Below are 140,671 nucleotides of genomic sequence, written 5' to 3' on the forward strand. Positions count from 1 at the left end.
AAGGTCTGGAATCGGACCTTCCAATTGATTGAAAGATATGTTCACAATTCTCAGACCATGCAAATCATTGAAAGCTTTTGGGATGGAACCATTGAGCATATTGTGGGAAAGGTTCAATATTTCCAAGGACTGTAATTTTCCAAACTGTTGTGGGATGCCTCCAATAAGTGAATTCTGACTCAAATCTAGAGTTTGAAGAGCAGTAATGTTGCTTATTGAAGATGGAATGCTCTGTCCAAGTTTATTCATGCTTAAATTCAAGTGGAATAATTTCAAGCAGTTTCCAAGAAGATCAGGAATAGGTCCACTTAAATTGTTTGATGCCAATTTAAGTTGTTCTAGATTAGAAAGAAGTCCAATCTCAGATGGAATTTTTCCTGAAAACTGGTTGCCACTTAGAAAAAGACGGGACATCATTTTCAATGCTCCGAGTTCCCTTGGAATCTCACCGATTAGATGATTCGAAGAGAGATCGAGTTCCTGCAATTGAGTTGCTTCTGCCAATTCGAATGGTATCTTTCCAGAAATGTAATTGTTGGAGATACGCAGGCTAGTTAGATTAGGACATTGCCCCCATTTTGGAGAAAGTTCACCAAAAAAATTGTTGTCGCTCAATCCAATATGAACCAAATTTGGATATATACCAAAAGCATCTGATATATTTCCAGTGAAGTGGTTTCCTTCAAGCTTAGCTCTAAATAAGCTTTTGCATTCTCTCAAACTTGATGGGATCGGGCCCGTCAAACTGTTGTTGGCAACCCCAAGTCGAATGAGTACTCCACCGAGGCATAAATTCTCCGGTAATGGACCAGTGAGATGGTTGTTGGATAATTGGAAATAAGTAAAATTACTGTATGTTTGAGGGATGTGGCCTGACAAACTATTGTCACCAAGGAAAAGGTTTGATAAGTTGGTCAAGTTTCCAATGGAAATAGGAATGACACCAGTAAGATTATTTCCAGAGAACTCCAGTTGGGAAAGTGAGTTAAGCAATCCTATCTCATTGGGGATCCAGCCAGAGAGGTAATTATCATAAAAATAAAGAAATACCAAGTTACTCAAGTTTCCTATAGATGCTGGTATAGGACCAGTTAGCTGGTTGCTTGAAAAGTCCAACAAATTGAGTGACATCAACATTCCAACGTCTTTAGGAACAGAACCATTGAGTCGATTGTTTTGAAGTTCAAGCCTAGCTAAATTAGGCAAGCCTCCTATAGAAGGAGAAATTTTACCGGTGAGATTATTTTGGTTGAGTCGAAGATCAGAAAGTGAGCTCAACCTTCCTATTTCTCGTGGAATGGAACCGCTGATTGAATTATAACCCAGTGAGAAAAAAGGACTTTTCAATAAGCAAAGCTCAGATGGGATAGTCCCAGAAAAATAATTGCCGTCCAAGTCAAGGTAGTTGAGCTTGGAAAGGTTCCCGATTTGTGAGGGAATGGTCCCATACAATGCGTTGCCTACAAGACGAAGATAAATCAAGTTGGGGAAGGAAAGGAAGTTGAGATTGTCAAGTGTACCTCTCACTCTCCATTCATAATTTCTCAGGGTTATATTGGTGACGCTTCCGGAGTTGTCGCAACTGATTCCGACCCAGTTGCAATGGTTGTTTCCCACCCACAAAGAAGAGAGAAAAGTTTGGGTGTCGTTGTGGAGGGTAGCTTTCCATTTTAGAAGAGCTTCAACTTCAGCTTCAGTAGAGTTTGTGGAGGATGAAGAAGAGTAAACATGGGAAGATAAAAGCAGGAGAAAGATGAGTTTGAATGGTATTAAGAAGGATGCCATGGTTATGATAGTTGATATAAGGGGATGTTTTGCTGCTTATTGTAATCAAAGACATTGTATATTTATAGGACAATCATTATGAAGGCTGGACGTTATATGGGAAAAAAATGCAACTTGCCGACATAACATGAACGGGTTTTTCACGTTTTATATTTTTCCTATGAATAGTTATTAGGTGTTATAAAGAGTTTTTTTTTTTTTTTTAGGATGGTCGAGGGAGGTGAGTTTGAGCAGTGACACTTAAATTTTTTAAATTGTCATATATTTTAGATATTTTTTGAATTTTTTTATAGATAATTTGTATTTATCTTTTTAGAATTTTATAAAATATCCTTTCTCAAAATTTTAGAATTTATCTTCTAACATAAAATCTTGCTTTTGCGTCTGTCCATGTTCGAAAGGCTATGACATTTACACCAATAGTTAGTCCAAGTCTGGTAGGCCGGGACATTTACACCAATAGTTGACTCCAAGTCTTCGTAGTTAAGTGAGATAAAAGCATGACAAAGATGAGTTTGAATGATACTAAGAAGGAAGTCATGGTATGAGAAATTTAACATTTCTCCTATCATCACTTTTAATTTTAATGTTTATTTAGTATTAATCTTATTTAGCATTTTGTTAGTGAAGTAGTTAAGTTAATGTCTCAAGATTTCCATAATATTTTGGGGTTCATTTTCATAGCTGGCTCTCAACATTAATTAATTTATAGACTCCTTCCATGATAAATGAATGAATGGCCCCCAGGAATACGTCGGCACCATCAATGGCTCAATGCCCACCAATCCATCAATTTCTATCTTATTCATGGAGTTAAGAATTTTAAGTTCTTGTAATTACTCCAAGAGATACCTTGACTCAATAATACCCACCAATCAACCAATGTCTAACGTCTTCATGGCGTTATTAATATGCTCATAGGGATCCCAGTTATCGTTTCTTGTTAAAACCAAATAATAATAAATATGAATCACTATTTAGATACATTTGAATGACCCTTTCTCATAATGAGAATGCATATAGCATTATTTCGGTCTGGTCATGATTTTATGATGAATTGTATATTGATTGGAGTTTTATCAATGAACTAATCTAATTATGATATATCATATCTAATAATCAAGAATAGAATATTAAATTTACGGAAACATATTTGAATCTATCGTTGGAGATTGCCTAGAAGATATGTTTTCTCTTTTGCGTAAAAAACTCTTTGATCAGGATAAGACTAATATAAGTTAACTTATTTTTGGGGACAACTACCTTTTTATACAAACCGAATATTAAATCAGTTTATATGCATTTATAATTCTATTCCTCATCAAATCATAAATAAACTTATGAAATCTATATTTTTTTTTGGGGTATATTACCGGGAATGTGATTACCCCCTTCCCTTAGGTATTGTTGGATTACCAGCGTTTTGGACTAAAATGCCCTTAATTTTTTTTCCCAAAAATATCATTCTTCTGTCGTTGAATAATAAAAATTCTACGAAGGTTAAATTACAAAATTTTCCTTAAACTATTTTAGATTTACAAAAAAAATCTATAATTAAAATTTTATATGAAGTTCAGGGGTTAAAATAAAATTTTACCCTTTCATTAAACCTATTTATCTTTTCAATTTTGTAAAAAAAAATATAAATTTTATGAATTTAAATTTTTAAAGAAAATATATAAATTAATTATAGTATTATTATAGTAGAATTCAACTTGTTAAAAAAACAAATATATAATAAGGACAATTTGGTCAAATATACATTTCAATAATCTTTTATTACTTTAACCAAACACGGTAATCTTACATTCCTGTTAAACCAACCAAACACAAAATACAACATTCTCAGTAATCCTATTCTCTGATAATCTTTTATTCTCACTGATAATCTTACATTCCGTGAACCAAACGCACCCTAAGGATGTGTTACTGCTAACTGTAATCAAACACATTGGCTATTTATAGGACAATATTAGAGCTGCTTCAATCACTATGAAACTTCAATGTAAAGTGGGAAAAATGCTAAGTTATAGACATGACATGAACGGGTCTTTAACGGTTATATTTTAATAATATTGATGTTGATTTTCGTAGTTCCTCAAAATCTTTAAAATTTCATATCTTCTAAACATTTATTATACCTTACGCGACTATCGATATATTCACGTGATATGTAATTTATTATTTGACAGTTAGATTCATTTAACATGTCAATCTGTAAATAATTATCATCAATCTAGATTTGATATAAATATTAAGAGCTAATTTTTAAATCGCTATACAAGACTTAAGGCTAACCTTCTTTGAACGACTGTTTATCGTTGTCTTTAATCTATTTGATTTTTTTTTCATTGAATAATCAGACACAATTCTTTATCTAAATCAAAATGAATAAATTAATTTTTATGACCTCAGTTAGTTATGTTATTGTAATTGGCCCTAGGAATATGCCGACACCATTGTCAATGGCCGAGGGTGCCCACCAATCCATCAATTTCTAACGTGCTCATGGAGCTAAGAATTTCTAAATAATAATATTAATGAATTGTTGTACTAATAACCAAAATAAATTTTATTATGAAACCAAAATAAAAATATGAATACATCAATCTAAATAAGAGCACTACGAGTCTATGACATGACATGTACGAGTCTTTCACGTTTATACTGTTCCCATTAGACTATGAATAATAATTACGTTTTATATTTGTTATCTATTTCTTTATTTGTCATTATAAATTTGGGAATGAACGTCTGATATAATACTTAAACATTAACCTATAATGCTAACGTGTAATAATTTTGTCATTTTAATTATAGTTTTTTATTTATTAAAAAGTTATGAAATACAAACTTTAAGTAAAAGTAATAAACAATATTTCCTTAAAAAATTTAAATTAATTATTTATGATTAATTTATAGTTTTTGTTAAATTATAATATTTAACTTTTATTTTATTTTCTTATTATCATAAAAAATATTTAGACTTAAGGGTTATAAATCCCATTTTTTTTTAAAAATAATAAACCTTTATATGCAAAAAGCATATCCAATTATGCTTTCGAACTTAAAAATTATATTAATTAAGTCACTTAATTAAAAACATTTTTAAATGAGAAATTATGACGCATGTCAAATATATGCTTAGAGTGTGTATATCAAGGTTTTCAAAATATTAAAAATAAAATTCCTTGTTTGGATAAAAATAATAGGGAATTTTAAAAATGGATATTGGTAGCCAAAATCCTTTATTCAAATCCCACCCAATTTTATTTTATTTAATGTATATTATATCCATTATAAAATAAAAAGACAATTTTATTTAATTGTAATGTATAATTTTTATATTTTATATTATTAAATTATTTATATATTTTTATAAATCTAACGATATTAATATTGTATGTTCTTATATTATTTATTTTTAATATCACTAATATTTTTTCAAATTCGTTAACTTTTAATAACTTAAATTTTTATGGAACAGTTAATTATTTAAACAAAACAATCATAAATTACAAACATTTTTGAAATGATGCGTTTCAAACTTTAGATTCTATACACCACAAGTGCCTTAATGTGATTAGAAGAAAAATCAACAAAATCTAAAGCAATCAACTCATTAGAAAAATGCCAATAAACTCATTTCTAACGTCTTAATGGCTCCCATGGACGCGCAAGAAAATGCTGGGTAATTACAAAAATAATATAAGAATATGAATGTTTTTGTATAGCAAAAAAAAAACTATTGTAATATATAAAACCTATCAAGTGATCTCGGTGGTGATATGAAATGTTCTTCTTCTTAGAGATCTTGCATTCAAGCAGTCGTTTTTGTAGGTCTATATACATTGCCAATTGATTAAAAAATTATGAACAAATATTACCTTATAAACACCACGAACTATTAAAAAAAAACTACCATAATGCATATAACGTATACGATAATATTTCACGAACTATCATAATCAATATAACAAAAATTATTCCTTATAAAGAAAAATAAAAACAAACTACACCGATAATCATCGACCCATTACTTCTTTTCAATTAAAATAAAAATTTAAAAAATAAACTTTTAAGAGATTTGTCATTAAAAAATTACTCTCTCCGTCCCATTAAATTTGTCACTTATTCATTTTTTAAAAGTCAAAAATTTTAAACTTTGATCATGATTATTTTAAATATTTTAAACAATTAAATTTTATAAAATATATATTTCAAAATTACTTGATTGAAAGTTTTTAAAATATATTTTTTCATATTTTTATCAATAATAAAATTTAAATAATAATGAGTCAAAATTAAAAAATGACAAAAAAAATCAAATAATGGACAGTTTTAATGGGACATAATAAACATTTTTAAGAAGTTTGACATTATACTTATTGTACCTCCTCCACTCTTTTCTGCAATATCGTACATAAATTATCATTCATTTTTATTGAAGACTTCAGAAGAATTTTTTTGTTGATCAAATTTTTTTAGAGATCTATATTCTCCGATCGGTCATGATTTTTTTACTGTTATCAATGATAGGTTCATATGATCTCCAAAGTTAAATCTATTGTTAGACGGTCATATCTTTTCAACCTACTAATGTAACACCCTCACATGTATAGGTTCAAGATTCTACATTTGGCCACCGAAACAACCAATAGATAATTTTTTTCTCAAGAATACTTCATATATAAATATTTAAAATCCAACGAGTACCATAAAACATTTAAATAAGTACTATCTGAAAATTGGAGCTCCAATATAATGTTTCCAAAATACAACACAAAATAAGAAAGGTTTTACGAACTGAGTTTAGTGAAGTCCTATGGATACTGGTGCCAACTACAAGACTCAGAAGTCAGAACTGTACCCTAAAATAGTTGCTGAAAATCCTGAGATTGACGGTGCTCCACGAATCAATGGAATCAACTAACATGCGAACGAAAATATCCGAACGTTGAGCATCACAAGTTCAATAGTATATCGCTAACATAATGATCATAGCATGAATATCAATAATACAAGCATGCAAGAATATAAATAGTAGCAATATAAATCTGTTACCTATACTAAAACTCGAAATATCTTAAATCAGTATCTCAATATACCTACAAAACTCATCTTTGCAACATAGACCTAAAAAATTGTAGAGACTACAAAAGGATTACATCTCTTTAACAAAATTATTACTCATAACTCTAAAGGGTTAAGACATATTCTCTATTTATAGAGTCAAATATTTAGTCACCAAAAATATTCATTCAATAATAATTCTTACTAAATAAACTTAATCACCAAATAATCGTCAACCACTAGAATTAAAATAAACCTAACTTATACTAATTAGAATTTGAGTCAGTATCTAACAATCTCTTATTTGACACAAATTCAATTAGGAAATTGTTCTTCGAATCTTCAACAACTTCAATTCTTACGTAAGCCAAATACCATTGAAGCCGACAACTTCAATTCTTACATAATATTCGTTGAAGTACCACTGGATTAAATTAGAAATTAACTATTTCTATTAATGTGCCACGTTATTGAAGTAACAGGAGTTTACAACTCAGTGATCAAAATAAGACAGACCGATAACATAAGTAATCAAATTGTTACTTTTTTACAAATCGATGATCAAAATAAGATAAACCGGAAACAAAAGGACCACCTGTATAGTTTTCCCTATTATTTTTTTAGCAAAAAGCTATGTGTTCCGTGGGGAAATTAAGGTAGGAACAGAGTAGAAACTTGGGGATGTTGTAATCAAATTGTATCCAACATAAGTGGACGGACATCTGCTTGTGATGTAGATGTAATGCCGCAAGTGTAATATTCTGTTGAGAATGAAGTGGTCTCATTGGATTTTCTCACAACGAGATCAGATTGTGTTGGTTGATCGATGGGGATGCAGTCACCTTGCCATGTTCTAAGTCTTTCTAGTTCCATGGCCACTTCTTTCATTGTTGGTCTAAGTCTCCCATCCAAATTCAAGCATCTTTTAGAGAGTTGAGCAACTGCAACTACTTCATCCTTTAGACCATCTTTCACAATTTCACCATCAACAATATCCGGTAGACGATTTTCTTCCATGGCCGTCATGAAGTACGAAACTAAGCCTCTCATTTCTTCCGATCCTAATTTTGAGACAGCCTTCTGTCCCGTTAATAGCTCGACAATAACCACTCCGAAACTATACACATCACTTTTTTCAGTGAACTGACTAGACTGGAAGTATTCAGGATCCAAGTATCCAAATGTCCCTAGCACCTGAGTAGTCAAGTGAGTTTGATCAAAGCCTACCGATCTAGAAGTTCCGAAATCTGATACTTTTGCTCTAAACTTTTCGTCTAGAAGTATGTTACTCGACTTGATATCTCGGTGATAAATCGGGACCGATGCAGATGAGTGCAGGTAAGAAATCGCACTCGCAACTTCTGCTGCAATGCGCAATCGTATATCCCATGACCTTGGGTACTCTTCATTTTGGTCATGGATGAAATGAGAAAGGGTTCCATTGGGGATGAATTCATAAACAAGGAGGGGTACTTCAGTCTCCAAGCAACAGCCTAATAGTTTGACAACATTCCTGTGATCGATTTGAGAAAGTATAACGATCTCATTGATAAATTGCTCGAGAAACCCTTGGTTTACTGTCATGGACTTCTTTACTGCAACAATTCTCCCGTCCGGTAACATTCCTTTATAAACCATGCCTTGGCCACCACGACCCAAGATTCTGTTCTCATTGTATTGATCGGTAGCTGCTTCAAGCTCCTTGGAACTGAAGAGTTTAGCTTTATCAAGACCACCTTCATTTGAAGACAACTTTTTCTGAAACAATAACCCACCATTTCTTTCAAAGAGTTTCTGTTTGAGTTTAATGTTCTTTCTTCTCTCCAGTACCTTATAAAGCTTCCAAACCCCAGCAATTAGAACCAAAAGCCCTAAACTTGAGCCAAGAACTGCATTAAATCAAAATAAATGTCAGTTATATTATTAATTCCATTTATGCTACGATTTGAATATATGATATAAAAATGTATATATGATTAAAATAACTTTCAAAATTGTCAAGATAAATTATCTTTTATCAATTATCAATTGGTATAATAGGAAGAGTATTTTAATTTGTCAGAGGCTGTCACTATGTATATGTAGTTCTTGTATGGACAGGTGTTCTATCGGATCTTTGGTCCCGTAATAGGTTTCTTTGGACAATTTGGACAGCTTAAAGAGCGAGGAGTAGGAAACTGCCAGTACATGGGACATGAGAGGACATGAGAGGACTTTACTTCTCTTCAACCCAATCCCCTTCGACATTATTTACAACCCAGAGATCATTGATTTGTCTCTGCATGATTTCTATCTGATTTCTCCACTCCTGCTCCATTGGATCGACATGTCAAGGCATATATTCAATATTTCCTCCCAACGGTCAAACTATCCCTGCTGACATCTCTCCTCAGCATTGAAGGCCCCTACTTCCTCTTCTCCTCGGCGCCTACTCCCCCGACTTTCGGAGATCAACACCTTTTGGAGAATTTTTTTGAATCAACTCTTGTTGTTGTTGAGTTTGTTGCTGCAACTGCAGTTGGGCCGCCTGAGAGGCTTCGAACTGTGCTTAAAAATTTTGCAACTCATTCTGCAAGTTGTACATTTTCAGGATGATTTTTCCGTGAGAGTACGAGAACTGCTGGTACAATTGCTAGGGGCATTGTTGACTGATTTGATTGTAGGCACCCTGATATATCTGATAGTAAGTTGAATTGTAAAAGGTTTGTTGTCGCTGACAGGAAAATTTTGGTTTATCATAGGGATTTTGCGAAGAGGACGACAAGTTGGGTCGGTTGCTTTGTTTTTGTGGGTTCATTTTAACTTGTTCTTTTGGTGGAGTAGTTCTAAGCTCATCGCACTAGTTATTGATGGTAAAATATGGGTTGCGACCGTTATAGGGCAGTTCATCCTTTCTTGGATGAAGAATTGCAACCGATAATTTTAAAGAGTGTAGTGTGTTGAAGATGAAGAATATGAGCCGCGAAGAGAATGAATTTTATATCTTTTTTTTTCAATTTTGCATGGAGGTTTATATACTGACCCCTAATTTGTCAGATCTAAATTTATTATGACTATTCGTATGCTGATAGAATAAATAAATATGATCGTGTGATAGTAGATTTTGGTATCCGTAAGAGTTGTCAATGACTTTAGGCTATTCGGAAGATTGTTGATCTTTGATACCTCTAGTTAGTGGAGGAATTCCTCCAAAGACCTTGTTTTTTTGGGAAGTTTTGGTCAACAGAAAAAAATCGAAGAAAGTATAATAATATATATTTGAAACGTTAATCCGTGCAATTCAATTTATTTTATTTATAAGGTCAAGATTTAAACCTTTAACGTTATATCTTTATTCGAATGATGTATTATTCCCTTAAACTAAAAATATAAGTAGCAATTAATTAGACGTACCAACCTAGTAGAGCAAGAATGAGGGGACTGTCAGGGCTCGATTTGGTTTGAGTGCAACCTGTTCCATTTTTCCAGCCATCACCCTCGAAGCCTTCAGGGCATGAACAACTATAGCTTCCAGGTGTGTTATGACATGTTCCAACACTAGTGCAAGGCTTCAGTGTCTCACATTCATTAATATCTACAATTTTGCAAACATTTCAAACCAGAAAAAGGATATTGAGCACAAAGTTACAGATCTGCAATGGAGAAGTTGATATTTCTTTACCTTGGCAGCCGAGATAAGGGTTACCCTTAAAACCATCAACACACTTGCACAAATATCCATCATTATTATCTGGATCAATACAAGCACTATGTGCCTTGCAAGCATAATTTTGTGGATCCCTTTGAGCTTCTGTGCAGTTTTGGCGCCCGATTGTCCAATCAAGAATAAGTGGGAACTCTCTTTTGCTGAAATTAGTGTCATTAAGATCTGAAACAGAGAAGTTATAGGCTCCATCTTCCACTACGAATCCATAGCTGCAAGGATTGAAGCTCAGCACACTGGAATGGTTCTCACGGCTATCGAAATTGTATTCATAACCCCTCAGTCCTTTAGGTATAGCCGTCTGGCAGCAACCGATACCGGAGCAAGACCCGCCTATCACATCGTCGAAGCCCCCACAAAACGTTAAACATCCAGTTGAAAAGTTTTGTGGGTTAAAGTATGGTCCTTGGAAGAAACTGCTGATGTAGATGATAGTGTCGCAACCAATGGCCGTGAGCTTGTTTCTTGTATGAGATATGACGAGTTCATAGAGGTAGGCGGCGAACCCTGAAACGGATTGTGTGTAAGGTGAATGTCCTGATGAACTATAACAGGCGGAACCTATGTTCCCACTAGAGCTAATGCGCACATAACCATCGAGAGAGATGTGGAGAACTTGAACTTCAGCATCACCACCCCCGAGGACATCACCACCAGGAAGTATCATACTGGGTTGTGCTAACGTTAAGAATGGTTTTGGGGGATCCAAAGTGGTGTCACAACGAACGAAAAAATCGCTGCTGATGTTGCAACCGTTGGCTGTACCAAAAGGGTATGGGATGCTGATATTTCCGCAGTGGCTTTGGCACCCTGGTTTTGATTGAGCGGCGACTGAAGTTGACGCAAGTGTTAACATAACTGCAAACAACGCAACCTCCGTCAACATACGATCAAACCCCATCATTCCCTTTTGTTTTCTCTTCTCTCGGCTACGGAAATGGTGGATAACTCATTGGATCACATCTAAATATTGGCTAATAACGTGTAGGAGTAGCATGTTTGAAGATTCAAAGCCTTATTTAATAAGTCGTGTTGACTCATTGCTTCCCCCCTAAAGACTTCTACTCATTTACGTGATATTTGGCTTAAATGAATCTTCTCCCAAATTCAATCTACCCTTCCATGGATGAACAGTGTATAAACAGACAGCTACATTTCACCCTCAACAACACGTTTTACATTGCAAATTTAAGTCATCATCGCCCTTTTTCTCTTCCGTATTGTTATTTTTAGAGAATATGAGTTTAATTAATTGTACATGCATACAATTTATTAATAGATTAATTTTTTTAAAATAAATAATATATTTTAATCGCTTCAATTATTCAAAAAAATAATATTTTTTCTATAAAAAAGTATGTTCTTCTTGTAAATAATTAATCTTAGTTTTTTTAAAAAAAATATTTTTTTAGTTAATAATAATTGTTAGATTTATTGAACAAGGAGAAAATAACCGACAACCAGTTGATTTAGTGAGATAAGATACTAGATTCATTAAGAAATGTTAGGAGTTTGAACCTCGTTTGTGAATAGAGCAAATAAGATTGAGAATGTCGCCCCCATAATAGGTCTCTATAAAATTCAATATGAATTAGTCGATTAATAAATATGATACAACAATTAATTCAAAAAACAAAAGAGAAAATATATTAAAATTATAAGAAATAAGTTAAATATTTTTTTGTAAAATTATCAAAGTGCACAAACTAATCACCTAAAAATAAGAAATGATCGTATAAAAAAGTCTACAAAATAAATATCACCGATATTTATTTTAAAACATATAAAATAATAATTACTCGTTGAAATTAATCATACTTTAAAGATTGTAGTAACGAGAAATTGTATATTAGATAGGATGAGTCTATAATGCATGACACACACGATATGCACCACTAATGACTTACATCGATATATATCACTAATATTTTCATATGGTAAAATTTATAAATTATCATTAAAATTTTTTAAAAATAATTTTATTCTTCATTAAATTTTTAAAAGTTACAAAATTGACATTAATCTTTGGATTTTGTTAAAAGATGGATACCGAACATTAAATATTGTTAAAGGAAATGACGTATGATGCTAAATTAATAAAAAATCTTATTTGATCCCTCAATTATAATTAAAATATAATTTTGATATATATATATATATATATATATATTTTCAACATTTTTAAGTAGCAATTCTAAAAGAATAGATAATTCAAATTTTAAAATATATATATGATAACAATTTATTTTTTAATATTTTAAGAAAATATTTTTTAAAGAAATTTAGTTCATCAAATACATCTAAACTTAAATAAATAATCGAAATAGTCCTTAACTTTAAATAACATGTTAAATAATTTATATGATACAAGCTCAATATTTATAATATAGCAATAAAAAATAATATTTATGTATTTATTTATTTTGTTAAGGAATGAAAAAAACGAGTACTAAGCTACTCTAGTGCTTTCCTCATGGATTCTTAATATATCAAATAATATTTATTTTATTTATATCTATTTTGTTTTTAATTCAGCTGTCACACCCCAATTTAGGGGCTAAATTTTAGAAATTTTAAAGTATTGAATTTAAGTGGTATTTTGGAAGAAATTAAGGATTAAAGTGTAAAATCGAAAAGTTGGCAGACCATTTTAGTAAGTGTAGGAAATTCAGGGACCCAATCCTGAATTTACCTATTTTTCTTATGTATTGAATTATAAACTCTCTCTCCCCCGAAACAATATGGTTTTTCCAGATTGTTTTTCCCATTTCCTCTTCCCCCTGTCAACTTTTTTGGCTCTATTTCTCCACCGTTCGGCCACTGTTCATCGATCCGAAACCACCATCGTGTTCGTTATTGACCGGAGAACAAAACCCCTCAAACCTCTCGTCGTGAATTGACGTCGTTCGTCGTAAAATTCAACTGGAAGTTTCGTCGGTTTAACTCGATCGTCGTTGGTTTTTCGTCGATTTCGGTCGATCTGGCCACCCGTTTTCGACACCTCCCACACCATCGTGTTCCTTGCATCGTTCTGAGTCCGCCGGTGTCCTTCTTATCTCCGTCGTCGCCGGCGCGTGAGGGGGTGAGGAAGTTAAAGTTTTTGATGTTTCAGAATCGAGATTTCCGCTGTTCAAAATTGTGAACCGAGCCTGGTAAATATCTCAAAATCCCTTAAAATAATTTTAGAAATTTTTGTGGAATTTTTCGGACATCGTACGTGCCCTCACGCGCCGCTCTTGCGTGTTATGGACAGTTTTGACCCTGTTTGACCCGGTCCAACCCAACCCGACTGCCCGACCCGACCCGTTGATCGTTGACCTTGACTGTTGACCGTTGACTTTTCCCAGAAAGACAAAATTTTCAAAAATTCATATTTTATGTTTTTGACATCCTGAGTCCGATTCCGAAGTCCGATTCGCCAAATTCGAACCCGGTAAGCTGTTTTTCATTGATTTTTCACCTAAATCGATCTATTTTTCGCAATTAAGCTCTGTTTTTAATGAAATTTCTGTTAATATGTATCCGAGGAATTATTGGAAGTTGATTTCAAGATCATGGGTGTTCGAATGGAGTTTAAATGGTTGATCAGTATGACACAAAAATTGAGGTAATACATTATTACCTCTTTATGCTTTATAGAACATGTTGATAATGAATAAATGCATTAATGTATATGATTGGTCTATTATGCCTGTTTGATTATGGATGGATTCGAACCGAATACGGTTTAAGTGATAAATTATGAGAATACTTCGATTAGGTAAAATTATGAAAATATCCTTATGTTATAAAAAAACAAGAATTGACCCTGGAAGTTGGATAAGAAGTTTGTAAAGACATATTGATCTGATGAAACTACTGATGTGTATAGAAAATACTAGCTTTGCTTAGGAAATATGGATAACCGATTTCTAAACCCAAGATGGCTTGTACAAGATACTAGAAGTTTGATAAGGAATAATTTAAAGTTTAGAGATTATCCGGAAAATCGATTAACCCTAGAATCTTTAAATTATAATTATATTTGTTAAGAGTTTTAATACCGAAATTATATGGTTAAGAAATTATGAAATTACCCTTGAGAGGGAAAATTAGCCCAAATTGACTCTGAATGGAAAGGTACTCAAGAAGTCATGCTTAAATCGATAAATTACTAGTTTCATCGTTAAGTTCACACGTTTATACAGAAAATTCCTGATAATCCGTAAATCTCTGAGTTATGAGTAAATACCGGAAGAATAATTTATGGAGGGTGCTCTTTTGTCAGAATTGTTTGAAAATACTGGAATAGATGATAAGTTTAAATTAAATAATAAGATCGGACGGAAGAAAATGATTGAAATATCCTAGATCTGTAAAATGACCAAATTAGGAATGATTGGATATCTTCCAACTCTGAAACAACTGGAATAATATTGGGCACCAAAATGACCAAAATACCCTTATGACCTAGAATAAGTAAATATCTTGGATTAATTAAGAAATCCAAAAAAACATGGATGTTGTACTGCTCTTAAAAGTTATGGAACGTAGTTTAAGCCGGTAAATCAACGCTACTGCTATATCAGTACATGAATGGCATATGTACCATTTGAATGCTTGTTCGTCTCCTCAAGTTTAGATCGATGATAATTATGGAAGTACTCAGATCAGCTCAACTCTAGAGAGCATTTGGTACTAAGAAGTGGATATTCGTTAGACAAATCAACTACAAATACCAAATTGAATTGACCAGAAATACAATATATATCCGAAATACATAAACGTACGAATTACTCTGGAAAACTCTAGAGTAACTGGGATAGACTTGGCAACTAAATGAACTAAGTAACCTCAATGACTGAGGATTAAGTTAGTGATTGGGATAAGTCTGGAAACTAGAATGAACTTACATGATGTATCACATCTATGGGTCATGAACTACAAATCAAGCACGACAGCATTTCATGATACCGTGGAAGCGTGAAAATGAAATAAAGACCATTGGAAGATCTATTCAACGATGATTCTGAAGATGATCTATGGACAAGAATATTTGGTATTAAAGAGTAAATACACTGGAAGGGCAATGAATTGACCAATCAACAAATATCAGTTTTGTGAGCTGTTTATCTTGAGTTGTTTGATAATCCGATCAATCGACATAGATTGTAAAGGTCCTGATTCTTTGTTCTCATTTAACAGCTCAAATCACTCTGGTCATATCTAAAAATATAAGTAACTCAGATGTAAAGGATTCTGAATAACTGATGATTCTGTCAGTTAATGAACTTTTCTAATAGTGATTCTAAATTCCAACATTTTATCGGTATACTGAAGATCCGTGTTTCTCTACCCGATAAGATTATCCAATATCTCTGAATAATATTTGGAAACTCTAGTGTGTTCCCTAATCACATGAATATTTTATCTGATTTTCGATTTGAATTTTGTTATGATACCTGACATGGATTTTGTTCTAATACCTGACCTGGATTTTGATATGATATCTGACATGAATTATGTTTTTCATTTTTGATATATCCATTTACGGACGGAACATGTTTTATTTGGGGGTATTGTTGGAGGAAGAATACTTGTAGTCTCATCGGCTTTGTGCTCAGGGCCTTACTGGATGTGGTGATGGGTGTATGGTTCTGGGGAACCTACACATTTTGGACGTGTTCGGTTGGGGGAATTACTATGGTTTTTGAATTTTAAAAATATGTTTTAAAAAGATCTGTATCATTTCACTAGTTTTGCGGGAACACACTAGATAACCTATTTTGATCTTCTGAACCCAGTCACCTGAAATATTTCCCTTTGAACTGAAACTTACTATATGTTACTACTTGAGACATCAGTGAAACCTTAGCTTAGCCTAAAAATATGTACATGTCTGATCCAATAAGGAAATATATGTTATATGTATCTATATGTTCTTCAGCATCATCTGGTAGTTCTGTATTACTGAGCTTTCCAAAACTCACTTTGTTACTCACTTTTCAGGTTAAAAGAATCGTACCAGTGCATCTATCGACATCAGTAAGGGAGTTCTTCCGGCGATGCTTGCAGAGTATGATACATGTGATTAGGGGGCATGTAGATTGTATTTTTTTTATATCTGAGTCTGAAAACCTGTTTTATTTCTGAATACTAATAAATCATTTTATGAGTTTACATGTTTTAATAAAAGTTTTAAGTTTTCCGAGATTTTTACAGTGAGTCGCTCCAGTAGCCCTAATGTGACATCCCAGATCAGATCGGGTTACCTGCATTGATCTGAGGGGGTTACATTTAGTGGTATCAGAGCTTAGGTTGAGTTAAAATTTTCAAGATAGACTGGTCGGTCGAATTTCAAAGGTGTCTGATCAGTATATGCCCCTAGACTACAATCGTATTTCTCTGAGCCGGAACTCTAAGGTTGAGTCCCTCACTGTAACGATCTTACCTAAGTTTTCTATCCGTTAGGACTCTACCATTTCATAAAGGAATACCAGTAACGTCTGCCTAAATTATGTAAAGTACCTCACGAGCCATGTGAGAGTTACTTATATGAGAAATTCTGACCCGACTCGAGAAATGAAATTGGGATATGTTACTGCTCTATGAAGTTATTATCGTAACCAATGTTGAATTGATTCCACAAGGATAATTCTATTCAGATTCTTTTATTAGAATGAGGGAGAGTTCTGACGAAAATGTATACTCAGCTGGTTAAAGATTAGTAGAGGATCGGTACTTCTGTAAAAGCTACTAGAAGATATCGAAGAACTGATGGAAGCCTCATTTCTGCATTTATGTGACTTGAATTAATTTCGATGATGAAATTATTTTAAGGAGGGGAGAATTGTCACACCCCAATTTAGGGGCTAAATTTTAGAAATTTTAAAGTATTGAATTTAAGTTGTATTTTAGAAGAAATTGAGGATTAAAGTGTAAAATTGAAAAGTTGGCAGACCATTTTAGGAAGTATAGGAAATTTAGGGACCTAGTCCTGAATTTACCTATTTTCTTATGTGTTGAATTATAAACTCTTTCTCCCCCGAAAAAATATGGTTTTTCAAGATTGTTTTTCCCATTTCTTCTTCCCCTCTTTTGAGCTCCGATTTCTCCACCGTCCGGCCACCGTTCATCGATCCGAAACCACCATCGTGTTCGTTGTCGATCGGAGAACAAAACACCTCAAACCTCTCGTCGTAAATTGACGCCATTCGTCGTAAATATCAACTGGAAGTTTCATCGGTTTTAACTCGATCGTTGTTGGTTTTCCGTCGATTTTGGTCGATCCGGCCACCCGTTTTTGACACCTCCCACACCATCGTGTTCCTTTCATCGTTCCGAGTCCGCTGGTGTCCTTCTTGTCTTCGTCGTCGCCGGCGCGTGAGGGGTGAGGAAGTTAAAGTTTACGATGTTTCAGAATCGAGCTATCTGCCATTCAAAATTGTGAATTGAGCCTGGTAAGTGTCTCAAAATCCCTTAAAATAATTTTAGAGATTTTTATGGAAATTTTTGGACACCGTACGAGGCCGCATGCGCCCCCACCCGCCACCCCTGCGCGTGGGGAATATCCACCGCGTGGTGGACAGTTTTGACCCAGTCCGACCCGACCCGATCCGACCCAACTACCCGACCCGACTACCCGACCCGACTACCCGACCTGATTGCCCGACTCGACCCGTTTATCGACCCGTTGTTTGTTGACCGTTGACTTTGACCAAAAAGTCAAACTTTTTGAAAAGTCATATTTTATGTTTTTCGACGTCCTGAGTCTGATTCCGAAGTCCGTTTCGCCAAATTTGAACCCGATAAGCTGTTTTTCACTGATTTTTCACCCAAATCGATCCGTTTTTCGCAATTAAGCTCTGTTTTTAATGAAATTTCTGTTGATATGTATCCGAGGAATTATTGGAAATTGATTTCAAAATCAAGGGCGTTCGAATGGAGTTTAAATGGTCGATCAGTATGGCATAAAAATTGAGGTAATACATTATTACCTCTTTATGCTTTATGGAACATGTTGATAATGAATAAATACATGGATGTATATGATTGGTCTATTATGCCTATTTGATTATGGATGGATTCGAACCAAATACGGTTTAAGTGATAAATTATGAGAATACTTTGATTAGGTAAAATTATGAAAATACCCTTATGTTGTAAAAAGATAAGAATTGACCCTGGAAGTTGGATAAGAAGTTTGTAAAGACATTTTGATCTGATGAAACTACTGATGTGTATAGAAAATCCTAGTTTTCCTTAGGAAATATGGATAACCGATTTCTAAACCCAAGATGGCTTGTACAAGATACTAGAAGTTTGATAAGGAATAATTTAAAGTTTAGAGATTATCTGAAAAATCGATTAACCCTAGAATCTCTAAATTATAATTATCTTTATTAAGAGTTTTAATACCGAAATTATATGGTTAAGAAATTACGAAATTACCCTTGAGAGGGAAAATTAGCCCAAATTGACCCTGAATGGAAAGGTACTCAAGAAGTCATGCCTAAATCGATGAATTACTAGTTTCATCGTTAAGTTCACGCGTTTATACAGAAAATGTCTGATAATCTGTAAATCTCTGAGTTATGAGTAAATACCTGAAGAATAATTTATCGAGGGTGTTCTTTTGGCAGAATTGTTTGAAAAGACTGGAATAGATGATAAGTTTGAATTAAATAATAAGATCGGACGGAAGAAAAGGATTGAAATATCCTAGATCTGTAAAATGACCAAATTAGGAATGATTGGATATCTTCCAACTCTGAAACAACTGGAATAATATTAGGCACCAAAATGACCAAAATGCCCTTATGACATAGAATAAGTAAATATCTTGGATTAATTAAGAAATCGAAAAAACATGGATGTTGTACTGCTCTTTAAAGTTATGGAACGTAGTTTAAGCCGGTAAATCAACGCTAGTGCTATATCAGTACCTGAATGTCATATGTACCATTTGAATGCTTGTTCGTCTCCTCAAGGTTGGATCGATGATAATTATGGAAGTACTCATATCAACTCAACTCTAGAGAGCATTCAGTATTAAGAAGTGGATATTCGTTAGACAAATCAACTACAAATACCAAATTGAATTGATCGGAAATACAATATATATCTGAAATACAGAAACGTACGAATTACTCTGGAAAACTCTGGAGTAACCGGGATAGACTTGGCAACTAAATGAACTAAGTAACCTTAATGACTGAGGATTAAGTTAGTGATTGGGATAAGTCTGGAAACTAGAATGAACTTACATGATGTATCACATCTATGGGTTATGAACTACAAATCAAGCACGACAACATTTCAAGATACCGTGGAAGCGTGAAAATGAAATAAAGACCATTGGAAGATCTATTCAACGATGATTCCGAAGATGATCTATGGACAAGAATATTTGGTATTAAAGAGTAAAAACACTGGAAGAGCAATTAATTGACCAATCAACAAACATCAGTTCTGTGAGCTGTTTATCTTGAGTTGTTTGATAATCCGATCAACCGACATAGATTGTAAAGGTCCTGATTCTTTGTTCTCCTTTAACAGCTCAAATCACTCTGGTCATATCTGAAAATATAAGTAACTCAGATGTAAAGGATTCTGAATAACTGATGATTCTGTCAGTTAATGAACTTTTCTAATAGTGATTCTAAATTCCAACATTCTATCGGTATACTGAAGATCCGTGTTTCTCTACCTGATAAGATTATCCAATATCTCTGAATAATATTTGGAAACTCTAGTGTGTTCCCTAATCACATGAATATTTTATCTGATTTTCGATTTGAATTTTGTTATGATACCTGACATGGATTTTGTTCTAATACCTGACCTGGATTCTGATATGATATCTGACCTGAATTATGTTTTTAATTTTTTATATATCCATTTACGGACGGAACATGTTTTATTTGGGGGTATTGTTGGAGGAAGAATACTTGCAGTCTCCTCGGCTTTGTGCTCAGGGCCTTACTGGATGTGATGATGGGTGTATGGTTCTGGGGAACCTACGCATTTTGGATGTGTTTGGTTAGGGGAATTACTATGGTTTTTGAATTTTAAAAATGTTTTAAAAAGATCTGTATCTTTTCACTAGTTTTGCGGGAACACACTAGATAACCTATTTTGATCTTCTGAACCCAGTCACCTGAAATATTTCCCTTTGAACTGAAACTTACTATTTGTTACTACTTGAGACATCAGTGAAACCTTAGCTTAGCCTAAAAATATGTACATGTCTGAACCAATAAGGAAATATATGTTATCTGTATCTACATGTTCTTCATCATCATCTGGTAGTTCTGTATTACTGAGCTTTCCAAAACTCACATTGTTACTCACTTTTCAAGTTAAAAGAATCGTACCAGTGCATCTATCGACATCAGTAAGGGAGTTCTTCCGGCGATGCTTGCAGAGTATGGTACATGTGATTAGGGGGCATGTAGATTGTATTTTGTTTTATATCTGAGTCTGAAAACCTGTTTTATTTCTGAATACTAATAAATCATTTTATGAGTTTACATGTTTTAATAAAAGTTTTAAATTTTCTGAGATTTTTACAGTGAGTCGATCCAGTGGCCCTAATGTGACATCCCAGATCAGATCGGGTTACCCACATTGATCTGATGGGGTTACATTTAGTGGTATCAGATCTTAGGTTGAGTTAAAATTTTTAAGATAGACTGGTCGGTCGAATTTCAAAGGTGTCTGATCAGTATATGCCCCTAAACTACAATCGTATTTCTCTGAGCCAGAACTCTAAGGTTGAGTCCCTATCTGTAACGAGCTTACCTAAGTTTTCTATCCGTTAGGACTCTACCATTTCATAAAGGAATACCAGTAACGTCTGCCTAAATTATGTAAAGTACCTCACGAGCCATGTGAGAGTTACTCATCTTAGAAATTCTGACCCGACTCCAGAAATGAAATTGGGATATGTTACTGCTCTATGAAATTATTATCGTAACCAATGTTGAATTGATTCCACAAGGATAATTCTATTCAGATTCTTTTATTAGAATGAGGGAGAGTTCTGACGAAAATGTATACCCAGCTGGTTAAAGATTAGTAGAGGATCGGTACTTCTGTAAAAGCTACTAGAAGACATCGAAGAACTGATGGATGCCTCATTTCTGCATTTATGTGACTTGAATGAATTTCAAGGATGGAATTCTTTTAAGGAGGGGAGAATTGTCACACCCCAATTTAGGGGCTAAATTTTAGAAATTTTAAAGTATTGAATTTAAGTGGTATTTTAGAAGAAATTGAGGATTAAAGTGTAAAATCGAAAAGTTAGCAGACCATTTTAGGAAGTGTAGGAAATTTAGGGACATAGTCCTGAATTTACCTATTTTTCTTATATGTTGAATTATAAACTCTCTCTCCCCCCGAAAAAATCTGGTTTTTCAAGATTGTTTTTCCCATTTCTTCTTCCCCCGTCAACTCTTTTGAGCTCCGATTTCTCCACCGTCCGGCCACCGTTCATCGATCCGAAACCACCATCGTGTTCGTTGTCGACCGGAGAACAGAACACCTCAAACCTCTCGTTGTAAATTGACACCATTCGTCGTAAATATCAACTGTAAGTTTCATCGGTTTTAACTCGTTCGCTGTTGGTTTTCCGTCGATTTTGGTCGATCCGGCCACCCATTTTCGACACCTCCCACACCATCGTGTTCCTTGCATCGTTCCGAGTCCACTAGTGTCATTGTCTTCGTCATCACCGACGCGTGAGGGGGTGAGGAAGTTAATGTTTGCGATGTTTCAGAATCAAGCTCTCTGCCATTCAAAATTGTGAACCGAGCCTGGTAAGTGTCTCAAAATCCCTTAAAATAATTTTAGAGATTTTTATGGAAATTTTTGGACACCGTACGAGGCCGCATGCGCCCCCACCCGCCACCCCTACGCGTGGGGAATTTCCACCGCGTGGTGAACAGTTTTGACCCGATCCGACCCGACCCGATCCGACCCGATTGCCCGACTCGACCCGTTGACCGACCCGTTGTTTGTTGACCGTTGACTTTGACCAAAAAGTTAAACTTTTTGAAAAGTCATATTTTATGTTTTTCGACGTCTTGAGTCCGATTCCGAAGTCCGTTTCACAAAATTTGAACCCGATAAGCTATTTTTCACTGATTTTTCACCCGAATCGATCTGTTTTTTGCAATTAAGCTCTGTTTTAAATGAAATTTCTATTGATATGTATCCGATGAATTATTGGAAGTTGATTTCAAGATCAAGGGGCGTTCGAATGAAGTTTAAATGGTCGATCAGTATGGCACAAAATCGAGGTAATACATTACTACCTCTTTATGTTTTATGGAACATGTTGATAATGAATAAATACATAGATGTATATGATTGGTATATTATGCCTATTTGATTATTGATGGATTCGAACCGAATACGGTTTAAGTGATAAAATATGAGAATACTTCGATTAGGTAAAATTACGAAAATACCCTTATGTTGTAAAAAGATAAGAATTGACATTGGAAGTTGGATAAGAAGTTTGTAAAGACATATTGATCTGATGAAACTACTGATGTATATAGAAAATACTAGCTTTCCTTAGGAAATATGGATAACTGATTTCTAAAGATGGCTTGTACAAGATACTAGAAGTTTGATAAGGAATAATTTAATGTTTAGAGATTATCCGAAAAATTGATTAACCCTAGAATCTCTAAATTATAATTATCTTTATTAAGAGTTTTAATACCGAAATTATATGGTTAAGAAAATACGAAATTACCCTTGAGAGGGAAAAGTAGCCCAAATTGACCCTGAATGGAAAGATACTCAAGAAGTCATGCCTAAATCGATGAATTACTAGTTTCATCGTTAAGTTCACGCGTTTATACAGAAAATTCCTGATTATCCGTAAATCTCCGAGTTATGAGTAAATACCTGAAGAATAATTTATCGAGGGTGTTCTTTTGTCAGAATTGTTTGAAAAGATTGGAATAGATGATAAGTTTGAATTAAATAATAAGATCGGACAGAAGAAAAGGATTGAAATATCCTAGATCTGTAAAATGACCAAATTAGGAATTATTGGATATCTTCCAACTCCGAAACAACTAGAATAATATTGGGTACCAAAATAACCAAAATACCCTTATAACCTAGAATAAGTAAATATCTTGGATTAATTAAGAAATCCAAAAAAACATGGATGTTGTACTGCTCTTAAAAGTTATGGAACGTAGTTTAAGCCGGTAAATCAACGCTAGTGCTATATCAGTACCTGAATGCCATATGTACCATTTGAATGCTTGTTCATCTCCTCAAGTTTGGATCGATGATAATTATGGAAGTACTCATATCAACTTAACTCTAGAGAGCATTCGGCACTAAGAAGTGGATATTCGTTAGACAAATCAACTACAAATACCAAATTGAATTGACCGGAAATACAATATATATCTGAAATACAGAAACGTACGAATTACTCTGGAAAACTCTGGAGTAACCGGGATAGAGTTGGCAACTAAATGAACTAAGTAACCTCAATGACTGAGGATGAAGTTAGTGATTGGGAAAAGTCTGGAAACTAGAATGAACTTACATGATGTATCACATCTATGGGTCATGAACTACAAATCAAGCACGACAACATTTCATGATACCATGGAAGCGTGAAAATGAAATAAAGACCATTAGAAGATCTATTCAACGATGATTCCGAAGATGATCTATGGACAAGAATATTTAGTATTAAAGAGTAAATACACTGGAAGGGCAATGAATTGACCAATCAACAAACATCAGTTCTGTGAGCTGTTTATCTTGAGGTTTTTGATAATCCGATCAATCGACATAGATTGTAAAGGTCCTGACTCTTTGTTCTCCTTTAACAGCTCAAATCACTCTGGTCATATCTGAAAATATAAGTAACTCAGATGTAAAGGATTCTGAATAACTGATGATTCTGTCAGTTAATGAACTTTTCTAATAGTGATTCTAAATTCCAACATTCTATCGGTATACTGAAGATCCGTGTTTCTCTACCCGATAAGATTATCCAATATCTCTGAATAATATTTGGAAACTCTAGTGTGTTCCCTAATCACATGAATATTTTATCTGATTTTCGATTTGAATTTTGTTATGATACCTGACATGGATTCTGTTATAATACCTGACCTGGATTCTGATATGATATCTGACCTAAATTGTGTTTTTCATTTTTGATATATCCATTTACGGATGGAACATGTTTTATTTAGGGGTATTATTAGAGGAAGAATACTTGCAGTCTCCTCGGCTTTGTGCTCAGGGCCTTACTTGACGTGACTATGGGTGTATGGTTATGGGGAACCTACACATTTTGGACGTGTTCGGTTGGGGGAATTACAATGGTTTTTGAATTTTAAAAATATGTTTTAAAAAGATCTGTATCTTTTCACTAGTTTTGCGAGAACACACTAGATAACCTATTTTGATCTTCTGAACCCAGTCACCTGAAATATTTCCCTTTGAACTGAAACTTACTATCTATTACTACTTGAGACATCAGTGAAACCTTAGCTTAGCCTAAAAATATGTACATGTCTGAACCAATAAGGAAATATATGTTATCTGTATCTACATATTCTTCAGCATCATCTGGTAGTTCTGTATTACTGAGCTTTCCAAAGCTCACTCTATTACTCACTTTTCAGGTTAAAAGAATCGTACCAGTGCATCTATCGACATCAGTAAGGGAGTTCTTCCGGCGATGCTTGCAGAGTATGGTACATGTGATTAGGGTCATGTAGATTGTATTTTGTTTTATATTACTGAGTCTGAAAACCTGTTTTATTTCTTAATACTAATAAATCATTTTATAAGTTTTCATGTTTTAATAAAAGTTTTAAATTTTCCGAGATTTTTACAGTGAGTCGCTCCAGTGGCCCTAATGTGACATCCCAGATCAGATCAGGTTACCCGCATTGATCTGAGGGGGTTACATTTAGTGGTATCAGAGCTTAGGTTGAGTTAAAATTTTCAAGATAGACTGGTCGGTCGAATTTCAAAGGTGTCTGATCAGTATATGCCCCTAGACTACAATCGTATTTCTCTGAGCCGAAACTCTAAGGTTGAGTCCCTCTCTGTAACGAGCTTACCTAAGTTTTCTATCCGTTAGGACTCTACCATTTCATAAAGGAATACCAGTAACGTCTGCCTAAATTATGTAAAGTACCTCACGAGCCATGCGAGAGTTACTCATATGAGAAATTCTGACCCGACTCCAGAAATGAAATTGGGATATGTTACTACTCTATGAAGCTATTATCGTAACCAAGGTTGAATTGATTCCACAAGGATAATTCTATTCAGATTCTTTTATTAGAATGAGGGAGAGTTCTGACGAAAATGTATACTCAGCTAGTTAAAGATTAGTAGAGGATCAGTACTTCTGTAAAAGCTACTAGAAGACATCGAAGAACTGATGGAAGCCTCATTTCTGCATTTATGTGACTTGAATGAATTTCGAGGATAAAATTCTTTTAAGGATGGGAGAATTGTCATACCCCAATTTAGGAGCTAAATTTTAGAAATTTTAAAGTATTGAATTTAAGTGGTATTTTAGAAGAAATTGAGGATTAAAGTGTAAAATCAAAAAGTTGCAGACCATTTTAGGAAGTGTAGGAAATTTAGGGACCTAGTCCTGAATTTACCTAGTTTTATTATGTGTTGAATTATAAACTCTCTCTCCCTCGAAAAAATCTGGTTTTTCAAGATTGTTTTTCCCATTTCTTCTTCCCCCGTCAACTCTTTTGAGCTTCGATTTCTCCACCGTCCGACCACCGTTCATCGATCCGAAACCACCATCGTGTTTTTTGTCGACCGGAGAACAAAACACCTCAAACCTCTCATCGTAAATTGATGCCATTCGTCGTAAATATCAACTGGAAGTTTCGTCGGTTTTAACTCGATCGATGTTGGTTTTTCGTCGATTTTGGTCGATCCGGCCACCCGTTTTCGACACCTCCCACACCATCGTATTCCTTGCATCGTTCCGAGTCCGCTGGTGTCCTTCTTATCTTCGTCGTCGCCGGTGCGTGAGGGGGTGAGGAAGTTAAAGTTTACGATATTTCAGAATCGAGCTCTCTTCCATTCAAAATTGTGAACCGAGCTTGGTAAGTGTCTCAAAATCCCTTAAAATAATTTTAGAGATTTTTGTGGAAATTTTTTGACACCGTACGAGGCCGCACGCACCCCCACCCGCTACCCCTGCAGGTGGGGAATGTCCATCGCGTGGTGGACAGTTTTGACCCGGTCCGAGCCGACCCGACTACCCGGCTCGACCCGTTGTTTGTTGACCGTTGACTTTTTCCAAAAAGTCAGACTTTTCGAAAAGTCATATTTTATGTTTTTCGATGTCCTGAGTCCGATTCCGATGTCCATTTCACCAAATTTGAACCTGATAAGCTGTTTTCACTGATTTTTCACTCGAATCGATCCGTTTTTCGCAATTAAGCTCTATTTTTAATGAAATTTCTATTGATATGTATCCAATGAATTATTGGAAGTTGATTTCAAGATCAAGGGCGTTCGAATTAAGTTTAAATGGTCGATCAGTATGGCACAAAATCGAGGTAATACATTACTACCTCTTTATGTTTTATGGAACATGTTGATAATGAATAAATACATGGATGTATATGATTGGTCTATTATGCCTATTTGATTATTGATGGATTCGAACCGAATACGGTTTAAGTGATAAATTATGAGAATACTTTGATTAGGTAAAATTATGAAAATACCCTTATGTTGTAAAAAGATAAGAATTGACCCTGGAAGTTGGATAAGAAGTTTGTAAAGACATATTGATCTGATGAAACTACTGATGTGTATAGAAAATACTAGTTTTCCTTAGGAAATATGGATAACCGATTTCTAAACCCAAGATGGCTTGTACAAGATACTAGAAGTTTGATAAGGAATAATTTAAAGTTTAGAGATTATCCGAAAAATCGATTAACCCTAGAATCTCTAAATTATAATTATCTTTATTAAGAGTTTTAATACCGAAATTATATGGTTAAGAAATTACGAAATTACCCTTGAGAGGGAAAAATAACCCAAATTGACCCTGAATAAAAAGATACTCAAGAAGTCATGCATAAATTGATGAATTACTAGTTTCATCGTTAAGTTCACGCGTTTATACAGAAAATTCCTGATAATCCGTAAATTTCCGAGTTATGAGTAAATACCTAAAGAATAATTTATCGAGGGTGTTCTTTTGTCAGAATTGTTTGAAAAGACTGGAATAGATGATAAGTTTGAATTAAATAATAAGATCGGACAGAAGAAAAGGATTGAAATATCCTAGATCTGTAGAATGACCAAATTAGGAATGAATGGATATCTTCCAACTCTGAAACAACTGGAATAATATTGGGCACAAAAATGACCAAAATACCCTTATGACCTAGAATAAGTAAATATCTTGGATTAATTAAGAAATCCAAAAAACATGGATGTTGTACTACTCTTAAAAGTTATGGAACGTAGTTTAAGCCAGTAAATCAACGCTAGTGCTATATCAGTACCTGAATTGTATATGTACCATTTGAATGCTTGTTCGTCTCCTCAAGTTTGGATCGATGATAATTATGGAAGTACTCATATCAACTCAACTCTAGAGAGCATTCGGTACTAAGAAATGGATATTCGTTAGACAAATCAACTACAAATACCAAATTGAATTGACCGGAAATACAATATATATCCGAAATATAGAAACGTACGAATTACTCTGGAAAACTCTAGAGTAACCGGGATAGAGTTGGCAACTAAATGAACTAAGTAACCTCAATGACTGAGGATGAAGTTAGTGATTGGGATAAGTCTGGAAACTAGAATGAACTTACATGATGTATCACATCTATGGGTCAAGAACTACAAATCAAGCACGACAGCATTTCATGATACCGTAGAAGCGTGAAAATGAAATAAAGACCATTGAAAGATCTATTCAACGATGATTCCGAAGATGATCTATGGACAAGAATATTTGGTATTAAAGAGTAAATACACTGGAAGGGCAATGAATTGACCAATCAACAAACATCAGTTCTGTGAGCTGTTTATCTTGAGTTTTTTGATAATCCGATCAATCGACATAGATTGTAAAGGTCCTGATTCTTTGTTCTCCTTTAACAGCTCAAATCACTCTAGTCATATCTGAAAATATAAGTAACTCAGATGTAAAGGATTTTGAATAATTGATGATTCTGTCAGTTAATGAACTTTTCTAATAGTGATTCTAAATTCCAACATTCTATCGGTATACTGAAGATCCGTGTTTCTCTACCCGATAAGATTATCCATTATCTCTGAATAATATTTGGAAACTCTAGTGTGTTCCCTAATCACATGAATATTTTATCTGATTTTCGATTTGAATTTTGTTATGATGCCTGACATGGATTCTGTTCTAATACCTGACCTGGATTCTGATATGATATCTGACCTGAATTATGTTTTTCATTTTTGATATATCCGTTTACGGACTGAAAATGTTTTATTTGGGGGTATTATTGGAGGAAGAATACTTGCAGTCTCCTCGGCTTTGTGCTCAGGGCATTACTGGACGTGACGATGAGTGTATGGTTCTGGGGAACCTACACATTTTGGATGTGTTCGGTTGGGGGAATTACTATGGTTTTTGAATTTTAAAAATGTTTTAAAAAGATCTGTATCTTTTCACTAGTTTTGCGGGAACACACTAGATAACCTATTTTGATCTTCTGAACCCAGTCACCTGAAATATTTCCCTTTGAACTGAAACTTACTATCTGTTACTACTTGAGACATCAGTAAAACCTTAGCTTAGCCTAAAAATATGTACATGTCTGATCCAATAAGGAAATATATGTTATATGTATCTACATGTTCTTCAGCATCATCTGGTAGTTCTGTACTACTGAGCTTTCCAAAGCTTACTCTGTTACTCACTTTTCAGGTTAAAAGAATTGTACCAGTGCATCTATCGACATCAGTAAGGGAGTTCTTCCGGCGATGCTTGCAGAGTATGGTACATGTGATTAGGGGTATGTAGATTGTATTTTATTTTATATCTGAGTCTGAAAATTGGTTTTATTTTTTAATACTAATAAATCATTTTATAAGTTTACATGTTTTAATAAAAGTTTTAAATTTTCCGAGATTTTTACAGTGAGCCGCTCCAGTGGCCCTAATGTGACATCCCATATCAGATCGGGTTACCCGCATCGATCTAAGGGGGTTACATTTAGTGGTATCAAAGCTTAGGTTGAGTTAAAATTTTCCAGATAGACTGGTCGGTCGAATTTCAAAGGTGTCTGATCAGTATATACCCCTAGACTACAATCGTATTTCTCTGAGCCGGAACTCTAAGGTTTTGTCCCTCTCTGTAACGAGCTTACCTAAGTTTTCTATCCGTTAGGACTCTACCATTTCATAAAGGAATACCAGTAACGTCTGCCTAAATTATGTAAAGTACCTCACGAGCCATGTGAGAGTTACTCATCTGAGAAATTCTGACCCGACTCCAGAAATGAAATTGGGATATGTTACTGCTCTATGAAGCTATTATCGTAACCAAGGTTGAATTGATTTCACAAGGATAATTATATTCAGATTATTTTATTAGAATGAGGGAGAGTTCTGAAGAAAATGTATACTCAGCTGGTTAAAGATTAGTAGAGGATCGGTACTTCTGTAAAAGCTACTAGAAGACATCGAAGAACTGATGGAAGCCTCATTTCTGCATTTATGTGACTTGAATGAATTTCGAGGATGAAATTCTTTTAAGGAGAGGAGAATTGTCACACCCCAATTTAGGGGCTAAATTTTAGAAATTTTAAAGTATTGAATTTAAGTGGTATTTTAGAAGAAATTGAGGATTGAAGTGTAAAATTGAAAAGTTGGCATACCATTTTAGGAAGTGTAGGAAATTTAGGGACATAGTCATGAATTTACCTATTTTTCTTATGTGTTGAATTATAAACTCTCTCTCCCCCGAAAAATCTGGTTTTTCAAGATTGTTTTTCCCATTTCTTCTTCCCCCGTCAACTTTTTTGAGCTCCGATTTCTCCACCGTCCGGCCACCGTTCATCGATCTGAAACCACCATCGTGTTCGTTGTCGACCGGAGAACAAAACGCCTCAAACCTCTCGTCGTAAATTGATGCCATTCATCGTAAATATCAACTGGAAGTTTCGTCGGTTTTTACTCGATCGTCGTTGGTTTTCCGTCGATTTTGTTCGATCCAACCACCCGTTTTCGACACCTCCCACACCATCGTGTTCCTTGCATCGTTCCGAGTTCGCTGGTGTCATTCTTGTCTTCATCGTCGCCGGCGCGTGAGGGGGTGAAGAAGTTAAAGTTTACGATGTTTCAGAATCGAGCTCTCTGCCATTCAAAATTGTGAACCGAGCCTGGTAAGTGTCTCAAAATCCCTTAAAATAATTTTAGAGATTTTTTTGGAAATTTTTGGACACCGTACGAGGCCGCACGCGCCCCCACCCTCCACCCTTGCGCGTGGGGAATATCCACCGTGTGGTGGACAACAATTTTGACCCGGTCTGACCCGACCCGATCCGACCCTACTACCCAACCTGATTGCCCGACTCGACCCGTTGACCGACCCATTGTTTATTGACCGTTGACTTTGACCAAAAAGTCAAACTTTTCGAAAAGTCATATTTTATGTTTTTCGACGTCCTGAGTCCTATTCCGAAGTCCGTTTCACCAAATTTGAACCCGATAAGCTGTTTTTCACTAATTTTTCACCCGAATCGATCCATTTTTCACAATTAAGCTCTGTTTTAATGAAATTTCTGTTGATATGTATCCGATGAATTATTGGAAGTTGATTTCAAGATCAAAGGGCATTCGAATGGAGTTTAAATGATCGATCAGTATGGCACAAAATCGAGGTAATACATTACTACCTCTTTATGTTTTATGGAACATGTTGATAATGAATAAATATATGGATGTATATGATTGGTCTATTATGCCTATTTGATTATTGATGGATTTGAACCGAATATGGTTTAAGTGATAAATTATGAGAATACTTCGATTAGGTAAAATTATGAAAATACCCTTATGTTGTAAAAAGATAAGAATTGACCCTGGAAGTTGGATAAGAAGTTTGTAAAGACATATTGATCTGATGAAACTATTGATGTGTATAGAAAATACTAGTTTTTCTTAGGAAATATGGATAACCGATTTCTAAACCCAAGATGGCTTGTACAAGATACTAGAAGTTTGATAAGGAATAATTTAAAGTTTAGAGATTATTCGAAAAATCGATTAACCCTAAAATCTCTAAATTATAATTATCTTTATTAAGAGTTTTAATACCGAAATTATATGGTTAAAAAATTATGAAATTACCCTTGAAAGGGAAAAGTAGCCCAAATTGACCCTGAATGGAAAGGTACTCAAGAAGTCATGCCTAAATCGATGAATTACTAGTTTCATCGTTAAGTTCACGCGTTTATACAGAAAATTCCTGATAATCCGTAAATCTCTAAGTTATGAGTAAATACCTGAAGAATAATTTATCGAGGGTGCTCTTTTGTCAAAATTGTTTGAAAAGACTAGAATAGATGATAAGTTTGAATTAAATAATAAGAGATGATGGAAGAAAAGGATTGAAATATCCTAGATCTGTAAAATGACCAAATTAGGAATTCTTGGATATCTTCCTACTTTGAAATAACTGGAATAACATTGGGCACCAAAATAACCAAAATACATTTATGACCTAGAATAAGTAAATGTCTTAGATTAATTAAGAAATCCAAATAAACATGGATGTTGTACTGCTCTTAAAAGTTATGGAACGCTGTTTAAGCCGGTAAATCAACGCTAGTGTTATATCAGTACCTGAGTGGCATATGTACCATTTGAATGCTTGTTCGTCTCCTCAAGTTTGGATCGATGATAATTATGGAAGTACTCAGTTCAGCTCAACTCTAGAGAGCATTCGGTACTAAGAAGTGCATATTCGTTAGACAAATCAACTACAAATACCAAATTGAACTGAACGAAAATACAATATATATCCGAAATACAGAAATGTACGAATTACTCTGGAAAACTATGGAGTAACCTGTAATCACCAATTTTCAATATCAGAAGTCAAAAATAGCTTACCCACTACACCTGCTCCCATCATCCATTGATTCCTGCAGGAACATGCGCAAAATCACCCGTATTTTATGTTAAAATTATGTAAAGGTTTGGCTATAAAAGCCAAACAAAATGTATGGGGAGGGAAACAAGAATTGTAATCGAATTGGGGGAAAACAAACTGTAAACGGGGAAATATTCCTTTCTTTCATTCAAAAGCAATAGAGATAGAGGATTTTTCTTAGCATCCATATACCATTCCTCAAGGTTTTCTTTCTTCATTATTCTTTGTAGTAACATTTTCTTTATTTTTTTAAAAATCATTTTCAAGGTAATATACTTATCCTTTCAAAATATTTTTCGTTCATTAACTTTCTTTGTTCCTAACGTAAAAAAGATTGAAATATAGAGTACAAAGAAATGATCATTTACCTTCGGGGTCGGTCCTTTCGTCACCAAATTAGTCAAACCGTCGGGGTTAAGAAAGGATCGGTTTCCCTGGGTCGCCGTTTGTGCATTTTGCATGTGAGTTTGTTGGTTCCGTTAGGCTTTAGAACATTTACCTGCCATAACAGGTGTTGGTATACAACGATTGAGGAGTTTGGTTCTCTTGTCTCGGTCGAGAAAAACGAAGGGAAATCAGAGAGTTGAGGGTCAGTTTGGGGCTTTTAGGCACTCATTTATGAGGATCTCAACCAGTAAAGAGTTGTAGATGAGGAGAGTGGCGCCGTGGAAGGAAGTAGAAGAAGAGGGCTACGTGGGTTTGGGAAGAAGATTAGCGTGAGGGAGAGAGTAGAGGGAGAATGGAGTGAGCGGCTGATGAGGGTTTAATTTAAGATTAAGTTAGGTTTAATATTTTAAGTAATATATATATTACAACTTTAGGGTAAATCATGGTTTAGTCACCGCAACCTTAGGGATAAATTAGGTTTAGGTCCTTGAAATTTATGCGAATTTTCGTAAAACATTCCCTTGTTTGTTTTAATTTTGTGATTTGTTTCAAATATTTATGTATTATTTATGTTATTTTGTATATTATTTTAACTCTAACTAAATAGGAGAAAATGCATATAGGACCTTGGTTTATGGGTATTTATGTATTCAGGTCACTAGGTTATTTCAGATTTTATATATTTGATTTTACCTTTAGTTGAATTTAGTCATTATGTTAAAGTTAGTATTTTTAGTTTAAATTAGTCCCTGAATTAGGTTGTTAATTCTAATTAAGTCCTTTCACTATTTTATTTATTTTCGAATTATTTGTTACCATTTTGTTTTTATGCGTTTTGATTCTTTATTTTAGGTTTTTAGTTTAAGATCATTATTTTAGATTCCTTTTAATTTTATTTTAGAGTCTCCATTTTACTTAGATTTCAAATTAGTCTCTTAATTTAGGGGATAATTCGAAATGGCTCTCGCGTAAACGCTCGAGGGACCATCTTAGTTATTCGATTCAATAATTGTTTAAAATCAAATAGGATTAATATTAGAGCCTACGTTCTTAGGCTTGAGCCCCTATGTTCTTTAATTCTCATAATTTGACATCATACGTTAGAAAAAGCCTTAATTTATTTTTAGTATAATTAGGATTAAATAAAATTTTGCTTGATTGCATTATTTTTAAAACTTAAGGCACTGTTCACTTATTAAGGAGTTAATAGTATATCCTCCGCGATCGTGCTCAGGGGGTGACTACTGGTAATTCCCTAAATAAGTCGACATCCTTTTCAAAACCACATCATGTTCTTCTAAAAACAAGATAATGTTCGGTTATTAGGCACAATAGTTGATCTCCCACATTTACGCTCGGGGGTGAATGCTATCGGTCTCGATAAACGAATACCCTTTTCAACTTTGCATCCTTAATGACTTTTAAATTAAATAAAGATCGAACTTAAAATTTCTAATTTTAAATATAGGGTAATCAACTAGGTACCAATTTTTGGGCGCTTGTGGGGGTGCTAATCCTTCCCCACGCGTAACCGACTCCCGAACCTAATTTCTGGATTTTTCACAGACCCCAAAACTCGGTATTTTATAAAATAAAATGTTTTATTAAAATCACCCGGTTTTTACGGTGTTCCAATCACACCTTAAATGATTGGTGGCGACTCCTCACCTTTTGAAACGATTTTCAAATAGAAAACCCCCGAGTCGGTATCAATCTTTCCCCGCCCGGGCGAAAAACAGTGTCGACATAACCGAGATAGACTTGGCTACTAAATGGACTACGTAACCTCAATGACTGAGGATTAAGTAAGTGATTGGGATAAGTCTGGAAACTTGGATGAACTTACATGATGTATCACCTCTATGGGTCATGAACTACAAAACAAGCACGACAACATTTCATGATATCGTGGAAGCGTGGAAATGAAATAAAAACCATTGGACGATCTATTCAACGATGATTCCGAAGATGATCTATGGACAAGAATATTTGGTATTAAAGAGTAAATACACTGAAAGGGCAATGAATTGACCAATCAACAAGCATCAGTTATGTGAGATGTTTATCTTGAGTTGTTCGATAATCCGATCAATCGATATAGATTGTAAAGGTCCTGATTCTTTGTTCTCCTTTAGCAGCTCAAATCACTCTGGTCATATATGAAAATATAAGTAACTCAGATGTAAAGGATTCTGAATAACTGATGATTCTGTCAGTTAATGAACTTTTCCAATAGTGATTCTAAATTCCAATATTCTATCGGTATATTGAAGATTTGTGTTTCTCTACCCGATAAGATTGTCCAATATCTCTGAATAATATCTGGAAACTCTAGTGTGTTCCCTAATCACATGAATATTTTATCTGATTTTCGATTTGAATTTTGTTATGATACCTGACATGGATTCTGTTTTAATACCTGACATGGATTCTGATATGATATCTGACCTGAATTATGTTTTGATTTTTTATATATTCGTTTACGGACGGAACATGTTTTATTTAGGGGGTATTGTTGGAGGAAGAATACTTGCAGGCTCCTCGGCTTTGTGCTCAGGGCCTTACTGGACGTGATGGTGGGTGCATGGTTCTGGGGAACCTACACATTTTGGACGTGTTCGGTTAGGGGAATTACTATGGTTTTTGAATTTTAAAAATATGTTTTAAAAAGATCTGTATCTTTTCACCGGTTTTGCGGGAACACACCAGATAACCTATTTTGATCTTTTGAACCCAGTCACCTGAAATAATTCCCTTTGAACTGAAACTTACTATCTGTTACTACTTGAGACATCAGTGGAACCTTAGCTTAGCCTAAAAATATGTACATATCTGAACCAATAAGGAAATATATGTTATATGTATCTACACGTTCTTCAACATCATCTGGTAGTTCTGTATTACTGAGTTTTCCAAAGCTCACTCTGTTACTCACCTTTTTAGGTTAAAAAATTGTATCAATGCATCTATCGACACCAGTAAGGGAGTTCTTCCGGCGATGCTTGAAGAGTATGGTACATGTGATTAGGGGGCATGTAGATTGTATTTTGTTTTATATCTGAGTTTGAAAACATGTTTTATTTCTGAATACTAATAAATCATTTTATGAGTTTAAATGTTTTAATAAAAGTTTTAAATTTTCAGATATTTTTACAATGGGTCTCTCCGGTGGCCCTAATGTGCCATCCCAGATCGGATCGGGTTACCTGCATCGGTCTGAGGGGGTTACATCAGCGAACTTAATAAATTTATTTTAATAAAACTGAACATCAAAATGGAATTTTAATTATAATTAAAGGGTCAAATGAGAATTTTTGTAATTTAACATGTGACATCATATATTTAATGGCATATAGCAGTATTGTGCTCGTTTTGTAATAAAATCTAAAGTTTAATGTCCATCATAAAAGTTTTAAAAGTTTAGTACCTAAAAAGATCATTTTAATATAATCTAATTATTATTTGTAAATTTTATCTTATAAAATTAGTGGTAAATATCAATACATGATAGAATTTTCCATATGAGATATGTCTCAATATTTTCTCTCTCTTTTTTACAATTTTATTTAAACTTTCTAGTATCCGAAATATTTCAAATTCAGTTATTTCAAAACAAAGTGTCTTCAACTTTAAAGATAAGTTAAATTCAAATTTAAATATTTTACATGAATACAATTATTTTATATAATTTAGATATTTAATTTAAAACTAACTTATATATTTATTATTTTTATATTATTTGAATCAAACTAAATTATAAACCATTTTCTCCGTGATATTCTTTGAATAGTTTTAACTGTGGAAATAACAGGTGTTTTAACTTATTTAAAGACGAAGATAAAATTTTATGTTAATAAATTTAAAGAATATGAAATTAAAACAATTTAGAATTATAAGATTAAATTATTAATGAAAAATAAAAATAAATTATATAAAAAATTAGAATTTTCGAAAATACACCGCATGATTATCATAATCTCGCTATCTACAAAATATCTACAAAATTAGCGGGCTTAGTGGGGCTTATTAGAAATGACAGAAGAATTTCAACGTTTGGTGAAAAAAAAAATGTAACTTTGCATACATAACATTAACATCAGCATTTTAAATAATTAATTAAAAATATTTGAGTGATTAAGTAATTATTATTATTTTTAAAATTTTTAGATTTGAGTATAATATCTGTAAGAGCATATAAAGTTTATTATTAAATAATTAATTTTTTTTTAAAACAAATAGTATTTTATATTTACCTTAAACGAATAAATAAAAAAAACATTAACAATTAACGGGTCTTTCACTTTTTCTACATTTCTTAGGAGATTATAGATGATTATTAGGTTTTATATTTGCCTTTTAAATTGGTTTTAAATGAAATACAAATAGCCATGAATCTACTAAACAATATTCACATCTACTAAACTATGAAAATTAAGGTCAGAGTCAATTTTAATTCGTATACTTTTTTAAATTTCAGTATTGATTCAAATCATATAAAAATAGGGTAAAGTACATAAATGATCGGACACTGCTTTGTTAAGTCTATCGACTATTAAAAGTTTTAAAATATTCTCTAAATTATATGAAATTGCTTTGTTGAGTCTCTCGATCATTAAAAGTTACAAAATGATCACTCGAGTATTCATATGTTCCAAACTTATATTTTTCATTAAAAATTTGAAGGTCATCTGAGTTGTACGTTAACATGCTAACTAAGATATGATAAAATTTGATCTCATAATCATTTCAATTGTATAACCGCTTGAGATTATTATGAGATCATATTTTATTATATCTCAAACAATAGGTTAACATCAAACTTAGACTGCCGTCAAATTTTTAACGAAAAATGATGAGTTTGGAACACATGAATAGTTGGATGACCATTTTGTAACTTTTAATAGTCGGGATTTAACAAAGCAATATACTATAGTTGGGGGATTATTTTGTAATTTTCAATAGTTGAAAGACCCAACAAAGTAGTACCCTATCGTCGTGGGACTATTTGTGTACTTTACCCATAAAAATAATATGATTAAATTATAGAAATTTTAAATGTTTAAATTGAAGAATACGAACTAAATCTATAACTTACACGTAATGTATAAGTTAATAACATAATTAAAGTTATCAAAATTAATAATAATTGTTCAAATCAGGATAGAAATTTTCAAGCTTAGTTATAAAAACTAAAAATAGTTAGGATAAATTATGTGTTTAGTACATAAACTATTAGTTTTGGTCTGTTTTAGTACCTAAACTTTCATTTAAAAAATCATACCTAACGTTTAGTTTTTGTTTCATTTTTAGTACCCGTCGTTAAAAACTTAACAGACGGGCTGACGTGGCATAGCTTCGGTGGATGGACGATCAATTTGAATAGTGAACCACGAGAGAATGACGAGTCGACCAACATAGTCTAATTTTAGGCCCATCGAACGGTGGACCATAAAGATCGGAGGATGAAGAAATCGAAGAGTTCATCATCGATTTGGGGAGATTGAGGTATTTTCCAGTGAAACGGAGGTCGAAATCACGTTTAGGGAATCGAAAAGGTGCGGGTTGGAAAGTTTGGGTTTTGTGAACCGACGGATGTGATGGCCGATGACTGTAGACACGACGACCAACGAGCCCATCCGTTAAATTTTTAACGAAAGATACTAAAATGAAACAAAAACTAGACGTTAGACATGATTTTGAAAAAAAAAATGAAAGTTTAATTACTAAAACAGACCAAAACTGGTAGTTTAGGTACTAAACTCCTAGTTTACCCAAATAATTATAGTACATGAATTAAATATACTACTTACACAGAGTACAAGGACTAATACAAGAATTTAACCCTAAAAGGTTTCCAGCCTTTTAAAAGGTCCTTTTACCGCTGAAAGCCGGTAAAGGAAAACAAGATCCCTCGACTGACAAAAGACTGCAACCAGAACCTTCCTAGTACCCGAGTTGTGAGAGGAAAAAAGAGCGTCGCATACGGCGGCGATGGCTTCTGTAGTCGGAGGCGGCGGCGGAAGTGTGGAGTGGCACGTTAGGCCACCGAATCCCAAAAGCCCAATCGTCTTTTTCGATATAACCATCGGTTCCATCCCCCGCGCCGGACGTATCAAGATGGAACTCTTCTCTGAGATCACCCCTAAAACCGCCTAAAATTTCAGGTATTTCTACTTCCTTTTCTTTTTCTTTTTCTACGATTATTCTGCACTCCTATCATTTTCTGTTTGAAGTTTGAATTTTAATTTTTTTCTCCATTTGCAGGCAACTATGCACTGGCGAATACAGGTTTATTTTTCATTTCATTTTTTTGGAACTTAAATTATCTGTATCTGCATTAGTAATTGCTACTTACCCATTTTATTATTTGGATATCAGGAAAGCAGGGCTGCCTGTTGATTACAAGGGTTGCCAATTTCATAGGGTTATTAAAGATTTTATGATTCAAGCTGGAGATTTTCTCAAGGTTGCTAGTTTATTATTTTTATGGGCTTTCATTTTTCATTTATAATCTTAGCTAATCTTCTCAATCATATTAGTCTTGACTCTTGAGTTGCCAGAATTAGCTTCTTTAGTGTCTTGTAGGTTATAATTGATTTTGAGTATATGATTGAAGTAGTCGTTTTGATGCTGTTATGTTCTTTCATTGTATGCCCCTACCTTGAATGCATGGGTTAATACTCTCAAATTGGAGGGTGGTTTTTGCCAAAGTAACAATATTTCAATAACTTGGAAGATTGTTTCGATTTGTTAAATGGAAACAATGTGCAACAGATTACATGTTTTTCAATGACAAAGTTGTTGTGATCGATTTTCTCCGATGTTATATAATGGTTACATTAAAATTTTACATTGCAGGGTGATGGTAGTGGATGCACTTCCATTTATGGTCACAAGTTTGAAGATGAAAATTCTATCACCAGACACACTGGTCCGGGGCTGCTATCAATGGTATGCTGCTTCCTATGTAATCTTGAGTGGCTATATATTATATATATTTTCCTTTCTCTACTTTGGAAACTTTTCGCACTTGTGTTGCTCTGACGGTTTATTTTTCTTTAAGTACCCATATTCAATTCTTGTGTTCTATGCATATTGGACAAGGCTATAGTGATATGATCTTCTAAGTACTTTGAAAAACTCATTAAAAATTGAACATTAATATATTTTATACACGAACGAGCCTGAGTAACATAGTTTCACACTGAAGGACAGAGAAGTATACATAGACCAGTGGTGGTAACAGAGTATGAAAAAATTCAGTGAAATTTTACTAAAGTTATATACTGTTTGTTTTTTTTGCCTTTTATGTTGCAGGCAACAGTGGTCCAAACACTAATGGTTGTCAGGTAACTTAACTCAATTTCTCGTTCTTGCTTGTTTATACACAGCACACATACACTCGCACGCGTGCAGTCTGATGCATGTAAAAAGAAACGCCGATTTCATTCATGCATACAGTATGAGTAAATGATCAAGTGTCTCCTCTATTAAAGGCACAATAGTATAACGTTGCTATTTGTTTCAAATTTAAGCTTCTGAGATGTTTCTCTGGCTGCTCATTCCCAGTTAGGTGAATAGGTAGAAATATTGCTGTTGCAAATTCGTGGACCATGTATTGTCTTTTTTTCTATATGATGACTGTTTGTAAAATCTTCTGGGTAAATCATCGTGTTTAAACCATTGGTATATTGATTTCGGTGTTTGTTGACTGCAGTTCTTCATAACATGTGCAAAATGTGAGTGGCTTGATAATAAGCTCGTTGTATTCGGGGTATGTTTTCTAACCTTTTAGTTCAGAATACATCCGAATTTCCCTAATTTTTAAAGTTGAATAACCGAACTATTTTTTCCGTGATCATGTAGAGGGTGCTTGGAGATAATCTTCTCGTTGTTCGGAAGATCGAGAATGTGGCCACAGGGCCGAACAACAGGACGAAACTACCATGCATTATAGCCGAGTGTGGCGAGATGTAAAACTTGATATTTCATTGAACACATATGCTGAAGACTAACCGTGAATGATATTGCTGTAAGCATTTTAGAACTTATTTACTCTAACATCTGTTTGACGTTTATACAGAGATTTGCCCTTGGGATCATAGTTCTTGCTTTTGTCATATTCAATTATTCACAATACGGATAAAAGAAAATATTTTATTTAAAAAATTATATTTCATAGAACTTTTTAAAATAATGATTATAAGTAGAGTAATAATGAGATTATAAATCTTGTTAAATCCAATTAAATAATGATTTGGTTGAAAATCTTAAAATTGATTTTTTGAAAAATGAGAAATATGTGAATTTTAAAATTATGAGTTGTTTTTCTTTGAAATTAAAAATATTAAAAATAAAGGTTTTCTTAAATTCATGGTGCGTTTTGGATGCACAAGTGTAATTCAATGAATTTTAATTTTTTGAACATATTTAAATGATTTTATTGTTTCGTCGTATATATTGTAATTACACAATCATTTAAACTAGAATTTTAATTATAAAATATTAATTATTATAAAATAATACATACAAATATTATATAAATATTTAAATAAATATTCAACAATAAAATTATTAAAAGTAAAAACTAAACGTCTTTTAAATTTTTATATAATTAGTCAATCATACCAAATTTGTTGGGCTATTCAATCTGTCATGAGACGTATATAATCATCATCATTTAGGGGTTATTGGTCAAGTTTTTCATCATCGGAATAACATTTTTTTATGTAAAAAAACCCGTTAATTTTATTAAAAAAATATTATATCTAAAATTATTATGAATGATTATAATTATAAACGTAAATCGAATATATAACTAGGATATTTCTTATAATTATTGACACAAGAGAACTAAGTACTTAAGATCATAAAAGGATCATATAAGAAAAATGTTAAAAAAATAAACAAAATATAGATACGAACATATCTAATTACATCAGCAAACAAATCATAACATGAGATCAAACTACTGAAAGAATACTGATAATCACAAATCAAAGTCAGACATCATGAGAAAATTATCTTTGAATGTAAATTGCATATCCACATCCAATTTGAAGGTCTAAAGCAAAGAGGATCAATTGAATAACAAATAATAGTTATCTTAATAAGTTGATGTGATGTCAAATCTAACTCTGAGAAAATTAAACGAAAATAATGATCAAACATCTAATAAAAAAAACTCAAAGTGTACCAACAGATAGATAAAAGCGTGTCATAAAAATAAAGTTATTAGAAATTAAAAAAGAAAAATAAAAATAAAGATTAGTCTATATAAGAAAATAAAGGAAAACAACAAATACAAAAGGTTAACTACAGTTACTAAAATTACACATATTTATCATAGTAACTTTATAAAAGAGAAAACTAAGACTTCCTACTAATTGATTAGATTTAATTATATCTTAGCATCATCGGAATAAGAATTGTATCATAATTATCTTATTATTTTTCATGCTCGTCAAAGTAACTTTATAAAATTACACATATTTATCAAAGTTCATGCTATATTAAAGAATTATTGTTTATATTATAAAAATAATATAACATGTTATGTATACACACATTCATGTTATATTGAAAATTACTTTTTATTATAAACATATTATATCAATATATAGAAATAAAGTTAATGTTATATTAAAAATCATTATATAATTATAACTAACGTATGTTTGTTCAAGTAGTAAGCAGTTTGATATGGTTTAAGCAAATCTTAGGTTTAAGGCATTGTGTATGTAGAAAATTATTGTTAGAAGAATCACCCACAAAAATCAGGTGTGCGACACAAATTAGTCCGAATTAATCAAAACAAAACTTTGAGGAATCAGGAGGACAACAAAAAAATATTATATTTATTATAAAAGTCTCCTAACATATAATAACAATATTATTATTATTATTATTAAAAAAGTTAATTATTCACTAATTATATTAATCCTCATAATTAAACAATGTAATTGGAACACTAATTAATAACTATCCCATGAATCATGATAGAGATATAATTAATGAAATCTTTTTATACTGATATTTTTAAAAAAAATTATATTTAGATTAAAATAGATAAATTTATAAACTATTTATTTAATAAAATAATGAATTTGAGTTGGGTATGGGCCGGGTTTAGAGTTTTAGACTGAAAATCTTGATTCAAACCCGGGTCGAAAACATCAGTCCATCGATGGACCGATCTACTGCACAAAACGACAGCGCTTTCGCCCCCGGAGTCTTTACATTGATAATAGGCTTAATAGTTCAATTCATTCCCTTTATCCATCTCCCACGCCCTGACTCAGTCACTGAACGAGTCGAGCTCCAACGCAGATTACGGAAATGGCGTTCACATTGAGGAGCGTGAAAGTACCTCCGAACTCAGCGAGTTTGGAAGAAGCAAGGGGCCGGGTCTTCGATTTCTTCAGAAAAGCTTGTCGATCAATCCCGACTATTATGGATATATATAACCTAGACGACATCGTCACCAAATCCGAGCTCCGTTCCATCATCGCCTCCGAGATCCGTAAGAACACCCATGTTACTAACCCTAAGGTCCGTCTCCCACTCTCTCCATTTTTAGATCATTTTATTTAATTTGTTTGTTGATTTGGGAATTTTATAATTTTTTTCATTGTTAAGTATGGAAGATTGAACTTTTTTTATGAGTATCGATAATTTTTTTTAGATTTATAGTAATTTGAATGAAGAGAAAAGAAAATGAATGAATAAAATAGATAATCCAAGGGTTAGTTGATGTGGGATTGTGAGGGAAAAAGTGGGGGAATTTCTATTTTCTATTGAATTGGGCAAGTATCATTGCAATATCTTTATATATAATGGGAATGCTAAATTATGCTGTAGAATCAAATTTGTTTCATGTGTTTCTTCATCGTCAATAGTAGATTGTGAGGATTTCCTGGGTAAAAGCTGATGGATTTTGTTGAAACGATTTGTTTAGATTAATCTGGGGTATCTATAGCTTTGTGAATAACTGTTTCAGTATTTCCTGTTTTGACCTACGTTTGCTTCGTGAATGATTTCTGTGAGATACGGTACATCTTATGATTTACTCCTGCATGAGCTGGATGGGCGTTATTGCTTTTTGAATGGAACAGCTAAATTTTCTGAATGTCAGTTGATGTAACCTTACCATAAGCTGTTTTGAGTTTGAAGTGCTTTGAATAGTATAGATAATATGGTCCAAGCCTCTTTGTTTTTTCATCTTAAATAACTCTTTTACTTTAGCCAGATGATACTGTGGCTGTTGTTGGTGAAAGGAAGATTATTTTGCAGATCAAAATGATCATATGTATTGATCATATATAATTTGTGCTGCAAATAATATATATATATATTTGGAAATTGATCAATCAATCTTGCTATAAGTGTATAAATGGTATCACAGGCTTTTCTGGAGAATCTGATGCCATAAGAAATACATTTTCTAATTCTTTTTCGTGTATTCGAAGGATCTTTGGAGGGTCATATATCCATACCCTTGTCCTGATATGCATTGAACATGTTCTTGTACTTGTGTCCATTGAGAAAAATGAATAGTTGGATTTTATGTGTGCTTTTGGAAAGTTCTTTGCTTCTTGTATTCGCATGTTGAAGTCTTCAATAAATGTTTTAGGAGCATTTATCTTGTGGGCAGCTGTTCTAAGTGATGTTTTGCCCAGAAATGTTACATTCCCTCGAAAATGAATTGTTTATTATCTTGTTAGCTACCTAATATTTAGATTTAATAGCTTCAGCATACTTTAGGTAGAAGAGCCTCAATGGTCGATAATTGATATATTTCAAATATATCAAATTGTAGTCATTTGGCAGAGCTGCGTTGTTCCTGATGTTAATTTGATGACAGTATGGGTTTGTTTCGTCTATTTATTGGTGTATGATTTTTGTATTTTCTGTTTATGAACAAGTTGGTATAGGAACTCAGAACTATGGGAAGGATTCCTGAATCTATACATTGCTAATGTTTTGCTGACTGAGATTTTGGAAACACTGTTTTCAATGGTCTTAACGGTGAGAAATCTGCAGGTAATTGATTTGCTGCTGTTTAAGGGTATGGAAGAACTGAACAATATCGTCGAACATGCGAAACAACGGCACCACATTATTGGGCAGTATGTACTGGGTCGTCAAGGGCTTGCTCAGGACACCAAGGATGAAGGAACGTCCGACTTCCTCAAGAATTTCTACAAAAGCAACTACTTTTAAACATTCGGTTTGCTATCTTCCTTGATAATAAATGTTCCTATCCGAACCTTTCGATTTGGTATGTTCCACCGAATTTACTTGTGTTGGTTTTTCATTAATTTGCTGAAATGCATGCTTGAAGTCTGGTGAATTGCTAATCAGAATAATCTAGTATACACCTCTTGATAATTGGCAAATCAAACTGTGTTTTCTTCTTGGAACATCTGTAAGTGCAACACAATAAATTTATTTATGTAGGTTTTGACGAGTTCATCATGTGTACTATATGTTCATTATTGTTTTTTTCTTTGCCATGCTTTAATTTTTTTTTCCCTCAAATTGTATTTATGGCATATGTTCATTACATATCTATTTGACATTTTTAAAACGATCAATTTCTTGTTGATATTGTTATGATATATTTTTTAACAATAGCAATTAATAGAACAATGGAAGGAATCAGAATCACAAGACACCCAAGCATAAAGATAAATGGGGACAATAGTCATAAAAAGAACTCATACAAAAATAAAAATATTAAACCTAAAGATATGAAGAAAAATGAAACATTTCCTTAAGAACAATGATTTACATCAAAAGATCTCAGTAATTTTCATAAAATTTTCTTATCTTTAGTAAATGATACGTTTTATGAAATGATAAAAGAGTGGTGAGAAACAAATTATCTGACAAATTGTTTTGTTGCATGATTCTAATTAAATCCATAAACAACATTCTACGAAATAAGAGATGATTATACATGATTATATGAATTTTGGTACGTTACTATTTAGTTTTATGTAGATTTTGACATATTCGTGTCTTGTTTTCTTTTTATACGTATCACGTGGAGTGTTAATTATTTTTATTATGTGTCCGTATCGTATAATCATTTGTGTTAGAAAATAATAGATTTAGTTTATTATATTCAAATAATTGATATTTTTTATATAAAATATCAAATAATAACTGAAGTTATTATTTATCTAAGCCTTAAATGTTTATTATTTTCAAAAATATTAGGCTTAATACAAAAATAAGTGCTTAAACAATGTTTCGAAAAATGTTTTTGTGTCTAAAGAAATTTTTGTTAAAAATAGGTGCCTAACGTTTTCCGTTAGGTGCCTACTGTTATATATATATATTTAATAATTTTTTAAAAGTTTTTAATAATAAGAATATTATTTAAAAACTTAAAAAAATTTAATTTATTTATAGAAAACCCAAACTTTTAATAAAATTATAAAAAAAACTCTAAAAAATTAAAATATCTCATTTCAACCCTTATTACCAACTATCGTCGGCCATTTTCGGCTACCATTGTCGTCGAACACTTGAGTTTTGATAGGAATTGTACGGTGGTTCGAACGGTGGTGGCGGTGTAGCTTATGGACATCAGGATCAGCCAGAATCGACTAAAAACAATGACAGTGACTTAAAATCTGACGAACATTTAAACGCGTCTCTATGGCAAATGGTGACACTTTACGACGAAAAACCAATGGGTTTTTGATCGTGGAAAGGGGAAGGGGAAAAAAGAAGGGGATAGGGAGAGGGGGGACGCGGGTAGTTGTTGGTTTTTTTAACTAAAAAAATATTTTTATTTTTTTTAATTTTTTAAATAAATTCTTAAAATTATCAGAACGTGACACGTGTCACTTAACGACTAAATTTAACGGTCGTTACGGTCTAGGCACCTAAAAATCTCTGATGAAAACGTTAAACATCTATTTTTAATGAAATTTTCTTTAGACACTAAAACGTTTGACGAGGCAAAGTTTAGACATATATTTTTGTATTAAGCCAAATTATTATAAATAGGCTTAAGGTTGAAAACTCTCTATTCTTTTATAAGAAAAATCAATTAAGATTTTAATTTTTTCCTCATAATTAAACTCTTAAACTCAAAAACTTAACTAATATGGTATTTTGATTGATGAAAATCATTGTTGATCGTTATGATATTGTTATGATATTAATGTGGCGATTCGTTGACATAGTAACTCATATATAAAGGATGGTGCGAAGGGAATATCCCATCTGAAATAGCAATGCTTAAATCTCTCGTGCACCTCCAACTGCAAAACAATACGCTTTTTGGCTCATTAACTCGAGAGATAACAAACTTCACCAGCTTATCTGTTCTTGACCTTAGCCGTAACATGTTCTCTGGGTCAATACCTCAAGGAGACGAGGACTATGGGAGCTTAAAACTCCCACTAAACTTGTGCTGCGTGAGAATCATTTCTGTGGTTCAATCCCTGTTTCCATTGGAAACTTGACCAACTTGTCTACTCTTTCTCTTCACAAGAATAAGTTTTATGGGTCGGTACCTAAAGAGGTAGGCATGCTTAAGTATCTCTTTGAACTTAAGTTGTCTAATACTAGTTTCGTTGGCCTAAATCCTCCAACCTTCACCAATCTTACTCGTCTGCAACATTTGCAATTAGTCCATAACCATTACTGGAAAGATACCACTTGAGTTGGGACATGCAACTCAGTTGCAGGAACTCGATCTCTCTTTGAATCATCTAATCGTTGAGATTCCGAGGGAACTCGGAGCATTGAAAATGATCCAGTCTTTCTCTAAGTAGTAACCGGTTTTCAGGAAAAATTCCATCCGAGATTGGTCTTCTTTCTAATCTAGAACAACTTAAGTTGGCATCAAACAATTTAAGTGGACCCATTCCTGATCAACTTGGAAACTGCTTGAAATTATTCCACTTGAATTTGAGCATGAATGACCTTGGAGAGTGCATTCCATCCTCAATAAGCGATGCTATTGCTCTTGAAAGTCTAGATTTGAGTCAGAATTCACTTATTGGAGGCATCCCAACAGTTTGGAAAATTACAGTCCTTGGAAATATTGAACCTTTCTCACAACATGCTCAATGGTTCCATCCCAGAAGCTTTCAATGATTTGCATGGTTTGAGAATTGTGAATATATCCTTCAATCAATTGGAAGGTCCTATTCCAGACCTTAAGGCATTTCACCAGGCTTCATTCGATGCCTTAGTGAACAATAAAGCCTTATGCGGTAACACTACTGGACTAAGGCCTTGCCGAGACAACCATAGCCATGGAGGAAGGACCAAAGTCATCGAATTAGCTTTGCTTCCACTCTTTGGTGGTCTACTTTTGTTGTTTATATTGGCTGCAAGTTTCCTTACTTATTGCAGGAAGACTCCAACCAGAAAATCAGAATCAAGGGAGGAACGACATGGAGATATTTTCACTGTGTTGTGATTTAATGGAAGAGTACTCCATGACAGCTTTTGAAATCTCTTAAGATCCTCGCCTACCACTAAAATCTTCAATAATCGAATCGATTGAGATCTTCACCTTCAACATGTATCTTGAAAACATCAATTCTAATTACTACCATCTATTCTTTTGGCCCTAATAATCGTAAAAGAGGAATAACTACACTCCTAATGAATATCAAATATGAATTCATTATCCTTTGTATCACTATATTCTATTAACATATTTCATACCCAATAATCGAATTTTGATAATAAATACGTAGAGACTAATATTCAAATCTATTTTTATGTGAGTGGTTTTAAAATATGTAAATTTAAGTATAATATATCTAAATTGAAAAAAAACAGATATTTGTAATCTATTGCCTAAGATTTGGAGTTGTGCTGGTCTAACTATGCATGCAAACCATTCAATTCATAAAAAGGTAAACTATACATTTAGTATCTTAATTATTACTTTTGTTCTATTTGGTCACTAATTATTTTTTTCAAATCATATTAATATTTCGTTTTGGTTTTATTTTGGTTATCCACCGTTAAAAATTAACAGAATTACTGATGACGTGACATTAACTTATGGTGATACATCAACGTCATCGTTAATTTTTTAATGATGGGCGACAAAAAAATTAAACGTTAAATATGTTTTTAAAAAAAAATAATTGAATGACTAAAATAAAAATGATAATTAAAATACTAAACGTGTAGTTTACCCGAGAAACAAGACAAGAACTAAAATTTGGACCAAAACAAAAGTAGAAAAGCCCAATTTAACATTAACAGACCCAAACAATGACTCAGAAAGCTCAGAGAAGTGGTATTATGAGAACTCAGAAACTCTAAATTTCAAAGACTTTAGATTAGTTGACAATCCCAGTGTTTGTGTGTGTTTTGAGGGTTTGAGTTCTCAAATCTTTCATTTTTCATATTCCACTTCCTCGATATGATTGTTTAGAAAAAAACCATATCTTAACCAAACCCAGAATTTTCAGCAAATAAAACCACGGCGACGATGCCGAACATGCCCGTTTCAGATCTGGTGAAGTCCTTCAAACTCAAAACAAAGCAACAAGAGCTCTTGATCCGTGTCACTATCCTCTGTCTCGTCTACATCTTGGCCTTCATTACCCGTCTTCTCGGTCCTTCGTTATGAATCCATGATACATGAATTCGACCCCTACTTCAATTATCGCACCACTCTTTACCTTACCCAAAATGGGTTTTACGATTTCTGGAACTGGTTCGACTACGATAAAAGCTGGTACCCTTTAGGCCGAATCGTCGGCGGCACGCTTTACCCGGTCTCATGGTGACCGCCGCTCTCATTTATCGCATCCTCCATTTCCTTCGTTTCGCCGTCCATATCCGCGAAGTCTGCGTTTTAACCGCTCCGTTTTTCGCTTCGAATACGACCCTAGTCGCTTATTTCTTCGGGAAAGAAATCTGGGATACCGGCGCCGGACTCGTTGCCGCCATTCTAATCGCCGTTTGTCCTGGTTACATATCTAGGTCCGTCGCTGGTTCTTATGATAATGAAAGGGTCTCCATTTTCGCTCTGCTTTTCACGTTTTACTTGTTCGTGAAGGCGGTTAATACGGGATCGTTGGCTTGGAGTTTAGCTTCTGCGTTTGGTTATTTTTACATGGTTTCAGCCTGGGGAGGATATGTTTTTATTATTAACTTGATCCCACTATATGTACTGGTGCTTTTGATTACCGGGAGGTATTCAATGAGATTGTATGTTGCGTATAATTGTATGTATGTTCTGGGAATACTGCTTGCTATGCAGATTCGGTTTGTTGGGTTTCAACATGTGCAATCTGGTGAACATATGGCCGCCATGGGAGTCTTCTTCTTGTTACAGGTTTGCACGTTATTTCAAGCTGTTTCTTTATTTTTGTAGCCTATTATGATGAATTTTTGGTAGTATTTTTCTAGTTGAAGCAATTGGTGCTTGAAAACTGGGGTATGTTTGTACTTATGCGATGATCAGAACACAAACCCGATACATGAGTGTCTCTAAACCTATATAATATGAGTTATTAATGTATCAAAATCCATTCAAGTATGAAAATCTTAAGTCAAATATGATTATGACCCTATAACATATCTGAACCTTGGTTTTAAAAAGCGTAAAGCGCCCTAAAGCGCTTAGGGTCCAGACACCGAAGCGCTAAGCGAAAGCACTAAGCGAAAGCGCTCGCTTTATGCACACGAAGCGCCATAAGGCCGAAATTCAAAAAAATACAGAATATTTATAAATTATCTTATAAATACTTAAATATCAAAGTGTCAATGCATATATTCAAAACTTATAAGTACTTAAACATCAAAATATAATTCTCAATTTACTTATAAGTTATAAACACTTAAATACTTATATACCATTAACCATACGACTATATGAGCATATTAATCTCAAAAGATGGTCTACACCAAAAGTAGTCTAAAGTGAGATGACAAAAGTATTTTTCTAAACCCTCAATTCCTTATAACTAAAAATCCTATAATCGTTATCATCAACTCGGACAACACCATCTCCTTCATCACTAGACACTCCAATATCTTTTCCATCACATCTTCATCAACTAAGCATCTACGAGATGGTCTACTAGAGATAGGATTATGAGCAGGAGATTTTCTTTTATCATTTCTCGATGGTCCGGCTCCATCATTCACTACTTTTGATGCTCTAGTTAGATAACTAGGCTCATATGCACCAGAAGCATTAGCAACATCACTCCATGTCAAATCCTCACCAACAAACACTGCCTCATCATCATCTTCCATCTTCCCATTTACCGCTCAACCTCAATCGTTCTCTGTAAATTCTTTGATTACCGCCTATTTCAATCGCATTTTTTACCCTAGCCCGCCTAAACTAAAAGCCGATCTAAGCCTGATAATCTAATAGCCCACTAAACCCTAAATAAGCCTAAAAAATCGTATCTGCTAAAGCCCAGAATGGTATCTTCTAAACTCGCGATTAAGCGCCGATTAGCGCTTTTCTAAAGCGTTGCAAAAGCGCCGATTACTACTGCTTAATGAATTCGTAGTGCTTTTGCTATGCTGAAGCGCCAGGGGCCTCGCTCGAGTCGCTTAGCGCTTTAATCGTGCTTAAGCGGCGCTTTTTTAAACATAGATCTGAACATGACGAGGATAGAATAATGCCAAGTCTAAGCAAAAATATAACCGAAGATAATTTCTTTTCCAATGTTTGGTTTGGTCCATTTTAGTGGGTCTGGTTTTTTTATCATCAAATTTGAAGGTAACATAGAAAAGGAGCATTAGTTTTCAGTGGAACCTGTTTTTGAGTGGGATGATTCTTCTTGGAATGCACTCTAGTTATCCGAAGGTCATTGCTAGTAGAAAAAAAACCCAATTTTATTTGTGTGTGATGAAGTGAAATTGGTTTGCTGAATATTTTCAGCAATTCTATTTGTCTGAGCTTTGTGCTGGTAATGAAAAGTTGCATTGATCGTATTTGGACTGCTCGTGCAGGTTTTCTACTTTTTAGATTGGGTGAAGCACATGCTAAGTGACACAAAATTGTTCCTAGCTTTTCTGAGGATCACTGTGACATGTGCAGTCGCTGTGGGTGCTATTGCTTTGGGATTAGGCATGTTATCTGGTTATATTCACCTTGGACGGAAGGTTTTACTCTTTGCTGGATCCAACCTACGCCAAGGATCACATCCCTATTATTGCATCTGTCTCTGAGCATCAGCCAACGGCGTGGTCATCTTTCATGTTTGATTTCCATATACTGCTTTTCCTTTTCCCAGCTGGTCTTTATTTCTGCTTCAAGCGGTTGTCAGATGCCACTATATTTATGTCATGTATGGTCTGACAAGCATGTATTTTGCCGGTGTTATGGTTCGGTTGATCTTGTTGCTACACCTGCCGTTTGTCTTATTAGTGCTATTGCTGTTTCTGCTACTGTGAAGAACTTGACTGTGTTGTTGAGGTCGGAACAAGGGTGTCCAAACTGGTTCCACTAAGGGAAGTAGCAGCTCAAAGGCCTCTTCTAAGGTAACATCTCCCTGCCGTTCTCTCTCTTTCTCACATGCGTACACACGAGTAACACAGGCCTGCTATTCAGCATGTAGCGTAAGAATTTGTTTTGGTGCTTTTGTTTTTGGCTTTTTGCTAAAGGAGCTAATCCCAGCCTAATAAGTCACTACTTAAAACACTTTATGAATTTATTCAGTGTAAACCCAAGGAATAACGACCTTCCTTATTTTCCAAGCAGGCTTTACTCGATCAATCACAGCCTTTCCAGAAAAACGGGGCGAATGCGCTGCTCTTTGGTGCCTTTTACTTGCTTAGTAAGTACGCTACCCACTGTACATGGGTCACATCAGAAGCTTACTCGTCTCCTTCAATTGTGTTGGCGCGAGAGGTGCCCACGGGAATAGAGTTTATTTTTTATGATTATCGTGAAGCCTTTTTGGCTTCGACAAAATACTCCTCCAATGCTAAGGTGATGTCCTGGTGGGATTATGGGTATCAAATAAATGCCATGGGAAACAGAACTGTTATTGTTGACAACAACACTTGGAATAATACGCATATTGCCACGGTTGGGCGTGCAATGTCATCTTACGAAGACGAGGCAATTGAGATAATTGATCCCTCGACGTGGATTATGTATTAGTTGTCTTTGGAGGTGTTACAGGTTATTCTTCTGATGACATTAACAAGTAAGACAGGAAATTACTCTTTTTTTTTACACTACTTTTGTTTCTTAATGCTGCCACTTCATGCATCGTGTAAAAGGTGCCTTGAATGTTTCTTTTCTTCGAATCATGGAAGCTTGTTTTGATCGTATCGTAATGGTTTTCTACTGTCTCTATGCTTATGCTGTCATCATAATCTTTTGTTTTGGGTTTCCCAAGTTCCGCTTTTCTTCCGTCCTATGGGAAGTGTAATTACCGTATTCTAATTATATATTATTGGCAAATAGATTTTTGTGGATGGTGAGAATCGGAGGTGGAGTATTCCCTGTAATTAAGGAACCTGATTACCTCGTTAATGGTGAATATCGTGTAGATAAAGGCGCAGCTCCTAAAATGTTGAATTGCCTCGTGTAAGTTCTCTAAGTCATTATTCCTCTCATTTTCTATATATGATATATATATATATATGTATATGTATTCATTCTTTGGTGCTCTAATGATTTTGGATGTTGAAAATCTTTGTTTATACTTTTTTTATCTCTGTGGCCAGGTACAAGCTATGTTACTATCGGTTTGGAGAGATGCTGACAGAATATGGCAAACCTCCTGGGTAAGCACATCATTTTCAACTGATTGGTAGTAAACATGTCCACATGTATATATATAATGTTAAAAGAATCGGACCGGATGTCGACTTGTTGGTTTTGGTGTGTGTGTGTGTATATATAAATATAAATATTAATGTTTAAATCCTAATTTGATGTGAAATAAATATTAGATTTGAATGGGATGATCCTTTTATATAAAACCAAGTATAAGATCCAAGTTTATTGAACTACAACTAAGATTTTAATATTATATGCAAATAAATGCTTTTTTACCTGTTCAATCCTTGTTTATTTTATCGATTTGGTTATTGTCTGGTGCGTATATACTGGAATTGCCACTGGCTTCTGGTCCGGTTTTCTATTCCATTGGGTATATCTATTGGAGAAAGGGATGTATAATGCTAAATCTTTTGTGGACTGCATTCTATATTGCAGCTATGATCGTGCGCGAGGCATTGAAATCGGAAACAAAGACATTAAACTGGAGCACTTGGATTACGACATCGAACTGGATAGTTCGTATTTATAAGGTTAAACCACCAAATAATAGGTGGTAAGGAACTCTCTCAGCTTTCAACACTTTGCAGATCCTGAAGAAGGACAATGCTAGTTTCCCCATTTGCGGTCGAGTCTTGGAATTGTAGATTTAGCAAATCTTTTCTGCTCGAGACCCAGTTGACATTTTAGAACCCCAGTTTTGCAGATTTATGAATCAAGTTTTAACCTTTTTTTTTGGTATGGTCATTTATGCCTTTTATAAACGTGGGCATGTAAAGGCTAAACAAAGGCAGGCCATTAATGTTCCCTCTGATAATTGACATTTGATCCTCCTAATTGATCACTTGTAAATTCCACATATTTAGCCCCTCAATCTCTCAACTCTTATTTCACTCTTATTTGGGGCACTAGAGTTTAACTCTTATTTTGTCGCTCAAACTTATTTTGATCACTCTAAAGTTAAATGTTTAACAGTGTTATAACTGAATTTTTTTCATAAAAAATTATGAAATGACCTCAATTTCTCTCTCTCGTTTTTATGTAATAAAACTCATTATTTTTAATTCCCTTTAATATTTTTGGATGATGAAGTGTCTTCTTCCATATTCCAATGGTAGAGAGGTGGAGAAAAAGGAAATAAGTTGTATATATTGATTATACTCTGATCGAATGGTGCATGTAATAGATAAATGGTTTAAGATTTTATGAGTTTTGAGTTTTATGAGTTTTAAAGTAGTTTAGGTAAAAACTAAATAATAGAGTGATGAGAGACAATGAGACGAATTCGTGAATATCTTGAGTGGTTGGAAAAGATGTCGAAAAATAATAATTAAGACACCAACATGAGGCTTGTAAAATTTTCATCTTCGGAAGTAGATCAAAAAGAGAGAAAATGACGTATACGACACTTGAATTCCTATAAATAAGTGATTCACATCAACACACGTGATTGTCATGTCACATTTTCATTATGATTTGACACATTCATTGTGTTAGTATATTTACATGTTTTAATTATTCTACCATATTCCTTATAATTAATTCTAATTTATCATATATTGTAATGTATTTTAAATCTAATTTTTTTTAAGAATTAAGTCGATCGACGTTATTACTATTACATTACACGAGGACGCGAAATTGAACATGTCTGCACTTTCATTAACTTTCGAAAATCCTTTTCTACTATGAAATTAAACATGTTTTAAATCCGCTGTGTAAATGGATCTTTTTATTGAATTCATGTATTGTAATTACAGAGATAATAAGGAAAATTGTAATAAATATCAACAATAAATCAAAACTCGAAGTCATAAAATAACAATTTATACACCAAGTATATAAAGAAAAACTGTTCTATAAAAGATTATTAACAATTTTGTACTTGGTGTATAAAAGATATTAACAAACCTGATCAACTTGGGAGGGCTTCAAGCTTCAGCTGCACTACTAAGTTGTAGGCTCATTTTTATGTTCATAGCTGCCAACTCGGCGGCCAGATATCGGAAAACGTAAGGCATCGCGACCGACTCCATCCCTTTGCTTGTCCGGCAAGCATGACACATAACCTTCTTCAGAGCCCTTCCGGGGGGCAATCCGCCGATCTCTAACGACCCGTTTTTGTGTCTGGAGAATCGTGGGAGTAAGGATGCTTCCACACAGAGAACAGACATCTGCAATGTGGTAATCGGAACATGTATGGAGCCTATCATGTAATAAGTATGCAGCCCCATGAGCAAGCATAGAGTCGTTCCATCTCTCCGAAACGAATACCTCCACCACGCTTTCTTCCTTTGATCGGCTGTCGGGTAATCTGATCAACTTGTCCGGTGGCACGAACCTGATACTTGTCGGAAACCATGCCTAAGACGCTGATAATAAACAGGGCCTATAAATATCTCGCATGTTAGTTCTGCTCCATAAACCCGCTGTATAACACCTCAACTCCATGATAATTAAACCCACGGGCTCTTAACATGGAACCAAGTTCATCGACAAGAGGACCGACCCCGTTTCGGTCTTTCCATCAGCTCCCTTGACTGCATCAGAAAATGGTGTTGCATCCACAAATTTCCCATGTAAGCTTCCTCCCTGTCATGCAAAAATATAGGGTATTACAGTATTAAACACACATTTTTAGTTGTTTATCAATCTTTGCTTTTTACCATGTTTCAGTGCCACAGCATGGATTAAGCATATAGTGCATTTCCTTTGATTAACAGTTAGAATTTAGTACCTTGGCGGCAACAGATTCCATAAGCATTCCGATCGTCATTCTCGACGGAAATGCGTGAGGATTGATTATAAGATCAGGGCGAATTCCTGTAACTCCAGAGAATGGCATATCAATATCAGGCCACAGCTGAGAGCAAACACCTTCTGTCCATGTCTGCTGCTAAATTTGTCACCAATGATAGGGTTTCTTGGATGTCGGAAACGAATATTACCTACTCCAATGGAAAAGTTTAGGAGAGAGTATATATCAGCCAATGGCACCATTAGAAGCATTGATAGTATGATGGCCTTGTACAACAAAATATGAACTCAAATAACCAAAACAAGAGTTTTACATTAGCAAAAGAAAACTCAGAACCAAGGCTGCAAGTAACAAAAGATGCCATAACATAGTTATTGCTTTTCGAGCAATTGAATCTGTAGGATGTATGTTGTTAATGATTAAAAATTATTCTGAACAGATATACCTTGTAATCATACCGGACTACTAAAAAAAATGCTTTGCTTACCTTCTGAGCTGCTGCTTATTTTCGTATCAACGCAACATAGTCCACAATAGCCACTTCTGAACCCTTACGGGTGTAGGTTCTCTTTGAATTTGTCACCTGATTAATGGTACTGCAGTAAGGTTCATTTCCATGTATAACCTGAAATTGACACCAGTGAGTTGGACACAAAATAATAGCAGGAGAGTCTGAGCTTAAGCTTTTCTTATTTGAATAATGACAGGAGTAAATTACATAAAAGAATCTAACCTGCCCAATATATGGAAGTCCATCCGAATCAACAAAAGAAGATATTGCTTTATCTGAATGTTCTCTTTTAAAAATTGTTTGTCCTCGATCTGACTGGCTCTTACCATCACACAGTCGATGTTTCCGTCTACCAAAATGATCAACATCAGGATAAACAATAGTAGAAGTCACATATCAAACAAAGACAAAAGTTAAGGATTTTAATGTGAATGGTGATACTGTTGACCTTGACTGGAAATAAGGAGTAAATTGATCAATCTCATTGAAATTTGGTCTATGTTGCACGGGTACAACAATCCAACGCTATTTTAAGTATCCAGTACATCTCCGAGATGGGTATGAAACAAGTACAGTTTGTGTACGTATTGGAGATATCCCATGTTAAAGGGGAACTATTAGAATTAGTTGGGTATGTTGGAGGGATTTTTAGAGACGTATCAGGGACAGCGTTTGATTTTCACACGCTTACATTAGGTACGTTGAAGCAGATTTTGAAACCTGAGATATCAGCTGACTTATGATGAATTTTCGGATAGGATCCAAGCATTTCTGGTTTGAGATGTCTTCTTATGTATGAACTGTCTTTCATTTTCTTCTAACGAATCTTTAAAGGCCTCAATCAAATGTCAAAAAATCAAGATATACTCGTTTAACGAAGATAGTGCAAGCAAAAAACTGGATACGAATCTAATACGTAATTTTGTAGTAATTACAAAATTTAAAATTTATTTATATTTACTGTACCCTTGCCGCACCCGTACAATATAATTTTGGAAATTACCGTTTTACGTCCCGTATCTATCCCCATATCCGTATCAGTGCAACATAGGATTTGGTTCTATAAGTTAGAATACTTGCAACTAAAAGATGAGAAACAAAAGCATAAACCCTGCAGGAGGATATAAGAGATCAACCTGGTATATTTTTCCATGACACATCCCACGTTCAACAGATGACTTGTTTAAAATCATGGCATCCTCCATGTCGTATCTGCATAATACATGCAAGTTAAATTCAGGAACCTTCAACACAATGATGTTACTTCAGATACTTTTACCAAAATGCATACCCTGTGTATGCAAGCACAGCTACTATTGCATTAGTTCCTGAAGGATAATTATCCAGGCAGTATTTTGTATATGTTTTTGTGCGCACAATTGGAGTTTGAGGAGTCTGAAAACAGCCCAGAAAATTTGTAAATGAAAAGCACAAAATCATGTACAAGTCCCAGATAGGAACAAAGAATGGAAGTGGAAGGACCTGAAGGTGATACAGCTTTTGATCTGCCCGTGAATGAAGTGCTTAAGAGAAAGCCATTGTTTGTTTTGCCATCTACAAATACAAAATGTAGTGGAGAGTAATACAATGTCTTTAACTCTTAATGACAAAATTACCTTCAACAATCTTTGCACCAATGGTTACTTTGACCTCTCTTCTTCTTTTAGAATATTTTAACTCTTAATGTTTTAAATTTTAGTCAAAATACCTCTTAGAAGGAAATCGTTAGTTGACTAATGGTTAAAAGGTGTTGCTGACGTAATATTTTCACATGTACTTAATTGTTTATATGGTATGTCATGTTATTATTATAGGTGACATGGCACGTGTCACATCATCACTATAGGTGACATGACATCAATAATTGTTTCCTTTTAAAAAAGGTATTTTAACCAAAAAATTGAAATGTTATAAGTTAAAACGCTCTAAAAAAATTAAGAGTTAAAGTAACCACTTGTACACGTTGAAATGTAATTTTATCCTTATGTTTTAGGAACATGGTAAAAAACCTGGCATGGTACATGTTACGTGGACTTTGATTATGGTCCGACCAAGGTGTAAGATTAGCAACCACACTAAGCATGCAGTTGGCATGAGTTCTTCATGAGTTGCAGGAAAAGTAGTACTCTTCCTCCATCCCCACCATCAGCATTTTATTTCCATGAAAACCTACAAAACAGAACTCATGTCTTCTTAACTTAAAATTCATAAATTAATGATAAAGATCTAAAAGCCAGAAGAGAGGTGTATTCACCTGTTCAATGGCCCAATAAGTTCAATATCCTTTCCATCTGCAGAAGGGCTAGAAATATTTCTGACTGGCCGAATAAATCGTGATGGAGAAGTGAAAACAGGTACAAACCAGGATATGTTCCACCCAAGCTCAAGGAACATACCCCACTTCCAAGTCATCAGGAATCTGATATACAATATAAATTTTTTTAAATGAATTCCATAAAAAATGAATTCCGCAATGAAAACTAGAATAAAGGGTCCGTTCGTTTGTTTAATTAAAGTTAAACGAATAACATGAACATATCATTCATTCGTGCAATTCAATTACATTCCTTTAAGAACACACCTTGCACCAGCTGACACTTTCCGTTTCCGCAAATTTGCAAACAACTTGATCAGCTTTACCAGATGATAAAGAGCCAATAACACAACCTCTAAAAGAACAGGAAGAGCTTGAGGAGGGCAGCATGATCAACTTTTGGCAATGAAGGTATCATTCCTTCCTCTACTAGAACAACAAAGATAGCCCTTCTTATTTCAAAAAATTCTAGTATTTCCCTGTGTGTCGTAGTAGGATGTAATTCCTGAATTAACCAAGAAATTACAAGTCAAATACATAAGAATAAACATATCTAGAGGTTAGCAATTTGCTGATAAGAAGTAAAAAAAACACAAGCATGTATATTTTGTTCCTTTTCCTTTAAGGCTAGAAAAGAAAGGAAAAATGATTCACCATGAAAGTAGAACCCAAATTAACCAACACTTTTCAATATTTGTTAATTGAAAGTTAGACCTTTACAAATTCTTAACCATTTGACAATAAACGCTTAAAATCCTATAGATGTTGTACTCGAACCTGAGACCTTTGAGGATAACAACCATCCCTTTAATCACTGAGGTCTCTTGGTTCGTGCAAAAACAAGAAAGAACAATCACAAAAATGGGGCTAACAATGACAAGAATAAGCTAAAACATCTAGTGAATCCTTCCATTCGAACTTACGGCAAGTACATGTCATGTGGTTAAGCAACCACAAGGCTCACCATCAGGAGTGCACCGGGCAAAGAAATCCCCAAGATCTATAAATCAAAAGATTAAAAGAAAAAAGTCCATGAATAAATATTTTAAAGTAAACAGAAACAAAGAGCTGACTATGTGGCAGCAGATACATACTCAGGTAGCAACTTCCGAACACTGGTCGTACGAAGTCCGGCAAACGAGCCCCGCGATGAACAGACCGGAAAAAATGAAATGAATCGATGGTAGTTAAGCCTCTCTGCCTGAACCGTGAAACCAGCTCTCTAATGAAAAAAAAAGAAGTTCATTAATAATTTTCTAACCTTTATGAGTGCACTCTACAAAGCTTTAGGCACAGATAATTCAAAGTTAGAGATAAATGTACGAGTGAAAGAGCTGACCTGCTGTAAATCTAAACCTGATTGTGTTATCAATCTTCCAGTTTCAACAAATTCTCAATTGCTGCACTAATTTGCTTCGGAGAATTTCTTTCCATCAGCTTCTTGACATCTTTCACTGCACCATTTCACAACCAATACGAGTAAAATATCAATCCACAAGAAGAAAAGATGTCATTAACAGATATGAACAGTGCTGGCAATTTTTTTTTATTAGTATGGAATGATTACAAGATAGTATGTTGGAAAGACTTTTAACTATTTGACAATGAATGCTCACACACCCTTGTAGACGTGATGCTCGAACCCATAAACTTCTAAGAATAACAATCATCCCTATAAACACAGATCGCTTGGTTCGTACGTGTTGTCTGCCTTGAGCATAAAAGGCTTTCAGCCACAATATTATAATACTACTTTTGTGACGTAACTATTGAAGTGGTTCAAAGTAGTATTATAAGTAGATCATGGTTCAAAAGAAATGACTGAAAAAATGAGTGGTATAGCATTCAGCCACCAACAGGATTCAACAGATGCAAAATATTCATAAGCACTACAAAAAATGATGACACAGAAAGAGAGATAGAAAGAGCAAGGACATAACATACAGCAGAAATCAAATTCTTGTTTTGTTATTAATCGTATCTTCAATAAGCTTTTTCCTTTGCGCAACAGTCTTCCAGTTTCTCCTGAAACCAAATTAACATACAATTAACATGCAAATTGCACATAATTACTACAAAACTAATTATGAATGTCAGCCGGTTGATGTAACTGCAAGTCATTATTTTTAGTAAAATACCAGTACCCTGATTCCACAAATTCATTAAAAAAATTTAAACAAATGAAAGGAAAAAAAAAAACAATCAAATAGTTAAAAGTCTTTGTACCTTAAGGTAAATGGTAATGAGATGACCAGGGAGTAAAACTTCTGATTTTGCAGAGAATCAGAGTTATCGGGCGCAGAAGTTTGATCAATAAGCGAGAAAAGTTCTGCACCATAAAGCTAAAGAGAAGAAGTTTATAGAAAGCAAAAAGATACAAAGAATATGGTCATGAAACAACAGAACATGACAAGACTATTCTAAAATATGAAGTTGAAACTAGGATGAAGAGAACCTCTATAACTTACATAAGCAGATTGAACTTGTCATCGTTGCTATTCAAGTGAACAAATATGAATTCCTCAGCACTGCACCAGCAACCTACATATAATAATAAAGATAACATTGAATAGGGCATCAAATGTCTCAGTATTCACACTAAAAGGTAACCTAAGAGAACCAACTAGCCACCCTTAGTTTAGAAGTCACAAAGCATCGAAGCACAAAATATCTCTGGAGCCTAAACGCAGGGTGAAGCGCACCTTTGTGAGTAAGGCGCATTTTATGCTAAAAGCATATTCAGACCCATTACCCACGTGAGATTTTTAAAACTAAGCTTACACCATAAAGGGAACATTTTATAGATAGAAAATACACTTACAGAAGAATAACTCTCAGTTTCCATTCCTCCATAACGGGTTGGAAGTGTTCCCCTATATTGACAACAAAAGATATAAATACAGATGATCAACAATGAAATGAAATGATAACCAGACAAGAATCATAGTAGGCACCAATATGCTGTAGGCACTGCTCTTGGTAAAAAGCGCCAATTGTTGAACTTCATTAAGAATAATCTTGGCTCTTTCACCAACAAGTTGAGTGCTGACAGCCCCCTTTACTTCACCTTTTCTCAGCATGGCAGCATGTCAATTTCGTATAAATTTCACGATCGTTAGTGTCAATGAGAGCCTAGTAAGAACAATCAGAATTAGAAAAGAAAAAAAGAAGCTAAGAAAAACATGTCAGAACAAATATTTTTAACGACTCGCTCGATAAGCACCCCTAACGATACGTATAGGGCAAGCATATAACTTTTACGAGCTTTAAAAAAACGAAATCAGAAGTATCAAGGACAAATCTTGCTGCTGCAAGAGAATGTATGCATAGAGGCAGTTACAACACCTTAAGTACAACGCCCACAGGAAGCATGTATTCCCTCCCTTGTATCCTGCAAAAGCATAAATTAAATCAAAATGCATGTAGCTTATTTCAGAACATAAAATCAAAAGCATCATTTTTCTATACTTCTGATCAGAATTTCTTACCAAAATCCAAGTCTTGCACTCCCATTATGAAGATAATATAACTTAACTGTTACCGAAGACAGATCATCTCTCACACACCTACAATGACGATTATAAGAGCATCCAAAAGCAAGTTCAATTAATTCGATTTGGTTAGTTCAGTTCGGTCAGTGTCCGAATTAACAGTTTAAACACCTCTAAACTTGAACGTAAAGAAGGTAATTATAATACTATATCAATATACAAAACAAGAACCTTATTACAACTGCTTTATCAGTATAACCCTCCCGACGATCGCGAAATGAACCCCGTACCAAGCTCATAGGCTGAGAACAAAATGCTGCCTCAGTAATGCAATATTTTAAGGGTGAAGTACACAAATAATCCTCCATAGGACGTGCTTTATTGACGTCCAGCTCACGTCAATTTTTTAACCCAAAAAAGTTGAAACAAATGAATAGTTAAATGATAATTTTGTAACTTTTATTAGTCTAAATACTCAACAAAACATCGTCCTATAGTCAGGAACCGTTTGTAACTTGTCAGCTAATTATGTAGAGAAAAGTAGAATTTGGAAGAGATTAAATTAGAAAGATTAGCTTAACTCATCAACCAAAGTAAAAGTGTTCTCCCTGTTAGTTAAAAAAAGAAACAAAAACTCACATAATTCCGTTTGGCAATATTAAGGCCCTGACAACTCTCTCGAGTCCATTCAGAACGAAGAAACTGCATTGCCATGAAAATTTATGAGGAAACGGAAAACCAATTAGACACAAAAAGGAAATATTGGATAGTGTGCAGTTTGCATGATTTATGTGTTTGAATCTATTTCCAAGTGTCCATTTTGGAATCTGAATTTCTTTTAATTAGTTATTTATTTATTGATTGTGTCTACTCTGAAATCTAAATTTATTTTAGTTAGTTATCATTTTACTGAAGATGCCTACCCTTAAATTTTATATGTGTTCAGCTTATATATAAACATCATATTGTTGATATACATATATTCATTCCAAAAATATTTTTGAATCCGTCGTCATTGAATATAGACTAACAAGAGCATAATAATAAAAAAACATGTAGAACACTAGTGGAATTACTAAACTGCAAAAAGTTGAGCAAAAGGGCAAGCAATCTTGAAATATATCATGTACAATTCCAAACAGGCAAAATAAGCACATGTAAATAATGTTAAAACTTGTAGGAATTTCGTGTGAAAATCAATCAAATTACTCACCCACCCATTTCTGCTAACTCTTCTTTGCAAGCAACCATTTTCTTGGGATCACATCCGCAAGTAACAACGCTTCGACTGCATAAAATAAATTACACTAAGCACATGATCCAAATCAAAAAAATAAAATAAAAATGATAGGATAAATAATCCAAGGAAAGAGCAAATTCACTGTGATGATGTACAATTTGTGTTAATTCTACATTAACAGTCATTCTATTGTTTTAATTCACGTCACTGCCAATACAAATCTATTTCAGTTTTTAGTTTTAAAAAGCGCACAATGCACCGAGAGGCAAAATTTTCTTAGAGCCTTCACGCAGGAGGTTAAGTGCATCCCTGTTATTGTAGAAAAATGTTTATATTTAGTTAAATGTGTAAAAAATTATATTAAAAAGTATAAATCAATTCTAGAGCATGTCAACATCTATTACCACATATTCACTCTTGAGACATTTAATTTTCTCCCCACGTTATGTTCCTTCACCATTGTTATTTAATAAGTAAATAGTATTTAATTCAATGTATTACTATTTTAAAGTTAATCATATTACCGCCTATATTTCGTCTAACCTAATTTTGGCAAAACTTCGAGATAATATTCTGAAAGAAATTAATTCACGAGCTAACGCACTCTCAGATTAATTGCTCAAATAAGGTGAAATCCACAGTGTGGCCGTAGGTCACCATGCTTCGGCGACCTTGTAGGTCGCCATGCACTCTGGACGACCTACCCTTGCTCAAACAGAGAGAATGAACGTGTTGCATGGCACATGCACGTCCCAACACATAGGTCGCCATGCCCTCCGGGCGACCTTGTAGGTCGCCATGCACTCCGGCGACCTACCCTCGCTCGGCTGCCCTCGCAAGCTCGCTCGGCTGCCCTCATAGCTCTTCGGATGGCCTCGATGCTCTCGCATAGCTCGGTCGGATGCCCAGCGTGTTGGGACGTGCATGGCACATGCAATCTCTTGTAGCTCGCCGGAAGACATGGCGACCCCGGAAGGCATGGCGACCTACGACCACACTGTGGATTTCACCTTATTTGAGCCATAATCTTGGGATGCTTTATCTCGTGAATATTTTTCCAGAACATTATCTCAAAAGTTTTGCCCTAATTTTGCTTAGTTTTACAGCCGCCACTTATCTTTTGAAATTTAATATACAACTGGATCATGTATTATAGAACAATAAAATATGTGCAGTCTCCTCGCCTGGATCAATGGCTTAACTTTTGCCATTAATGTAGCTCTTGTGTTACACTTCACTGCTGCTTAATAAATCTATATATTTGTACCTTCAATTTTCTTCTCTTCTACTGTACTGTCTTCTTTTACTTTGTTTTTTTTTCTTTTTTCACTTTCTTTGTTGTATAAACTCTTGATGATTTTCATAGCTGAGTAGGAGGGTTTATCTCTTATCTCTAAGGCTGATGAAGCATACGCTTTGCGTCTCTCCTAAAAAAACCCTAGAAGCGCTTGCTTGCGAGAGCCTGTGCCTCCAAAAGCTTTTGTTGCTACACCCACATACGCCTAGCGCTTTAGACGTGTCTAGACGCATTTTTTTAACTAAGCACTACCCATAATTAAGAAGAATGATCGACAACCAAATCCCTTTTTTCTTCTAACCTTGCTCATCGAACCACTGAAAATCTACTTACAAAATCGTGCGCATCTATTGATTAGGATATATTCATAACCAGAGAATAAGCATGTCTTGCAATGCAATCAAATCAACATATTGCAATATAAGCTTCGATATAATCATATTGAAATACTTGGTTTTGAAAGATTTCTGAAAACAATTTGTAAGATAAAATATCATCAGAACATAGGCAGCTGAGTAGTCACAATGGCATAGGCAATAGGGTAGAGCAAGGAAATGAAAGTGACAATGTTATGAATTTAAGGAACATGAAGAAGCTGACAACATTACAGCAACTTAAACTAAAAGTTTCATTGCAACATGAAGATGGCACCGGAATGGAGTGTTGACTGAGTTTTGACCGAATCAAATTTGAGTAACTTGCAGTTAACTTATGGAAAGCATCAAACAATTTTTAATAGTCTAGGTGATTACAAGGTAATATCTATTCGAGATACTCTTAACCATTTGACAAATTACTTATTCACTCCTTCAAATGTCATGTTCGGACTCGAAACCTCAAGAGATAACAATCATCTCTTTGACTATTGAGGTCGTTTGATTCATACAACATCAAATAATCTTTTTGCAACGTAAAATTCAGTAAAGTTAGGGGGGAAAGAAAGAAGACAACGAATAAAGAAAGAAAACTAACCCTTAACATTATAGGAAACTCTCCAAAATTAACTTTTCTTATAGCAACTCCACTATTCCACTGAAAGCAAACATCCATATGCAAGGCCCCTGTATAAGAAATTTTGGCCTGTCTACACTGTTAAAGAAAAAAATGGAATCAATTACTAAATAAAATGAGAAACATATAATGAACCGAATATCCAGAAATTATAGTGTAAAATTCTACTTCAAATGGAAGCAACGCTCCAGCTGACGTCTTTGAAGACCGTTCCTTTTGCGGTGGAAATAACTCGGGATGATCCAACCAGAGTAAAACACAAAGTCAAGAACAAACATCGAATGTTTTATGCACTTACAGTTAAAATATCAAAATGCAACCACGATAAACGTAACAAAGCCGATAACGCAACTGTAATCACAATTTAAATATAAGGATATCTCTAAGGGTTCGGGTGGAGACAGGATCGAAGATCTGCAGGTTTGACGTTTTTAAGCATAGTTTCTAAGCCTTCATCGATCATGTAATCGAAAGACTCTATATGGTGTTTGAACAGCTCCTTTAGTTCTTCGAGGTCTTTAACGCTAGGCAGCTGCCCCGGTCTTGGTTTCCTCTGCGTTTCCATTGTTTTTCTTTCTTCTTCTCCTTGGTTCGATATTGTTAAATACTTGGGAGGAAAGGGTTTTGCGAATGGAGCGGAAAAGCTGGAAAGGTTTAGGGTTTTGAAACTAAGGAGGAGAATCTTATGTTTGACCGAGTAGCCTGATGCATGCCGAGACTGAAAGTGTCAATGGGAAATCCATGGGCTATAACGTATTTTGTGGACCGGGTTTAAGATATTAAATTTTAAATTTCATATTATAAGTGTGACACGGATAATAATATAACAATAGATTGATACCTTCGAGTATCACTGATAGTTACAAGGGATGTATTTGGCCCTTCTTATACCAAGGATTGATGTAAGTTAAGCTTTCCTTTCAATTCAAATATATATATAATATGATAGATGTTTTGTATGCAATGAATGATGATAAATATATAGATAATTAATGATTGATAACTAAACAAAATCTTAATTTTTTTCTTTTTTTACCGGCTGCAAATTTATTTTCTTTTTTTAATTTTATAGATGACATTAATTTTATTATTCGTCGTCGAAGAATATGAAAGTAATGAAATATAAAATCTAGTGATCACTCATACAATTGATTGTACCGGAACATAATAGGCAATTTGATATGATAATTGATTGTCGGGTCTAATAATATTTATTTTACATCAACCCTTTGCATGTATGCACTTAGGTGCATTTAGTGGGTACAACTTTTAGCTATTCATTATTATGAGAATTTTCACGTATAACATATAAACAACAGTATAAAACATGATGTAGCAATGTAAAACATCATATTATCTTTAGCTATTCATTATTATGAAAATTTTCATTTATTTTATTAAGGACTCATTTGATAACACTTTAGAAAAGTTTATTTTTTATTACTTTACTATTATATATTTTTGAAGAAAAAGACATCGTCAATGATGGCACATGGTGATATTATCGTCGATAAAGGATGAATAAAAAATGATTAATATTGAGTAATTAATAATATTTTTAAATATTGAGGAATGAATTAAATTACTGATATTTTGAATTGAGATCAAATTGATAGAATGTATAATTTTTTATAATTAAAATTATTATTATCATATCATGTCATTGTACTATGAAGTCGATGAAAATAACAAAAGTGTCTAAAATAAAATTAAAACATAATATTAGTAACGATTATCAAAAAATAATTAGATATTAAAATGAAAATACATCATAGTTATAGCCAAGTGCCAACCACTATTCAACATGTGTCAGTGTCATTTTCAACTATAAACAAAAATCTTGTTCGCTTACCTCGACTTACGTGGGCCCCACGTTCCTCGATCCTTCGCTTCTTTGTGTGAATAGAGAGTCGCAAGACGTTTATTTTTGTTTTCATCCCTGGAAAAATGAATAAATAATAATTACGTCCTCATAGTCCTATACTTTTATTTTCCTTCCAATAAGACCTTGTGATTTTGTTAAGCGCTAAAAGATTTTGATAGTAATAATTGTAATTTGGGTAAAAATTAACTCATATAATGATGACATTAAGTCTTTTGGGACACTTATCCAAATTATAGGATATATGAATTCAAGCCAAGTGCATTATTTATACGATAAAACGAGATTCACATTTTCTAGTATCATCGAATATGAATGAGTGAAATTAGTTTTCAATACTTGACATCCTCAAATAACTAAGAACAAGTTATTAAGTAGATTTAGTATCTTCGGGTACGTAAGAGCAAATCATCAAACATATCCATTTTCTTCAGCATGTAGGAGTGAAATCATTCTTCAAGATTTGACATCCTCGAGTATATAAGAATAACCATTAAGTAGATTTGACATCCCTGAACGAAATAGCATATCATCCTTAAATTAATTGATAAATTCTATAATATTTGAGTTAATTGCATCATATTTACCAAAACTATAATATTTCTCATTTTAGATTAGTCCTTAAACTTTGAATATTTCAATTAATCCTCAAACTATGAATCTCATTTAAATTATTCCTTAAAGTTTTGAACATTCTAATTTCATCCCTAAATTATGACCCTATTTCTAATTTAGTCTCTAAAATTTTGAATATCCTAATTTCATCCCAAATTCATCCAATATATAATTAGTTTCAACCATAACTTAACCTAAAATTTATTTTTTTCAAATATAATAAATAACGTGGCGTAACGATTTTATTTACAAGAGATGTGATTAGTATATACGTATAGTTGGGATGAAATTGGAATGTTCAAAAAGTTTAGGTACTAATTTAGAATAAAGGTCATATTTTAGGGATGGAATTGAATATTCAAAGTTTAAGTACTGATTTAGGATGATAGTCATAATTTATATATAAATTGAAACATTTAAAAGTCTAGTGATTAATTTAAAATAAGAATCATACTATAAGAACATGTGATGCAATTAATTCATAATATTTTACAAAACTTTATAACCTAACATCATTAATGATAAAGCCTTTTGTGATTTTATCTTCCGTAATTATTTTTAAAATAATATCAACCATCAAAGAATCTAAATAGGTAGGAATTTATACTCTTTATAAATAAAAATATTTTAATAAAATATTGAATTTTGAAAATGATCCCTTGAAGTATTTAAGAATAAAAATAGGATAGGATCCAATTACAAATGTTTTGCACTTTTTTAGTATCGTTGGATAAGGGAAATAAAAGATCAGATTAACCGTAGGAAATGAGAAGATATTCACAAAAAAAATAAAACAATGAGTTAATCTCAATTTGATTTATTTTATCTAACGATCCTAAAAAATGTAAAACTAAAATTTTATAAGTGGTTCCTAACTAATAAAAATACTTTAATAAATACAAAAAATGTAATATATATATATATATATAACTTTGATTGTGTTATATTAACACGAAAATATAATAAACTATAAACAATTAACACAAAATCTCACCCACTTTTGCTTTTTTTAAATACTAAATATATGGATTTTAAATTTATTATCAAAATCTACGTGTTTAAATGCAAATAATTAATATATGGAAAATATAATAAAAGAAAAAAAGTTAAAACTACAGGGGTGTAAACAGAATTATTCCAAAAGTCACATATACTAGAAACAATCCTTAATGAATCGTCAATGTGACATTGTTTTATGATAATATAGACCTTGATTAAATTTATGGTGAATTAATAAGGAATATTATTTTAATTTTTTATTCATATTAAGTTTTTCAGTAAATTTTAAATTTTATTTATAAATTATAATTATATTAGATAATGTTTTAAAAAAGTTAATCATATATTCATTCGATATTCAAGTAGATTTTTATAATTTTTAAATGTTATATTCAATTATAGGCTTTTGAATGATTTAAAATTCATACTCTATATTAAATGATAATAATCAAATTTAAATCTCATGATTACATGATTATCATTATTAAAAATTTAAACAAAGTTAATGCCAGTAAATATTTCTAAGGGTAAACTATACGTTTAGTATATCAACTATCACGTTTGTTTATTTTAGTCACCCAACTATTTTTTGTTTCAAAAGCATACCTAACATTACAAATTGTTTTCTTTTTTATCGTTAACCATTAAAAAATTAACGGTGGTGTAGGTGTATCATCATAAGTTAATGACATGTTATCGTTAATTTAAAATAAAAACGTAACATTATGTATGATTTTGAAAAAAAAATTAGTGACACAAATGAAACAAAAATGATAATTAATATACTAAAAGTGTAGTATACCCTCTTTCTAATATCAAATAAAAAGCACAAATATTAAAAAAAAAAATAAATGAAAAGGAGAAAAACGACTTCTCTTCTCAATATCATACATGCCTTGGCTGTGTCATTCTCAGTTGCATCAACAGGTCATTATCTTATACAGTTTTTTTTCTTTTATTTTTCCCTGTGTTGTTTTTGTTTGAAGATTGTCTTTTCTGGGTTATTCATTCTTTTAGTATTTGTTGTTACAGGTGAGTGAAAACAGAGGAGGATCTGATGTACTTGCCGGTTGATCTTAATTATACACAAGATCATGATGGCCCTCGAAAATAAAGGTTAGATTTCTATTCCGGGTTCAAAGTTTTGAACTTTGATCTGCTTTGAGTTATGGGTTTTAGGTTATTCGATTTAATTTTTTTCTGGTCTTTTTATGTGAATTCTTTTTGGCATTGTGTTGATGGGTTTTGAGTTATGCTGTTCTTAAAAATCCAGTTCCTTTTCACTGCTTTATTTTTTGAGTGTTGAGATCATTTTGCTCTATCTTCATCTGGTTTGCTTTAGTTTTTGAGTGTTTTTCTTTTGAATAATTTAAATCTAATTTAGGTCTGTTAGGGTTCCTATTGGACTGGATAAGCGATATGGTGTCTTAAAAGGCTTTTAAAATTTCTGGTCTTGCATTGAACATAACTAATGTGGACTGCAAGTTTATGTATACTTAATTATGTAAATTTTATTTTGGAGAGTCGTATCCGAATCTGATGAACAACATCTTACTTACTAAAATATGGTACCAACTTGTTTTGTTACCCTAGATTGTATTTATAAACTGAATCTGTTGTTTATTATTGGAATGATTGGAAGAGAAGTATGTAATTACTTCTACATATTTAGTTACTAGCGTCTGTTATCCAGCCAAATCTACCTTCTTTACTCTTAAGCAAGTTATACTGTGTGGAGAAGATTACATGGTGTATTGTACTATTTCTAGATAATTTTGAACATTTTTCGCTTGCTCAGCTCTTTTGTGTGGTACCCTATTCTGTTCATAGCCTCATTGTCATACACACCTGCACAGTTAAGGAAGTTACTGTTTCTTTGTTGCAATCTGCTGCCATTGTTTAGCTTAACTTCACTAGGAATTAGGTGTAACTTGGGCTTAAATCAATCAGTGGGCAACATTTAGCTAAAAAGATTGTCATGTATACTTTGTATATAATCATGAAAACTTACATGTCTAGTAAAGTTTCTGCATGTTAGCTACAAACTTTATGATTGGATAGGCATTCCACAATTTATAAATTAAGATATTAATAAAATGGGTCTTTTTTTTAATTTATTTAGGGGGCATTGACGCTCATTCTCGAAAACAAGTAGAACTGGGTGGGTTTGTATTTTCATCTGGCTAATCTGCACGTAGTTAGTTCCTCAACCAGCATTGCTAAACGAGTAGAACTGGAGATTGGAAATTGTCTCCTGTTAGTTGCCAAAGTAAATCTAGCCTTGTGTATAAAACTTCACTAGTTAGTACTTGGTTGATTTGTTCATTTGGATCCCATTGAAACTTATCTCCCTTTTCATGCTCTTTATCCACATATTCCCTATTTTCTTCTCGTTTTCTTTTCCTTTTGTAGAAAGGTAACTGTAGATTGCTTGCTTCTGGAGCAGTTTCTAAATTTTAACCAACAATTACAGACTATCAATGACATTCTCCATTACTGTGAAGAATCATGACTTGTGAAGTCATTCTTCGCAATCTATGTACGTCATCACTTTTTTTTTCTTAAAAGTTAGAAAGTATGCAACAACGAGTGATTTGGAGGTTACTAGAGGCTTATGTGAACATAATACATTCTTGATTTACATTTAATCATCTTTTTTTATTAGAATAGCTTGATAGTATAGTCTTTAGGCAAACAACTTTGTTGATGATCTTGTGAATTAAATGGAAATTAACGCACTCGTTAAATTATTACCTTGAATTTCAGCATATTGAGATGGATATATTCCAAGAAAGCGCCAAAGTTTATCTTTGAGTGTCCTAACTTTTAGAATTTTCAGTTCTTGAACCCTATTAGTCACCATTTTCTTGCACTTTTTTGTGATTTTTCGCTTGGCCATTGTGTCAGCAACTGTCATTTATGTTTGTTCTTTGATTCAGAGGAATTACTATGGGCCATATTATGATGATAAATCAAATTTGATATACTGATATGCATGGTTATATTTTATGTAGAAACTACGCAGAACTGCGAGGCAACCTTAAAATGCCTCCAGACAAAGGGGTTCCCGTACAACCTGCAATGTACCGGGAATTCAATTGAAGACCTTCCTGAGATTAAAGATGAAATTTGTAGTCACCAAGGTGGGGATGCGGTAGAACCCGTTTGCTCTTTGAATCGGCAGTTTATGGAACTTCCAAACGAATTTTACCACAAACCTACCTTCTGCATGATTCTGGCTCTTGGTCGACCTTCTATCCCGACTCTCATAAGTTGCAGCCATACCCACCAAATGCTTTTGGGAGCCAGTTTTACCAATTTCCTGCGGATAACCGTTTCACTATCCCCCCATAAATGGTCACACAAGGATACCCGTATGAATTCCAGTCCAAGATTTTCAATACTTTGTGGTTATAGACTTTGAGGCTACCTGCGACAAGGAGAGAAATCCCATCCACAGGAGATTATCGAGTTTCCTTCTGTCATTGTGAGCAGTGTTACTGGCCAGTTGGAAGCATGTTTCAGACATACGTACGACCTACTTGCAACCAACTCCTGAGCGATTTTTGCAAGGATCTGACTGGCATCCAGCAAATTCAGGTCAGTTCCGAATTCCTTGTCTTTATCAAGAATATGAACTTGTGAGCCTATTCTAAATCCATATGATGTTCTAGGTAGATAGGGGTGTTACTCTGAGTGAGGCTCTCCTTAGGCATGATAAGTGGCTTGAGAAAAAGGGCATAAAGAACACTAACTTCGCCGTGGTGACGTGGTCAAACTGGGATTGTCGGGTAATGCTGGAATCTGAGTGCCAGTTTAAGAATCCGGAAGCCTCCTTACTTAACCGGTAAATGATTTTGATATGTGCTTGTTTGGAAATCATATTCTGTGTTGCAAAATGTTATGATAATGTTGACACCATTGACATTTATATTTATATATTCTTCTTGTTTTCCTTTCGGCAGTTGGAAACTTAAAAGTTCCGTTCCATGAGGTTTTAGTGGCGTGAGATGCAATCTGAAGGAGGCAGTCGAAATGGCAGGCTTAGTGTGGCAGGGGCGTGCACATTGTGGCCTTGACGATGCCAAAAACACAGCTCCTTGGCTATTGATGCACCAGGGTTTTAAGTTCGCTATCACAAACTCACTGATGTGGCAGGCTAGTGATGGTCCGGTGACATGGAACTCGATCCCTGAGAACGGGTTTCACTCTGCATCACCCCCACAAGCCTAAGGATCAACAAATGCCCCTATTCCAGTCACCCTTACTGTTTCTGTGGGGTAAAGAGCAGCAAAGGAATGGTTCGGAAGCCCGGGCCAAAGCAAGGAAGTGTCTTCTTCGGCTGCGGGAACTGGACTGTCACCAGAGGTGCTCGCTGCCCACTACTTCGAGTGGGCTTCTCCTAACTCGAAAATCTGTTAAAGGGCTTGTCCATTTCTTGATGGCATCTTAAACCCTCCTTAGATGACTTTTAAGAATGAAAAAAGAAAAAAGAAAAAAGTTATAAAAGCAATGATAATGACTTGTCTCCTCGTTGAAGCACATATACCTTAAGTTGCTTAACTGCTTGCTGAGGCTTCTTCTTCTAGGAAAACACTGTACTAGTGTTTGGCTAGTTCGGCATGGATTCCGACAAATTGAGCTTCGAACATGTATAAAGCTGACTTATTTGACAGGAGAACAAATGGATAATGTGGGGATTTGATTTAGTTAGATTTATGCATTTACATGGTTAAATTATCATACAATAATCTTATGAGATAGTGACAGCTTGATTTTTTGCTTTTCTAATGGAACTGAGTAGTGTGTGCTTGCAACTTAGATCTGTTTTCTCTTTTAACTGCTTCTAACAATCTTACATAAACACGGCTCGGGTTGGTTCCAGTTCGGTCCTTTATGTTCTGTGTTGAAATCGGGTCCAATGCACTCGTTGGCTCGTCCAGGAGCAAAACCTTGAAACCGAAATTTCGAGATGTCAATATCCATGAAAGAAACCGAGTTATCTTGAAGTGATAGCTCAGAAAGAAAACACGAAAATGCAACGTAAACATATCGGCCGGAGCGAGGGGGCATGGCTACCTCATCATTAGCAAGTGTCCGAGCAAGTGCAACTCTTTGAGCTTGACCGACGGATTCACAACCGGTTTTACCTAGAAAGGAGGAATCAAGGTCTGCAAGTGTAAGCAACTTGGAAACTTCAACATCAGTTAACTTCTACCCTCTCAACTTCTGTCCGTATCGAATGTAGTCTGCAACAGTGCTTGAGAAAAGATCGACACATCCAGGGACAGACTTAGGATCCTTTGTTAGGGGTGAACTTAAAAAATTTTAGAAGATAACGAACTTATAAAATTCTAGAGGGCGAAAATAAATTATCAATAAAAAATATAAAGAAATATAAAGAAAATATCTAAAATATGTACTAGTTTAAAATTTTCAGAGGGATAAATGTAGGGACATCTTTACTTAAAGAAACATAAATGTATTTCTCTAAAGTAAATACGAAACCCAAACATGATGGGGCATAAACTATGTAGATCTTTTCTCCACCATAAAACATTTAAAAATCAACTCAAGAAAGCTTAGTCACTTACATTTGAAATTTTCCAATTGTTAGCTAAACCTTAATTAAGAGTTTTTGTTTCGTCGATGTGTTTTTAGTTAATGAAAAATAAAACCTTAATTAAATTAAGGTTTAAAATACAAAATGACTCGTAGACTTTGTAAGTTTGGTCAAATTGACCCTCAACTTTTTTTAGGTCAAATTAGTACATGAAATTGACAAGTTTGATCAACTGAATTGTTTTTGGATTAGACTAGCCTCTGAAATTGATAACTTCGTTCGAATTAGTCTTTGATCAATTTAAGAATTTTTAAGTTCATGTATTAATTTAAAATTCTTTTTATTTAAATACAATTTGAAACAAAGAAAATATTAGGTACCAATTTAAGAAATATCTTGTCTTTGATAACCTCTTTGATTGAAAGTGAAACGGCTCATCATTTTTATTTTTTTATGTTTTTATTTTTCTTTCTCCAAAGATAAAAGTTTTACAATTTCATCATTGTCTCGTGTCAACGATGAAGTACTATTCCCGACGTCTTTTTCAACCAGTCAAGATATAGACAAAGTCGTCTCATTGTCTTCTATCATTCTATATGTTTAGATTTTACCTAAATCATCTTAAAACTTATGAAATTCAACTATAAACCTAAAAATTCGTAAAACCTTAAATCACTCTTAGCTATAATGTCCACAATCTTATTAGTGTGGAATAAAAACATACAACTCGTGTCCTCTTTTTCATCTCCCTACCATTCTTCATCGAGAAATAAAAGAGAATTTAAAACTAAGGGTTTTGCATAGAAAATAAGAAAATTTTAGGATCATTTCATAATTTTTAAATGAAAAATATCCAGTCATAACACTGATAAGTATTTAATGACAGAGCGAACAAAAAACGAGCAAACCGAAAAGTTTAAGGAGTAAATTAAAAAAATAAATTTTAGTAACCAAAATAGGAGTAAGAAAAGAGTTTAATGATAAAATTCATACGGTACCATAATTTTAATATTTATTAAGAACATATTCATACACTAATCAATATATCCTAATCACATTTATTAATTACATTTCTAATTCCAACCAAATCTTACTATTACTGTGCTCTTCAAACTCCTTAATCAAGACATTTCAATTCCAAACCTAATTATGCTGAGCAAAGTTACCACCTACCTTTCTATCTCTTAGCTTACAAGTCACTTCTCTCCAAATGTTTGTTATGCGATTTGTAGCTTATACCTACCTTAATGTGTACCAACCAACCAAGATTTCGAATCAATGAAATATTCAACCACCAAAATAATCTTTTCTAGGGTTTTGATAATTTGCCTTGCAGTATATTTCATCTGGTTTTTTCTCCAGCAGACAATGTCATACTATCAATGTGAGGTATGGCAGATGGAGGGTGAAGACGGTGGTGAACACGATCTGTCACTCTGTCCCGTGTTTTTTATCGAAATCTTTGCTAACGTTGTTTGCCATCACACGACCACCGTCCAACGGCTTTTCCTGCCGCAGGAGCAGTTAACACAGGCCAGCACATCGTGGTCGGCTATATGTAGCAAGCTTTCTCAGCTGGGAGTACCCTTTAGCCTTCATGCCACGGTGATGCATAAGATCATCGAATGTGCACGTTCGGCCTTGAGCGAAACGCGTAACAAGGAACGCAAGAACATCCCTATTATCGTCACTCTCGGTCCCGAAAGATTGCCATGGGAGGAGGAAGAAGCAGTGAGGGGTAGAAGCAAGGGAGCCATTGGATCATTGAAGGATGTTGAAGTTGAAGGTAATATGAAGTGTGTTATTTGTTTGGAAGAGATATTGGATGGGTTTGAAGCTAATCAAATGCCTTGCTCCCATGTATATCATCAACACTGCATCTTAAGCTGGTTGGAGAAGAGTAACCTTTCCTCTTTGTCGATTTCAGATGCCTACCTGATCTGTGAAATTGAATCTTTTGCTTTTTTTTTGTTTTCCAAGGTGGCCAATCAATACTCGTTAAATAACAAAATCGTAAGGTCTGAATTTTGCTTTTCCAATAAAGTTTTTCAAATCCAAATTGTTCTTATCTTATTGAGTGCAAACTGCAGCGATTGTTAAATTGCTGCTGTTATGTTAAAGGTTTCTGCAAAACAACAACTTATCCTTTTTCGGTCGGTTAACTAGTTATTAGTTGAATTGAAGAATTCTCAGTTAAATGATATATTTCGGATTGGAGCATGTATATATCCAAGAATTCTAAGGTGATGCATCGTTCCCTGTCTAGAAATAGATGCCCCGGTATGATTATCACATAGAGCATTCATTTCCTCCCCCCCCCCCCCCCCCCCCCCCCCGATAATGCAATTTCTCGAACCTGAGTTCATTGAAGAGAACAACACATTCCCTCAACTATCGAGGCCACTCAATACGATAGGAGAAGGCGATTCTTCTGTTTGAGGCATGACAGGAGAAGGGGAAGACGAGACATTGATATATTTATTTTTTACCGACAAAAGGAAAATTAAAGACGTGTAATGCAGCGTGAGCACAGTACTGAATTACGGTTGTGGTCGAGGATACCTTATTATGATGAGCATGGTACCAGCTGTTTCGATAAGATGCTGATTTCCACTCCATTTCGTTGAGGGTTATAGGTGCAATATGTTCGATAGATAATCCCTTGAGGTCATGAATTCATGAAAAGGTTGAGTCTGTATTTTACTGCATTGTCACTTGCAAGAATTTTAACAGAAACATCAAATTGATTATTAATCTCAGCAATGAGAATGATCAGCACGACTAGCATTCTAAGAAGGATAGGATTAGACTCGTGTCCTTCGCCGATCATCTTCCACGTGCTCCGGTCATGCACAAAAGCATAATGAGAATAATAAAATACTACAATATATTTGTTTGGAGAGTTTACTAATGGAAACTAGGATAAATGGACATCATACAAAACTGATTTTAAGGGAATAGAAGGATGAGGATGAACATCTCCTATCCCCTTAATGATAATTTGAGAAACATCATCTAGATACCTCAATGGTAAAAAAATATATTGTTTCCCTAAGAAGACACAAGTTAGAGTAGCAATGTGTGTACATCATCAATCGATTAAAAAAAATTCTGAACATATACTACCTTTTAATCACCTCAGATTTTTCAGCTTGACCCAAGTAACTAGCCATATCATACTGACTTTGTTGTAAACGAACTATATCTTTTATAGCTTTATATATGCGTTGAATATCATTTGAGTGAAACCAAGTAATTTAGTCTCAAGATAATGCAACAATAAACTACATAATTGTTCATCAATTTTGGCCCATGCATCCTTGTCTTTTCCAGCAGTTTTACTGATGTCTCTTGATCTTTGTAAAGCCCTATCCCACAAACGAAATAGATAGCCATCAGTCATGCCAAATATATATCTTCTCACAATTTCCGATCCGCCAGTACAATCCTTTTCCCCCGATGAAACCCGTGCTGCAAGCATGCTTCTCCAAACTGGTGATGGGTTTCGGCACCTGCAAAACGGAGCCAACAACAAGCATAGTTGATCATGGCTATTAGAGTTATTGTGGGATTTCCTCTTATATATATAATGTAGCCCACAATACAAATGGGAGAAGCAACTTACAGGATAACCAGCAAAGAGCAATGTGATAGAAAACAGTAGAAAGAAACCATGAAAGAACTGAAGAACTACACTAGCAGCTTCTTTGAAATTTAATGGCTTCCATTCTCTTATCGAAGGAAATGACTGTTTTCGCCATGAATTCCAACTAGGTTTGAATACTTGAGGCCATTTAATCCGAAGCTTTACATGGTGCTGGTAATCCTAAATATTTTACTATTTCAAAAAGATGGTGGCTCAGTCATCTTCTTTGCACTCGGTTAAGATCAAGCCTCAGAGCAGCATAGAGAAATAAGAGGAAACACAACTTCAAACCGAGGCCAGCTATAGTGATGAAACAGTTACTTTCCGAGAAATTCTGTTGGCAGTCGGATCTCGGGTTGGGCAATAAGTTCAGAAAGGGTAAATCTTTCACTTAAAGACCAAATACCATTTTCACGGTCTCGCCTGAATAATTCAAATTTTAAGAGGCAAGGAAGAGGTTTATCCCTGATGTAAAAACTAACTTGGAGTTGATGTAGTTCACTCGAGCTTTCCATAATTTACATTCAATTTTACAACCTCTAGTGGGCAGATTCCGACATAAACAAAGAAACAGAGCCATCCAATGGATTAAAAGAAAGATATGTTTAATTCCCTATTCTTGCTCATCCATTGAACCGTACTCAACTCGAAAATTTGTCCTTCGAGTCCTTTGACTTGATATGCTTCTTTCACAAACCCAACGCCAGAAAGGAGAAATGCTGCAAGACATACAACTCTAATATTCACATCTGATTCAAAATAATGATACTTGAACTACTAAAATATTATTGTACTTACGCCAAGCATAGATCAAATTTCTTGACTACAATTATCAGAAACCGGAAAATCAGGATCAATGACAGCATGCAAAGTTGTTTGCTTCTTTTCGGTGAAAGGAAGAAGCTTCCCTGAGTACAAGCTCCTTACAATCCAGCTACTTGGCTGCAATAAATAAACACAAAACTGGAAATTAAAACATGGTTACGACACCAGCCTCCCTTGATAACAGACACTCATACACATAATTATAAATTTACAATGAAGGTGGAAGGGGCAGAAAAGCACTGACCATCATGGGTATCTTTCTCTCTAAAGCACACTGTCGTAGGTGGCGAGATGCCCTATTCTCGCCTTCAGAAACGATAACAGCCAAGGATATTTTCTCATCATCAAGATTTTGAATTAACCAAAGGAGAGTTCCAAACACGCGTCCACCTCCATGCTAGCCAACCAAAAAGAAAATAATAATAGTATTAGACTTTTAAGGAAAGTGTAAGAAAGAAAAGGGTATTAAAATTTACATGCTCAGAAGCTAAAAAAGAAAAAGGTGGAAAATATGTTGCAGTTGGAACAAGATTTTCAGCACCCGAAATACTACTACATGGTATTGACGTCAAGTATAAAGCAGCTTTTGCAACTCACGGAACTTTGAGTGGCTTCGGATTATAGAATGTAGATGAAATACTAGCAGTAGCATAATGATGCATGAACATAGATGGGAGTATGGCACACCAATACGGTCAAATATAATTGAAATCTTTAAAAGTGGCCTGTTTAAGAACAGCTCAAACCAGGATGAAACAATAACCTTTTGCACACATAAATTGGTTATATTAACCCAAATGTTTAAGAATCTATTAAGTTCCCAATAACAAAACTGCTGTGTTAACTGAACCCTCAAACAAGAACGCCTAAATGCCTTCCAGGTGTAAAAACTAAAAATAATTGTAAACTGCAAAGTATCATTCTTGAACATCATTTAATCATTAAAACCAATAATGCTTGTAAATACGAATCGATTCTTTGAAGATGAATTTGCACTCTGACACACAAAAAATGGTGTTTGTAAGAATTGTTTTACATTTCAGTTCTCCAGTAAATAATCAAGATTTTCATTCCAAATTTTACTCAAAAACCGAAATACAAGAACTACACTTTCGCGTTTGTCCAGTTTGCAAGTGAGGAAGGGAGGAGGAGGGCTATTCAGTGTGTTAACGGAACTTGGATCGATGGGAAAAAAGTTTCAGTCGGGTTAGAAAAATATCAGAACAACAGGAATAGAGAAGTTACTGAAGGCAGGTCTACGAGGGATGGGCCAATCCCAATAAGGGTGGAGAAAACAAATGGTGAGAAGCACGCTGGATCTTTGAGAAACCTGAGGGACAGTAGATCATACAAAGAGGTGGTGGAAACGACCAATAGAGAGGATTGCAGAAATGTCAATAAAGAGGATGGTCAAAGGATAAGGAAGGCTGCTAATGGGATAAGGAATGTCTGGGAGATGCATATCTCCTCGGAGGATTCGACTTGGGTGAAAAGGTCTTTAACAGGGGTAATCAAGCAATCCTTCGAGCAAGAATTTGTTCAAAAAGCTTTGGCAAGTGAAGGAATTCAGGTAAAAATAGCGAGATGGGGCTACGCATGGAATGCCTGTGTTGTAACCTTTAAATCGATTGAAGACTACTCTAATACATGGGCAAGAAAACAGGAGGAGATCAGTTTTTGGTTTGATTGGCTAGAGCCATTGCTAAACGAGGAGGGAGTTCCATTGGCGTTCTGTCTCGTGGAATTGATGGGATTACCGTTATTATGCTGGAATGTAGAGTTCTTGGAGAAACTTGTTCAGAAATGGGGGAAAGTTCATTGGCATCTTGGATTCTTCAAAGAATAGGTCAGATTTATCGTCAGCAAGAGTTTGATCAGGGTCGCCAGTCCGTTGATGTCCTGAAATGGTCACAATAGGGTCTTACGGCAGATCATACAAGGTCAAAGCCATACTGGGATCGGTATTTTTAAAACCGGAGGAGTTTTCCGGGGGGATTGATGGTGAAAATTCAAATTACGGGTACAGTGAAAATCATTTTCCCGAGGAAGAGTGCGGCCGCCGTCTGACTTTGGAACAAGTTGAAAATTTTAAGTCTTCTGAAGACTCTATGCTGAAGAAAGACAACTGGCATGATCAGGAGCAGAGGAGTAGGTTGCAAAAGGGGGATGGGGAGCAGCTTTTACCAAAAAAGTCAAATTTGAATATTTTAGACGGTGGGTTGTCAGATTTGCGGGAAAAAGGAAAATATCCTGCTGGGGAGCATGCTGGACTTGGTCTAAGGGAAGAATTGGGCCTAGACTCTCAAGCCCAAGATTGTAACAGTTTGATTTCTGAATCAAGCATGAAGATTATGTGTCCTTCAGGGCCTGCGTATAATCTGAAATGGATTGCCGAAGGGTCCAAAGGCAGATTTATTCCCCAATTAAACAGGGAATGGATCAAGTCCAATGAAGAATCGATAAAGGACGTAGTGGTCTTGGACAACGAGGTTACGAACGCAAAAGGAGTGGAGGAGGAAAAGGATGATGTTTCAATCAAAACTGTTGGAACTCAACCAATGGAATTACGTAAGGGGACGTTTTCTAATGGTCAGAGGAGCTGGAGTCCGTTGGTTCATTTGTCCAGAAGTTTGGCTTTGACGAGTGTTCCGGTGAGAAGATGGAATAGAGGAACTTGTAATAGAGTATATAGAAGATCAAAAGATAGAAAATTCTGGTATGATCCAAAGATAGAAGAAGAGCTGTTGCGACCAGCTGAGGTACTGCACCATAATAGAAAAGCTTCCAATTCTTTATTGACCACCCAACCGTTCCCAATTTTAGAGGAAGATGGAATAATTAGCGACGATGAGGAAGGAGGTCCCTCTAAAAGTGTAGTAGGAGACTTGGACCAGCATCCAGGGAGTAGAGTAGTGCCTCGATCAGATTGGCAGTCTCGAGCAGTTATAGGGAAAGAGAGTAGGCGACAGAGAAGGATTTTGACTAGGGAAGCTTTGGAGGTGGCTAGTTTACACACAGTTTCTTCTCCCTCCTTTTCGATGTTTTTGGAAGAAGCAGTGGCTACGTGGGAGGTTAGTAAGTTGCTGGGGATCTCATTTAAAGAAGGCAAGAAGGTGTTTTTAGATAAAATTATTGATCTTGAGGAAGGATTGGGGTTAGTAGGAATTGTTGAAATAAGGGGTTGTGCTATTGTGCTTTTTTTATTTGAATTTCTCGGGATATTTGTTATATTTATGAGGAACATTAATATTATTTCGTGGAACATAAGGGGGATGGGGAAGAAGGAAAAAACAAGAGCTGTAGCTAAATTAGTCAGGAAGAATAAGCCGAGCATTATACTTATTCAAGAAACAAAGCTAGAAAACTGTTCTATGGCACTAAGGAGAAGGATAGGGGGTTGTCTTCTCGAGGGATGTATCTTTTCACCAGCAGTTGGGTCTGCATGGGGTTTGCTGGTAATGTGGAATGATAATGAATTTAAAGTGTCCAGTAGTTACTTAAGTAGCAGGATCTTTGCAATATTTGGGAAGTTTAAGAATGTTGTTGAGGAGTGTGTGATTATGAATATTTATGGTCCCTCCACTGAATCTGAAAAGGATGAATTCTACAGGGAATTACTGGAGTTTGTTTCAGCCCAATCGAATCTAGTTTGTATTGGGGGGGACTTTAATACGTATCTTGATCCGGCTGAGAAGATAGGAAGGTCTCAAAATTGGCATTCTGTTGATATATTTAGGAATTTTCTGCAGCAAACTAATTTAATTGATCTTCAGTTGGTGGGAGGAACTTTTACTTGGTGTAACAACAGGGAAGAATCAACCTGGGTTGGGCTTGACAGGTTCTTAATTTCTGGTAATTTTTTGACCTGCTTTCCGAACGTAGTTCAAAGGCTACTGCCTAGGTCCATATCAGATCATAATCCGGTGTCATTGGAGGATTCGTATGTAGACTGGGGTCCTAAACCATTCAGATTTTACAATTATTTATTAGAGGAAGAAGGCTTCGAGGAATTGGTTAAATCTTCAATGGTTGATTTGATGGAAAGGAATAATAGAAGGGGTATCTTCAGTATTTTACAGGGAACTAAAAAGTCAATCAGAAACTGGTCAAGCAGGAAATTTAATGTGATTTCAGACTCTATCGAAACTTTAGAAGGGCGAATTAATGAGTTAGAATTGAAGGCACAAGGTAGTAATCTTTCTCCGCAAGAGTGGGAACAGGTGAAGCAGTATAGATCGAATCTCTGGAGGTTGTACAGGATTGAAGAAAGTGTTTGGTTTCAAAGAGCAAGAACGAGATGGATCAAAGGAGGGGACAGAAATACTAGATTTTTCCACTTGTGTGCACTAAACAGAAACAGGAGAAATGCAATTACTAGTCTGAAGATTAATGGGATTGTAGTTTCAGACCCGTCTCTGATCAAGACCCACATTTCTGATTTTTTCAAGACAGCTTTTAATTCCATTTCTACAATGGAAGTGGAGAACTTATTTCTGGATTTTTCTAAACTGTCAAGGGAACAATCTACAAAAATAGAGAAGTTTTCAGAACAGGAAGTTTGGCAAGCTATAGCATCCTCGGACAGTTCTAAATCTCCTGGTCCGGATGGCTTTACAATGGGTTTCTTCAAGAAATGCTGGCCAGATTTAAAGGAGCAAGTACTGGAATTTTTTAACGATTTTATTTCGGAAGGATGTGGGAGCATGGAGTAAATCACGCCTTTATTACCTAATTCCGAAAATTTTAAATCCGGAAAGTGTTGAAGACTATCGACCAATTAGCCTTGTAGGAAGTTTGTATAAGATCCTATCAAAAGTTCTATCCAAGAGACTTAGCAGCTGTGTTGGTGACATTATTAGCCCTTTCCAGTTTGCGTTTATTCCAGGGAGACAACTGTTGGATTGTGCATTTGTTGCAAATGAAGGGATCGATTATTGGAGAAAACAAGGTCTACAAGGGGTTGTTTTCAAAGTTGACTTTCGCAGAGCATATGATTCTGTTGAATGGCCGATTTTGAACAGAGCAATGAAGGAGATGGGCTTTGGTATTAGATGGTGTTCGTGGATCTCACAGTGTCTCTCTTCTGCTTCGGTTTCGGTTCTGGTGAACGGTTCCCCTTCGGAAGAGTTTACTATGGCTAAAGGACTAAGACAAGGTTGTAGTCTCTCTCCGCTCCTATTTAATATTGTAGGTGAGTTGCTGCATTTGATGCTAGACAAAGCAGTTGACAAAGGACTTTTCCAAGGTTTTGTGATTGGGAATTCTGAGGATTCACTTCGGTTATCTCATCTTCAATTTGCCGACGATCTCATCATTTTTTGCCAAGCTTCACTTACTCAGATTAAAAATGTCAAAAGGGTGTTGAGGATTTTCAGTATAATGGCGGGGTTGCATCTAAACTTAAAGAAGAGTAAACTGTATGGTGTAAACGTTGATGAGGATATTTTATCAGACTGGGCATTGGAAGTGGGCTGTTCTGTTGATCGTTTTCCCGCAGATTATTTGGGTCTTCCAATCGGTGCTAAGAAGAATTCTGAAGCTTTATGGGATCCTGTCCTTAAAAATTTCAATTCAAAACTAGCTGGGTGGAAAGCTTCTTCTCTGTCCTTGGCTGGCAGGACAGTTCTATTAAAGTCAGTGTTGACTTCCCTACCAATATTTTTCCTATCTTTCTTTAAAATGCCTTGCAAAGTTGGGAATAAATTAAACTCCTTAATGGCCAGATTTTTATGAGGTGACAGTGCGGAAAAAAGGAAGATCCACTGGGTTAGTTGGGATACAGTTTGCAAACCAATGAACAGTGGTGGCCTTGGGGTTCTTGACTTGAATCTTTCTAATCGGGCATTATTGGGGAAATGGGTGTGGAAGTTCGCAAACGAAAAGGATTCCATATGGAAAAAAGTGTTATGTAGTAAGCATAATATTAGTAGTAATACTATGTCTATTAGTAAGGTCATTTCTCCAAAATCTTCTTGGAATTTGAGAAGTATTGCTAATAATTTTTTGAAGAATGATCCGGCGGGTGAGTGTCTTAGATCATTTTCGAAGTTGCAAGTAGGCAATGGTAAGTCCATATTTTTTTGGATTGATCCATGGGTGGATGGGGTTCCTTTAAAAATTCTTTTCCCTAGAATTTTTGCACTCTCAACTAACAAATGGGGTAGGGTTGCTGATTTTGGAAGCTTTGAGTTGAATGGTTGGCAGTGGAACATTATTACTAGGAGGAATTTGTCTGATTGGAATTGGAACAATGGTTGGATCTGATGATGAAATTAAAGGAAATAAAAACTTACTGATTCGGTTGAAGATTTTCTCTCTTGGTCAGCAAGTGGTGATGGGTTATTCTCAGTGAAATCGTGCAGGAAAGCTCTTGGTAAGGAAGTTGGGGGTATTGATTTGTGGTCAAAAGGGGTGTGGTTGGGTTTGTCTCCGCCTCGTGTAGAAGCTTTCCTATGGCAGTTAGCTCATCAGAAGGTTGCAGTTAAAATGGAGTTAGTTAAAAGAGGAATGTCATTAGAAGAAGATATACTCTGTCCTTTTTGCAAGGAACATGAGGAATCTGTGCAACACTTATTCATTTCGTGTTCTGTAGTTTGGGAACTATGGAATAAACTGGCAAGGTTCTGGGACTTGTCCATTGTGCTACCACAGGACCCTCCTTCCTTACTTAATTCGTGGGGGAGTTTGAGGTTGAATTCATTGATTTGGAAGTTTATCCCGGGAGTCGTTTTTTGGTCTATTTGGAAAGCAAGGAATGCGATTGTGTTTGAAGGTTTAAACCTTGATAGGCTGTCTCTCTTTTTCCTTGTGAGATTTAGGTTATCTAAATGGTTCCTAGCCAAGTATCCTAAATTCCCTATTCAGGAAGATCTGCTAATTGGGGATCCATCACTTGCTGATGGTATTTCTGTTCCTAAACCTAAAGATCATTCTGTTATTGGCTGGCTTCCTCCACCTGTTGATTTCTTAAAGATGAATGTTGATGGAGCTGTTAGGTTAAATGACTCGATTGGAGGTATTGGAGGCATTTTAAGGGACTGAAATTGCTGCACTCTTTTGACTTTTTCAGAGAATATTGGTCAAGGTCCCCCACCAGTTGCAGAGTTAAAGGCTATTAAAAGAGGTATCGAAATTTTTCTAGCTTCAAGATGGTCTGCTGCCAGTAGATTGGTTGTTGAGAGTGATTGTAAGTCAGCAGTGGAGTGGATTCACACCCCGTCTTTGGCACCAGTTTTCATGTTGCCTCTTGTTAGAGAAATTCTGGTGTTCCTTTCTGAAAAGGTGGTTTTAATTAGGTTAATTCCAAGGTCTTGTAATGGGGAGGCAGATAGTTTAGCAAAGCAGGGGATCGGTTGATTGTATGTTTTAGTTATAGTTCATTTTTCTATGGCTGTAGGTTCTTGAAGTAGCAGAAGTTGTTAAGTCTAATGTAAAATCATCTGCTGTATTGTTAAGTCTTATGTATTCTGGTTTGGTAATAAAATGAGGCACTCTTTTCCTCCCTCCACTACTTGATCCTTTCTATTAGGAAAGGGTCAACTATGAGGGAGGTTTTAACGAGGCTTCCTATTCCTATCAAAAAAAAAATAGAAGCAAGAAGGTGTTAGCACTAACTATTCCGTTAAAACCTGAAACTGAAAATAGCATTTACCTGGATTACTTTTGCAAATTTGGTGCAGAAATGAGGCTTCCCATGAAGCATAACTCCTACTCCATTAAAAATATAGGCACTGTTATCGTGACGCACAGGTTTCCCAATTCTGGTAAGCGTAGTTTCTGGTTGATTGGGCAGAACCATGTATCTGCAGGAAAATAAATAAAAATTGAAGTTTCAATCAGAAACAGTATAGAGGAATGAACATGACAATAAAAGCCTGACAAATTAATAGATGACAGACATTTCTAGAAAAAAGGCATGATTATTGATTAGAGACTACAATTTGGCACATTTGAAGTTTTGCTTTGAAACAATTGTGGAATCCAGCTTCTTATCATGGATTACTGCAAATTATATTTGTGTATCCACGATAGCAATCTTATCATGAACACCAAGACAAATATCCTTTTTCTTAAAGCGTTTTCTCCAAAAAACAGCCGAAGTTTAATTCAATAAATTAACGAAGCATTCACTAGAAGGGAAAGTATAAAGAAATTATTATCTAGTTATCCCCAATTTTTTCCTAGTAAACGGCCAAGGAACAAAGAAAGTAGACAAAAGCAAATTTAGGGAAATAGTTAATTTAGGTCAAATTATGGTTATAGTCCCTATACTATGCTGAAATTTAAGATTTAATCCCTCTAATTTAGTTTTGCATAATTTGATCCCTCTACTTATATAATGTTATTACTTGGTCCAAATTAATAAAACTATTACTTGTTGCTGAAAATCCCGACAATTATGTTCAACCTATGATAAATTTACATGTCAGTCCAATGCTTAAAGCTATTTTAGAAAGAAAAGAAGGAATCCACATCATCAATTTAATGATAGCAACTAACGGTGTTATCAATTTGGACCTGATCATAACTTTATAAAAGTAGAGGGACCAAATTATGTCAAAAGTTAAAGGATTATATCCCAAATTCCAGTATAGTAGAGATTAAAAGCATAATTAAACCTGAATTATAAAGTTCCAGATGAAGCTAAAATCTCAAAAAGGCAATTGCAGTAACAAAATTCATTTATTTAACAAAAACCAAGCCTAAGATTAACAAGTAGCAAGTAAAACTACGACAATAAAGAACTTACTTTGCAGGTGATAATGCAGAACCGGCTGTAATTGAATCAGTAAGCCATTTATCTTTTAGAATTAATGACTTCACAGCACATGCATACAAGAATTTGGTAGTTTGTAGCTGCGACCAAAACAAAAGGATTTCTGTCATTTAAAATGCCAACTCATAACAAGATCATGCTGATCAAGCTTACAATAGACTAATGGTTCTAATCGACTTGACATCAAATTATACCTTATAAGTTCATAAGACTACCTCACTCAGTGGCTATCAGAAACAGATCAATATATATATTAACAACATAAAAAAGTAACGAAAGTGTCATATAATAGATATTTATCGTCTTCAAAAACCACTATATTAGCAAGATTCTTCAAACCATTTTAAATAAATATTTGATCTTTTGGAGATTGGCACCATAGGTCTTAGCATTGGTGAAGGGAATTATGAAAGAAACTAGGTTGTTAAACTACCCAATGCTATTTAAAAGGTGGAAATATGGTAAAATGCCGGGTTATCTTTTGGAATCCTTACAGCACTGATATAGCATGGGACAAGAACTGAACATTGTTATGGCTCTTGGATGACTCAAAAAGTTTCCATCACAGTTCTTATATAGTGGAATTTCGCAGCTACTGCATCATCCCAAATTGCAATATCTGAACTTTCTGTTACAATTACTACTGTGCTGTAAATGAATCAAAATCGGACCAGTTTACATGTTATTTGCATCTATAAGTTTATACTTGGCTACACCTAATCCCTACATGCTTTAGTTTATACTTGGCTACTCCTAATTCCTACATGCTTTAGTATCCAATTTGGGTTTGACACTTGTGTTATTTTGATTTGGATTCAATCAATTAATTTAGAAATCAAATCAGATTAAATTTAAACAAATTACTTGGCCAAATCAAATCCTTTTAGAAATTTAATGTTGTAGATCATTCAAGTTTGATTATCTTGGGTTTGGGTTATTCAAATTTGGCCCAAGTTGGTTCAGGTTGGACTTAGGTAGGTTCAAAATTTCAAATTGCTGACTTTCTGGGATCATCGAGTTCTAGTTCAAGTGGGTTGGGCAGGTTTTTCGGTTTTGTATCAGAATTGGCAGCTCTATTTTTACTCTACTAGATATAATACAAAACTACGAGATATAAATGTGTCACAAACAATCCAAATCATAGTAGATCCCTTATCGGTTCTCAGAAATCATACCAACTCGATGCCAGTTGGTAAACAGACAGTAATATCTTAAGAGATCAGGAACGGAAATAAATTTTTAACAACCAACCTTCTTTTGGCATAGAATGATAGGAAGCTGTTGGAACTTCTGCCTTGAACATCTTTTTCCCCTGTTTGAAGGAGATGGAATATCAACCAGAACAGTACCGCCATATTTCCATATCAATCCTTCAATTTCTTTTTCCTTCCCTCTAGAAAATCCTGTAAGCAGAAATTTTATATCCCGAAATAACAAACTCTTCTGATTCCTCAAGTGTATTGTTGAGCTCTTTTGACCATCTCGAATTTGAGCATCTGATTTAAACCTTTTGCTAGGTCTTGATGCAGAGGCTACAAATAAAATAAAACAAAAACAAGAAATTCACAAAAGAGCAGAGAAATGCTATGCTTATTATAAATATAGTATTACGTTTGTGGTACAAAGATTGTCTCTTGGTGAGCTCTTTGTTTTGCTGAAATTCGACTTCAATTTCTGAGAAATGAACCCTTTTTCTTGATGGAACTTTCATACCATTGTGGCACTCAGCTTGCATCCCTTGACGATTTCTGTCTGAGTTATGAAAGACTGAGACTTCTGCATTAGCCTGTTCAGCATCTGCCTTTGAATCACAATCCAAAAGCTTGGCTGCCTGTAGTTGCTGGCTCATCCTTTGTGGTAGAACAAGAAGCAAGCTCTTTCCCATGGATGGCTGGTCCCGCAACTCAGCGTTATCCTTAGCATATTCATAGTTCTTATCATCCATTCCTTCCCCATCTGGATTATTCACTGCAACAGTTTCTTCAGCATCTTGACCACTTGTACACTCAGGTATGGAGCATAGAGCCAAGGACATCTCAGAATTTCTTTTATCACAAAATCTAATTCCACTGTTTCTGTCTCTCGAGTGTAAAGAGGTTAATTGATTAACACAAAGCCTTTGACTTCCCAAAATAGAATCATTTTCATGTGAAACCTTACTATATGTTTTAAGTGAGGTCACCTGCCTCAGAACTTTTGCTGCAGAATATGCACCATCAGATTCAGAAAGAGCTTGCCTGGTCTCAAAGATAGATTCAACATGCATATTCTCATTCCGAAGTCCTACTGAGTCTGGGCAATTTCCCGCACTACCTTCTCCAGAATTTTTATTCTGACCTAAAGTAGTGCAAGCATTTTCTGAAGAAATGCTGCAAGGAACGATGGAACAAAGAGGATCCACCAAGGACAGATAAGAGCATCTCACATCTTGAGAAACCATAATGCCCTCATCAACTTGGTGAGGTAAACCCTCAAAGTGTACACTTTGGTCTGAAGCTATGTTAGGTCTCTCGTTTTCAGACTTCCTGACCAATGAGTTTTCATCAGGTGCAACATCTGCAGATTCAGAGAAGAAACTAGTCTCAGCAGCAAAACACTTTGTGATATATTTGATTTTTGGTTTTTGCTGTTCAGTATCAGCTTCCTGCTTAAGATAGAAACAAAGAGAAAAAAAAGGACACCAAAATTAGGAGATTTTAAATATTAAAAGAGAGACATCGAATGACTAATGAATATACATGTATTTTCCATAAATATTAAGAAACAACCTAACCAAAGGAAAATAATTTTAGACAACAGATTCATAAATAAACGAGAAAGTATAACAAACATGCTACCAATTTAAACAGCAAATACAGTGATAAACCCAAAAAAAAAACTAAACCAAGCAAAACTTCCAAAAGTATTAGCTGTGGAAAGTGCAGAAAACAGCATATGAGATGCTTATAAAGCAAGTAAAAGATGAGCAGAGCAAGCATTAGCGATATAATGGTAGGCAAATTAACGGAAATTGAATATCTAGTATAACCATAACTAGACTGAGTCAAAGTTTGATTAAAGCTAGACATGGTAATTTTATGATATTATCTATTTGCCCCTCCTCCTAACACAATGTCTTAAATTCAATTAAAGCTTCTTGTTCTTAAATTCTAATTCAGTATCACTTTCATCCTCGTAGCCCCCCCCCCAACACACACACAAAAGAAATAAAAACAATTCTTGCTCTCTAGACAGCCTAGAATTCAGAATATACCGGAAAATACTACCCCAAAGCATGAATATCCATTTTCATAAATTACTAAGAAAATTACAGTGGCGACAGTTACAGTTGTTTTCCTCCTGTTCATTGAAACTGTAAACTTTGGCATTTATAAGACAACAAATACATACTACAAATCAAACTAAATAACAAAAGGACCTGAGTGATTCAAAGATCAATAGAACAAAATGAAGCATATACCTAATACCTCCCCTGTCCAGCCACCAAACCAACGACTCATTTATAAGACAACAAATACATACTACAAATCAAACTAAATAACAAAAGGGCCTGAGTGATTCAAAGATCAATAGAACAAAATGAAGCATATACCTCCCCTGTCCAGCCACCAAACCAACGACTTCTGAATTCATTAGTGACAAATGGACTTGCTATACTTCCCCCTGCAGCAGATAAATGGAGGGAAATATAGGACCTTTAAACATAATGATTATATGTTTAGAAGAAAAGAGGCTAAACTAGGGAAAATAGATATTCTCACCAACATTCTTCAGATTACATAAATCAAGACAATTTAAATCAGCCTGAGATGGAAGAGAAGCATCCTCCGTTGAGAAGCCAACTCTCTGAAAAGGTACTAGAATTAGTCATCCAGAAGAAAAATGATAGAAATTCACAACAGTTCTTACAAATTCTAAAGTCCCATCTTAACTAAATTTAACCAATAGTTTGGGGAAAGAAAATAGTTTTACATATCTCCTTTTCTTCTTTATTGAGTTTAGCATGGAGAAGTCAATAGAAGATAGGATTTCAAGTCTTTTACCTCTGCTGTTGCTGAAACATGTGAACTATCCTGGACCATCTCAAGCATAATAGGATCAGAGCTCTTTAAGCTAGAAGTTGGATCATCAGAAGGTTTATTCTGAGGAGAAAATTTTTCAGCATTTTCAGTTCTGTTCCCACTCCCAAAACAATCTTCAGATATAGGAGTGTCTTTGACTAAAGATACATCTGAACCACAAGCATGCTGATTACTAAAGCAACTAAAAGATAATCCAACATTTTCGAATGCATCAGCCATGGTTAAATCATCCAAGTCTGAAAGAAAGTCCATCTCATCACTTGTCTCAGTTGGGCAATCAAATGCACCTTCTGAGCTCTCCAAGCGTGCTTGCTTAACCTGCAGGGCGGCTTCAAGTACCGCTGCTGTGGAAAAAGCTTCTGAAGCTGATTCACTCCTCACTAATTCATGTATTACTAAAGCTTCAGATGCGGCAATTGAGAGTTCGACTACATCTTTAATATCGGTGCTTTTGCGGTTTCTGACAGTTACTTTTTCTACAGAATGCTCACTACAACCATTGGTGTGATTTGATGATTGTCCACCAACATCCTCCACATCTCTTGAGATGGAAATCATAGGCAAGGCATTTACCCCATAAGCACTAACTTTGGTCTGCTGTATCAGGTCAGTCTTTTCTCCAACATTTCTTGAGATGGAAATCATAGGCAAGACATTTACCCCATAAGCACTATCTTTGGTTTGTATCATGTCATTCTTTTCTTCAACAATCCCCACATCCCTTGAGATGGAAATCATAGGAAATGCATTTACCCCACGAGCAGTATCTTCATTTTGTACCAGGTCAATCTTTTCTCCAGCTGATATATCAATTTGTGGTAATTGCAAAACATTTTTAGATCCATGCTGAGCACAAGACGTACCTAATAGTTGACTTAGGTAGTACTGTGAGTCGCCATCTGATGACAGATTTAGACGGAAATGAAGCACCTACAGCTCAATACATATACAGATTAGGCCAAAAAAATCCATTCAAAGAACTTAAGTTTGTAACTAACATACTTTATTATCGAGTGCAAAAATGTTTCGCATGTAAAATCTTATTGAATAAAAATCCCTTCCGTAAGCCAAACCAACAGAAATAAGTTTTTTCAATAAAGTCCCTCTTGAAATCCAAACCCTGATTTTTTTTACTAATACTATAAAACATTTTGGGGAAACAAACACAACAATAACAACTTACATCCTTGGAAGAAGGGAAAGAACTAATTGGTGAGTTCTCTTCTCCAGATAAGATTAAATGAAAACTATTACATCGAATTTCTTCCTTGGACAGCAGCAACTCTGCATCTTCTCCTTGTATACATGAAAAATCCTAATTTAAAAAAAAAAGTATTGTTATTGTTACTGTTATTGCTATTCTTATTATTTCGCCAAATTTTATGAACAAGAATTTCAACTTTCAATCAAACCAAATAAAATTATCTTCTTGAAGATAGAAAATAAAAAACTTAAAGTTTAGATGAAATCTCCTCATTTTGAATAGTAATAATGATGATTATTTCATATATTATGCACAAGAATTTCAAATTTCAGTGAAACAAATTAAATTATCTTATTGCGTATATAAAAGAAAGGCTAAAAGAACAATAACAAATCAAATTGTAAAAAATATCTCAAATTAGCCAAAAAAAACCTTAAATTGTTGGTGAGAAGGGCTCTGCACTGAGGTGTCTGTGATTCGTTGAAGACAAGCCGGAAGCCAAGGCAATTCCTATCATTACAACAAAATTATTTGATTTCAATCTTTTGCACTCCGAATTTGAAAAGTATAAATAACAAACGGGAAATGTTATCTTCGTTTGCCAAGGGAAAACATGAACATAAATTTTCACCTCGGAGAATTGGGGAGGACGAAACCCTAAGCTTCCCATTTGGACCTGCAAAGAAAAAACAGAGATGGAGGGGAATTTCTTATCATAAGTTTATTTTACGAGCCTTTTGCGCGCCGAAACGAAATCAGATTAAATATTTATGGATTTTATATATTTTATTTGGCTTAAGGTATGAATAGGTCATTAAAGTATATTGTTTTCCACATATTGACTTTTAAAGATTATTTTATTCATAGTAGTCCTTAATATTATTCTGATTCAATTCATTTTTTAATAGAATTAAAGAAATCAATTGAACATAACGAATAGTGGTCTTAATAGTAAAAGATGGTATGTTTTTCTTAAGTAATTTGCGTTCAAATAAAATTTTCTGTAAATTGTACACGATTATTCAAGATAAAACTAAACATAATATATCGAAATGCTACAAATTTTCGATTTGTCACTTGTTGGAGAGGTTGGGATATTAATTTAACATCGAGAAAGAAAAGGGAGGTAATGTAGTTTATAAGCGATGGCATTACACATCCATCTAAACATACTTTTTTTTTTTGAAAGATAATAATGACTTTAAAGACCTTTCACGATTCGATTTCAAGTTAAACACTCAAGTGGGTGGGATAAGCAAAGTGAACAACCATGACGGTTTTTCGTGATAAAGAATATTTCTTTTGAATAGGGAAAAATATCATGACTTCAAAAGGTGGGGATATTAATCTCACATTGGAAAAAATATATAAGTTTTAAAATTCATGAACGATAACATTGCATATCCTATCAATTATGTCTTTTGAAAAAAGATCATATTATACTATATCATGCGATGCTTTAGATCAAATGATATGATATACATTATAAATTTAAAAGTTTTGAAAATAAAAATTGAAAATATCTAAATATAATCTTAGTTTATTTTTTTTTAACTATATATAACCTATAGAAGGGTTTAACAATTCAATTGTTTTTCAAATATTTCAATATAAATTCTAAAAATTATGGTCAAAAACATTTTGATCAATGCCCATAAAGAACTGCTTAATGCTAGTCAAAGTCCAAGGATATTCTTTTATCATATTTAAGGGGTTTTTTATAATACTTCAAAATTTTCAAATATTTTAAGACTTAATACATGATTTAGTCCCTAAACTATTTTTTTCACTTTGATCCTTTTACTTTCGATTTGAGATTTGGCGCACAATATTCTTAGTATTAATTATTTTTTGATATATCTTCGTTATTTTTTATTTGAAATATACGTTATGCTATTTTTCAACAACAAATATCCTAACCCCTAACCACCGAACCGAAAAGGATCACTATGGTGGGGCTTTTCATCCATAATATTACATTTTGCACAAATGTTGGATTTTGCTTTTATTTCTAGTCATCCATTCATCTCTCCAAACCAATTCACCAAATTACAAATATTATTGATTTTGGCCTTTTACCATGCACAATCTCATGTAACAAAAACATGTTTCGGAGAAAACAGTCTTCCCTCGGAGTATTTGCCGGAAAACCCTACTTGTTCATTCCGAGTCCTTTCTGTGTTCCTTTGTTAACCTGTAAGAACATTTGTGTTATTTCATGCCATATAACAACACAACGAAACAGCATCATCAGCACTATCACACACCATCTTGATGATTTCCCTCTTAAAATTGGCATACATCACGATGTCTGCAAACCTGCATTGTAAAATAAAACCGGAAATAAGCTATAAAATGAAACGTGATAAACTAATGTCACATGTTATGACATTTTTTTCTTCACTTGTAGCTTGAATTTATCATTCACATGTTAAAATTTTAAAACCCAATTCCCCGATTATCATCACGATCAAAGTGCCAGAGTTAAGATTGATGGAGTTTCTTACATTACATGTAGGCATCAACACTTTCTAGTAAGATGAAACGAATCTACATGCGTTATTGCTGCTTTTATCTACAGAGTTGATATATTGACTTCAGATTTCCTTGAAAATGTGCACACAAAAAAAGTTGAATTCACACAAGCGAAGTCATCCTCAACAAGAAACATCTTCAAAGATGACATATACAACGAAATGTAATATCATCTGGTTTTGTTTTTAACCACAGACAAATCGAAGATAGCAACATCATCGTCAAATCATTGTTGCCGAATATCACCCAAAAAATCCCACAATAGAAGAGCAATATGTATAAGCATTCATGAAACATGTCTGATTCATGAAAAGAATAAAGCATGCAGAATAGCATCGAAACAAATCATGAATATATCCTACAAAGAAATTATATCTACAGGGTAACAAGGAGAATGAATGAACAACAGTGTACCATTACACCAAAAAGTGGGGGTTCAAGAAGAGCCCAACAACTCGGGCTTCCGTATCCAGTACTGTTGAAACCTCTGCTTGGCATATTCTCTGTAGTCGAAGTCAATTTCATTCACATGTTCCTGAGGAAGAAAAATGATACAATATCAAACAAGTAATTAGTTTAAAAGAAATAAACTCGAACCCCATGCCATCACATCAAATGACATCTCCCTTCTACTTCATGATCGAGCGAAAGTCAAAGTACCAGTAGGTTTGATCCCTCTTGAGTCAATGACTATATTTAAATATCTAACAACTTCAAGTATAGCTTTTTTATGAAAGGTTCATGTGCTCAACATGATGGAGATCATGATAGGATAATCGCAAAGAAATAGAAGTGAAGAAAAAACTTATAATGATATATTCTGTGATAATTTGAGTCATTGAGTGTCCTCTTCACATATAAAAGTTTCACTAAAATCACAATTAACGATTCATGATCATATAGATAGTCGAGAAAGGGCAGTGATTTGCAGGATATCCAATAAGATAGTCGAGGCACGAGCTCGAAGATTGCATTGCTGATACCAAGTTACCAAGTGCATGCAGGATTGTCAAATGATTTTGAAATGGTAATCCTATGATAAGAAACATGAGGTGTTCAAAATTACCGAAATTATTCCCCACACCCCCCAAGTGAGATGACTTGCTAGAGTATATTTCTCAACATCTTGAAGCAGCTTCTGCACTTCAGAGTCTATAGGTTCCTTACCTGCAATAAAATCGTGGATAATATCATGGGATCCTGACAATATATCAAATTCAGAGTTACATTGACAGATCAAGTTCAGATATATAAATTGAAAGACACTAAATTGGTTCTACAACTGTCTCGACTTTTTTTTAAAAAAAAAGAAAATGTGTTGTAGAAAGTTGCCAACAATTAGGAGTTTAATTTCACTTAGAAGTTTAATCTATTTGTAACTTATCTACATTATACGATTAGGATTCAGTTTCTTAGGAGATAAAGTTAGGAGGAACAGAAACCTATAAAAATTAGGAAATTTCTTTTTCTCTCGCTTTCTTCCTTTTTCCATTCTCTCGACTGCTCAAATGTGTTGAATCAGTCCTTTGAGTAAAAGAGGAAGAACTAGATATAAGCTAAATTGCCAGCAGAATAAAACAATTATAGACTGTTAGACACGAATGCAGCTGTATTCAGAGGCGTTTTTAAGTTTGTGGTTGTAATTGTTGGTTTTTATTTTGCTATGTTATCTTACATCTTGAGGTGTATTTTACAACTGGGGTTATTGTTTTAGGGGCTTTTTGTTTGACGATGTAAGATTTCTAGGTGATGTGGTTTGTATTGGTGTATATTCCCGTATGAGGGATCGGTGTTACCACATGTACTTGGTCTTCTATTTAATAAAATATGAGGCACTCTTTTCTCCCTTCTAATGTTCTTCAACATACTTCTAAGTATGTGGAAGAATATTAAGGGAGTTTTTAATGAGACCTCCAACTTCTATAAAAAAAAAAACCACCCTGTGAACAATTAAAAAGTCAAAGAATGTCATACAAGCAATAAACAGTTACCTGAAGAGTGCAGGTATGCACGTAAAAACCTTAAGCGCTCTTCCAAACCTATGTATGCCGAAGGACGAGAATTTTTTTTTACCATTCAGTGAATATAATGCATCTTTTATAAGGAAAAATGAGATCCAAAAGGCTCACCTGGATATTTAGTATAATCCATAACATGGGGTGTTTCTGTGTGATAGTCGGCAGCCATCTCACAAAAGTGGTTTGCGATATCAAAGGCAACAGGATTGTATGTTGCATACTCGTAATCCTGTATAAGCAGGCAGCCAATCAACCTCCATAGAATTATGTATTTAGTACTTCTACAGAAAAATGGTCTCGGAGAAAATAGAATCATGCTTAATTAGCTGAAAATTTAAGAGTATATGAAAAATTTCTATCGTTCTCTGATTACTTGGATATCTTTCTATCGTTCTCTGATTACATGGTCTCTGATTACTTGAAAATTTAAGAGTATATGTATTTAGTGCAAGGCAGTTCACACCGTCGAGTGGTGTCAAGAGCCAAAAAGGAAAGGTTGGATATCAGTGATAGTTAAGAAAAGGTTGGAATTAAGGGGTGATGGATTTCAAGGTTATGACTGGATATAGATGACTAGTTGGAATTTATTGTCTTGGAATGTTAGAGGTTTGGGTAGGAGGACTAAGGCTAGAGCTGTAAGGAGGGTTGTTAAGGAGAGAAAGCCTGTAATTTTATTCATTCAGGAATCGAAAATGGAAGTGTTGACTCCGCTGGTAGTGAGGAAAATGGGTGGTAATTTGTTGACAGCTTCGGCAGTTTCAGCAGCTGTAGGTTCTGCTGGAGGTCTGATTACTTTATGGAATGAAAAAGAGTGTAAGATTATAGAGGAAATCATTCATAGGAGGTTTGTAGCAGTTAAGGGTATTATTGATGGGTTACAAGGATCCTGTTGGTTCATAAATGTGTACGGTCCGAGTGTCGATTCAGAAAAGGAGGCGTTTTTCGGGGAGCTGTTATCATTCTTAGAGAATATAGACTGTCCAGTGTGTCTCGGAGGAGACCTCAATGTTGTAATGTCACAATATGAAAAGATGGGAGGTGCAGTGAACCTAATTACAATGTTTGCTTTCAAAGATTTTATGAGCAAAGCAAATTTACTGGATTTGCCTTTGGTTGGAGGTCGATTTACATGGTGTAACAATAGGGATATCCCAACTTATGAGAGGCTTGATCGATTCCTAGTGGATCAAAGATTTTTATCATTGTTCCCTATGATAACTCAAAGACTCCTTGAAAGGTCTGTTTCAGATCATAACAGCATCTTGCTGGAAAATAGGGGCTGGAATTGGGGCCCTAAACCGTTCAAATTGTTTAATTATGTCTTGGAAGAAGATGGATTTTGTAGGATGATGGAGGGAGAACTGGTCAAGCTTTGTAATGTGGAGAATAGACAACCAATCTCCAGTGTACTAAAAGGAGTGCAGGATGCAGTGAAGAATTGGTCTGGGAAGGGTTATCTTGAGATCCCCGGGAGAATAAATAGGTTGGAGAAAGAAATTCAGGAGATGGAACTTAATCTGCAACAAGGTCTCTCCATGGTGTCTATGAAGAACCTAGTGGAAGCAAAGAAAGAGTTGTGGGACTTGTACAAAAAAGATGAATTGATTTGGCTTCAAAAGTCAAGATTGAAGTGGAGTTTGAATGGGGATAATAAGAACACTAGATTTTTCCACCAGTGTGCAAGAGGTAGAGGAAGGAGAAATGGTATCAAATCCATCAAAGTAGATAATGAAGACATCTCAGATCCAAATTAATTAAAGCTTCGGTGGTGCACTTTTTCAAGGGGTTGTTTAATCAGGAAAATACATTGGAAGTTGAGGAGATGGACTTGGATTTTTTACAGCTATCGAATCAGCAGAGTATGGCACTCGAGAAGCCTTTTTCTGAAGAGGAAATTTGGGGTGTAATCGCTAATTCGGATTGCAATAAAGCACCTGGCCCGGATGGACTGAATTAAGGTTTTTTTAAGAAGTTTTGATCAAGTATGAAGGAAATTTTGCTGCTGTTTTTTAAAGATTTTTATGAGGGAAAGGAATGGGACATGGAAACCAATCATTCTTTCCTCTCTCTTATTCCCAAGAGGGACAATCCAGAGGGGCTTGAAGACTTTAGGTTTATTAGTCTAGTTGGGGGTTTCTACAAAATTCTCTCAAAAGTTCTGGCTAGAAGGTTAAACTTATGCATTAATGAAGTTATTAGTCCTTCACAGTTCGCTTTTATACCGGGGAGGCACATTTTAGATTGCTCGTTTATAGCAAATGAAGGCATTGATTGTTGGAGGAAAAAAGGATTGAAGGGAGTTGTTTTTAAAGTGGATTTCAAAAGAGCTTTTGATACGGTTGATTGGAGGATCTTGCTGAAAATAAAGAGTAAAATGGGGTTTGGAGCTAGATGGAGTTCTTGGATGTACAAGTGTGTTTCAACAGCTTCCATTTCAGTTTTGGTAAATGGCACACCTACGGAGAAAATTCACATTACTAGAGGGCTAAGGCAGGGCTGCTCGTTATCCCCTTTGTTGTTCAATTTGGGAGGGGAATTGCTACATTTAATGTTGGTAAAAGCAGTGAATAAGGGGCTGTTTTCGGGTTTTGAATTAGGCTCTAATGAACGTTCTTTCATGTTATCTCATTTGCAATTTGCGGATGATTTAATAATTTTTTTTTAAGAATTTCCGGCCTCATTAAAAACCCCCTTCTTGATTAATGGATCTTTTAGGAAAGCTCCTTAATCAGCGGAAGGTGGAAAAGAGTGCCTTAGGATTTTATTCATCAAAGACAAAGTACATAAAATAAAGCCATAAGACAAAATAACAAAACCTAAAAAATTACAGAACGTAGAAAGCAAAACCCCAATGCGACCAGAACTCCCTTAAACAATACCAAAACTGACTCAGCCCCAACAACCTCAATAGACCACCAACCCTACTGCAAAACCTCTAAGGCAACCTTCATTCATCATCCAATCCCCTGTTTAGCTAAAGTATCAGCCTCACAATTGCAGCTCCTCGGGATATGTCTAATAATGATCTCCCTCTCCAAGATTAGGGAAGCAATTTTCTGAACCAACGAACTAAAAAAACGAGGAGATGATGTCGGCAGCAAAATCCAATCCACTACTGATTTACAATCACTCTCTATAATTAACCTTCCCTTCCTCGCCCAATCCGACGAGAGAAAAAAGTCAATGCCTTTCTCAATGGCTTTCAGCTCAGCAAGTGGGGGAGGACCTGGTCCAACAGCGTGCGAGAAGGACCCAAGAATTTTACTTTCTGAATCTCTTAAAATGCCCCCATTCCCCCTAGCAGCCCGTCCCCACTGACTGCCCCATCAACATTAACTTTGAAAAAATGAAGTGGAGGAGGAAGCCAGCCCTGAACCTTCATCCTTTTACTGTTCCTAGTATGGTGCTTGTCTGCAAGTGTAGGGTCCTCAACAAGGGAGTCTACCTGAATAAAGACGTCCTGGTGCTTAGCCAGGAACCATTTAGCCAATCTAAATCTACAAATGAAGAAAAGAGTATGGCTGTCCAGTTTCCAATCATCGAAAACCACCGAGTTTCTAGCCTTCCATAATGACCATAGAACTACACCCGGTATAAAGCTCCATATTAGAGAATTTGGCCTCATGTCCGACCAAGAGCACAGCAAAGAGACTGGGTCTTTAGGTAAGACTGACGAGACTTCCCATAACCTCCAAAAACTGCTCCATAGGTCCCATGCTACCAAACACGATATGAACAAGTGTTGAACTGTTTCTTCCTGTTGAGCACAAAACGGACAAGAGACCTCCTCCAATGAAACACCTCTCCTTGTCAACTCCGTTCTAACTGCCAATCTTTGATGAGAGACCTACCACAGAAAAGTTTCGACTCTTGGGGGAGCCAAACCTGACCAAACGAACCTTTTCCACTTGAAACTACCCCCTGAATTTGTAGAAAGAGTCAACCTACATGCTTTAGCAGTGAACAGTCCATCTCCTTTCCTCGACCACGCCAGAAAATCATCCACTGATTCAGACAGACCAACATTTTCCAATAATGACATCAATTGAATCCAGTAATCCAGCTCCCAATCACATAGATTCCTTCTCGTTTGAATATTCCAAATCCATTTATTGCTCGAGAAACTGCCAAACTCAGAAACTTTTCCCCACTTGTTATTGGAAAGAACATAGATCCTTGGAAATTGATTCTTTAAAGAATCCTCATTTAGCCAAACATCGTGCCAGAATACAATAGACTTGCCATTGCCTACTTGAATCTTCGAGTGAGATCGCAAACCATAACCAATTGCATCCTCTGCCAAATAGTTTCTTGTAATACCCTTCTATATCCAAGAATCCGAAGGAGAGACTACCTTTTTGAGGTCTAAAGACAGATTACTCACATTATGTTTACTGCAAATCATGTTCTTCCAAAGAGTGTCTTTTTCATTTGCGAACTTCCATACCCATTTACCTAGTAGCACTCTGTTAGCGAAATTCAGATCCAAGATTCCCAAACCTTCCTCCTCGAAGGGTTGACAAACCCTTTTCCAATTCACCCAGTGAATTCGACTTTTTGAAGAACCTTCCCCCCACAAAAAGTTGGCCATAAGAGAATTTAACTTCCTATAAACCTTACTCGGGATTCTGAAACAGAGAGGTAGAAAATCGGCAAGGAGGACAGAACTGATTTTATCAACACCAATCTGCCCGCCATAGATAGTGTGGAAGCTTTCCATCCGGATAACTTTTTGATGAAACTCTGAAAGACTGGCTCCCAAACAGCCTCTGAATTTCTCTTTGCACCTAATGGTAAACCTAAATATACTGTAAGCAGAACACCTACTGTGCAACCAGCCTCCTTCGCCCATTCATTTAATACATTGTCATCCACATTAATTCCATACAAATTACTCTTCGACAAATTCAAACGGAGTCCAGTCATTAGGCTAAAAATCCTCAAGACTCTTAATATTGAGAATATAGGTAGGTGAATCTCGGCAAAACAAAATCAGGTCGTCAGCAAATTGTTAATGGGTTAAATTAAAGGAAACCGATCTTCCAAAAGCAAAACCCTGAAAAAGTCCCACATCCGCTGCTTTCACTAACATACGATTTAACAGTTCCCCCACTAAATTAAACAAGAGAGGAGACAAACTGCATCCTTGTCTCAACCCTTTGCCCATCGAGAACTCCTCTGTAGGAGAGCCATTCACTAACACCGAAATTGACGTCGTGGAGAGGCGACATTTTATCCAGGACACCCATCTCTCCCCAAAGCCCATGACTCTCTGTAACATCCTCCATGTCGGGTTAGTGATTAATTTGCAAAGTTTCAACATTTGGTGATTAAAGTAGAATAATTATATAGTTTAAATAGTATGGTTAGTAAATATGAGATGGGGGTAAGGACCAAATGGTCATTTGCAAGGAATTTCTAATTAAAATAAAATGTTATGGGGTATATGAGAACCACGTGTGATTTTAGGTTCCAGAACCTCCCATTTCTTCTTCCTTCTTCCTCATTTTCTTCTCTTCCTTCTCTCAACGTGTGGCTTGCAATTAAAGGTAAGAAACTGAACTTGGTAGTTTCTTTGATTGTTAAGATTGGAAATGAAAGTTTGTATGTTATATAAGCTAAAGGAAAGCTTATATGACATTAAAACAACAAGATTAGTGTTTTAGAGATAGATTTGGAAAATGAGTTTTTAGATGAAAATTTTGATATGGATGAGTTTTTGATGTTTGAATCAGATTTTTGACTTGTCAATAAGCTAATTAAGAAGTATGAGGGGTTAGAATTCAAATTAGAACATATTGGAATTTGGGTTGGATTCTTAAATTCTACATGGAGAATTGGATTTCTAGGTTTTAGAGGTATTTAATGGATAATAATTAGTTTAAGTAAGTGTATGAGAGTTAAGAGTAGTAAAGGGATTGAAATATGTATGTTTGAGCTGAAATGGGATGATTTCCGAGCTCAAATTAGGATTTCTGGGTTAGGGGAATCGGTCGGTACCCATTCAAGGGGGAACCGATACCCCCTCAACGAAATGAATTTCCAGAATGCTAGAGGGGAATCGGTACCCCCAGGGGGGGAACCGATACCCCCCTCATCGTATATGAAATTCCAGATTGCTTGAGAGGAATCGATACCCCCAGGGGGGAACCGATTCCCCCATGAGAAAAAGAAGAAGAAAGAAAAGAAAGCAAGACTAAGCTATAAATTCTTTAAATTAGTAAGCTATTAAAGCTTAATTGCAAGACATAGACATCTGATGATCATCTTAAAAATTATGTTTATGTAGATACCGAGCCTACTCGAGTTCGGGAACAATCTACAAGTAGGATCGATCGAGGAAAAGGCAAAGAAGTATAGGTGAGTGCATATGCATAGCATGAATATAGTAGTATATTCAGTTCTAGACTTGTGATAAGTCTAGATTCCATATTTTGACATATGATTACATTCCATATTATGATACATGACATGAATTTGTATTAAATGTATTACATGACATGAATTCATATTATATGTATTACATGACATGAATATGCAGAAAAAGTTATATGCACTATGTGATAAAGGTATGTAAATGATATGCCTATGTGTTAAAGGTATGGAAATACTATGTCTACGCGATATGAACTACGGGAAATGTATAAGCCCATGTTATGTAGATGAGAACTATAGGTATAGTTGGCATGCCAAGGGTAGAGGGTATACTCGTTCTTTAGGACATATGTATATCCTTTGGAACCTGTGTGAAGTCTTGAAAGACACATACTTGATCCATAGTATATGTATATGATTCTTAAGGAATTCTACGTGGTCCTTATGGACATAATTCTACGGGCACTTCGGTGAAATTCTACGGGGCACTTCGGTGCATTTATACGAGCTGTGGTGACAGCATAGTGCACAACCTCACATTACTCAAATACCTTAGGTTCTCAATATGCTATCATGGGCCAATAAACTTATTAATACAGAATAATGAATGTTACAGTCATACGCTTACAGGTATGGATATTGATGAAGTATACTACATTGATTAGTTACATGTTTGCATCTCATCTCATATGATCCTGACATTTTCATTACATTACATTGCCTTATTATTGTTGCCTCACTAAGTCGATGACTTAGCGTGTGAGTGTTTCACACGTAGGATCCGAGGAAAATAGAAGAGACAGGTGAAGCAGCTTGACAGTATTACTCCTGCAACCATCAGATCAGAAGCAACTTAATCAGTAGGTCATTTTGTTATGTAAATGACAGTTGGCATGTAATTAAAGGGTTAAGTTGTGTATGCTCTGAATATTTTGGTAAACTTATATTACAGTATGTATATTATGGTATTTTCGTAATATAAGATCAAATATTTTACTATTATTTATTAAGAGTTGTGTTTTAAAGTCAATGTAGTATCTCTGACTCATATCCGGGTCGGGTATGGGTTAGGGGTGTTACACTCTCAATAACCTAAAGATAATTGGCCATTCAACCGTGTCATACGCCCTCTGAAAATCAGCTTTGAAAACTACCCCTTTCAGCCCTTGCTTCCTCCAATAATCTATGCCTTCGTTTGCAAGAAAAACACAATCTAGAAGCTGTCTCCCCGGAATAAATGCAAATTGTGAAGGGCTCACAATATCTTGAATCACTGAAACTAGTCTCCTTTCTAAAACTTTGGAAATGATTTTATATAGACTGCCAACGAGACTTATAGGTCTATAATCTTCAATTACTTCTGGATTGTTTTTCTTTGGGATCAGAGAAATGAACGCATGATTGACCCCATGATCCCATTTTCTCCCGCAATAAAAATCCTCCATAAACTTCATGAGTTGCCCCTTCATAGTTGGCCAGAATTTCTTGAAAAAACCCATCGTAAACCCATCGGGACCTGGTGCTTTAGAACTGACCGAAGAGAAAATAGCCCCCCTTACTTCCTCCTCTGAAAACATAACCTCCAGGCTATTCCTTTGATCTCCTCTCAATTTAGCAAATTTTAAATTCAAGTTCTCCACCTCTAAAAAATCTTTAGAGTTATAGGCTTTCTTAAAGAACTGGGAGACATAATCTTTAATCAGCACTGAATCTATCATCACCTCCCCATCCACTTTCAATGTCGAAATGGTGTTGAATCTGTTTCTGTTTATAGCACATAGGTGGAAGAACCTAGTGTTTCTATCCCCATCATTTATCCATTTCGCCCTCGACATTTGAAACCAAATACTTTCTTCAATTCTATGCAATTTCCAGAGCTCTTTTCTGGACGACAAAAGTTGTTCCCAGTCAAAAGTAGAAAGCCCACTGCCTGGCGCCTTAATTTCCAAATCATTTATTTTGCTCTCCAACCCTGTAATAGCTTCAGATATCCCCTGTTTATTTCTGAATGGCCATTCCTTGATACGTTTCTTAGTTCCTTTTAATACATTGTAAATTCCTCTTCCTCCTCTATCTTCAACCCGATCTAACATTGCATTCTGAACCACATCTACAAAACCATCTTCCTCCAGCATATAATTAAAGAGCCGAAAAAGTTTAGGGCCCCAATTTTTCACATCTTCAACCAATAATATCGGGTTGTGATCAGAGAGAGATCTAGGAAGTAATTTCTGAACAGACTTGGGGAAGCAACTTAAGAAGCTGCTACTCAATAAGAACCGATCAAGCCTTACCCAAGTAGTGCTTTCTCTATTATTACCCCAAGTGAAAGTGCCACCTGCCAAAGGAAGATCTATTAAATTTGATTGTTGCAAGAAATTCCTTAGCAGACCCATTGAATACCAATTTTGTGAGGCACCAATCTTCTCCTCTTGGTCGAGATAAGCATTAAAATCTCCCCCGATGCAAATTGGCAGATTAACAGAGTGAACATAACTCAACAGTTGCCTGAAAAACTCCTCCTTTTCTTCCTCTACAGAAGGACCGTACACATTAATAATAACACATTCTACTTTAGACACCTTGAACTTCCCTGTTAACACCTGAAATCTACCTTGATTATACACCTTGCTTACCTCATAAGCATTTTCATTCCACAAACACAACAATCCACCGGCTGACCCATCCGCTGGCTGGAAACTTTCTCCCATCAGCAGCTTTCCTCCTAATTTCCTTCTAAGCCACTTCTTGTTTTTACTCAGTTTTGTTTCCTGTAAAAGCAATATGACCGGTTTGTTCTTATTTACAAGTCTCGACACCCCTCTAATTTTTTCCTTTCTTCCTAAGCCCCTAACATTCCACGAAATAATATTACATTCCAACATATACACTTCAAGCCCAAACCTTCGAGGAAGCAAGTAACTGACTCACTTAACAGCTTCATTTGCCACCCCTGCCCCTTCCTCCATCTTCCTAATTTTATCAATAAAAGCCTCCCTCCCTTCCTTGAAAGAAATGCCTAAACTCTGACATACTTCCCAAGTATTCAATGCTTCCTCAAGAACTTTAGAGAAGGAACAAGAGTAGACTGTAGATACATCTGCATTAGCCAGAGCTTCTGAGATTAAACCTCTTCTCTTCTTTCTGTATTTTCTCCGATTCCTAGAAGCAATAACCTGATCTGCCATCCCACTTACAGGAGAAATGTTGCTACTAATAGGGCCCATAGGCTTATTATGACCATGGGCAGAAACAATAGTATCCTTATCCTGACCCCTAACCCCTGAAGCTGATGAAAATTGCTTAGAATTATGAAGTACCAGCCTGTTCTGACTGTGCTTATGAATATTTGTTGAACATAACCAAGCTCGTCTTGTTTTTGACCATCTGTAGACCCTCGCAAAACGTCCGCCACCTCTCAATCCTTCGGAAGTCTTACTTATTGACAGGCCTTTAGATACCTGATATCCTAATCTCCATCTCCTACAACTCTTCACCTTTGCATTTCTATTGACCTTATTGGACTTACTTCCTTTGTCACCCATATCAAAAACCTCAACTTCCTGAATGCCTTCATTCTCTTCCTCTACCATGATAGTACTGTTCTCCTCATATGTTTCAGAATGTGTTTGGTCCTGTAAATGGCTTTCATTGTTCGCAGGACATCGCTGGGCTAGTGAAACACACCCATACTGCTCAGGCCCTGTGGAAGAACGAGTTGACCAGGGAGAGAAGACTTCATCGGAAGGGAGCAAAGGGGATGATAGAGAAGGTCAGCAAGGGCAATTGAATTTCCAGAAGGTGTCAGATGCTCAGAATAGACAAGAAGCACGGGCTAAAGGTGCTTCTCATGGGGATGACACAATGACCGATGATAATTTGAATTTTAACGTGGAAGCCAATAATATTACAGGGGCTGACCATTGGGATGAGAGGACAGTACTAGGTGAGGCGAAAAGTATGCATAAAGTGTCAGGTGTTCCAGCTGTTGGAAGGAAAAAGGTGTTCAGTGAGGAACGTGGCTCCTCGGGACAAGATAAGGTTGTCAAAGATTGTGGGATTTAATAATTTTTAGTAAGGCTTCTATTCATGATTTGGTGAATATTAGAAGGGTACTTTTAATTTATGAACTGATGGTGGGTTTAAAGTTGAATCTGTATAAGAGCAGAATTTTTGGAATTAATGTGGGGGAGGAGGAACTAGTTTCATGGGCAAAGGAAATAGGGTGCATAAGGGGAGTTTTTCCTTCGGAGTACTTAGGTATTCCATTGGGGGCCAAGAGGAATTCTTTTTCCCTGTGGGAACCGGTTATACAAAAATTTTATAATAATTTGGCTGGTTGGAAGGCCAAGTCTTTATCTCTGGCTGGAAGGGCTGTCTTGGTCAAATCGGTGTTGTGCTCTATTCCAATCCACTATATTTCTATTTTTCGGATCCCTATTAGTGTTCTCAACAAACTAAACTCTATCATGGCATCGTTTCTATGGGGGGATCATCAGATAAAAAGAACATTCATTGGATTAAGTGGGATTTGGTGTGTAAGCCAAAGAAGTTGGGGGGTTTAGGGATTCCGAATCTGCTGCTATTAAACAGGGCTCTTATGGGGAAATGGGTGTGGAAATTTGCTGCAGAGAAAAATTCTTGGTGGAAATCAGTTGTGTTTTGTGTTTACAATATGGATCCTAATTCTTTGATGATTCGGAATACTTGGACAGCTCGTAGTTCTTGGATTTGGAGAGGAATTGTTATGAACTTCTTTTCAAGTGATGCATTTGGGGACTGTTTTAGGAGAAATTTGTGTGTTAGGGCTGGAAATGGAGAAACTGTTCAGTTTTGGCATGATGTTTGGTTGGGTTCGGCTCCTCTAAAAGATAGGTTTCCAAGGTTATTTGCTATTTCGAATAACAAAGAGGGTAAGGTAGCAGAATTCAGATTGCACAATGATTCGGGTTGGGTTTGGGATATTCAAATGAGAAGGAATTTGGTGGATTGGGAGGTTGAGCAGTGGCTGCAAATTATCTCTCTGTTGAATAGCTCTTCTTTGTCTCTAGTAGAGGAAGATTGTTGGATTTGGTTGGGAAATAGAGAGGGTTGTTTTACAGCAAAATCATGCATGAAAACCTATTTTGATAGAGAGGGTATTGATCAATTAGAAAGTAATTGGGAACGGTATGTTTGGAAAGGAGTAGCTCCACCACGTGTGGAATCCTTTGTTTGGCAACTTGCTCATCATAGAATTGCGGTGAAAGAGAAATTGCTGAAGAGAGGAGTTTCTGGGGTTGAAGACTCTGTCTGCCCTTTGTGCAGGAAGTACAAGGAGTCAGTCTCTCATTTGTTTCTTCACTGTGAAGTGATATGGGTTTTGTGGGCTAAGTTTTTAAAGTTTTGGAATGTTTTCTTTGTGGTTCCTGGTTCGGTGATGGACTTCCTAATTGCCTGGGATGACTTAGTGCCGCGATCCAATATATGGAAGTTTATTTCAATAGCAGTGTTGTGGTCTGTTTGGAAATGTAGGAATGAGGTGATTTTCCAGAATGGGAAGGTTGATTCAGCGTTGTTCTTCATTTCACGTTTCAGAACTGTTTCTTGGTTTGAAACATCAGTTAAGGATGTTCATTTTCATTTTGATTCCTTGATGGGGGATTTAAAACTAGCTGATCAACATGTCAATCTGAATAAGAGGTATCTTCCTTCTTCTAGGTGGAGTCCTCCTCCGATAGGGTTCTTAAAAGTTAATGTTGATTGTGCAATGGTCAAAGGTTGGGATAAGGGTGGAATAGGTGGCTTGACTAGAGATGGCAGAGGGATGGTGCTTGGGTCTTTTTCAGAGAAGGTAGGGGGAGGTCCTCCCTTACTCGTAGAGCTTTTGGCGATCAAGAGAGGGTTGATTCTTATTGAGGAAGTTGAAGCTGATCTCTTTTCAAATCAGAGGATCATTTTGGAATCGGATTCTTCTAATGCTCTGAAATGGATTAATAATCCGAACCTTAGTACTACTTTGTTTCATTCCTTGGTAAGGGATATAGCTTCTACTGTGGAGAGGAAGGGTATCATCACAAGGCTCATCTCGAGAGCAGCAAATTGGGAAGCGGATGAATTAGCTAAAGCTGGTATAGGCTGAACTTACGTTTTGTGTAATGGTTAAGGTGTTATGCCTTGGTAGTTCCTATTTAGGAGTTTCAGGGTGTGTTTTGTTTTCAGATATATGGTTTTCTGTTTTGTAAGAAGTTGTTAGCTGTTGAGGTGTGGAGGTGTATTATTGTTCTAATTAATAAAAGTTAGAGGCACTCTTTTCCTCTTTCCAATGTCCTTCATGTTATGTTTGTAACATGTAGGATAAGAAAGGGGGTTTTAATGAGGCCTTATTTTATCAAAAAAAAAATTGTGAGGTAGATTGGGCAAGGTTTCACTATTTTCTGGAGTCTTGCCTTCCTAACGATTGAGAAGGCCATATATAGGGGATGAGAAGCTCGTTGTGTACCCTAAAAATGATGCCCTATCTCCTAGTGTGGCCATAGTCATTTAGTTCCTTTTTCGGACATTAGAGTTATGAGGCTTTAATAGGTATGGGTGTGGGAGACGGAGATGATGGATGTCACAGGTGGAGTAATAATGACATGAAAAATAATGGATTCTTATGTACTAGCAGGGCAAGCTTGCCTATGTTGAACCCCTCTTGGTGAGAAAAGGTATTGTGCATTACAAGATAAATTCATGCAAATAGAGTGGTTTTGCTAATATAATAAATAAGGACCAAGATAAAATCATCAATCTACTCAACTTAAGTCGGCGCAATCATATACATGCAAGGACAAAGTTCAAGAATTAGAAATAGTCTATTCAAGAGAACATCATTAATGGAACCATATAAACAACCTATGATTTTATTACTGCTAGCACTACCAGTAGTCTTTGGTAATTGTTTGATGTTGATAGCAAAATTCACCTTGGTCAAAGGTTTGATGGTTACCCTCCCATCAAAAGAATGCAACTAATATACCAACCCACTACTCAACCTTATAGTTCTAATGATCTTAGGTGTTTTTATCTCTTACCCCTAAGGCGGAAGAAGCGCGAGTGGGAGGGCTTCCCGTTTTGCGCTGCGCCTACCTCTCCAAAGGTGTTTTGCCACCATGTGGTTCGATGAAAATATAAAGAGTTTTCATATTACAAACACTATTGGAAAATTATATAAAAAGCCAGCCAGTCGATAGAAACTCACAATGATGGTTACTGATTTAGTCTCTTCATTAAACATTATGTTCCCATATTGTAAATCATTGTGGCAATAGCCAATGCGTTGATGGCTCCCTGATAGTTTCTTTTCTAACATAGAGATTTCCTCCTCATAAACTTCCAAGTGAAAGGCTTTGGCTTCTTCTAGAGGGCAAACTCTCTTAGCTTCCCTAAGCCAATTTCTGAAACATAACCAATGACAAAAACTTTAAATTAATAAATGAAGCTAATAGATATGAGATCCATAATATTTAGCACAATTCACCGAGAAATATTCAAATGTACCGCAATCTATCCCATAGCCAAACTTTCTTGGTAACAGGAAAATCAAGTTCATGGAACTCCCTCAATTTAGTTGCTATTAGAGCTGATATAGCTGGATCACGCAAATCAGATGCTGATAGTGTCTGAAAGTAAATGAGGAAGAAAGAATATCAATACACATTTGACATTTCAGAAAAATAGAGTAAAGAAAGTATCTTATTTTAATTTAATGGGAAAGATGTATCAAATGAGTAAATCTTGATGTTGTTAATAAATAAGAAATCATATCAAACAAGATAATTTAATGCAGTAGCGAGATATAAATGGCTGGAAGTTATTCAAAAAATCATCTTCTTTTAATCACGGTAGTAGCATTTATTTTGGATGTAATTCCCAAATTGGATAGACAGGTAATAAACCATTAGGTAATCAGATTAATGTCAAAATCATTTAAATTAGCTGCTTGAAGAGCAAATCCCTTAATTTAAAGGGTAAAGTACACAAATGGTTCTCCGACTACAGGAGGCTGCTTTGTTAAATCCCTGACTATTAAAAGTTACAAAATGGTCTATGACTATAAGGTATTGCTTTTTTGAGTCCGTCGACTATTAAAAGTTACAAAATGATCACTTGATTATTAAAAGTTACAAAATGATAACTCGACTATTGATATGTTCCAAACTCGTCATTTTCCGTTGAAAAGTTGACTATCATCTGAGCTGAACTTTAACTCGTTGGCTGGGATATGATCAAATTTTATCATATCACAATCAACAGATTAACGTCCAGCTCAGATGACAATCAAATTTTAGCGGAAAATGACGAGTTTGGAATATATGAATAGTCAAGTGACCATTTTGTAATTTTTAATAGTCAAAAGACTCAACGAAGCAACGCCCCCATTTTACAACTTTCAATAGTCAAGAGACTCAACAAAACAGCGCCATATAGTCAGTGGACCATTTTTGTACTTTACCCTAATTTAAAATAGCTTCATATTAATATCTAAAGATACAATAATATGTGAAAAAGGCTGGGAGGGGAGGCAATATCAAAGTACCCGTGCATGGATGAACTCTTCAATTCTCCCATTGCGGAACCGTTCGAGTAAACGAGGTCCTTGTCCATGCTTCGACATAAACTCAAACGTCCGAATCTCATCATCTCGGTCAAAGAAAACCTCCACACCTTCACCATAAATCCTAGCTAAAACCTTCCGTGACACATCATCTGTCCTGGTGGGCCATTTTATCTGGAAGACCTCATTGGTCATTGCACCTTTAACAGGGATCACCTGCAAAGCCTTTGAGTCCACTACATCATCCCACTCTGATGCCATTAACTGTAGAGCATTCTTTACTTCTCGAGGCAACCTTGCCTCTTTATTGTCAACGACATTAGTTGCAGAACCCATGAAATCACACCAAACTGAATTCCACAAAAACTATGCTCAAAGTTATTGATTAAAAAAAATTCCAGAACGGGAATGGCTGCCTGATGACAAATCAACACCATTGAATTAATAGTCAGAAGAGATAAACACCCCAAAAAACCACTGCTTAACCTACTACAGGACATGATTCAGCATGTTCTTTTATAGAAACTAAAAACCAATTTAGCCAAACAAATTACAAACCACAATTTAGACATGAAATCTCTCCTCTTTATTGTCTACGACTCTAATTGCAACACCAGTAACAACACAACAAAAGGTCCAAAACTATGCTCAAATTTATAGATTAAACAGGATCTGAAAACAAGGGGATGGCTGGTCAGGAGACAAAACATAATCAAACATTACAAATCAAAACGTGCATATTTACAGTTACATATTCTGGCTATGGTTCAAGGAACAAACGGTTCAACTGCATGATCATAAACAGTATAAAGTAGCTTCAAAAACAACGGTAAAGCTGCAAAATCAACAAACAGAAGCTAAATAAGACCCAAACATGACAATACCAAGGAATTAAAGAAAAAACACTGATGAGAAAATGATCCCGTTCCTAACAAGAATAGCATAAACAAGTATTACAGAATTTAACATGCAAAAGAGATCAAAACGCAATTTAGTCGCACAAATCCATCAACACTAATAAAAATATTGCACTTATACACACACACACACACAAAATAATTACTTCAAATTTGGCTTTGGGTTTGATTTATGTATTGATTTATTCATTATTACTTAATTATTATTTTAGTTTGTATAATTTTCTTTCGCCTTGTAGCAACGCTTAACAAACTAGAAAAACGAAACCCAAAAGAAGACAAAACTGAATAGAGATCAAGCAAAAGAAAAATTGAAAGAATAAAAAAAACATCAGCCAGAGATTAAATTAAATAATTAGAAATGATCCAATAAAAGGTTTTGACAAAAGAGAATTCAAGGGATTAATACAAATAAATAAAGGATTTAGGGAAATTGATGCTTACCTGAAGGGAGAGTTCAGATGGAGATGATGTTCCCTATTTGTTTTCTAAATTTTTTGAAGTGGATCGATGTTGAAATCGGTGGACAAACGAAGAAACCTACGTTGAAAGGGATTTGTACGGCTGCACATGTATTTACTCGAACAACTCATCAGTGAGTTGGGAGTTCGAGGGAAAAAATAAAAAAATATAAACAATAATAGATAAATTATATATATATATATATGATCACTTAATTATTATCTATTTTTATTTTGATAATCAGTACTTTATTATGATTATATTTATTTAAAATTATGACTAAATTAATAGAATAAGTAAAATAAGATTAAATTGATAGGATGTGTAAATGTTAAGAATCAAATGTGTAATTATACCTATTTTTAACAGTCATGTCACTTTTTCATTAAATGTTACGATTACTACTTTGATTGACAATATTTAAATAATTAAGTAATCTTATTGATAAATTTAAAAGATTGATGACCAAAATAAAAATGAACAAATTATGTGATCATAGATATAATTATTCTTTATTTTGTGTTGATTAATAATATATAGATTTAGCCGTTAACATTTTATAATTTTACCAATTTTTTTAAGTCGTGTTATCTTCTCTGTAAAATGTTAACACAAGTGATCTGATTGAAAACATTGAAAGATCAATAGTCAAAATGAAAAGATTAATAATTAAATGGTCATAGATATAGTTTACCCAAAAAATCAAATTAACTTGAAAAATTTTCAAACTTCATCTTTCTCATATTCTAGGATTGTTCCAACAATATCATCTTCAAAATTTAGCTAAAATTCCGATTTCTTAAATATATTATATTACACAACACACAGAGAATGTACTAAAGGGACAGGTGAGTGCAATCGCCTATGAAATTTTCAAATTAATATATATTTTTTTATATTTTTAATTGATAATTTGTTTTCGTCTCCTAAAATTTTATTAGTTCACCTCCTAGAATAAGATCATGCATTTGTCCCTGCTGATACACATATTATCATACATCTATATAAAAGTACATTTCATGTCATTCAATACAAAACATCTCTAATCTCATGTAAAGATATACTAAAATGACTGGGATAAAGAGTTCCAGCTTCTTCTGTGTAGCATTTACTATGGTGTCCTAAGGCAGTCTTAATTGCCACGGGACATGGGATCTTCCTTGGGGAGGGCAACGAAATTCAATGGTATTACGTTGTTAACCCTACCGGTTTCTCTACGTTCCTTCAAACTCGAAACACCATGCTTACCTGCCAGAGTAGAAACCCGACGACCGGTTGGTGTTCCAACCATTGCATTGGTCTGACCCAACGGCTTCTTCGGTCTTGAACCGAAGAGTGCCTCTTGTTCTGCAGAAAATTGTTCTTGCAGCCGCTTTTGCTCCTGCAAAGATAGAGCAATATCAATCAAATGAATGAGGTTTGATGGATACCTTTATGATACAATGACCACATTGTGGGAATTCGAATAAAGGCCATTTCATGCGACATCCATATCCCCAAAGCAAGGTGAACAACATTTGATCACATAACAAGCTATTTCATCAGGACCGTGGATGAGTGTAGTAACCAAATATGTATCGCAAGTGTACCCGAGATCTACGCTTCTCATCCTCTCTCGCTTGGAGTAACACGATATATTCCTCCAACATGGTTAAGAGTGAAGCCTGCAATGATAAACCAGTTTTGAGACAAACAATTATAAACCAACCTAAAGTTTAAAACAAAATAGGAATCGCAAACCAATTACCTTGTCATATAGGAAAGGGATTCCTTTCTCGAGCTCCCAAGCTTTTACTTTCGCAATCAAATTTTCGACTAGAGATATCCAGCAAAATGAAGATCAAGTAATTATTATATGATGTATGTCAAGGAAACCTACTTCATGATGTAAAGTAATCAAGCTTACATGGCAATTTGCTGACCAGATTACGAAGCTTTCTCTGTAAGTTTCAGATTTTTGTGCACCCCTCGTCCTGCACTATACCGGTTTTCATCCTGTACAAAAGAAAAATAAAAAATAATATAAGAAAAATGAAAGTTTTAACTCCAAAGCCCAAATTGAACTTCAATAGCTTCCACCATCTTTGAAGAGTAAACAGATAGCAAACTATCAAACATTTCACTGGTTAAGGCTATTTCAAAGAGGAAAACTGATTCAGTTCTATCTCAATGAAAATGCACCTCACCCGAGAGGGTCTAAATTAATATTAACAAATTAATATCATGATAAAAATTTTGTGGAGCATCTTTCGCGTAGGCAACATAAGGATCACTAAATAGAAATTCTTTTGAAAACTGAATCTGCAGAAAAGATTCCAATATTCCTCCAATAAGATTTACCTTTCGTAGTCATCAAGCCATTTTTCCTCCTCAGTTGCATGTTTCCATTTCTCTACCCCGTCAAAAATATCCCTCCGGCTTAAAGCTTCCTGTTTGGCTTTTGCAATCTGATCATCCATGCTGGAAAGCAGATTAGACAGATCAACATTATCTGCACCGGCATGTTGGAAGACTAATCACATAATATATTAAGAAAATATTTACACATAACAATTGAATCCATTATTAGAAAAATAAAAAGAAAATTACAAAAGGAAATATTTTTTCCAAAGATGCCCCCAAAAGTTATACCTCATCAGATAGTTATTAAGACAAACTGTGGGTAACTATAAATGAAATCAATATATGAAATGAAGATTGCATGTTTCTAACAAAAATACATTAAATAGTTTCAAGATATAGTTAGAAAAGGGAGATAATTTGGTAGAACCAGAGTCCACGAGGTTGATAAGAATCTGCCGCGCTGCATCACTGTTTACATCAATATGGACTCCTCTAAAGATTTCCTCAAGTTCATCTTGCCTAATACCAACTCTTTCATTTTGCTAGCCTTTAGCACATTCAAACTTTGAACCTCAACCTCAACCTCAACCTGAACGTATTAATGAATGTTAAACATTAAGGGCAAAATACAATAATCCTGGAACATTGACAGTTCTTAAAATAAGGGGACCAAAATTGGTGCTACCTGCTCAATGATATCTATACCAAATCCTTGTCTCAAGACCTCATCAACTGATGTAGAAATCAAGGAAGTAACATGCCCAAACCTCTTTCGCTCATCAGGTGGCGTATCAAGGAGATCCCATAGTTCTATCAAAGTGTTCTCTAGACATTGAAGTTACATGTAAAACTGATGACAGAAAATAAATGTTTAAAGCCCACATACAAATAAAACAAATTCTTAACGCTCAACATATAAATGCAAAAATAGAAATAAACCAATCCTCATGCAAACTGAAAAAGATAATGCCAATTTTAGAAGTTTTTGGACTACATTCTAAGCTGTTAGCTTACAGAAGGAACCTCAGTTCTCAACTTTTCTTTAACTTATCAAAAGAGGCAATAATCCTAGTAGAACAAAACAGCTAAAATGAAGACTGTTTTATGTTTCCTTGGCTCTATATTATGACATGGAATGGTTAAAGAGTCTTTCAGCAAGCAACAGAAAGACATTCAAAAAACCAAGAGTCACTGCACTATAGTGCTAATTTTGACAGCTAATCACCTAATATTGAAAACCCAAAATTTGAGTTGTAAGAACTTGAAAGCAAGACCTCTCACCGAATGACTTAACTTTTAAGGTATAAAGCAACCAACTGTACTAAGAGATATTCAAATTCTGGTCTGTCCCAATTCTTAGAAGCTGGCTTTCTCACAAGCTATACATGCTATCATCCTAAAAACGAGGAACAGCTTAAAAAGACACTTATGGTACTGTATAGCTATTCCCTACTTAAGTTGCTTGCAGCTAAAAAAAAGAGGATGATCCTTCTCAATAACTTCTGAATTAGATCCTTGTCAACAACCTATAAAAACAAGTCAGCTTTAATAATTGTATAGTTTGTACCCTGCTGAAGTTGCACAGCTGCTAGAATCAGAGGATGGTCCTTCTCAATAACTACTGAACTTGCAGAAGATAGAGATAAAACATACCTGCTCTTCTAAAACTGCAGTTAAAACTTATGAAATGATTCAATAGGAACCAATTATAAATGCAGCAATTCAGGCATATGTAAAACAAATATGATACTGGAAAATAATCATCCCAACTCAATCTCTTTTGAAAATTTTAAAATGCTATAAAATAATAAAGCCTTTCCCATTTAGAAATCCACTCTCAACAAAAGCACCGAAAAAAAGTTACTAGGTTAGTAAGAAACTCAGTTCCTCAAACAGAAAATTTCTTTAATTAATGAAAAAGACAAATAATAAAAGAAATGAAAGAGAACTTCATCAAACTTCAAGCACCTATCACCTTACAAGAAAAGGTACTAGATCAAATGCATCTAGATCGAAAATATCATAGGTGCTTTTGTTGTTTGGCACTGCATCTTAGCATGCACCAAGACAACATTGTTCAGAGCTTATTAAGTAAGCCACTCCTACATGATATTTTTTATTTGCATATAAAATTTAGTGCTGAACTAGTTTATGCAATAGAAAATAAGCAAAAATAGCATCCAAATATTGGACAAGACTTAAGATTTAGAAAAGAGCGGAAAGCAAATAAATTTTTCATACTTGTAATCCTTCGAAACCATTTGCTCATGTATGATTGAGACATTTTCATGACGGTTTTCCATCTCAAAACTCCGGAACATATCATGATACAGAAACATTAAAGTGAAGGAAAGAAGAATTAAATTGATTATTAAGCAAGAATAAGCACCAGCAGGTACATACAACCATATCAAGCACCAACTTGTCCAGACATCCATAAGCTTAAGAGTATACAAATACATCTAGGGGTATCTACTTAAGGAGACATGTAATATGTCAATACATGAAAAAGATTGATAAAATCCCCAAGATGTCACCTTTTGTAACCTTTTTTGCTTCTCTTGCTGCAGTGAATTAACAACACCTGTCAATTTAGCAAGAGTATCATTGCCGATGCTCTTTGATTGACCATTTGCAGGATCAATCAGGCTCGTATGAATGCCACTAACTGTGTTGAAGAAATCAAGGACATCACCACTGACAGCTCATGAATCATACTAATGTGGTTATGAACTTTCTGTAGCCGGATAATCTAGAGATTCAGTAAAAGGCATAAAATTCAGTAGAATAGACAAGTCAAAACACTATTAATCCAGACAGTAGATATCAACAAACCTTTTCATTCTGAAGGTCTTGTAGATGAGACTTAATCTCCCCAAGTTTCTTGACTGTCAAATCATGATCATCTACTTGTGGATCAGAAGGCGACATAGACTGACCATTGCCTGCTACTTCTGCAGAGATCTGTTCAATTTGTGCTTGGGTTTCAGTAAATTCTTTCACTCTTTGCTTCTTCTTCAACCTCAGCTCTTCCAGAACAGGTCTTATATAAGATATTAAGGGCAAAACAGCTATAAAGAAGATAAACCCATGTATATTTTCTTACAATGAATTTTACACACAATATAGGGCTGGTTATGCAGACCATATTATACTACTGTGCTCATCACATCCTCAATAAACTCTTAAAAGAAAAGATCATTTCTAGTTTCCATCCATGTCAAACATGATTACACATAAAAGGTCAACTTTCAAATTATATTTGTTCCGGGTCTAAACATACAGCATTTTCTACTACAGGAAAAGTAGTAGCTACAAACAAAATAAATGGGCGTTGCTTTAGCATTTTCTTTAACAAAATAAATGGGCGTTGTTCGTAATGGGTATTGAATCCACAACCTAGGGAGAGGGGATGTGTCAACTCAAAGCTTTTAACCACTTGTTCTAGAGCTTTTATGTTTTAACCTAAAGGGTTTTAAAATGCCATCGGACTATAGGAGTCTCAGTCTCTCATAGCCACATTTTCACCATTTATGGCTGTTGTGCAACATAATAAATGCTATTTTGGTCAATTGCGATAAATATCAGCCAGGCTGATATTTAATCACAAAATGAAGATTGCCAAAAACGCAAAATAAAAGCCATAACATTAAATCCTCTACCTTTTATGCAATACTACACATTTTTTTCTTAATAATACCTAAACCAAGAAAGTAGTTTATTGCAAAACAAGTATAATCACAATTCCAAAACAAATAACAAAGTTGGAAAGAAAAGAAAAGAAACAAACCCTTGAGAAGGAGAAGGAATGCTATCCGAGGGCAGTGACAATGTTGTCGATTTCAGATTCAAATTGAGCCAAAGAGTGATGCAAATCAGCCTTGCTCTTTCTAGTCGTTTTCACCTTTCTACTATAAATGTCCAAACACTCTTGCTCTAATTCCAATAGCATCTTATCCCTTTCTACATCACTTTTTCCCTATTTCATTCCATATTACCTAACATGAAAAAACAACAGTTAATTTGAATTTCTTAGTCAAGAAAATTCAAAGACAAAACTATAATAAGTTCCAAGAAAAAAGGAAAGAGATGGAGAACAAAACCTGTAATTCTTGAAGGAGAGAAGCGAAAGTGGTCCGAGAACGAGAAAGAGAGAGCGGCGGCAGCAACGCAGTCATTTTCAAAACAAGAAAAAAACAAAGAAATTATTGAAACCTAATAACTGGAGGAATTTGAGGGACGAGTGAAAAGCAAAATGGAACCGTTACGAATCGAAGTTTTGGCGCGAAAATCTACGCCCGGTATTTAATTTTGTACTAGTCCCTAAATTATATTTAAGTACTGTATTTTATTCTCTATTGTATTCAATTTTAATCATACTTTATAATATCAAAATCCAGATTTGCATAGTTATCTAAAAATTTAATTGAATTTGATTTATTATTCAAATATTATTTTAATGTAAATGATATTATTTTATAAATCATTCAATATTTAGATTTAATATATCTATAAATTAAATTTAAAATATACAATAGATTTGAATATAATATTCTTATTATCATAATCAGTATATTTAATCATTTATTTATTTCTACAGTATTTAATCATTTATTTATTTTTACAGTTTGAGTGTTAAAATAGTTAAATCATCTAATCATCAAAATACTTAAAAAGGTGTACAAGAGAGGTGAGTTGGAATTAGAATCGTAAATGAGATAAGATAAATTGTAAGTCATTTGAGATTCATTTGGTTAAAATTTAGTCAACACTCGAATTGAATAAATTCAATTCAAGTTTTTAATAAACCGAAGCGAGTTACTTGATATTTGACTCAAAAAGTTCGTGAACAATCTGGAAAAAAAAATATTTTAATATTTTAATTTTTTAAAATAAACTATCAATAATATTAACATTTAAATGTTGTTTTTAAAAATACAATATAAGGTTTTCATGTATTTAAAGTTTGGGTTCGAACTCGAGTTTGAGTTGAGATCGACTTTGAGCTTAAGTCGAGTTAAGTCTAAGAATATTTCTAGTTCAAGTTTATTCTAGCTCGAGTCAAGGTTCAATCTTTATTTTTTGCATTGAGTTGCAATTTTTTATTTCAAGTTTGAGTCAAGGCTTAATAATTTTGAATTTGCGAACTTTCGAGTCTGAGATGAACTCAAATCTAAACTTTTCAAGTAGTTCCACGATACTTAAATTTAACTCAATTGATATACATCCTTAGTTGGAATGTATTCATTGTGGGGATGGTGAGGAAACATCAGAACATATCATTCTCTTTGAAAAAATTATTAAATGGATCCGACTTACTACGTTATTCGTGGTTCCGGTCAATAAAATTCGTTCATCTCATTTTTTGTTAAGGTGAATTTTCATTTCTTTCCTACATGTAAATAAATAGCGAGTAGTTATTTGGACGTTATTTTGATATTGATGGATCTTATTAGCTAAGACTACGGATGACATGGTGAGTAGTGACGGAACCACGTGGGGTGGAAAGGAGACACGACCCACCCAAACTTTTATGGGTTAATTGTATTTTAAGCCCTTAAAAGTTTTGAAACCATTAAAATTAAGTTTTGACCATCTTAAAATTTTCTGATTTAATTAATTTTTAAACATTATCGGTTTTAAATGAAATTAAGTTTTGCCTCTAACTTTTTTGTTTAATTATTTTTTAGGACATGACAGTTTTAAAATTAATGAAATTAACCCTGAATCCTCTATTTTTTTGTAGTTTAATTACCTTTTAAAACCTTGTTAGTTTTAAAGATAAACAATTTAGCCGTTCCCATAATTTTATCGAAATTCCGTTCATATAATAATTTCTCATTTGTTCTGTATGGAAAGCATCGACGCTCAATTATACTCGAAGAAAAAGAAGGTTTCAAAAGCTTTAGCCATTGGTGGTGGGAGTTTTTCAAAGAAATGAAAGCTCAAAATACTAAATCTGCTATTAATCTTCTGGCACGAGTGTGTGGGCAGCTGAATGAGTTAACACAATCTACCATAAAGATTAACTGTGATGCGTCTTGAGATGGTAAGTCTCTAATATGTTGACACGTTGCTGCGATTGTTAGAGATTGTAATTGCGTTGAATGAGGTGGTTAGGGCAGCTGAAGCCTTGGCGATTCATCTTGAGATGGTAAGTCTCTAATATGTTCACACGTTGCTGCGATTGTTAGAGATTTGTAAACACCATTTTTCAACATCAACACCTATCACCTCATTTTTCAACACCAACACCCATCATTCTATTTTTTTTTCAACACCAACCCATCATCTATTGTTTCATGCGAGAATCAAGGCATAACCAACTGAAAAATTATTGTAAATTTAGCTATAAAAGCCAAACGCATGTAATGAAACGAGGAGGATTTTCTCTCCGATTTTTTTCAGAGAAATACAAGCATTTTAAGGGTAAATTTTATTTTCGTATTCAAATACTGATTTTTTTACTTTATGCTATTACGAGAAAATACTAAAATAATTTAAAATCAGAGAGAAAAAAATAAAAATCAGATTATTCCAAGGTATTTTGAATATTTTTTTTAATTTCGAATCTAATATTTTTTTTTGAAGCTTTGCATGTAAAATAAGAAGGAAAGAGAGTGATTAGAGGCGGCTTACAGTGGTGGTCATGGTGGTTCATGACCACCGATCGTTTATTCCACGAAGTAAAAATGAAATAGAAAAAGAGGGAGAAAGTTGAGAGAAATAATAAAGAGAAGAGGAGGGAAGGAAAAAAAGTAAAGTTATTTTGGGTTTTAGGCTAATCACATGTCAAGTCATTCATTTTAATATGTTTCATGTTTTAGTTTAAGTGTTAGGATAAATATCATACTAGGTCCTCATAGTTTTAGCGTGTTTTGCATTTAGATCACTAGTTTTAGGTTAAATCACTTTATTGGTCTTTAAGTTTAATGTGATATGCGTTTTAGTTATTTTTAGGGTTAATCGTGTCTTAGGTCCCTTCAAGTTTAGCTTTTTTGTTTTTGTTTTGGTCACCATTTTCTTTTATTTTACATGATTTTCGAATTAGCTACTTTGTTTTGTATTATTTTAATTTAGTCCACTATTGTATGTATTATTTGTGTTCGAAATGGGGTACTGATGTTTATGCTATTCTATTTTAGTCCTATATTTATTGTTTTATTACGATTCTAGTGCTCCTGTTATGTGATTTTCTTGTTTCATGCCATGATATTTATTTTTATTAATGTTTATAATCTTAAAATTATTTTTCACTCATTTTTGTCACTAAGATATTAATGAATATATATGTATATTGTTTATTTGTACCATTAAAGTATGTTTTATGTTTTAGATATTTATTTTACTTATATTATTATATATTACTTGATTATATACATAATATTGTATGTAGAGCATGATAAATATTATATTTTATATTTTTATTATATTTTAGAATAAATATTATGTCCTACGTTTAATATCATATTTAGAAAATATGTATTTATTTATAAAGTAAAACAAAGTTAAAATTAACCTTAATGTGTATATATATATATATTTTTTAAATATATCGATGTATCATATTTTATTCTGTTTAAAAATAACCTTAGACTTTTAAATCTTGTAGGTCTGATATTTTAATTCTTTGACATGTTTATTCCCCGAAATACGTTTAGACATTTAATATTGACATAATTAAATATGTTAAATAGAGCCTCCATTTTAGGTTAGATTTCAAACTAGTCTTTAATTTAGGGGATAATTCGAGTTGGCCCTCGCGTAAACGCTAGAGGGACCATCTCAGTTGTTCGATTCAATAATTATTTAAAATCAAGTAGGATTAATACTAGAGCCTAAATTTTTAGATTTTAGCCCTTAGGTTCTTTAATTTTCATAATTTGACACTTTAAGTTAGAAAAAGCCTTAATTTACATTTAGTTTAATTAGGACAAATAAAATTTTGTTTGATTGCATTACTTTTACAAATCTAAGGCACTGTTTACTTATTAAAGAATTAATAGTGTATCTCCCGCGATCGTGCTCAGGGGGTGACTACTGGTAACTCCCTAAATAAGTCGACATCCTTTTCAAAAGTACATCATGTTTTTCTAAAAACGAGGCAATGTTTGGTTATTAGGCACAATAGTTGATCTCCCGCCTTTACGCTCGGGGGCGAATGCTATTGGTCTCAATAAACGAATATCCTTTTCAAACTTTGCATCCTTAATGATTTTTAAATTAAATAAAGATCGAACTCAAAGTTTCTGATTTTAAATATAGGGTAATCAATTAGGTACCAATTTTTGGGCGCTTGTGGGGGTGCTAATCATTCCCCACGCGTAACTGACTCCCGAATCTGATTTCTGGATTTTTGTAGACCCCAAAAATCGATATTTTATTAAAATAAAATGTTTTATTAAAATCATCCGATTTTTATGGTGTTCCAATCTCACCTTAAATGATTGGTGGTGACTCCTCACATTTCGAAAATATTTTCAAAGAGAAAACCCCCGAGTTGGTATCAGTCTTTCCCTGCCCGGGCGAAAAACGGTGTCGACAGCTTGGCGACTCCACTGGGGACTTTTGTTTTTAAAACAAATTGAGAGTCGAGCCACGAGTTGGTTACCATGTATTTACTATTTTGGAAATTACGAGTTCGATCTTATTTAATTTACTGTTCATTATGTTATTTCAAAAAAAGAAAAAAATAGATTTCACTCTGGTTAATGCTTATATTTTTGTGAATATTTAGGATTGATGCATATCGTAGCTCTAAACTCGAGCTCAAACCTGGTTTACCTAAGTAAGGAGAAACGTCACACCTGACGAGGAGCATGAGGCTTCCTTGTGTGGGTCTGATAAAGTATCTCTAGAAAGCACCCTAAGTTGCCTACCCAGATATCGGATTCGAGGTACGCTTTTAGTGGTGTGATCCCCTGAGCTGAACCTGATTCGCAAGTCTGTAACGGGCCAGAATCGGGGGAGCAACCTTAGCAGGTTGTAAAGATGGCTTAGGAACCTTTGCTAGAACCCAACCTCATATAGAGAATTTAGTAAGCCTACCCCGCTAGAGCCATGTAGATACCTAGGAGAACTAGAACGCATGCGGTTAGGATTATTAATTTTCTTTGTATGTCTTTTTTTTTCCGTCTCAACTTTGAGTCATATTTATTTATTTTTGGTAAGACTACATTTATTGACTAATCTTTTCAACTAACTTGATTATTGTTGTCTTGTTTCTACTAATATTAATTTCCTTTTGTCTACTCGTATTGCATGTTTGCATGAACATGACATATCATTCAGAGGTATTGATCCTTAAATAACTAATCATTTAGAAGGTTCTTTAAAACAATGCCACAACAATGTCTTTCTCTAGGATCGGTAGGATTTCGAAGATGCTCTATGTAGATCGAGTAGCTAGAAGGAGTCTACCTACAAAAAAGACGAGCCAGACACTTGCCTGTTGAGGTACAAGATGGTTCGATGCTGAAGCCAACAATTGAAGATCACAAACCAACTCAAAAGATTTCTGGAAGTAGTAGATCGAGTAGCGTCAAGGAAGAGTCTACCTACTGAGAAGTCGAACGTATACCTATTGAGGTAACAAGTTAGACTCAAGATGGTTCGATGCTGAAGTCAACAATTGAAGATCATGAACCAACTCGAAAGATTTCTAGAAGTAGAAGATGAAGTAGAAGCTTTGAAGACGATGTAGTTCTCAGATGCTCGTAGCAGCTAGACAAGTTGCAGATGGACCAGATTTTTACTTCCCCAGTGTACCGAGACATTGTCAGTTTTTCGAGAATTGTTCTAGGAACAGTTATTTTGGGATCAATTCCTTGTTGCATTTGCATATCGCATTTTGCATTCCATTTTGTTTGCATATTTGCATTTGCATGTGCATTTTTGAATCTTTGCATTTGCATGTACATCTGTGTATCTTTTGCATTAGTATATACACATTGTGCATTACATGATATATATTGCATCTCAACATTTTCATTAATCACGGATCCCGAGAGTAATTCACGGAGAATCTTGTGATAAAGGTTTTGAGGTGCGATGAAGTCACCCCATTCGTACAAAAAAAAGGTTGAGAGCTATGGATGTGATACTATCACTGTTTGAAGATCAAGGTACCTTACAGAGAATTGCGGGGCATTGAAGTGCAAAGTTCAGCACCTAATTGATTCAGGGGCATGGACATTCGAAGGATGATAGGGCATTCTGATGCAAACTGAGAAAAAATCATTGCAACCACTACGAACTTTTGATGCAACCACATATTGTCTTGTTTGAACTTATTTTCTTTCTCTTTTCGTTAAAAAGTTTGTAAGACACTTGACAATCGAACATTTTAAGTAAAATGCTACCTTATGAGGTTATGAGTAATGAATAATTTTCAGACTTGAAATTCTTTAAGTATCAACTGGATTAAAAGCTCTTTTAAGAATCGGAGTTATAGATCTTTGACAAAATGATAAGATTGAAAACTGATAAACCAAGGACCCTTGACCTTACCGCAGATGATACATTCGAACCCCATACCCTTCTCTTGCAGGGACCACTTTAGCCTTCTCCTCTCATGAGGAAATGATCTAAAGGCTTGGCATTCAGGTATGAATAGGAGCGGACAACATGGGACATCTCTTGTGTATGACATTGCAAACTCCCTAGACTACACTTCTGTTGACGACGTTCATGATGATACTAGTCTTCACAAATGGAATGGTGTAGTAGATGAATTTAGTTTAGGTAAGTTTGTTTGGGAATTGAACTCTAAATATGGATTTTCTGACCATCAAAGACACCTAGACTATAACAGGTTCTTCTCGATAAGCTTAAGAAATTTTAAATTTGAATGCTCGAAAGCCTAATAAATTATTAGTATATATTATACAATAAAGCTGAGCTATTCCGCTAAAGCAATTGGTTATAAAGACAACTTAAAAGCCCTGGCTTTATGAATAGATTACATTCAAACCATGACATTGATCGGATACTTGGCAGTTCGGTGTTTGCTCCACTGTGATTGTCAGGTCAAATACTTTGTGACGACATGAATCCTTCAGCTAGCCCAATGAGGGCGATTATAAAGTATATACAATAAGGCTGAATTCAGCTAGCCGACAATGGCAAATTAAATCAAATTGATCTAATAATGAGTTTCAATGAAAATGAACTAAGGGAATCGGGGAACACTTGTTATAGTTAACCTCACACAAGCACGCAGGAATTTTATGTTTAGACTGATGTCCCTGCACTACCTTTGTTGAAGGAAGTCTAGGAAGCTTGAACAAATGAAAGATTTCAGAGAACCGAAACAGAAGTGTTTTAGAAAGTCTAGTGATTGATTGTACTAGTTGCGTCATTTTGTCCGCATCTGATTAAAATGCCAAGCCAAAGAAGAGGGGCATGTCGTAAGGTTCACAGGGACCGAAAAAGAAATAACATTTCGATGACTGAAACCTTAGAAACTTTAAGGATCTAACCTGAAACCAACCCATCAATTTGACACTTGTCAAAGAGGTATAACTTTGAAAGATTAAAAGAGCTGTTGATTCTCTTGATATTTACCGAACTCATGTTTTGTGATTTGTTTCAATTGTGAGCCTAAAAGAATGACGTTTTCTTAAACGAACATTCCATATTTTGAAAATAAAAAGAACGAAAACATTTTCAAACAGGACAATCTCTCTGGAGAGTTTAGCTTGTAAATTGACAGAGGTCCCTCAGACCTAGAACCTCAGAATCAGAAATTGGAGCAAGAATTTGAATGTCAGGGAGTTAGGAAAGTAGATGTTTGCAAAGAAATCCAATGGTACACCTTGGTGTAAGAGAAGAATGAAGACGAACAGATCAAAAAGAGAACCAAGATTTCTTGAGCACCTTTCCACTGCTATTAATCAAGAAAAACATGCATTACACACACATGAATTTGCATCAAACATTCATCATCAAGATAGTTACATCCAGATATATTTTACAAATCTTTCAGGAGAATATGAGATTACAAGACAACGAGACGTCCTCAAAAGAGGGAGCAATCATCTTCAGATTCAACATTTCCAAACAAATTTTGTCTCGCTTGAGACAATCTCATTTAATGCAGAAGATTTATTTTACACAAGATTATTTTTCTTAAAACAAGATTTGTCTCGCTTGAGACAATTTTTACTCGAAAGAAAACATTTCACTTCACTCAAGATTGTTTTTAAAGAAGATTTTATCTCGCTTGAGATAGTTTCACTCGAAATATAAGATTTTATTTTGCTTGAGATAGTTTCACTCGAAACAGAAGATTTATCTCGCTTGAGATAGTTTCCCTCGAAACAGAAGATTTTATCTCGCTTGAGATAGTTTCACTCGAAATAGAAATTTTTATCTCGCTTGAGATAGATTCACTCGAAACAAAAGATTTTATCTCGCTTGAGATAGTTCCCTCGAAACAGAAGATTTTGTCGAAACACTCGCTGAGATAGTTTCCCTCGAAACATAAGATTTTGTCTCACTTGAGATAGTTTCCTCGAAACATAAGATTTTATCTCACTTTAGATAGTTTCCTCGAAACAGAAGATTTTATCTCGCTTGAGTAGTTTCCCTCGAAACAAAGATTTTGTCTCGCTTGAGATAGTTTCCTCGAAACAGAAGATTTTGTCTCGCTTGAGATAGTTTCCCTAGAAACAGAAGATTTTGTCTCGCTTGAGACCCTATAAACAAAAGATTTTGTCTCGCTTGAGACAGTTTCCCTTGAAACAAAATTTTGTCTCCCTTGAGACATTTTCTCTTGAAACATAAACTTTGAAAACGTCCCTTTGAAACAAAGTTTTGTCTCCCTTGAGACAGTTTCCCTTGAACAAGTTTTGTCTCCCTTGAGACAGTTTCCCTTGAAACAAGTTTTGTCTCTCTTGAGACAGTTTCCCTTAAAATGAATTTTTTCTCTCTTGAGACAGTTTCTCTTGAAACATCAATCTTTGAATCTGTTTCCCTCGAAACAAATTTTATTTTACTTGAGATAGTTTCTCTTCAAACAAATTTCTTTTTATTCATTCATTTCCCTCACAAATGTTGAATATTTGACAGGAATTCCAAAAGATTAGCAAATGTTTCATTTCACAATTGAAGAAGAAGATTTCAGCAAAGCATTAATTCACGTCTTCATTTCTGAAAAAAAATTGATCTTAACAATGATTCAAGAACCTTTGGGTCAATACCTTCGGGTACCTCAAACATAATAATTACTGACACATGATAATCTTTTGCAGGTTTGAAAATCTTCAAAGAGAAGATAAACCGATCAACATTTCCAGTAGAGAATTCATATTGAAGAGATTGTTCAACTGTTTGGTCGATTCTATCACAGAAGGAGGTAGACCAGCACCAACATCTCGTTCGATTCCATCACAGAATGAGGTGGATCGACATTTTTATTTTCGCTCAAATCCATCACAGAAGGAGTTGGATCAGCGGCAACTTTTTGCTCGATTCTATCACAGAATGAGGTAGATCAGCACCAACATCTCGTTCGATTCCATCACTAAAGGAGGTGGATCGACCTTTTTATTTTCGCTCAAATCCATCGCAGAAGGAGTTGGATCAGTGTCAACTTTTAGCTCGATTCTACCACAGAAGGATATAGATCACTATCGACATATCGTTTGATTTCCATCATAGAAGGAGGTGGATCGACATTTTTATTTTCGCTCAAATCCATCGCAGAAGGAGTTGGATCATTCAACTTTTTGCTAGATTATATCATAGATGAGGTAGATCAACATCGACATCTCGTTCGATTCCATCACAAAGGAGGTGGATCGACATTTTTATTTTGCTCAAATCCATCACAGAAGGAGTTGGATTATCACCAACATTTTGCTCGATTCTATCGCAAAAGGAGGTAGATCAGCATCGGCATCTCGTTCGATTCCATCACAGAAGGAGGTGGATCGACATTTTTATTTCACTCAAATCCATCGCAGAATGAGTTGGATAAGCATCATCAACATTGTCATTTTTGCTCGATTCTATTACAGAAGGAGGAAGATCATCATCGACATCTCATTCGATTCCATCACAGAAGGAGATGGATAGATATTTTTATCACATAAGGAGTTGGATCAACGCCAACTTTTTGTTCGATTCTATCACAGAAAGAAGTAGATTAGCACCGACATCTCGTTCAATTCCATCACAGAATAAGATGTATTTACATTTTTCGCTCAAATCCATCGCAGAAGGAGTTGGATCAGCATCATCAATATATTTATTCTTGCTCGATTCATCACAAATGGAGTTGAATAAGCAACACCTCTTTAGAGGGATCATCATTTCTAGTGGAAAGACCAGGATGAGAAGAACCCATAATCAGAAGAACTGAAGATGAAGACTCAACCAAGAGAACGAAGCAAAGATGACATCATTTGCAGTAAAGAATCGACGATTTCACAGAAGGAGAAGAATTGACATTCCCCATTGAAGAGTTCGCAGCGTGACAAGAAGAGACCAAGATGAAAAATGTTGCTTTATTATCTTTGCTCCATTCCCGTTCCACAGCAATGAGCAAAGAGGGGCATCTGTAAATCCCATTTTTCAACACCAACACCCACACCCACCATCCCATTTTTTTCAACACCAACCCCATCATCCATTGTTCCCTGCGAGAATCAAGGCATAACCAACTGAAAAATTATTGTAAACTTGACTATAAAAGTCGAACGCATGTAATGAAACGAGAAGGATTTTCTCTCCGATTTTTTTCAGAGAAATACAAGCATTTTATGGGTAAATTTTATTTTCGTATTCAAATTCTGATTTTTTTACTCTATGCTATTACGAGAAAATACTAAAATAATTTAGAATCAGAGAAAAAAATAAAAATCAGATTATTCCAATGTATTTTGAATATTTTTTTAGTTTCGAATCTAATATATATTTTTTTGAAGCTTTGCATGTAAAATAAGAAGGAAAGAGAGTGAGTAGATTATTACCTTAGAAGAGTGTCGATCGAGGCGGTTCACAGTGGTGGCCATGGTGGTTCATGGCCACCGATCGTTTATTCCACGAAGTAAAAATGAAATAGAAAAAGAGGGAGAAAGTTGAGAGAAATAAAGAGAAGATGAGAGGAAAATGGAAAACCAATGCGCAGAAATGATTCTGGGAAGGGGAAAAAGTAAAGTTATTTTGGGTTTTGGGCTAATCACGTGTCAAGTCATTCATTTTAATATGTTTCATGTTTTAGTTTAAGTGTTAGGGTAAATATCATACTAGGTCCTCATAGTTTTAGCGTGTTTTGCATTTAGATCACTAGTTTTAGGTTAAATCATTTTATTGGTCCTTTAAGTTTAATGTGATATGCATTTTAGTCGTTTTTAGGGTTAATCGTGCCTTAGGTCCCTTCAAGTTTAGCTTTTTTTGTGTTTTGGTCACCATTTTCTTTTATTTTACATGATTTTCGAATTGGCTACTTTGTTTTGTATTATTTTAATTTAGTCCACTATTGTATGTATTATTTGTGTTCGAAATGGGGTACTGATGTTTATGATATTCCATTTTAGTCCTATATTTATTGTTTTACTACGATTCTAGTGCTCTTGTTATGTGATTTTATTGTTTCATGCCATGATATTTATTTTTATTAATGTTTATAATCTTAAAATTATTTTTCACTCATTTTTGTCACTAAGATATTAATGAATATATATGTATATTGTTTATTTGTACCATTAAAGTATGTTTTATATTTTAGATATTTATTTTACTTATATTATTATATATTACTTGATTATATACATAATATTGTATGTAGAGCATGATAAATATTATATTTTATATTTTAGAATAAATATTATGTCCTACGTTTAATATCATATTTAGAAAATATGTATTTATTTATAAAGTAAAACAAAGTTAAAATTAACCTTAATGTGTATATATATATATTTTTTAAATATATCGATGTATCATATTTTATTCTGTTTAAAAATAACCTTAGACTTTTAAATCTTTTAGGTCTGATATTTTAATTCTTTGACATGTTTATTCCCCGAAATACGTTTAGACATTTAATATTGACATAATTAAATATGTTAAATAGAGCCTCCATTTTAGGTTAGATTTCAAACTAGTCTTTAATTTAGGGGATAATTCGAGTTGGCCCTCGCGTAAACGCTCGAGGGACTATATCGGTTATTCGATTCAATAATTATTTAAAATCAAGTAGGATTAATACTAGATCCTAAATTTTTAGATTTTAGCCCCTAGGTTCTTTAATTTTCATAATTTGACACTTTAAGTTAGAAAAAGCCTTAATTTACATTTAGTTTAATTAGGACAAATAAAATTTTGTTTGATTGCATTATTTTTACAAATCTAAGACACTGTTTACTTATTAAAGAATTAATAGTATATCTCTCGCAATCGTGCTCAGGGGGTGACTACTGGTAATTCCCTAAATAAGTCGGCATCATTTTCAAAACTACATCATGTTTTTCTAAAAACGAGGCAATGTTCGGTTATTAGGCACAATAGTTGATCTCTCGCCTTTACGCTCGGGGGCGAATGCTATTGGTCTCAATAAACGAATACCCTTTTCAAACTTTGCATCCTTAATGATTTTTAAATTAAATAAAGATCGAACTCAAAGTTTCTGATTTTAAATACAGGGTAATCAACTAGGTACCAATTTTTGGGCGCTTGTGGGGGTGCTAATACTTCCCAACGTGTAACTGACTCCCGAACATGTTTTCTAGATTTTTGCAGACCCCAAAAGTCGGTATTTTATTAAAATAAAATGTTTTATTAAAATTATCTAATTTTTATGGTGTTCTAATCTCACCTTAAATGATTGGTGACGACTCCTCACATTTCAAAAATATTTTCAAAGAGAAAATCCTGAATTAATATCGATCTTTTTCCGCCCGAACGAAAAACGGTGTCGACAAGATTGTAATTGCGTTGAATGAGGTGGTTAGGGCTGGCGATTCATCTTTGAGAAATGATGACAAGGAGAAATCAATGTGGAGCTGCCATTCTTGAATCAAATAACTAAAGGCTGATAAATTCTTTCAAAAGTGGGAAACTACTGCCAGCGCATTGGTTCCCAAAACGACGAGCATGAGGGTTTTTAATATATTTGAATTTGATTTTGGTATAATATTTTTCACTTATCACATGATCCAATTTGAATTCAATAAAATTTCACTCAAATCGAGACTTGTCGTATTTTTTTTTTATCAAAATTCACATCCAATCTGATCTCTCACAATTATAGAATTCTCATTTTTATTAAATAAAATAGAGACGTTTTAAAAAAGACTTAATATAAAAATAATAGTTCAAACTACATATATTTTTTCATTAAGTGCTTAAACTTTTTATGTTAATTTTGGTGTCTAATGTTTTTAATGTTAACATTTAGGTGCTTACATCGTAACGGACATTAAAAATAAGTCAATCAATCAACATTTGACACATGATTTGATTTTTTTTATTTTAATGTTTTAAAAATAAAATTTATAATTTTTTTATTATAAAAAACTCCAACTTTTCCTATTTTTCATAAAATAGCTCAAGACTTTCAATTTTAGCACCGACCACCACCACTGCTATTGATCATCGATTTACTCGCCGACCACTCACCCAACTATTGTGATTGATGGCTGTTGGGGTTTAAAGTTTAGAGATTTGAAACCACGATTGATGGTGACGATGGGTGGGTAGGCAGTCGGTGGGAGCGGCAACGACGACGAACAACCAACAGGTACGGTGGATGCTTTGGGATTAAGGATTTTGGAACTTATTTGAAATGTTAAAAATATTTGTGAGATTTTATATAATTATAATTTTAAGTTTTTTAAAATAATTTTTAAAAATTCATAAGTGCGTCATATGTCACATTCTAAGTGATTGACGAAATTTTTTTAACGTATGATACAATGAGGCACCTTAATGATAAAATTGGAAACATTATGCACATAATTTGACTAAAAAAAGTTTAGGTACCTAAATAGAAAAAATATATAATTTATGAACTTATTTTTATATGAAGCCAAAAAAAAAATAAAGAAATAGATATTATAGCAATTATTCTTAAATATATAAAGGTTAATTATATTATTTTTCTCAGATCAAGTTAAATATTTTTATCCTAAATTCAAAATTATCTCAACCACATCTTTTAGAAAATCTGACCCAAACTCTATTATTTTTTTTATAGAAAAACTCAACTTTATAATGTCGAAATCAATTGAGTTTAGGTTAAATGCCCATATGCGATTCCCTTGCATTCGAAAAATGATGTTTATTTTATTATTGTATGAATAGAAATAGATTGGAAGATGAATCTATCAAGTGGTATCAGTGGTATAAAAGAATATTATTCTCTCTAACGGTCTTGAGTTTGAAAACTAAGTCTACAAGAAGTGTGCATTATTAATTAATTAAGAAAATTCATAAAAAATACTATTTAAAAAATAGATAGAAGGATACTGCACGATAATTATACATCTCGAAAATTTAACTTTATCCTTAAAAAAGGCATAATGTAAAAATAAGTGTTCTAACTATATCCAAAGTTAACTTGAGATGACTAATTTTTTTTATGAAGAGGTGTATAATGTTTTCTCCATGTTTATATCATAACGACTTTTAAAAATCGATTAAATAATACATGTATTGTTTATATTTTTAAAAATTTTAATTTTTACTTTTAAAAAAATTAAAAAAAAATTATCGTCCCCTCCCTTCCACTTCATGTAATTTTTACACTTACGAGCGACGAGTATACAACGTATTTTTAAAGTAAACTATAGGTTCAATCACTTTCGTTTGAGTTTTATAAACTTATTATCACTGAATTTAAAAGACATAATACATAGCTACTTTAATTTTATTTTAATTAAGATGTAATAACTGAAATATTAATTTATATTAGTTTAATGACGTGACCATGTTAGTAAAAAAAATTCTCAACTTGAAAGCAACTCTAGAGGCCCATTAAAAAAATAAACTAAAATTTTGTTAAAGGATTAAAATTAAAATTAATTTTTTTACTAACATACCAGGTGATTAAACTAATAAAAATCAATGTTTCAATAATCATATCCTAATTAAAATAAAACAAAAATAAATTATGTATTTTCAAATACAATGATCATTAATTTATAAAATTCAAACGAAAATTACTAAATATATAATTTACCTTATTTTTTTGTCAACATGGATTATTTTCTTGTATATATCCAAATTACTTTATCATTTATTTCAACTGACACGTCTACTCACGAGTCACGTGTCGAATTCTTGCGATCTGTCATTCCTTGGCCAAGCTTTGATAAAAAACCACTATAAAAATTTCCCCAACTTCATCCAAAATAATTTTCAATTCTCACCCAAATGCAAAACACCAGTTTTCTAATACCCCTTTTGTTTTCGATAGCGGTCACAATCCTCTTCCTCAACAATTTATCCGTTGAATCAGCTTTCTGCTCCGACTCAATGGCGACAACCACCAATTTGGGAGGAGTCTGCCCTTCCCAGGGATCCCAAAACAGCGCCGAGCTGGAAAACCTCGCTCGCTTTGCCGTCGACGAGCACAACAAGAAAGGAAATGCGATGGTCGAGTTTGTGAGGCTCGTGAAAGCAAGCGAACAAGTGGTGGCTGGGACGCTTCACCATTTGACGGTGGAGGCTATGGACGCTGGCAAAAAGCTTTATGAAGCCAAAGTTTGGGTTAAGCCTTGGATGGACTTTAAAGAACTGCAGGAGTTCAAACATGCTGGCGACGCTGATAATTGCCCTTCTTTCACCGCTTCGGACCTGGGTGCCAAGAAAGGTGATTCGTTCTCACCTTTTTTTTAATTACTTTTTTTTGTAGTAAATTACTGGGTTTTCTTTGAAATGAAGATTCATTGATTGCTGAAAGTGGATTAAAATAGTGTAATATTTTTTTAGATGTGTTCTTTGTTGAAAAATTGTGGAATTTTTGTTCTTGTAAATAGATTAAAGTATTTATAATTTCGTTTAAAAATTAGGGTTCTTATTGATTGTAAATATATAACAGTGGTAGGGAATTAAATATAACTACTTTTAACAAAGTAATATAGTCTTATGAATAGTTTCATTTGTAACTTTATTGACAATTTATATATAAATTATAATCAGGTGTCCCTGGACCAATGCTGCAAGCTGTGGCCACGGACGATCCTGTAGTTCGGGATGCGGCGAATCATGCTGTTAAGAGCATACAACAGAGATCCAATTCCCTGCTGCCTTATGAACTTAAAGAAATCGTTCATGCCAACGCCGAAGTAAGCACTGAACAACTGTTCCTATTCCCTTGTTTTTTTGTCCTGTTTTGAATGTATGATTATTATGTGATTTGGCTATTTAAACTGCATCCCGTTGAATGTGGTGTTTAAGAATCTTACAACAGTTAGAGCATATAATGTAACCATTCAAGGACTCCAAATGCATAAGTATTATAATCGTGTCCAGAGTAGAATAGGTTAGTTGCGTGTTTAATGATTGAAAATGTGTCGTACAATGCTTTTAATCATCTCTACATGTTTGGTTATTTCACATTTCATGAAGAATGGTTATATTACTCAGACTATTTATATTTTGTTGAACACCCGTGTACATCATCTCTGTCCAACCCATATCATTACATTGGTTTTAGAATGTGACCCTTCAAGGCTTCAAAGATTTTTCAGTTGCATGGAAAAAAGTTAGGAAAGTTGTACATTGGTCGCATACACTTGCGAATCTGGAACTCATACCCGAGCCCGAGTAACATAGAAGAATGGTATCATTTCAGATTTTTGGTCTCCACACAATGAGCTTCTGGTTCATCATCATTTTTTTATTGTGAAACTCTAGATTATGCTTGAAAATTTTGTTCACCTTTTAAGGTTTTCAGGGTATCGTGCAATGATCCATTCTAGTTGACAATCAATCAAACATATGGTTGAAACAATTTTAAACTCAATTCTTTGCGAAAGCTATCGTGGTTTGTTTGGGTGCTAAGTGTTTGAATTTGCAAATAGGTATTGGAAGATTCTGCTAAACTCAACATGCTTCTCAAGTTGAAGAGAGGAGACAAGGAAGAGAAGTTCAAGGTGGAGGTTCACCATAAGAGCGAAGGGACTTACCATCTGAGCCACATGGAGCACGACCACTCTTGAAAGCTAATGTTATGGTAAATCGTCAGAGTTTGAAACTAAAAATTACGGTATGACTATAAAAATAGTATCATGTGCTCATCTTCGCTATGTCGAACCTATGTTTGTAAGAATGTTTTATAAGGACGTCGCTGATCTTCAGAAAATGTATGATACGATTATAGAAATAGTTTGAACCTCGTATCATGTGCTCACCTTTACTCCTCTGTCAAACCTATGTTTGTAAGAATGTATATCTTTGTATGAAAGTCGCTAATCTTCGGGTTATGTATCGACCTCTTGATATATGGTGTTTGTCTTTGCAATTTTTTAGTGCTATGGACTATGTTTACAAGAAATCTAACATTTCATAGGAATCCTCCACAACTACTTATCCTTCCTCATCATAATTTTCTTCATCCTCATCTAACCTTCTGCCGAACTGATTGCGAGACAGATGCATATGACCAAATAAATCATTTTATATCAACTGAAAGGTGAAAGAAGGAATCCATGCTTTCTCAAACAACCTTATGGAAATAATTGGATCATCAGGAGCAGCATCGGAATGACTGTACAGACAATGTAAAATCAAATACTACAATTATAGCATTGTGCTCAATGCCTTCTGCAGTTTATTTGGATGTTGGCTGTTAACTGAATTTGACAAAATTTTCTAATCTACACCCAATTGAACCCATATGAGAAAACAAACGGTTTAATGAAAACAATAGTTAACTGGTAATAGAGGGTAACAAAAGGGGTCAATCATTATTTTTTCTTACATTAAAAATAATAAATTCATGTATCAGATATGTAACATTTTACTACATTAGATTTCACATTGGACTAAAAAGATGTGTTGCGTTGCATTAGGAAAGTGTCAAACTTACGCTAAAAAATTAATAGAATTATTGTACTTTATAGTGATATATCATCATCATTTATAGTGATATATCAACATCATACGGATGATCAAAATGAAACTAAAACTGAATGTTAAGAATGAATTAAAAATAATAATTGAATGATCATATTAAATGTGTAGTTTACTCTTCTTTATAATTAAATTTAAACAAACAATTACCGTTATAGTGCATTATGAATCTGGATCATACTAGAGTCTATATTGTAAGGTTTTGAATTTCTCACAACATACATGAATCGAACTTGAACCCACATAAAATTTGTTTTTGGACGAGTGGCATGAATAATATGTTTATTTAAATTGAGGGTTTATAACTTATAGTTAAATTAAGGTTCAGAGTGTATAATACAGGCATTAAATTCAGGAAAGAATTGGGATCTTAACTCCAATTACTTTTGGTTAAATTTGGGGAAGAACAGCTTGATTCCAATTAGGTTTTGAGACGAAATTGGGTAACATCTGTGAATATTACTATATTTTACTTTTAACCAGCTTCGTTCTTATCTTTAATGACAGTAAAATTAATTAACGACTTAAATCTTTATTCCCCAAGTTTATACCTTCTAAACTCTTCTGTTTCCTTACTTGCGAATCACACAAATTAGAGGAACTTCATTACCAAATTTAGATTAAACTATATACACTATCTACTATACAATTTAGGATAAATTAACTTTTGCCCCCTGAACTTGACAACTATTTTCTATTTGGTCCTTGAACTTTTTTCCGATCCACATTAATATCTGAACTTAGTTTTTTTTTGTCCTTCTAATGATGTAATACTATTACGTACTGCCACGTCTCACAACCTTATGATGTTGTATTATCAAAAGGACTAAAATGAAAAAGTTGCCAAGTTAAGGGAATGTGAACAAAAAAATAAGGATAAAGTTGAAAATTTACCAAATATAAGGTTTTAAAGTACACCCGTATCTATTTGACATTGAAAGCTCATGCATTTAACATTCATGATACTTGAACCTAAAATTTCAAAAAATAACAACAATTCATTTATCACTGAGTTCGTTTAGTTCGTGCGAGTTTTAACATTCTTACCTTCACATTTAAATACTTTTTTTTATTTATTCTCAAATAAATCAAAAGAAAACCATGGATTTATTGCTTTCAAATCAAAGCATATAAGAGTTCGATCACTATTTTCAAATAAGATAAAGTACACCCGTATCCATTTAACTACGAGGAATTTTAATATAATTATGTATCTTTTAATTTTGTTAATCAAATCATTTAACTATTTAAATAATATCA

The 140,671-nt window shown here is 34.5% G+C and overlaps 6 protein-coding genes, 2 long non-coding RNA genes and 5 pseudogenes across 11 annotated transcripts; 6 read left to right on the forward strand and 7 right to left on the reverse strand.

The window, feature by feature from the left end:
* The window catches only part of LOC120213164, a 3,180-nt pseudogene extending 1,380 nt beyond the window's left edge, over window positions 1–1,800 (reverse strand).
* A 5,633-nt stretch (window positions 1,801–7,433) lies between these two features.
* LOC120213165 (wall-associated receptor kinase 5-like) lies at window positions 7,434–11,532 on the reverse strand. The gene is made up of 3 exons (XM_039211309.1): window positions 10,520–11,532; window positions 10,256–10,432; window positions 7,434–8,747 (listed from the first exon to the last, which is right to left on the reverse strand). The coding sequence occupies exons 1-3, from the start codon at window positions 11,463–11,465 to the stop codon at window positions 7,549–7,551; spliced, it is 2,322 nt and encodes a 773-aa protein (XP_039067240.1). The 5' UTR covers window positions 11,466–11,532; the 3' UTR covers window positions 7,434–7,548.
* Window positions 11,533–39,314: 27,782 nt separating this feature from the next.
* On the forward strand, window positions 39,315–41,208 carry LOC120213169. The gene is made up of 6 exons (XR_005524771.1): window positions 39,315–39,422; window positions 39,513–39,600; window positions 39,993–40,085; window positions 40,452–40,483; window positions 40,852–40,908; window positions 41,001–41,208. It is a non-coding gene; the product is annotated as an uncharacterized LOC120213169 (long non-coding RNA).
* Window positions 41,209–43,372: 2,164 nt separating this feature from the next.
* Window positions 43,373–45,558, forward strand: LOC120213168 (NADH dehydrogenase [ubiquinone] 1 alpha subcomplex subunit 6-like). The gene is made up of 2 exons (XM_039211311.1): window positions 43,373–43,685; window positions 45,177–45,558. The coding sequence occupies exons 1-2, from the start codon at window positions 43,473–43,475 to the stop codon at window positions 45,354–45,356; spliced, it is 393 nt and encodes a 130-aa protein (XP_039067242.1). The 5' UTR covers window positions 43,373–43,472; the 3' UTR covers window positions 45,357–45,558.
* A 3,913-nt stretch (window positions 45,559–49,471) lies between these two features.
* LOC120213166 lies at window positions 49,472–54,783 on the forward strand (annotated as a pseudogene).
* A 1,034-nt stretch (window positions 54,784–55,817) lies between these two features.
* Window positions 55,818–67,090, reverse strand: LOC120213384 (annotated as a pseudogene).
* LOC120213170 lies at window positions 57,141–59,179 on the reverse strand. Its single transcript, XR_005524772.1, has 6 exons — window positions 59,165–59,179; window positions 58,638–58,709; window positions 58,447–58,550; window positions 58,292–58,367; window positions 57,378–57,504; window positions 57,141–57,269 (listed from the first exon to the last, which is right to left on the reverse strand). It is a non-coding gene; the product is annotated as an uncharacterized LOC120213170 (long non-coding RNA).
* A 3,868-nt stretch (window positions 67,091–70,958) lies between the features above and the next one.
* LOC120213167 lies at window positions 70,959–74,504 on the forward strand (annotated as a pseudogene).
* A 2,461-nt stretch (window positions 74,505–76,965) lies between these two features.
* LOC120213386 lies at window positions 76,966–77,513 on the forward strand. Its single transcript, XM_039211552.1, has 2 exons — window positions 76,966–77,396; window positions 77,495–77,513. The coding sequence occupies exons 1-2, from the start codon at window positions 76,966–76,968 to the stop codon at window positions 77,511–77,513; spliced, it is 450 nt and encodes a 149-aa protein (XP_039067483.1).
* Window positions 77,514–78,881: 1,368 nt separating this feature from the next.
* Window positions 78,882–94,854, reverse strand: LOC120213171. Of its 3 annotated transcripts, none has more exons than XR_005524774.1 (14): window positions 94,732–94,854; window positions 94,533–94,610; window positions 94,080–94,211; window positions 92,858–93,826; window positions 92,576–92,660; window positions 92,407–92,477; window positions 90,528–91,458; window positions 90,066–90,346; window positions 88,788–88,894; window positions 87,690–87,840; window positions 80,283–80,435; window positions 80,012–80,155; window positions 79,193–79,932; window positions 78,882–79,079 (listed from the first exon to the last, which is right to left on the reverse strand). XR_005524774.1 is itself a non-coding variant. In XM_039211312.1 (13 exons), the coding sequence occupies exons 1-12, from the start codon at window positions 94,768–94,770 to the stop codon at window positions 80,024–80,026; spliced, it is 3,231 nt and encodes a 1,076-aa protein (XP_039067243.1). In that variant the 5' UTR covers window positions 94,771–94,854; the 3' UTR covers window positions 78,882–79,932; window positions 80,012–80,023. The 3 variants fall into 3 exon arrangements, 1 of the variants encoding a protein (XP_039067243.1); XR_005524773.1 differs by having other exon boundaries at window positions 90,426–91,458; XM_039211312.1 differs by having other exon boundaries at window positions 78,882–79,932; window positions 90,426–91,458.
* Window positions 94,855–96,056: 1,202 nt separating this feature from the next.
* On the reverse strand, window positions 96,057–115,065 carry LOC120213172 (probable choline kinase 2). Its single transcript, XM_039211313.1, has 10 exons — window positions 114,968–115,065; window positions 113,589–114,022; window positions 112,550–112,671; window positions 112,251–112,446; window positions 98,765–98,882; window positions 98,627–98,674; window positions 97,702–97,802; window positions 97,050–97,170; window positions 96,368–96,419; window positions 96,057–96,294 (listed from the first exon to the last, which is right to left on the reverse strand). Exons 2-8 carry the CDS (start codon window positions 113,940–113,942, stop codon window positions 97,072–97,074), a joined length of 1,038 nt encoding a protein of 345 aa, XP_039067244.1. The 5' UTR covers window positions 113,943–114,022; window positions 114,968–115,065; the 3' UTR covers window positions 96,057–96,294; window positions 96,368–96,419; window positions 97,050–97,071.
* Window positions 115,066–115,989: 924 nt separating this feature from the next.
* On the reverse strand, window positions 115,990–120,530 carry LOC120213387 (annotated as a pseudogene).
* Window positions 120,531–136,682: 16,152 nt separating this feature from the next.
* Window positions 136,683–138,782, forward strand: LOC120213173 (cysteine proteinase inhibitor 6-like). 2 transcript variants are annotated; one of them, XR_005524775.1, is made up of 4 exons: window positions 136,683–137,147; window positions 137,477–137,622; window positions 138,361–138,569; window positions 138,683–138,782. XR_005524775.1 is itself a non-coding variant. In XM_039211314.1 (3 exons), exons 1-3 carry the CDS (start codon window positions 136,709–136,711, stop codon window positions 138,496–138,498), a joined length of 723 nt encoding a protein of 240 aa, XP_039067245.1. In that variant the 5' UTR covers window positions 136,683–136,708; the 3' UTR covers window positions 138,499–138,637. The 2 variants fall into 2 exon arrangements, 1 of the variants encoding a protein (XP_039067245.1); XM_039211314.1 differs by lacking the exon at window positions 138,683–138,782 and having other exon boundaries at window positions 138,361–138,637.
* The last annotated feature ends 1,889 nt before the right edge of the window (window positions 138,783–140,671 follow it).

Source organism: Hibiscus syriacus, unplaced genomic scaffold, assembly GCF_006381635.1.
Source record: "Hibiscus syriacus cultivar Baekdansim isolate YM2019G1 unplaced genomic scaffold, ASM638163v2 tig00110020_pilon, whole genome shotgun sequence".
In the NCBI taxonomy this organism is placed as follows: Eukaryota; Viridiplantae; Streptophyta; class Magnoliopsida; order Malvales; family Malvaceae; genus Hibiscus; species Hibiscus syriacus.

Excerpts from the sequence above, each read along its gene's own strand:
- LOC120213165 (XM_039211309.1), bottom strand. The coding sequence starts at position 11,465 with ATGATGGGGTTTGATCGTATGTTGACGGAGGTTGCGTTGTTTGCAGTT. Across the intron at positions 10,433-10,519 it reads CCCTTATCTCGGCTGCCAAG|ATATTAATGAATGTGAGACA; the intron begins GTAAAGAAATAT and ends GCAAAATTGTAG. Across the intron at positions 8,748-10,255 it reads CCTCATTCTTGCTCTACTAG|TTCTTGGCTCAAGTTTAGGG; the intron begins GTTGGTACGTCT and ends GATTTAATGCAG.
- LOC120213168 (XM_039211311.1), top strand. The coding sequence starts at position 43,473 with ATGGCGTTCACATTGAGGAGCGTGAAAGTACCTCCGAACTCAGCGAGT. Across the intron at positions 43,686-45,176 it reads CCCATGTTACTAACCCTAAG|GTAATTGATTTGCTGCTGTT; the intron begins GTCCGTCTCCCA and ends AGAAATCTGCAG.
- LOC120213386 (XM_039211552.1), top strand. The coding sequence starts at position 76,966 with ATGGAGGGTGAAGACGGTGGTGAACACGATCTGTCACTCTGTCCCGTG.
- LOC120213171 (XM_039211312.1), bottom strand. The coding sequence starts at position 94,770 with ATGGGAAGCTTAGGGTTTCGTCCTCCCCAATTCTCCGAG. Across the intron at positions 92,478-92,575 it reads ATGTAATCTGAAGAATGTTG|GGGGAAGTATAGCAAGTCCA; the intron begins GTGAGAATATCT and ends TATCTGCTGCAG. Across the intron at positions 87,841-88,787 it reads TCTGCATTATCACCTGCAAA|ATACATGGTTCTGCCCAATC; the intron begins GTAAGTTCTTTA and ends ATTTTCCTGCAG.
- LOC120213172 (XM_039211313.1), bottom strand. The coding sequence starts at position 113,942 with ATGGGTTCTGCAACTAATGTCGTTGACAATAAAGAGGCAAGGTTGCCT. Across the intron at positions 112,447-112,549 it reads TGGCTATGGGATAGATTGCG|AAATTGGCTTAGGGAAGCTA; the intron begins GTACATTTGAAT and ends GTTATGTTTCAG. Across the intron at positions 97,171-97,701 it reads GGGTGTGGGGAATAATTTCG|GAACATGTGAATGAAATTGA; the intron begins GTAATTTTGAAC and ends TTTCTTCCTCAG.
- LOC120213173 (XM_039211314.1), top strand. The coding sequence starts at position 136,709 with ATGCAAAACACCAGTTTTCTAATACCCCTTTTGTTTTCGATAGCGGTC. Across the intron at positions 137,148-137,476 it reads GGACCTGGGTGCCAAGAAAG|GTGTCCCTGGACCAATGCTG; the intron begins GTGATTCGTTCT and ends AATTATAATCAG. Across the intron at positions 137,623-138,360 it reads TCGTTCATGCCAACGCCGAA|GTATTGGAAGATTCTGCTAA; the intron begins GTAAGCACTGAA and ends ATTTGCAAATAG.